Genomic DNA, 134,591 nt, shown 5'->3' with positions numbered 1-134,591 from the left:
ATTCTTGTAGTGAATTACATTTACAGTGCCTTCAGAAATTATTCACACCCCTCGACTTTTTCCACATTTTGCTGTGTTACGAAGTGGGATTACATTTATTTTTTTTATTTTTTTAAATCAACGATCTACACGAAATACTCTGTAATTTAAAAAACTGCTTTAAATAATGGAAAATAAAAAATTAATATATTTTGATTAGATACAGTATCTATTCAACCCACTGAGTCAATACATGATAGAATCACCTTTGGCAGCAATTACAGCTGTGAGTTGTTCTGGGTAAGTCTCTAAGAGCTTGGAAAACCTGGATGTACAATATTTGACCATTAATCTTTTTTAAATTCTTCATGCTCTGTCAAGTTGGTTTTTGATCATTGCTAGATAGACATTTTCAAGTCTTGCCATTGATTTTCAAGCCGATTTAAGTCAAACCGGTAATTAGGCCACTCAGGAACATTAAACATTGTCTTGGTAAGCATATTTGGCCTTGCATTTTAGGTTATTGTCCTGCTGAATGGTGGATTTGTCTCCCAATTTCTGTTGGAAAGCAGACTGAACCAGGTTTTCCTCTAGAATTTTGCCTGTACTTAGCTCTATTGCGTTTCTTTTTATCCAAAGAAACTCCCTAGTACCTGCCAATGACAAGCATACCCATAACATGATGCATCCATCACCATGCTTGAAAATATGAAGATTGATACTCAGTAATGTGTTATGTTGGATTTGCCCCAAACATAATGCTTTGTATTCAGGATAAAAAGTTAATTTCTTTGCCACATTTTTTTGCAGTGTTACTTTAGTGCCTTATTGCAAAAAGGATGCATGTTTATATTAATATATTTGTATATATTATTCTGTACAAGCTTCCTTCTTTTCGTTCTGTCATTTAGGTTAGTATTGTGGAGTAACTACAATGTTGTTGATCCATCCTTAGATTTCTCCTATCACAGCAATTTAACTCTGTAACTGGTTTAAAATCACCATTGGCCTAATGGTGAAATCCCGGAGCGGTTTTCTTCCTCTCCGTCAACTAAGCTAGGAAGGACGCCTGTATCTTTGTAGTGACTGTGTGTATTGATACACCATCCAAAGTGTAATTAATGACTTCCCTATGCTCAAAGGGATATTCAATATCTGCTTTTTGTTGTTTTCCCCATCTACCAATAGGTGCCCTTCTTTGCGTGGCATTGGAAAACCTCCCTGGTCTTTATCATTTACTCTGTGTATGGAATTCACTGCTCGAGTGAGAGACCTTACAGATAATTGGATGTGTGGGGTACAGAGATGGGGTAATCATTTATCATGTTAAACACCATTATTGCACACAGAGTTAGTCCATGAAACTTATCCGACTTGTTCAGCAAACTTTTACTCCTAAAGTTATTTAGGCTTGCCATAACAAAGGGGTTGAATACTTATTGACTCAAGACATTTCAGCTTTTCTAAAAACATAATTCCACTTTGACATTATGGGGTATTGTGTGTAGAACAGTGACACAAAACCAAAATTTCATCCGTTTTAAATTTAGTCTGAAACACAATTTTTTGGGGAAAAAGGATCGAGGGAGCCAGGCCGACAAATCTGTGAGGACAGATGCTGGGAGACGAGAACCAAGTACAGGGAGTGAAGATTTAATGGGTAAATGGGCATGAAACAAAACAAGAACAGCATCTGGACAGGGGGAACAAAATGACGTTAATGCAGACACAGGGATGAAACTGAGGAAGTGACAGATATAGGGGAGGCAATCAATAAGGTAATAGAGTCCAGGTGAGTCCCATGAAGCGCTGATGCGCGTAACGATGTTGACAGGTGTGAGTAATGATGGGTCGCCTGGCGTCCTCGAGCGCCAGAGAGGGGGAGCGGGAACAGACATGACAGGTGTGAAAACTGTATGAAGGCACTATATATTCATTTTGTCATCTGGACAGTGTTGCTATGAATTTTATTGGTTCCATTATTTTGCTTCTAATGTCTTGAATATTTTGTAGTCATAAGCCATTCAAACTCTCTGTTAAGTATCCAAGAAAAGGTAGATGAATGCATCTGTATTTATGAGATCACATTTCACAATTTACCCATACATCCAGAACATTCATTTGTAGCCAGTGATGTTTTGATAAGACATTAATGTGGAAAGAATCACAAAATGTAAATCACCAGTCAGACTTTTCTCCCAGGTAAATACATCTATTTATTGTGTAGCACCGATGTGTGGTCAGGTTACTAATCAGGAATGGAAAGAAAATACATGACCACTTTGGACAGAAATGTGGGCATGACTGATTTAGCTGTATTGCAAATTACTTTGTTGTACCCACTTACACATTCCTTTGCCTTCAGGCTCTTTGGCTGTAATAAGTGTTAGTGCTAGAATAAAGAATAGTGTAACATTGCATTTAGGACATTTTGTCATAACAGATTTATATAACAGTGTATAACTTTTATATCACCTATGCATATCACTGTGGTTGATCACTAACAATATTTATCGATACAAGGCAATGGGACAATGTGCAATCCATTAAAGTAGTCACCTCAGATGTCTTCAGACTGTATCTTCATTTTATCCCTGAGGATTTCAAAATATAAGTGCAGTTTCCAGGCATACAGTACAACTTCTAAGCTATTTTCTTAAGCTTTGGCTGACAAGGCTTCAGAGCCTCAGAGGAGTGTCTGATTTCCAGAGGTAGAAAGTTAGAAATATCAGTCTGGAAATTGCTTGAAATCCATTGAAATCCACAGAACTGATGGAACTGATGGATTATTTTGTGAAATAGACAGATAGAAGGATAGATTATTATAGGAGATGAATCATAGAAATAGACAGAGCCTCTACCGTTTGAAAGAACATGACTAACATCACTAACAACAAAACCAAACATGTAACCCTATGGAAAGGTCAGGGTACAGTGTGATGGCCACAAATCGATCGTCAATATTTGCTATAGGTTTATGACTTTGAGTAGAAGCATCAGACAGCTGTTATGGCATTTGCTCTTGTGCAAATGGACGTATTAAAGGATGACTCATGTTTTTATTCCATCTCCACATTGTGACTGACGGTGTCTATAATTGTCTTAACTGGGGTTCACGTAATGTGAATGCTGACAAGGGAAAACATAGTCATCCACCTCTAAAAACAACCATAGCCACTGATTGATTAACAAATCAATAATTGTGTTAACTCCAAAATGATAATTGTTTATTGTTTTTGCTTCCTCTGACAGATGTCACACCATCCCCTCAGTCACAATTAAAGGTAACAAAGCATCTACTAGACTGAGCAGACAGGACATACCATTGACACTTCATAAAATATTGAAATAATATTCCAATATGGCTAAGACATCTGCTTAAAACAAGAACTGTGCAGCAAAAGGTTAGTATGTGTACTAGTATGTGTACTGTAGCTTAGAAGGCAGTCATATAAAAATAGAAGTCCACAGGAAATAGTTTTTTTTGCAGGAGACTTTCTTTGAAGCTTCAATCTCAGATAGAATAGTTCAACAGCACTTCACTGCAATATTCCTGGTGCTGGTGGTCTTTTACAAGACACTTGAAGTTGAATCTGTGAATACATTTAAGTTTGCAGTCCGCAGGCACCAAACATGCCTTGGTTAGGTTACACATTGTATGTTTACTTGTAATAACTGTATTATACATTGTAATAACAAAGGAAAAACATACAAATATCACACAACATACTTTACACTCACCCCAACATTTTCTGAATTCTTCCTGTTTGATGTGCTGTTAGGAAAGGTGTTTTAGTTGACGTCTTGATCCATTGTTGATTGAGTAGGCCTTCTTTCCTAGGAAAAGGCTTGCCACTTTCTGAGATCAAGAGGAAGTATCTGGATCTGGAAAAGGCATTCCAGCTTGGAGCGTGTTATGCTTCTGAAATCTTTTCAACTTTCAAGAGGCTGAGCACAGCCTGAAGATTAGTATGGTCAAACTTACATCCCGGCACTGGCAGTGACAAAATGTGACTGGTGTTCAATAAATCTGGGTGGCAATGATAACACAGGACTGAAATATTAATAAGATGGATGACAACCATTTTCGTCCAGAATTGGTATAAGATTTTCTCTGTTGACTGATAGAAAGAGGCAACCTCTGAGCCATATGCTTAGGGAGAAAGGGTGGAACGGTAGACAGATCACCCAAGCCACACGCACCGTTACTTTACTGGGTGACGGGATAAAAGCAGAGGCCCAGCACTATGTGAACCTCAGGCTGTCTCATAACAACCACTCGTTTTACTCCCACATCAAATAAGCACTGTAATGCTAATAAACCCTAGAAAATAAATGTCCTGGTAATAGAAATATATCAATCTTGAGACACTAGAGAAGTAAAACATTGTTAATTGTTTCTAAAGAGCTTAATTATAAATGCTACAGCTTGTTACACTCACACCATTGGCCATGATATCATACCAAAGCATACTATACTGTGTGTCTACTTCTTCAACTTGATCGTGCTTGTTGATGCTTTCAAATAACTCCAGTTGCTGTTGCATGGCTATATGCATATGGCATTTATTGTTAAATGTATCCTATTCATGATCCAATGATTTGTCATTCTGCATCAACTGCTCTGGGCTTGAATAGGTTACCTGTCCTGTTCTGTGAGCCAGCCTTGTCTGAAAACCCATTCTATTATTCGATATGGAACAGTTTGATTTGGCCAACTTGGTCAATATCTATTGACTTAGGCAAGTAATCACTGTTTGTTTCCTCAATGGCATTGAGGAGTACACCACATCTGTCATTGGCTTCATCAATAAGTGCATCGATGACGTCGTCCCCACAGTGACCGTACGTACATACCCCAACCAGAAGCCATGGATTACAGGTAGCATCCGCACTGAGCTAAAGGCTAGAGCTGCCGCTTTCAAGGAGCGGGACTCTAACCCGGAAGCTTATAAGAAATCCCGCTATGCCCTCCGACGAACCATCAAACAGGCAAAGCATCAATACAGGACTAAGATCGAGTTGTACTACACCGGCTCTGGCACTCGTCGGATGTGGCAGGGCCTGCAAACCATTACAGCCTACAAAGGGAAGCACAGCCGAGAGCTGCCCAGTGACACAAGCCTACCGGACGAGCTAAACTACTTCTATGCTTGATTCGAGGCAAATAACACTGAAACATGCATGAGAACACCAGCTCTACCGGAAGATTGTGTGATCACGCTCTACGCAGCCGATCACACAAGGCATTCACAAGGCCGCAGGGCCAGACGGATTCCCAGGATGTGTACTGCGAGCATGCGCTTACCAACTAGCAAGGGTCTTCACTGACATTTTCAACCTCTCCCTGTCCGAGTGTGTAATACCAACATGTTTTAAGCAGACCACCATAGTGCCTGTGCCCAAGAACACTAAGGTAACCTGCCTAAATGACTACCGACCCGTAGCGCTCACGTCTGTAGCCATGAAGTGCTTTGAAAGGCTGGTCATGGGTCACATCAACACCATCTTCCCAGAAATCCTAGAAACCCTAGACCCCCTCCAATTTGCATACCGCCCCAACAGATCCACAGATGATGCAGTCTCTATTGCACTGACCTTTCTCACCTGGACAAAAGGAACACCTATGTGAGAATGCTATTCATTAGCGTTCATCACCATAGTGCCGTTAATGCTATTCAATAAGCTAAGGACCCTGGGACTGAACACCTCCCTCTGCAACTGGATCCTGGCCTTCCTGACGGCCGCCCCCAGGTGGTAAGGGTAGGTAACAACACATCTGCCACGCTGATCGTCAACACGGGGGCCCCTCAGGGGTGCGTGCTCAGCCCCCTCATGTACTCCCTGTTCACTCATGACTGCACGGCCAGGCACGACTCCAACACCATCATTAAATTTGCCGATGACACGACAGTGGTAGGCCTGATCACCGACAACAACGAGACAGCCTATAGGGTGGAGGTCAGAGACCTGGCCGTTGTGGTGCCAGGACAACAACCTCTTCCTCAACGGGATCAAGAGAAAGGAGATGATTGTGGACTACAGGAAAAAGAGGACCGAACACGCCCCCATTCTCATCGACGGGGCTGCAGTGGAGCAGGTTGAGAGCTTCAAGTTCCTTAGTGTCCACATCACCAACAAACTAACATGGTCCAAGCACACCATGACAGTCGTGAAGCGGGCACGACAAAACTTAGTCCCCCTCAGGAGACTGAAAAGATTTGGCATGGGTCCTCAGATCCTCAAAAGGTTCTACAGCTGCACCATCGAGAGCATCCTGACTGGTTGCATCACTGCCTGGTATGGCAACTGCTCGGCCTTCTAACCGCAAGGCACTACAGAGGGTAGTGCGTGCGGCCCAGTACATCACTGGGGCCAAGCTTCCTGCCATCCAGGACATCTATACCAGGCGGTGTCAGAGGAAGGCCCTAAAAATTGTCAAAGACTCCAGCCACCCTAGTCATAGACTGTTCTGTCTGCTACCATACGGCAAGCGGTACCTGAGCACCAAGTCTAAGTCCAAGAGGCTTCAAAACAGCTTCTACCCCCAAGCCATAAGACTCCTGAACATCGAGTCAAATGGCTACCCGGACTATTTGCATTGCCCCACCCCCCTCTCCACTCCACTGCCACTCTCTGTTGTCATCTATGCATAGTCACTTTAATTAACTCAACCTACATGTACAGTGGGGCAAAAAAGTATTTAGTCAGCCACCAATTGTGCAAGTTCTCCCACTTAAAAAGATGAGAGAGGCCTGTAATTTTCATCATAGGTACACTTCAACTATGACAGACAAAATTAGAAAAAAAAATCCAGAAAATCACATTGTAGGATTTTTAATTAATTAATTTGCAAATTATGGTGGAAAATAAGTATTTGGTCAATAACAAAAGTTTATCTCAATAATTTGTTATATACCCTTTGTTGGCAATGACAGAGGTCAAATGTTTTCTGTAAGTCTTCACAAGGTTTTCACACACTGTTGCTGGTATTTTGGCCCATTCCTCCATGCAGATCTCCTCTAGAGCAGTGATGTTTTGGGGCTGTTGCTGGGCAACACGGACTTTCAACTCCCTTCAAAGATGTTCTATGGGGTTGAGATCTGGAGACTGGCTAGGCCACTCCAGGACCATGAAATGCTTCTTACGAAGCCACTCCTTCGTTGCCCGGGCGGTGTGTTTGGGATCATTGTCATGCTGAAAGACCCAGCCACGTTTCATCTTCAATGCCCTTGCTGATGGAAGGAGGTTTTCACTCAAAATCTCACGATACATGGCCCCATTCATTCTGTCCTTTACACGGATCAGTCGTCCTGGTCCCTTTGCAGAAAAACAGCCCCAAAGCATGATGTTTCCACCCCCATGCTTCACAGTAGGTATGGTGTTCTTTGGATGCAACTCAGCATTCTTTGTCCTCCAAACACAACGAGTTGAGTTTTTACCAAAAAGTTCTATTTTGGTTTCATCTGACCATATGACATTCTCCCAATCTTCTTCTGGATCATCCAAATGCTCTCTAGCAAACTTCAGACGGGCCTGGACATGTACTGGCTTAAGCAGGGGGACACGTCTGGCACTGCAGGATTTGAGTCCCTGGCGGCGTAGTGTGTTACTGATGGTAGACTTTGTTACTTTGGTCCCAGCTCTCTGCAGGTCATTCACTAGGTCCCCCTGTGTGGTTCTGGGATTTTTGCTCACCGTTCTTGTGATCATTTTGACCCCACGGGGTGAGATCTTGCGTGGAGCCCCAGATCGAGGGAGATTATCAGTGGTCTTGTATGTCTTCCATTTCCTAATAATTGCTCCCACAGTTGATTTCTTCAAACCAAGCTGCTTACCTATTGCAGATTCAGTCTTCCCAGCCTGGTGCAGGTCTACAATTTTGTTTCTGGTGTCCTTTGACAGCTCTTTGGTCTTGGCCATAGTGGAGTTTGGAGTGTGACTGTTTGAGGTTGTGGACAGGTGTCTTTTATACTGATAACAAGTTCAAACAGGTGCCATTAATACAGGTAACGAGTGGAGGACAGAGGAGCCTCTTAAAGAAGAAGTTACAGGTCTGTGAGAGCCAGAAATCCTGCTTGTTTGTAGGTGACCAAATACTTATTTTCCCCCATAATTTGCAAATAAATTCATTAAAAATCCTACAATGTGATTTTCTGGAATTTTTTTTCTCATTTTGTCTGTCATAGTTGAAGTGTACCTATGATGCAAATGACAGGCCTCTCTCATCTTTTTAAGTGGGAGAACTTGCACAATTGGTGGCTGACTAAATACTTTTTTGCCCCACTGTACATACTACCTCAACTAATCAGTGCCCCCGCACATTGACTCTGTCCCGCACCCCCCTGTATATAATGTTATTTTTTACTGCTCCTCTTAAATTACTTGTTACTTATTTCTCTTATTCTTATCTGTATTTTTTGGTTAGGGGCTCGTAAGTAAGCATTTCACTGTAAGGCCAATTGTTGAATTCGGCGCATGTGACTAATAAAATTTCATTTGATTTGATATACGCTTCAGTTGTCTCTAAGTCAATGACATTTGTGCCTCTTTTTTTGCCAGTCATCTGAAAGACACACATAGCCTATACCAATAATTAAATGTTCAGTTTAGTTGGGAGATGAGACCATTTTAAATATTTGGACTATTCCTTATTCATATGCACCTCAGAGCATACTGAACAGAGATGTAAATTAATTCAATGTGATTAGATACTCTCTTTAATTAGGGGTAATCAGCAAAACTGTGAAACCTATTGTTATTCTGTGAAATCGTATTATTTACTTTTCCTTGGTCAAATAACGTAAGTATAGATTGATATTTATTTTTTACTTTTTTTTGCATAGAGAAACTATAAGCCGTGAGTAACTTGGTAAAAAAATAATGGCACCAATGGCCTATAGAGGGCGCTGTTACAAGCAGTCTCACTTAAACCCTCATATCCATCACTCCTTTTGACCTAGATACTTGAAGCTTGGTATGTAGGTGTATTTCCTCATGCAGAACAAATTTGCCTCAAGGATCAATAAGGTCCGTCAGTATAGATTTTCCTCCATCTTTTTTGAAAGCCATTCACAAAGTGCTATACAGAAACCCAGCCTAAAATCCCAAACAGCAAGCAATGCAGCTGTGGAAGCACAGTGGCTAGGAAAAATTCCCAAGAAAGGCAGGAACCTAGGAAGAAACCTAGAGAGGAACCAGGCTCTGAGGGGTGGCCAGTCATCTTCTGACTGTGCCGGGTGGAGATTATAAGAGTACATGGCCATTAAGGTCAGAGTGTTCTTCAAGATTCAAACTTCTGACCCACTGGGAATGTGATGAAAGAAATAAAAGCTGAAATAAATAGTTCTCTCTACTATAATTCTGAAATTTCACATTCTTAAAATAAAGTGGTGATCCTAACTGACCTAAAACAGGGAATTTTTACTCAGATTAAATATCAGGAATTGTGAAAAACTGAGTTTAAATGTATTTGGCTAAGGTGTATGTAAACTTCCGACTTCAACTGTATATACTAGGCTGTGTCAGAGGAATGCCAAAAAAATGTACTCCAGTCACCCAAGTCTTAGACTGTTCTCTCTGCTACTGCACGGCAAGTGGTATCGGAGCGCCAAGGTTAGGTCCAAAAGGCTCCTTATCAGCTTCCACCCCCAAGCCATAAGACTGCTGAACAATTAATCAAATGGCCACCCGGAGTATTTACATGCACCCCCCCCAGGTTAGTCAAGGTAGAAATTACCTTGACTAACTAGTACCCCTGCATGTTGACTCGGTACCGGTACCCCCTGTATATAACCTCGTTATTGTTATGTAATTTTATTGTGTTACTTTTCATTTAAAAAAAATATTTCATTTATTTAGTCAAAATTTTCTTAACTCTATTTCTTGAACTGCATTGTTGGTTAAGGGCTTGTAAGTAAGCATTTCACACTAAGGTGTTGTATTCGGCGCATGTGAAAAATAACATTTAATTTGATTTGATTTACACCAATACACCAACACTGAAAATATTTCACAAATCTTAACATAAACCATTAGTAAAATTAATAGAATTGGTATACAAAGACAACACATTAAGTAATGACTTTAAGAACGATTGCCTCCTGCATTAAATATATAACCATATAATAATCAAATATATATAACCAACCTACGGCACTAGACTAAACTTCACTTGCGTCATCCTTGTGGTATTGAGATATAAACATTGTAATGCTTTCACTGATTGCACATAAAGGAATATAGTTCCTACATGAGAGTGCTTGCTTTGTTATTTAACTGATCTTGTGGTCTTTCTGACATCTGTGAACCCCGTTCATTGCTGCTCGCAGTTATGTTTCATTTGATATTGTCTTTGCTGAATAAATTAATTTGATTGCCATCAAAATTGCAGTGGCCATGAGAAAATCGTTGAGACTACAATGCGTGCTCTCACGTTTCCATCTGCTTCAGCTCTGCTCACAGACTTGATTATGTCTGATGGGTCTGATTTTTTAAAATTATTTTTTTATTTTTCAATTTGTATCCCCTTTTTCTCCCCAATTTTCGTGGTATCCAATCGCTAGTAATTACTATCTTGTCTCATCGCTACAACTCCCGTACGGGCTCGGGAGAGACGAAGGTCGAAAGCCATGCGTCCCCCGAAGCACAACCCAACCAAGCCGCACTGCTTCTTAACACAGCGCGCCTCCAACCCGGAAGCCAGCCGCACCAATGTGTCGGAGGAAACACCGTGCACCCGCCCCCCTCGGTTAGCGCGCACTGCGCCCGGCCCGCCACAGGAGTCGCTGGAGCGCGATGAGACAAGGATATCCCTACCGGCCAAACCCTCCCTAACCCGGACGACGCTAAGCCAATTGTGCGTCGCCCCACGGACCTCCCGGTCGCGGCCGGCTGCGACAGAGCCTGGGCGCGAACCCAGAGACTCTGGGTTCGCTCTAGACCACTGCGCCACCCGGGAGGCCTGATGGGTCTGATTGACCAAATATGAAGTACATGCCTAGGCTATTCCTTCTTTGGAGTTCATGTCTAATAATAAACGTACGTCTGAAGTATAAACCCCTAAAATCAGCTAATACTTTGAAATAATCCTATCCTTCTCCTTTTCCTCTTCCTCTCCATCTCCTCTTCCTCCTCATCCTCTTCCTCGTCTTTCTTCGTCTTAGACTTTTTATAGCTCTTTGTCACCCTTTTATGCTTCTCAAGAAAATGCAACCTATACTGTACATACTGTGTATACAGCGATTCATAAAACGAAAAAACTGTAGACAAAGCTGAAACTATCCTCTGTTAGAAACAGGGTAATAAAAGGCATTAGGTTTAACTCTTGGACTTGAGCAGTAACAGATATAGACACCTTAATGATGGCTTGTTTATCAGTGTCAACTCAGTACATGATATTCCAGGCAATTAATACATTCATTTTCAGACAGGAGAGAGCATTAATTTACATGAAATGAAAAAAAGAAAAAGAGACTCTTTGAGTAGACTCTTCAATGTTGCATAATAGACATCCTGAAATCAACACTGATATGATTCACCTCTCCATGCAGAATGGCCATTGTCTGTCTCTGCTGACCTTTGATTATGCTTGTTTGAATCCTAATAGTGAGGAGGCAGACACCCTTGAGGTGGATGAATGACCTCCATCCCTATCATAATGAGGCTTAGAAGGCCACGTGAAAAGCATGATACATAGTTGTTAGAGCGGCTTTGTATAACTGCATTATAAATGTTACACTACACCTGCAGTCTGAATGGTCTGATACTCAGGTTATACATGGCCATGGATGGGTATGAGTGTCTACCCTGCAATCTATATTTAAATAATATGATTCCTTTGGACTAGACACCATCCACCAAAATAACATGTTCTTATCATTGTGGATCAATGATGCATTACCCACATTATATTGCATTATGTGAAGAAACGGTCTACATTGAAGTCGAAAAGTTTGCGACTGAAACCTCTTGCAGACAGAATGTCCTCCTTTTCATTCCTACCTCTCTATTTTAATCTCACCTGGTAATTTTCTGCAGGCATTTTAAGTAAAATTCATAAATGTGAACTGTGTAGCAAATCTCATCTGATGCAAATCTTTAGAAAACATGTTTCAGCGGTACTCCCCAGTGTGAAACATACTAACCTTAATTGAACAAACCTTTAAAGGTTCCACTTTAATAAATGGAACACCAGTCACTTTAATAATGCCACTTTAATTATGTTTACATATCTTGCATTACTCATCTCATATACAGTTGAAGTCGGAAGTTTACATACACTTAGGTTGTAGTCATTAAAACTAATTTTTCAACCACTCCACAAATTTCTTGTTAACAAACTATAGTTTTGGCAAGTTGGTTAGGACATCTACTTTGTGTATGACACAAGTAATTGTTCCAACAATTGTTTACAGACAGATTATTTCACTTATAATTCCCTGTATCACAATTCCAGTGGGTCAGAAGTTTACATAGAAGTTGACTGTGCCTTTAAACAGCTTGGAAAATTCCAGAAAATTATGTCATGGCTTTAGAAGCTTCTGATAGGATAATTTATATAATTTGAGTCAATTGGAGTTGTACATGTGGATGTATTTCAAGGCCTACCTTCAACCTCAGTGCCTCTTTGCTTGACATCATTGGAAAATCAAAAGAAATCAGCCAAGACCTCAGAAAAATAATTGTAGACCTCCACAAGTCTGGTTCATCCTTGGGAGCAATTTCCAAACGCCTTAAGGTACCACGTTCATCTGTACAAACAATAGTCCGCAAGTATATACACCATGGGACCACACAGCCGTCATACTGCTCAGGAAGGAGACGCATTCTGTCTCCTAGAGATGAACGTACTTTGGTGCGAAAAGTGCAAATCAATCCCAGAACAACAGCAAAGGACCTTGTGAAGATGCTGGAGGAAACAGTTACAAAAGGATCTATATCCACAGTAAAACGAGATCTATATCGACATAACCTGAAAGGCCGCTCAGCAAGGAAGAAGCCACTGCTCCAAAACTGCCATAAAAAAGCCATACTACGGTTTGCAACTGCACATGGGGACAAAGATCGTACTTTTTGGAGAAATGTCCTCTGGTCTGATGAAACATAAATAGAACTGTTTGGCCATATTGACCATCATTATGTTTGGAGGAAAAAGGGGGAGACTTGCAAGCCGAAGAACACCCTCCCAACCGTGAAGCACGGGGGTGGCAGCATCATGTTGTGTGGGTGCTTGGCTGCAGGAGGGACTGGTGCACTTCACAAAATAGATGGCATCATGAGGATGGAAAATGATGTGGATATATTGAAGCAACATCTCAAGACATCAGTCAGGAAGTGAAAGCTTGGTCGCAAATGGGTCTTCCAAATGGACAATGACCCCATGCATACTTCCAAAGTTGTGGCAAAATGGCTTAAGGACAACAGAGTCAAGGTATTGGAGTGGCCATCACCAAGCCCTGATCTCAATCCTATAGAAAATTTGTGGGCAGAACTGAAAAATAGTGTGCGAGCAAGGAGGCCTACAAACCTGACTCAGTTACACCAGCTCTGTCAGGAGGAATGGGCCAAAATTCACACAACTTATTGTGGGAAGCTTGTGGAAGGCCGAAACGTTTGACCCAAGTTAAACAATTTGAAGGCAATGCTACCAAATACTAATTGAGTGTATGTAAACTTCTGACCCACTGGGAATGTGTTGAAATAAATAAATAAAAGCTGAAATAAATCACTATTATTATTCTGACATTTCACATTCTTAAAATAAAGTGGTGATCCTAACTGACCTAAGACAGGGAAATTTTACAAGGATTAAATGTGAGGAATTGTGAAAAAATCTGTTTTTACTGTATTCTATACTATCTATTGCATCTTACCCTATGCCGCTCTGACATTGCTCATCCATATATTTATATTTAGATATTATTATTCAATTCCTTTACTTAGATTTGTGTGTATTAGGTATTTGTTGTGCAATTGTTAGATATTACTTGTTAGATACTGCACTGTCGGAACTAGAAGCACAAGCATGTCGCTATACTCGCAATAACATCTGCTAACCATGTGTATGTGACCAATACATTTTTATTTTATTTAAAACCTTGAGGTAGGCATCTTGGTTTCTAAGAAAGCAGCTCATAGCACAAGGGGGATTAAAAGAGATAATGAACAGTAGAAATTAACGCTCTCTGGCTCTAAATGTAAAGCTTGATGAGAAAGAAGAAGGAAGATATTATATGGAAGGTTGGAAGAAATCTCTTCAGCCCCTAATCCAGAATCCTGTGAAAAAATATCTAAAGGCAGATTTGTATTTTATTTTTTAGAAAACAGGATAGAATGGACGTACTGTAACAATAAATATTCATTTGGTTCAGCAGAACACAATGTAAATGAATGTTTGTTGTAGTGTGGATACACCTCCATTGTTTATGAATGACTATGATCATCACTGACGCCGTGTGAGAAGACGGCGGTGCTTGTAGTTGGACCTGTCACCTCATTGGCTGGCAAGCATCTGGAGCACTGTTGGGAGCGCAGCAGAGCTGAGTGTATAAATATGCGATCTGACAGCTCCACTATTTACCAAGCACAGCATTACTGTCAAACTAACAGACTCTGGTGAAGGGAAGGGAGGGCATCACGATGCAAACTAAAAGGGAATGTTTCTCTGATAAATGTATTATTTTCTAACACCATACCTAGCCATCACTAACTTGTTGTTGTTGTTGTTTTTCCAACAGAAAAATTGGACAAAATCATGTCGGTTGGTCACCTTTAATTCAGTTAATTACTATAATTAATCACAAAAATCAAGTCCCCAAAGAGCTATGATTGTTATGACATTTCTATACATTGTTACACACAGTATGAGAAAATGCTGTATTTGAAAATGCTAAAAAGTTATATGGAGTATATTTACAATACATTGCATCATAAACACTTTCACATTGTACACATAGATTTACATCCTTCAACATATACAGACCAAAACAGATACTGTACAGTGTGATGAGCACAATAGTTTCAGTGGTGTCAAGTGGCCAACAAGCCGATATCAAACGGACCCACAATCTACATTGTTTTGTGACAATATAAGTCATCTGACATTCAAGTCTATTCTTTTCAGAAATTACTCTATAATAGCAGTCCATAACACAGAGACCGCAGTCTCTAGTGTTTCTCCCTAGTTCTTAATTGCTCAATTATTAGTCCATCCACCTGCCATCCACCTGCTGTTCTTACACTGTAAAAAAAATCTAGTTGCTTCAACCAATTGTTATTAAGTAGCTGGTTCCATTTTTGGGGGGTTACTCAACTTACTCAACTATTCCAAGTGTTACCTGAACAACAAAAAAGTAGTTGGCCCAAACTTAGCTCCAACTTGAGAAAACGTAGGCAAAAATTCTGTCATCTTAATACTGATTTGTTTGCTCAACTTGTCTCATATGCAGGGGTGTAAGTAGATTTAATTTCTTCCTGGTATGGGACCTCCTATGTGTGCGCGCATCAAATAAATGGATGGGCCTAATCATAGAATTACATATACAGTGCCTTCAGAAATATTCACTGGCCTACACACAATACCCAATAATGTCAAAGTGGAAATATGTTTTTAGAAATGTTTACAAATTAATGAAAAATGAAAAGCTGAAATGTCTTGAGTCAATAAGTATTCAACCCCTTTGTTATGGCAAGCCTAAATAAGTTCAGGAGTAAAACATTTGCTTAACATGTCACATAATAAATTGCATGGACTAACTCTGTGTAAAATAATAGTGATGTGTTTTATGACTCCCTCATCTCTGTACCCCACACATACAACTATCTGTAAGGTCCCTCAGTCAAGCAGTGAATTTCAAGCACAGATTCAATCACAAAGATTAGGGAGGTTTTCCAATGCCTCGCAAAGATGGGCACCTATTGGTAGATGGGTAATGAGCATGGTGAAGTTATTAATTACACTTTGGATGGTGTATCAAAACACACAGTCACTACAAAGATACAGGCGTCCTTCCTAACTCAGTTGCCAGGGATGAAGGAAAACGCTCAGGGATTTCACCATGAGGCCAATGGTGACTTTAAAACAGTTACAGAGTTTAATGGCTGTGATAGGAGAAAACTGAGGATGGATCAACAAAATTGTAGTTACTCCACCATACTAACCTAAATGGCAGAGTGAAAAGAAGGAAGACTGTACAGAAACAAATATTCCCAAACATGCATCCTGTTTGCAATAAGGCACAAAAGTAATACTGCAAAAAATGTGGCAAAGAAATTAACTTTTTGTCCTGAATACAAAGCATTATGTTTGGGGAAAATCCAACACAGCACATCACTGAGTACCACTCATCATATTTTCAAGCATCGGGGTGGCTGCATCATGTTATGGGCATGCTTGTCATCGACAAGGACTAGGGAGTTTATTAGGATAAAACATAAATGGAATAGAGCTGCAGTAAGCACAGGTAAAATCCTAGAGGAAAACCTGGTTCAGTCTGCTTTCCAACAGACACTGGTAGATAAATTCACCTGTCAGCAGGACAATAACCTTAAACACAAGGCCAAATATAAAATGGAGTTGCTTACCAAGATGGCATTGAATGTTCCTGAGTAGCCTAGTTACAGTTTTGACTTAAATCGGATTGAAAATATATTGCAAGACTTGTAAATGGCTGTCTAGCAATGATCAACAACCACCTTGACAGAGCTTGAAAAATTATTTTAAGAATAATATGCAAATATTGTCCAATCCAGGTGTGCAAAGCTCTTAGAGACTTACCCAGAAAGACTCACAGCTGTAATCACTGCATAAGGTGATTCTAACATGTATTGACTCAGGGGTGTGAATGCTTAATGAAATTAGATATTTCTGTATTTCATTTTCAAGAAATGTGCAACAATCTCTAAAAACATGTTTTCACTTTGTAATTATGGGGTATTTGTGTATATGGGTGAGAGAAAAAAAATCAACAATTTAATACATTTTGAATTCAGGCTGTATATAACGCAACAACATGTGGAATAAATCAGGGGGTATTCGTACTTTCTGATGACACTGTAGAATCCCTATTAATTCAATAGGCTCTGTGTGGGCCTAGAAATAAAGATGTATCATTTAACTTTAAAATGTATTACCTTTTATTGTGGCATTAACACAACCAGTCATAGTGTTTTCCTCTGATTCTCAAACAGTCACTGCAAAGGGCTCCTTTACTAGGCTACCAGTGCACGTTCATCCACTCGCAACATATTTCCAGCCTCCAAACAGTGGTGAATGGAAAGAGACCAAACACCAAAAAGTGTAATGACATTTGGCGATTGTCATTAGGCCAGAATTGATGTGTCCACTGCTGTCTGCGCGGGTCTCAGTTACGGCCACTCTACTCAACGCAATTTGGAGTGCAGGCTTCTTCTATACCACCAGTTATCAAGTCCATTCGCTCATTATTCACATCACATTTTGGAGTGCAGGCTGCTATACCACCAGTTTTCAAGTCCATTCGCTAATTTTTAATTTCTCTGACATGTGGTAATGAAAAATAATGGTGTAATAGCTTACAGTTTTCTTGACATTTTGTTTTAATTATTGTGATAGGCACATATTTTACCAGTAAGGTGTGCCCCCACTATTTATTTAGAGGAGACGCCGCACCGCACCGCATTGCCTTACCTAAAAATGACTATGGAACTAGTTTTATATATATATATACACACACACACACACACACACACACACACACACACACACACACACACACACACACACACACACACACACACACACACACACACACACACACACACACACACACACACACACACAATGTTTTCAACTTACATATTTGATACACTTTGACATACATGATGTCATTGTGCATGTTCATTGATACAGTAATTCTTATTCAACATGACCTCACCTGGGATTTGAAAACACAAGCAAACTCTTGGTTCATGGCATTCCGATCATCCTCTTATACTAACTACCAAGTCTGTGCAAATGATCAGTTTATCTGACTATTCTCTCATCATTGGTTTGATTTACTTATTTCAGCAATTTTAGTTTTTTCTGTATAGTTTTCTTATGCTGGTGAGGTTTTAATGTTACTCCATAATCACTATGATAAATACAATAGTTTTCCTTGAGTGTACTTAAAAGTACACAGAATTGAGATTTACTTTGAATTGCAAAGTGTAGCAATAGAGGTGAAATCAGTCATTGACACAGACATGGTTGTGACTACATAGCAGGAAGATAAGAATGCTGTGAAGCAAGATGTTATGAGTTCAAATCCCATGTTGAATATAAATTACAGCATAAATGAACATGCACAATGTAATCATGTATATCAAAATGTAAAATATGTAAGTTGAAAACATTGTACGTTAAAAGCTCTGTTTGTTTGTCACAACTAGTTCCACAGCGTTTTTTTAGGTAAGATGACCTAACAATAATTTATAGTTGACAGAATTTTTGCCTACGTTTTCTCAAGTTGGAGCTAAGTTGGGCCAACACATTTTTAAATAGTAGTTCAGGTAACACTTGGACCGAAAAGTGGAGTAAACCCCCAAAAAATGTTTGCGGAAGCTGTTACTGAGTAAGAATTAGTTGAAACAATGTAGTATTAAAGTGTTTCTGATAAATGCAAAGATTGAACCCAGGATAGTCTCCAAGGAACCCTCAAGGAGTTCTACAGCCAATCTTTTAGATTGTTTGGGTGACTTAATGTCTTTTAACAAGCAGGTAATGGGTTTTTAATTAGAAATTCTGAGGTTTGGCCTGTGCTATAAGATTGCACAATATATTCGAACAGTAAATACAAGTAAACTACAAAAAAGTATATGTAAAAAAAAAAAAAGCGCTAGTAGCCTACTGACTTCTGACACATGGCAAAAATAATTACGTCACATTCACTTTATAAAACCTCACTTTACACAAATAACTTATTTCTATTTTGTCCGTCTATCAGGCAACGCTGAACATAGTGCCGGTGTTCCCACACTTATCTGTGAAGTTGACCCTCTTAACACTAGTGTTACCAAAGCTGCTGACATCCTCCTGCTCTGTCTGCTCAGGGCTCTCATGGGAAGAGTCCTTCATGACACTGTAATACACTGGCACATTGTACTTGGTAACCTTCTCTGGGTCTAGTCCGTTGCCCTTGCAAAGCTTTTTGAAGGAGGCCCGGAACTTCTGAGACATCAGGTTGTAGATGATAGGGTTGATGGCACTGTTGGTGTAGATGCATAAGCGGCAGAAGAGCAGGAACCATGTGTTTAGGTAGGGTGGGTCCATGAAAGAGTTTACCACCACCAGCGTCCGGTATGGCATCCAGAGCAGGGCGAAAATAATCACCACCACTGCAAGCATCTTAGTAACCTAAATTATGGGGCACAGGGCAAACAAAACGAAAAATGCACAGTGCGATAATTGACTCAAATGTTGCTGGTAGTTTAAAAAAATATATTATTATTATTATATACATTTTTTTGACTGATGAAAGGCACTTTATGCCTGGAAATCAAATTGCAAAAACAAAACAGTGTTTTTCTGGTGTAGTGTAGAACAGTCTAATGATGGTAAACAGAGGTGATAATAACAGAATTCCATGGACTTTGAAACCATTACTATGAGCCTGCTGTGATGTATCCTCCCTCTCTTGAATTACAATCCAAGTAGTATGCCCACATGATGTGTCCAGTTAGGATTGTTGTAATCCCATACTACATAGATAAACTGTCAAATGCTGTATTCTAAATTATTACTGTGAACACATTTTGTACACTATTGTCAATTTAGAAGCCTTTATGAAGCATTTATTACTATCCTCCTGATCTGATGAGCCTACCTGTTTTCTTGACGTCACTGCACCCTTGTTTGATTTGCCCAACACCTTGACTGTGCTGCTGGAGCGTCCCTGGTGTATAGAACCTTCACTATTGCCGTTGAGATTGGTTGGCAAGGGGCTCATGAATAAAATCCTTGCGATGAGACCGTACAGCACAACAGCCACAATCAGAGGGAGGACATAAAACAAAGATAAGTCTAGAAAGTAAATTGGCATGTAGAGGTTTCTTGAGACACGGTAGCCACAGCTGACCAACACCCCATTGGCGTAGACAGTTTCGTTCGTGTCCACTAAAAATAACCACATCGTGCAGTAAAGCGAGGTGAAAATCCACACAAAAGAAATTATCCTCTTCGCCCGAGACACAGTGCAAATAAATTGCGCCTTGATGGAGTGGCAGATAGCAATGTAGCGCTCAATGGTGAAGGCTGTGATGGAGCAGGATGATACATTGATACCCAGGTATTGCAGGTATGTGATGCAAAGGCACCCAGCATAGCCGTATATCCAAGAGTCGACTACTTCAGAAATATTAGGTAAACCTGCCGCTAAAAGGACAATAAGGTCCGCAATAGCCAGACTGACAAGATAACAGTTAGTAGGGGTCATCATGTGCTTGGTGCGCAGCACAACCAACACCACCATTATATTACCCGCTATCCCAACTCCGCATATTATAAGTGCGAGAACAATTGTTATAACTTGTACTTCCATAGAGTTCTGTGGCATATTAATCAGAACTTCATTCTGTGTGAAATTGATGACATCTTGAAAAGTGTCATTAGTATTCTCCATGGTGTTTTACTTGTGTTGGCACATTTCTTCTGCTTTAATTTGCCTTGAGGTGGAACAGAATTAAGATACAAATGATTCCAAGATTGCCCAGAATATATCAAAAGTTATAGCGAACCAATTATTTTGTTTCATAATAAGATACACATATCAGTCAATCATCATGTGAGATGACAAAGACATTTGAAATGAATGAAAGAGCTACTATATAACAATTACAATAACTGAAAATAGGCAGTTTAGCGACCATGGTTAGGAATGGTCTAAGCTTCATAACTCACCAAGTCCAGCTGATATCCACAGAGACAGTAGTAAAGGAACTACTATGTCTCTCAGTAATGCTGTACTACTCCCTCATCTCTGAACACTCTCTCTCTCTCTCGCTCTCGCTCTCTCTCTCTCTTTCTCTCTCTCTCTATCACTCTATCTCTCTTTCCATCACTCTATCTCTCTTTCCATCTCCATATTCAGCCACACATCAAATGGTGCAGTGTCCTTACTGCTGCTTTGGGCCATCTGATTAGGTTTGTTCCTATGGGACGTTATCAACGTCTATGACTATGACTGTGACTGTGCGAGGTGATGATAACCCAGCAGTTAACCACAGCAAAATTATAGACTACAACTCAGCCCTGTCTATCACTAGCAATGACAATATAATATTAATTACTAAACTATGAAACAATGGTTGCATAAATGCTGGAAATATGTCCCTTGTTTTTATCATGAAGATGAGCAGGGTTCTTTTTATGTCTTCTTTTGGGCAATTGAGACCAGCTAATATTGATGATGCACCCCCCTCCTTTAACCTAACTCCTAACCCTAACCTTAACCCTAACCTTAACCCCTAACCTCTAACTCGTACCCCTAGCTCAGCTAAAGTTAGCCATTTGTAACATATCATACATTTAGCAAACATCATACGAATTGTAATTCATAAAAAATGAAATGGATGATGGACATCTACAAATTAATACCATTTGAAACACAACATAGCTTACTAATTGAAGCCCCTCAGCACTCAGCCAACCTCATCATCTAGCAAACCTCGTCTGGTTTTCTCTCAAACAAAGACAACACATCTAATGAGCGTCTTGGAGCGCATCAGAGAGTAGGCTACTCCAGCCCTAATCTGTCAGCAGGTGGACAGAGCTGTCCATGCTATAGCTAATTCTGAGTGGTTGCTTTCCTTCAGTCAAAGATTGTTGCGTCCCTGTATTGTTAAATTAAGCTATGTAATGTACAAATACACTGCTCAGGCAGATGACTTTTGACCATGGGTCTCTCATAATCACCCCATTTGACAAAGCTCGTTTTACATTTCCCTGATGCTTAATTAGTGACATTTTTCTTGTATGCTAGCTTGGATTAGAATCAATAGATAAAGTTACAGGCAAGATATTATACAATTGATTCACTTTATTTTTATTTTGGTACAGAACCAAAGATTTATGACAAGAGAAATTATAGGACTTGTAAATTTTTTCCAGGCCTCACAGCAACAAAGCATATTATCTTGACAAAGTCTTGAAGTATGGGGTAAACATGACAAAAAATGAAAAGGGACAAAATGGCTGGATTAAAAATAGATGAACAGGCATTATATTAATACACTGGCTAAAATAGCCTTCTGATGCCTTCTCGGAGTTGAAAGTAATGTGCTGATAAAAATGCAGAAGCCTTTTTAATATATGACAAATTAAAACAGTTTTTGTATTCCAACATAAGTCCAAGAGTTACAGAAACAGTTTTTGCTCTCAGAGAGACATTAAATTAGTTTTATGTGTCATATGAAAATAAGTTTTACACAATCTAAACCATCATTGACCAGAAATAATAAACAGTAATACCAAAACACTAAAACAATAATCATGCTTGTTATATGTGGATTTTAAAACATTATTTTATTAATTAATTTGTGCATATGAAATGTCAAACTGTAAGACTGTGCCAAAATACTTCCCCTCTGAACATGAATCTGAGTCTAATAAATGTTATGTTTTATGATCATGTAAAGAGTATAATGACTGTTTTTCATAACCTACTTGTGCCATAAAAGCATCTCAAATGCACTTAGTGACACCTAGTGAGGCTATGTAGACATCAAACCAACTGTCGTCTGTGGATTGTGGAGTTCTTCCTTGCAGTAAGAAATAAAGTCATAAATGGTCCTGTTCCTCAAGCGGCGTAAAATGTGTTTTATCAACATCTTTTAAAGCGTCAACCTTTTACAATATAAAAGATTGAGTGAAAACACTTGGGATTGTATGTTATATGGTATTTATTTAGTCTAGAAACATGGTCACATGAGTGTATTGTTGAGAGGAGGCAGTCTGGGCGTAAAGTGGTGCTCCACAACCAGGAGAAAGGTCATATTACTGTGACTCAATAACAGGATGCCCTGTCCTGTCCTCAACAGGCCCTTTGAATCAAGGAGGGCAGGATGTTGGCACTGGATTCATTGATTGTATTTTAACACAGGGATAAGCCTGCTTGTGTCACTTTGGAGTTTATGTTTTTTCCAATCTATTTTGTATATTACAGAATCAGTTGAATTTGGAAATATTGAAAAATGTAATCGACAAATTCTCTCAGCTGACAGTTGTAGAGACTCAGAAGTTTTTTTTTGAGATTCTAAAATAATTCACTACTATTATAATGGCAAGAAATTAAAACAGGATCAGGGAAAAGCATTAAAAGCAGTTCTTTAGTTCTACAGCAGAGGTCTCCCTAAACTACAAATAATAACAGCAAGTCAAGCTTCAAATCAAATCAATCCCATTTTATTTCTCACATGCTTCGTAAGCAATAGGTGAACACTAACAGTGAAATGCTTACTTGCGGGCCCTTGCCAACAATATAGAGAGAAAAATAATAGAAACAATATAATGACACAAGGAATTAGTACACAATGAGTAACAATGGCTTGGCTATATACACGGGGTACCAGTAACGAGTCGATGTGCAGGGGTACGAGGTAATTGAGGTATATATGTACATATAGGTAGGGGTAAAGTGACTAGGCAACAGGATAGATAGTAAACAGTAGCATACGTGATAAGTCAAAAGAGTAAGTCCAAAAAGGTTCAATGCAGATAGTACGGATAGCTATTCTGTTAACTGTTTAGCAGTCTTATGGTTCGGGGGTAGAAGCTCTAAAGGGTCATGTTGGTTCCAGACTTGGTGCATCGGTACCGCTTGCTGTGCAGTAGCAGAGAGAACAGTCTATGACTTGGGTGGCTGGAGTCTTTGTCAATTTTTTGACACCGTCCGGTATAGAGGTCCTGGATGGCAAGGAGCTCGGCCCCAGTGATCTACTAGGTCGTACGCACTTCCCTCTAGTCGGATGCCAATCAGTTACCATACGAAGAGGTGATGCAGCCAGTCAAGATGCTCTCAATAGTGCAGCTGTATAACTTTTTGAAGATCTGATGGCCCATGCCAAATCTTTTCAGCCTTCTGAGGGGGAATGGGCATTGTCGTGCCTTCTTCATGACTGTGTTGATGTGTGTGGACCATGTTAATTCCTTAGTGATCTGGACACCGAGAAACTTGAAGCTCTCTACCCGTTCCACATCACCCCCGCCAATGTGGATGGGGGTGTGCTCGGCCTTCCGTTTCCTGAAGTCCACAATCAGCTCCTTTCTCTTGCTGACGTTGAGGGAGAGGTTGTTGTCCTGGCACCGCTGCCAGGCTGTCTCATCGTTGTTGGTGATCAGGCCTGCCACTGTTGTGTTGTCAGCAAACTTAATGATGTTGGAGTCATGTGCAGAGGTGGGTTAACAGGGAGTACAGGAGGGGACAAAGCATGCCCGCCTGAGGGGCACCCGTGTTGAGGGTCAGCGTGGCAGTTTTGTTGTTGCCTGTCCTCATCACCTGGGAGCGGCCCATCAGGAAGTCCAGGATCCAGTTGCAGAGGGTGTTCAGTCCCAGGGTTCTGAGTTTAGTGATGAGCTTGGAGGGCACTATGGTGTTGAACACTGAGCTGTAGTTGATAAACAGCATTCTCACATAGGTGTTCCTCTTGTCAAGGTGGTAGACTGCAGTGTGGAGTGCAATGGAGATTGCGTCATCTGTGGATCTGTTTGGGCGGTATTGCGAGTTGGAGTGGGTCTGTCCATAGAAAGCATAAATTAAAAAGTGTTGTTAAAATGTTTGCCCTGTTTCACCTGTATTCTTCAATAAGAAATGAATGATCTTTTCCTACTGCTTTTTGAAGAAGGATGCAGACACTTTTCTGAGGAGGCTCCTAGTGTAGAACTCCAGAAACACCATGATGTATCCCACCAGAGACAGTAGTGCCAATAAGACCCTCACTCTCAGGTCTGGTGCAGATGGCTCTACATCACAGCGTAATGCCTCTGGGCTGAATGTCCAGTCATACTGCTTGTGGAAGTTTGCTAGTTCTGTATCCCACAGATAGCTGGGATAATACATACTGTAGGCCTGGGAAGCGCAGCTGAACCTGTCAAAGAAAAGAGAATCCAGTCACCATTTGTTCAATGTGTTATTCAATTTCATATTATTATTGATCTCAAGGCTACACATTATGTAATGTCACATTATGTTCTGGGATGTGCCTGATCGCATTTCGAAAAGTATCAATATTGACATACCTTATATTTTTCACAGCTATGCTGACAGATGTAGCTGGAACATCCAACAGCCAAGGCCCATTCACTGTAACTAGATGGTACACAAAAATAACAATGAAATACAAAGTCACCAATACACTCTTAGAACAAAAGGTGCTATCTAGAACCTATAAGGGTTATTTGGCTGTCCCCATAGGAGAACCATTTGAAAAAAATGTTTTGTTTCCAGGTAGATCCCTTTTGGTTCCAGGTAGAATCCTTTTGGTTCCAGGTAGAATCATTTTGGGTTCCATGTAGAACCCTGTCCACAGAGGGTTCTACAAGGAATCCAAAAGTGTTCTACCTGGAACCTAAAAGGGTTCTCCAATGGGGCCAGCCAAATAACCTTTTTAGAACCCTTTTTTCTAAGAGTGTACTATTGGAGCAAGACATCTGGTAAATTCCTGTTTTGTTATTTTACAACTTGTGGAATTAACCATATTTTTCAGGTTAGTTGGTTTTATTTGGATTCCATCATCAGATAACTTTTGCAACAACTGTCTTGTGATGTAAACATTGTCAAACTTAACTGAAATGACATGACTTCAGGTATCAGGCTGATTCAGCTATCAGATATATTGCAAAGTGAGCCACCAGAATTCTTTTTGACAGAAGTGTATACTCCTCTAGCAGTTTCTTGGCATTTAAAAAGTCACTCTCAATCTGCTTGCTTACTGTAATACACCTCTTTTTGATCTCTGACAAGTCAATGTGAGTAAATTTATCACATTTTCTCTGTCTGGTAACAATATTCAGTTCTTCCTGTTTTACTTTGATAGCTTATCTAACGAGATCTCGCTTTGCTTCTTGAAAAAGCTCAGATGAGTTTAAAAAAGAGCGGGCAAAACCTTCAGTTGCACTTTCCCTTTCCCAGTGCATGGGTAACTTTTGAAAAAGGAGCTTATCATTCAGAGTCAATGTCACATAGATATGTGTAAGATTGTTCTCAAAGGGGACAGAAGGGCTCTTGCTCATGCTCACATGCTAACGCACTCACTCACATGGACAACCTATGAATCAAGTTATTGGGGAAAAGTGTGAGCTGAAAATGATGAAAGTTGTTCAAATGCAATACTTGGTGACTAATAATTTAGGGAAGTATTGGAGATTTGAAAGGTGCTACGGGATATGAGCAGTGTGGTACAGATGTAAGATCCTAATTGGATCATTCTTTTGTTGCTGAGAATCTTCCTGCTAAGCAGGAAATGCAAACTTGTAGTATATTTGGGTTTTTAAAAGGCTTCTAAAGTTTGTAATTTCCACTTTGAAATGTCAGACTTGATATGCCCTAACAAAAAATGTATCAGCCCCTACTAAAAAATTCCATTAATTATAATCCACATAATAATTCACATTTCCTGTTGCGCCAAGATTATTTTCCTGCTATAGCAAACTGGCTTAAATGAAGATCCTACATCTGTGTCCTATTTATAGATCTAAACATAACCCTGTGCGAAGTCATTTATACTTCTACTGACTAATAGGAGGAAGTATTTTTATTATCTGGGAATCAATGAGCATGTAGAGAACCTTCGACAAGTTGAAAAAGGAAAGGATCTAATCAACCCCAAATCAATTGTATGTGTCAGAGTCTTCCAAAACTAAATGTTCAGCTAGGTAAAATCATTTACTGTATATTTGATTGGTTGAGCATCAAGGTCTAGCAATTTCATGTATGGTACGACTTGTCAAACTTCCTTTTCCAACATTTCGTAGTAAGTTCTTCTATTTAATGTGTGTTCTGTGCTGCTGCGTTTCTTGTGTTCTGTTGTAGTTTGTCTTGTTTACTGGGGCCTACCCCAATGACCCCTCTCTCACACTGAGTAACTAACTACCTTCGGGTTCTGCAGAGTTAACCATGTGCCAAACCTTGAGATTGCAGACACTTTACAACACCAAACAGACATTATAAGGAATTTACAGCCCTGCACCATTCTTTAGAGAAATAGGGGGCAAAATACTGTATGTCTGCTTGGTTTAAGACACATATGAAAAAATTGTGTTCAAACCACATTTCAATATAACCTTCTTTCAAATGTTGTTCGCCTCATTTGGCTTGTTGAGTATCTTGTTTGGTGCTGTCAGACACACGGCTGTTAAATAAGACTTGATTGCACTGTCTATTCTCCTTACTACATATTATGCTGTGTCACTTGGGTCAATGATTAAAAATGACTATAGAGGCTTGGCCCCCTTCTGAATATTAACCCATGGTTTCAAGTTCTTCTGTTATATACATTACTGTGTTGCATGTCTGTTGGTGCCTGCTCACTGACATCAGCTAAATATATAAATTCCATGGATTGACGAAAAAACACACTAACTCATTTGCCATTCAGTTTTATTTGGTAACGAGAAGTATTAGGAAAATAACAAATCTACAAAATGTGCATTGATAAAGCTAAACGTATTACACTAAATAAAATCTATGGTAGAAAATAGTTATTTCGATTTCCACACACCACATTTCTAATGATTATTTCAAATAAAATAAGATCAGAAAATCATGATTTATGGTTTTAAAAGACACAATGAAAAGTAAAAATGACCTTCTGTGTGTAACTTACAAAAATATGTTAAAACACATGCAGCCAGTGACCCCCATGGCCTAGGTAAGTATGTTTTATGAATAATTCACAAACTCCTGTTATGTGTCAAGACAGTCACAGTTTATACAGCTAAAGGTCAATGGAGGATTGAGTTCAAGTGTCATTTACCAGTAGGTGGAGGACTTGGAGGATGAGAGTTCACTGTCATGAAATGGATTGGGTTTATAATCATCAAGCAGACTGCTAACACCCTAATCAATAAGGATTACCATCACAAACACTATCCAGGGAATGTTACAGTGAGGTACAGTATGAGATGCACACAGTGATCAGTGCAATGTGGCACAATGACCATCAGAGGTCACTAAGATGCAATTCATTTCAGCAAGCATAGCGAGAGATGAGACAAGACATCACAGGTGTCTGGACAAAAACTATGCCCGACATGACTTGTTGTATAACTGTGGAAGAGAACGCAACAACAGACAGACCAACCACTGTCTATTCTGTCGCCCCCCGCCCTGCCCAAACAAATTATCTTCCAATGGAAACATGTCATAGGGACCTAAAACAAATCAAGGCAAAACACAGGACACATCTGGGGAGAGCAGGGGTTCGTGACAAACAAGAAAATGAGCTGCTAGAAATTGGTATAATCTACATGACAGAGTAAGTAGATCACAATGAGAGCCTGAACAAAATATAAACCGTTAAAAAATCTAAACTCATATACAGTAGACTGATCGAAAAAGGACAGTACCTTAGAAACATGGTATAGCCATCATACCATAAGCTAAATTACTTAAAGTAACAGCTAATTCTCCCCAAGTCTATAGTTATTGACTTTGTACATATTCAGAAATTATGATCCAGTATTTACTATATAATACAGTATAATAATTATACTGGATAAGCTTCAGATCTACGGTAAACTAGTAAGGTTGAAAGGTGAGTCGGAGGGGAACTGTATATCTGTGACAGTACTGGACATGTTGACTGGACGAGCCCAGTCTGGATAAGTCTCCAAACTGAACATGGCACGACCCCAAGTGTTCATGGCCAGAGAAACCGATAAAATGCCCAAAATGTTCATCACAAAGCCTGTTTTTACCTGTAAATAGAGAAACCAAACAGATGTATATGCTAGAATACAGTACCTTTAAGTTTAGGAACAGTCTGACATATGGTCATACAGTATATCGGCATAAGGATCTTACCATGTCCTTCACCAAAAGATGGCCAGATGCAAAGGCAATGGAGTTGGGAGGGGTGGAGACTGGCAACATGAAGGCAAATGAACATCCTGTTGTCGCAGGTATCATAAAGTAAAGAGGGTTCACCTTGACAAACATAGCCTGTCAAGAGGAGACAAACACATTTGTTGCTATTCTTTTGACATAATTGTATTAATGCAAAACTAATAACACTTTTAAACACTTTTCTTCAGACAAACACAAGGAGCACACACGTTAGTAAGGAGTGAGTGAGTGAATCCATCTCTAATTCAATAACTGGGAACGATATTCCAAATTGTTAGTCGTAATTTATTTGGCTTGGGAATTTCACTGAAGATAAGTAAGTATGGCGCACTTGTCATGGTGATACTGGATGATACGATTGAACGATACTGCAGGACATTGTCACTCCCAGCCAAAGACAACTGGTTACTGATAACTGTAGTTAATGTCCAACAGACATACAAATAGACCCAACAGCCATGGTGCTACGCTGACAGATCTGTTAACCCCATGGCAAACACTAAAAAGGTAAATTGCTGTGGGAGATTAGAGTAGAGAGCACCTATTTCCCCATCATATTTTCCCATGGGGAATACTAATCCATGAATTAGTCATCCAATGTAGTTCAAGGCTTTTTGGTAGATAACAAGGGATATTCAAATACTACACACAAAATACATGTCTTCCTTCAAAATGATTACCTACTACAGTAGGCCTGTCCTTTTCATACCCACAGGGTACGTCAATCTCAATAATGGAAACATCTAACTAAATGTTGAATGTTGTGGTCATGTCATAGATGACAGCTCACCAGTTCAGCGATGACGGGCAGGAATATGATAATGGTGGCGGTGTTGCTGGCAAACTCTGTGAAACAGGCCAGGAAAGCTGTGATGAACATGACGGCCACAGCAGGGGGGACCTGGGCAATAGGCTGGAGGTAGGCTCCTATCCACGCCGCCAGTCCTGACTCCTATATTATACAACAGGGACAGAGCATCAACAGACAGCCCCCATCTCAGTAGTAGCAGAAATAGGTAAAAAGTATATAAATCACCACACAATAGATATTTGAATGTGAGTTAAAGGGATTTCATATCTTTGTGCATCATTAAACATCAACAGGTTTTACCCATAGGGCATATTGATTCTATATGTAAATTCTATGATTTTACCTCACATCCCTTGGCCATGGCAAAGCCTCCACCCAGCAACAGAATGATATTCCATGGGACACATTCCTGTGCTTTCTTCCATGATAGTAGAGGAACATATGGAGTATTTGATGCTGAGGAAAACATGACAAGGTATACAATCAACCTCGGCCCACCAGCCAAATCCAGGTCAACCACCGAAATCTCAGAATATCTAACCTGCAAGTGGCCTTGAAAAGGAGTAATAAAGAAAAGGCGGAAGGTAGGGGTTAGAGGTTAAAATAAGGGTTAAGGGTCAAAATATGGCCATGGCTGGTGTTTTGTTTTTCTCTCGGGTACCGCTGGGCCAGAAATGTTTCAATCCCATAGAAAATGTGTGGGTAGAACTGAAAAAGCGTGTGCGAGCAAGGAGGCCTACAAATCTCACGCAGTTACACCAGCTCTGTCAGGAGGAATGGGCCAACTTATTGTGGGAAGCTTGTGGAAGGCTACCTGAAACATTTGACCCAAGTTAAACAATTTAAAGGCAATGCTACCAAATACTAATTGAGTGTATATAAACGTCTGACCCACTGGGAATGTGATGAAATAAATAAAAGCTGAAATAAATCATTCTCTCTACTATTATTCTGACATTTCACATTCTTAAAATAAAGTGGTGATCCTAACTGACCTAAGACAGGGAATTTTTACTAGGATTAAATGTCAGGAATTGTGAAAAACTGAGTTGAAATGTATTTGGCTAAGGTGTTTGTAAACTTCTGACTTCAGCTGTAGAGCAGAGTAAACAGAGCAAACCAAAGTGTGGCGACACACTTTTGAGAGATGAATAATAATCACACAAACAAAGGGGCTACAGTCTTACCTCACAACAGAATGCTGCTCAGACTAATCTACGTCATTAACATTCCTCAGGTGATTTACAGTACCTAACAACAGAGCCAATGCAAGTTTTGCACTTCAGAAATGGACTAATGAAAGAAAGAAAGAATATTCTACTTTGATAGTAGTCAATGATACAGATGTAGGATCTTAATTGGAGCCAGTTTGCTACAGCAGTATAATAATCCTTCAGCAACAGGAAATGTGAGTTATTATATGGATTATAATTAATTGTCATTTTTTGTAGAGGTTGATACATTTTTCATTAGGGCAAATTAAGTTTGAAATTTTAAAGTAGAAATTCCAAACTTTAAAAGCCTTTTTAAACCTTGAATACACTACAAGTGTAGTGTATTCTACGCTGTGCAGGAAAATTCCTGTAACAACAGCGTGATCAAATTAAGATACGACATCTGTACTGTAATTTATTTCTGGTGAGGCATGATGTAAGGGATAATCAACAAAGGCCTCTGCATTCTATGGAAAATAATGAACGATGCAGAAGGTGTGTTCAACAACGTGCTAGCAGAGTGGAAATGACCTTCCAAGGAGTTTCATTATTTTCCAGAGAATGCATAGTTGATTATCCCTTTTATACCATGGCTATAATTTAAAGAAATGTGTTCATTTGCTGGTAGAAATGTGTTCAACATCCACTGAAGTAGCTAGTAAGTGCATTAGTAGTTGCCGTGGTAACCAAACAGGCTCGCTAGTTTGGCTAACCAAACCATGAATTCTAGCTTGCCATTATGAAAATCGAATTCAACAATGCCAATAATGTTTTCAATTCGACTTTTGTTTTCAAAAGCTGCTCAAATATAGAACATGGAAGAATGAACTATAGCCATTGAATTCTACCGTGCAAATATACCATGCGTTATAGGGAAGTATTCAACAATGCCATGGTATAATTAATATTATAAACTGGGTGGTTCAAGCCCTGAATGCTGATTGGCTGACAGCCGTGGTAAATCAGACCGTATACCATGGGTATGACAAAATATTGATTTTTACTGCTCTAATTACGTTGGTAACCAGTTTATAATAGCAATAAGGCACCTCGGGTTTGTGTTATATGGCCAATATACCACGGCTAAGGTCTGTATCCAGGCACTCAGTGTTGCGTCGTGATTAAAAACAGCCCTTAGCTGAGGATAATTGGCCATATACCACAATCTTTGGGCCTTATTGCTTAAATAATGTGAGTTTAAAACCCTTGATCTACAGTATATGCATACAGCTGCTCCATTTAATCTTTTGATTCGAAAACATCCAATGTGTCCTCTATATCAGTACAGAAAGGTGATATGACTGGAGGCAGTGGTATTTCCATCTACATATTCCAAAATATTTCTTATTATTTGGGACATGTCCTTTCAAGTACTGACCTCTAGAATCAAACCACCAGCTAAGAGAGGGCTTCTGGGAAGGGAAGAAAAATAGGATTGACGCAATGATCACTCCAGTGGTCGCATCTGACACATACCTACAGTAGGAAGAGAATCAGAGAAGAGGAAGTCATGATGCAGCTGGTTTCCTCATGCCTCCAGTGAATTATACAGACATTTCCGAGGTAACGGGTAGTGCCTTGTTAGCTTGTAGCAAGCTTATCTGTCTTACCCTTTGTTGAAAAATGTGGACCATCCAGTTACAAATTTGGGATCTCTTGTGAACAGGAGAACGGCAAACAAAATGAAAAAGAATGCGATGGATCCTTCTGCAAAACTAAAATGGAAGATGGAAATTGTTGTCATTGAGGAATCCCCGTCATTGAGGAATCCTTAGTCCTGGAGGGTTGTAGCAGGATTTTGTTCCATCCAACTGAATAAAATAAACAATCTAAAGCATGCGAACAATGTGGCCCTCCTGAACCAGAATTGGCCAACCCTGGTATAGGGCATGATTTAAGATTAGAGCATGTTGCCTGTGATTTAGTCTAGAGATAAGGCTAGAGTCCCTTACTTTATGGGGCCTAGTTTTCTGTAGTCTTCATCAATAACAGCCTCTGCTTTTTTCTCTGCTTGTGCTCTTTCGTCCTGTTTCTTCACACATAACCTGAACACAACAAATAGTATTAAAATAGTGTGAATGTATCTGACAGGTAGGAAAATGTATTACTTCATATTATTTTAAAAAGTGTACAGGCAAAAATCTTAGAACTCTAGCACAGACTGCATATATAATCATCTATGGTCACGTTTTTATATTACACACTTTTGAGGAACTTAGATTTGATTTGACCACCATACCGCGTATTCAAGCCCCCGTAGAGGAAAGAAATCCACAGCCATGCCAAGATGAGGAAGAGCACCATGAGAGGAAAGGCGAATGCAAACCAAGAGCCAAAATTTATCAAGTCGCACTCTGGGAAGTAACTAGGACACAAATAAGCAACTGTCAAAAACGGTACAGCAAACATGAAAAAAGTCGTATTTTATGGTCTAAAATGTAACATGTTCTTCAAACACAGCTATTTGCCAGTAAAATCCTAAATCAGGTTGTCAGGTTGGTGTCATATGCCTTTAAAGGTCCTCAATATCATATTGCTCTTGCCTCTTAGCAAGAGCAATTTCTCAAGAAAGAATTTAGCTAGGACTGTCTGAGTGGGGAGGGGGAAACTGAAAACTAGCTGTTATTGGCAGAGAGGTTTAGAACTCTTTCTTATTGGTCTATTGAATCATTTGGTGATGCCACCAGGCAGGCCAAAACTCCATCCCACCAAAACCGGCTGAAATTTCCGGCGGTCTTTTCAAACAGCTCTTATACTAAAACTGCAACGCTGCTGAATTTTTCACACTCAACAGTTTCCCGCATGTATCAAGAATGGTCCACCACCCAAAACGACATCCAGCCAACTTGACACAACCGTGGGAAGCATTAGAGTCAACATGGGTCAGCATCCCTGTGGAACGCTTTTAACACCTTGTAGTCTACGCCCGACAAATTGAGGCTGTTCTGAGGGGAAAAGGGGGGAGAAGGGGGGGGGGGTTCCTAATGTTTGGTATACTCAGTGTATATATAAAGCACAGGAAAATCTAATTTTTGACTGCACTGGGGCTTTCAGAGGGACTTCTGAAGTCTGAAACAGAGCAGTACTCATCTTTTTTCATAATGGTTAAAACCCTTTCATAGACCTTCTCAGGGATACTTTTTCTCCTTACATACCTTTATTGCTCTATCTGATGGGCCTGTGAGGTCTATGAGAGGGTATGTACAGATACAGTAGGAGAAAGAGAGATCAGTCAAGTCCTCAACTTGGGTACCTCTTAAGTTGTCCAATGAGGATGAGGTTTGGCGCCGTGCCTGTCAGGGTGGCAGTCCCTCCGATACTGGCAGCGTATGGGATACAGATCAGGAAGCCTTTCCACACCTTCATCTGGTACTCTGACTCTGTCCTGATCTCTTGTGCAGTCCTCCCATTTGACCGCACCATCCCATCAGTTCTTAAGATATAATATAGGGAAATGTAACCAAACAGATTGTAACAATGCTAGTAAATAGCTACATGATAACCGTGAATCCAACATGAGAGCTAAAATAGTTTGTTTATGCTTCCTTTCTTACCCATCTATAGACAAGATCTGTTTTTCACAGGGCAGTGAATGCAGCTTTACTTGTGATTGACCTGATGGATGTTGAAGTTAACAGGTTGTTAGAGTTATTCTCTCCATTGTTCACTGTGCAGTGACAAATGACTAAATATTTTTAAGGACAGGCTTAGACATAATAATTCCATATTGAATACCAATTTGAAGGAGATTTAGGGGGTTATCTAAGTGTAACTGCCTCTAAGGAGAATCAATATGTTTCCCATAAACCAACTAGTTTGATGCTACAGTATACATAGCTATAGTATGAATGAGACAAGCTATAACAGAGATATTAACAATTTATATGTAATCAAAGCCTGTGAGTTCCAGTTTTCTAACTAGCTTGTCTGTAGACCTCTGTCATATTTAATAAATGACTTGAAAGGTGGCTACTATAATCAATAAATTACCATTTGAATATTGAATAACTTGACATGTCGTGCTCTGAAGGCAATATGATAGTTCACACCCTGAGTTACATATTACAGTTTTAATGTGGAAACATCATTCTTAGCTATAGAAAATTAAAGTATAGTCTGTTTGTCTGTGTAAGGCAGGTGTCAAACTCATTCCACAGAGGCCCGAGTGTCTGTGGGTTTTCGCTCCTCCCTCTTATTTGATTGATGAATTAAGGTCACTGATCAGTTAGGAACTCCTCTCACTTGTTTGTATAGGTCTTAACTGGACACAAATTGAAAGGAAAAAACTAAAATCAGCAGACACTTGGCCCTCCATGGTTTGAGTTTGACACCCTTGGGTAAGCACTACAAACAATTAGCATTAATTCTACCCTTCAGTGTTGATAGACTACATTTGTCCTGGCTTAGCTACTGTATAGGTCTTAATCTTTTCGCTAGATGTGTGTGGGACAGTTGGAGAAACCCTACACAGCAACTCACCCTCTGTCTCCTCTTTCACCTTGCAGTTCTCCTTCAGAGTGGCCAGGTCCCCAAAGAGGCTCTCCAGGATGGCGTTAGCAATGGGAAGCATCATGGCCGTTGTTGCTGTGTTGCTGAGCCACATGGACAGGAAGGCAGAGGTGATCATCATTCCCAAAATCAACCTGTATGGGGAGAGAGATGGGCACATGGGTCAGGTGTAAGTGGAGTGACAAATCAATACTATGATTATCAATAACATTTCTGATAACAACTGGCCTATGTAAAATGGTAGAGAATCAGCTCGAAGACGCTTGGACCTTCTTTTTTGAAATTTTCAGTGGTATTGTTAACAAACACGCCCCCATAAAGAAAATGAGAATTAAAAACAGATTTAGCCCCTGGTTCGACCGTGATCTTGCCGAGTTACTCCACCTTAAGAATTGCATTTGGCGAAAGGCACACGCATACTCAGGCTGACTGGCTATCATTCAGGCAAATGAGAAATAAGTGCACTCAGGCTATCTGGAAGGCCAAAGTTAGTTACTTTAAGGAGCAGTACTCTCTCTGTGGGTCTAACCCCAAGAAGCTCTGGAAAACGATTAATGACCTGGAGAATAAACCCTCCTCCTCACAGCTGCCCATGTCCCTTAATGTTGATGATGTGGTTGTTACTGACAAGAAGCACATGGCTGAGCTCTTTAATCACCACTTCATTAAGTCAGGATTCCTATTTGACTCAGCCATGCCTCATTGCCCGTCCAACATTTCCTAATCTCCCACCCCTTCTAATGCGACTATCCCTGATGCATCTCCCTCTTTTTCCCCTGCCCCGCTACAAAGTTTCTCCCTCAGGCAGTTACTGAGTCCGAGGTGCTAAAGGAGCTCCTTAAACTTGACCACAAAAAAACATCTGGGTCAGATGGTTTAGACCCTTTCTTCTTTAAGGTTGCTGCCCCTATCATCGCCAAGCCTATCTCCCACCTTTTTAGCCTCTCTCCTTTCTGGGGAGGTTCCCATTGTTTGGAAGGCAGCCACGGTTTGTCCTTTATTTAAAGGGGAGATCAAGCTGATCCTAACTGTTCTAGGCCTATTTATATTTTGCCCTGTTTCTCAAAAGTGTTGGAAAAACTTGTCAATAATCAACTAACTGGCTTTCTTGATGTCTATAGTATTCTCTCGGGAATGCAATCTGGTTTCCGCTCAGGTTATGGATGTGTCACTGCAACCTTAAAGGTCCTCAATGATGTCACCATTGCCCTTGATTCTAAGAAATATTGCGCTGCTATTTTTGTTGACTTGGCCAAAGCTTTTGATACGGTAGACCATTCCATTCTTGTGGGCCGGCTAAGGAGTATTGGTGTCTCTGAGGGGTCTTTGGCCTGGATGGCTAACTACCTCTCTCAAAGAGTACAGTGTATAAAGTCAGAAAATCTGCTGTCTCAGCCACTGACTGTCACCAAGGGAGTAACCCAAGGCTCGATCCTAGGCCCCACGCTCTTCAAAATTTACATCAACAACATAGCTCAGGCAGTAGGAAGCTCTCTCATCCATTTAAATGCAGATGATACAGTCTTACACTCAGCTGGCCCCTCCCCGGATTTTGTGTTAAATGCTCTCCAACAAAGCCTTCTTAGTGTCCAACAAGCTATCTCTACCCTTAACCTTGTTCTGAACACCTCCAAAACAAAGGTCATGTGGTTTGGTAAGAAGAATGCCCCTCTTCCCACAGGTGTGATTACTACCTCTGAGGGTTTAGAGCTTGAGGTAGTCACCTCATGCAAGTACTTGGGAGTATGGCTAGACGGTGCACTGTCCTTCTCTCAGCACATATCAAAGCTGCAGGCTAAAGTTAAATCTAGACTTGGTTTCCTCTATCGTAATCACTCCTCTTTCAGCCCAGCTGCCAAACTAAACCTGATTCAGATGACCATTTTACCCATGCTAGATTACGGAGATATAATTTATAGATTGGCAGGTAAGGGTGCTCTCGAGCGGCTAGATGTTCTTTACTATTCGGCCATCGGATTTGCCACCAATGCTCCTTATAGGACACATCACTGCACTCTATACTCCTCTGTAAACTGGTCATCTCTGTATACCCTTTGCGATGCTTATTTATAAAACCCTCTTAGGCCTCACTCTCCCCCTATCTGAGATACCTACTGCAGCTCTCATCCTCCACATACAACACCCGTTCTGCCAGTCACATTCTGTTAAAGGTCCCCAAAGCACACACATCCCTGGGTCGCTTCTCTTTTCAGTTCACTGCAGCTAGCGACTGGAACGAGCTGCAACAAACACTCAAACTGGACAGTTTTATCTCAATATCTTCATTCAATGACTCAATCATGGACAGTTGTGGCTGCTTTGTGTCATATATTGTTGTCTCTACCTTCTTGCCCTTTGTGCTGTTGTCTGTGCCCAATAATGTTTGTACCATGATTTGTGCTGCCACAATGTTGTGTTGCTACCATGTTGTTGTTATGTTGTGTTGCTACCATGCTGTGTTGTCATGTGTTGCTGCCTTGCTATGTTGTTGTCTTAGGTCTCTCTTTATGTAGTGTTGTGTTGTCTCTCTTGTTGTGATGTGTGTTTTGTCCTATATTTATATTGTATTTATTTTTAATTTTTAATCCCAGTCCCCCGTCCCCGCAGGACACCTTTTGCCTTTTGGTAGGCCGTCATTGTAAATAAGAATTTGTTATTAAATGACTTGCCTAGTTAAATAAAGGTTCAATAAAAAAAAATTAAAAACATGATTATGTATATTTTGCCATATGTAGTGGATTCATATTAGATAATGGAAAATAATCCCAAAATATAAATTATGATAAATGTATTACTGTTGTATATATGGCGATATAGACTTCTCACCAGGCTGGTTTGACTCCAACAATCTTAAGAACTTTCAGAGCTATTCTGCGATGCAGACCCCATTCCTCGATAGCTGATGCCATCACAAGACCGCTGAGAAAGAGAAAATTGGTATCGAGGAAGTACTGAGGGCAGACTTTTTGGGATGGAAGAATTCCCATTGTTGGAAAGAGGCAAACAGGTAGCATGGCAGTGACAGCTAAGGGAAGAGCCTCTGTGCACCAGAACACAGCCATTAGCAGCACCACATACAGACATTTCCCCTCCTGAAAAACATAACAGAAACATGTTGGTGAACATTAAGAGTAAATGCCAAAGGTTATCTATTTCATTAATGTTTGTATCACGCTGTGGAAAGACAAATGTATAAGGAATGTACTTTTTTTCTGTGTGTGGAATTGCAAAATTAGGGGGGAATTGTAAATAAATAAGCCCATGAAGTTATTAATAGCTGGGTTAGGTCTCAGATTGGTTGGTTAGGTCTCCAATTGGGTTATGGCTATGATTAAGAGGGGTGAATGGAGTTAGGGTCGAGTTATTAATGTGAGGATTGATGTTTTAGCTATATGATGAAGCGGGACCATGTCCTGTTTTTAAATCTAATGGCACGTTTTATGATCCTGATTATAATTTCAGTGAAGTCTTATTCCAACAGATGTTGGTTTAATGGGTGTTCAGATTTAAAGGCAGGTGTGGATATTATTAATCATATCAGTTTTAGGCTATGTGGCAATACTGTATTTAACCATTGCCTGACTTTCAGTAGTAGGTCATGACAATTTTATGTGGTTCAGCAATTTGGCTTAGTTATATACAGTTATAAAACTACTTTTTCTTGTGAGTTAGAGAAATAAATGGTTAGAGTAGCAAGATTTGTGTTTCTTCCAATAACCACTTACCTTTTCCGGTAGACCAAAAAGTAACGGGAGGAGAATAAGCGGAGTGAGGACGAGAATAAGTTGTTTCTTGACGCACCAAAGCTTCTTAGCGAACGTTGATATTGTTTCCATTTCCATGACGAATATTATTTTATTGAAGTGCACCAACGCTTGTTATGTGATGCCGGAGTGCAGAATTTTGAAGCCTCACTTTTATCACTTTGACTCCGTTGTTTTTGCCCTCTTGGAGAAGATTAACTATTGGCTAACAGGTTAACTCATAACGCATTGTTCAAGTTATTAGGGATGCGCGCGCAAGTTGAGCTTGCTCTGTGATTGCACAATTTGTATGTGATTTATTGTGTTTTACTGATAATAACCAACATTTTAACAATTCCAGTAGTCTTGTCTTTCTGGTTCCTCCCTGCAAAATGGATGCCAGCCATGTCAACAGTCATCAAAAATCATTCATGGTTGATCACACAAGGGAAGGGGCCACATAGGTAAACCATGTAAACTTCATTTTAAGAGGATAGGGACTTGAACCACAGACATGTGCCACAAAGGTCCGAATTTTGCAGAAATCATATGTTTGGAAACAAATGGAGACCAAATACATGGAGATTACAATGGTAATCTGTAACACGTGACTATACACAGTTAAAATAGGCAGCATTTACACCTGGAAGCCCAATTCTGATATTTTTCTCACTAATTGGTCTTTTGACCAATCACATCAGATCTTTTCACATCAGCTCTTATTCAGAGCTGATTTGATTGGTCAAAAGACCAATAAGTGCAAAAAAAATAAGAATTGGGCAGCCTGTGTAAATGCAGCATTTAGTTGTTTTTGGTAGATAATTGATAGATACATTCTATTGTTTTAGTGGCTGGTTTAATAAAAAGGTGACTTCAGTTCATTGTTGTTTTCAATGGTGGCTCCCGCCATTGCAGACGTTCCTTTAAGCGATAAGCCTAATCGTAAATTCTCCATCTACAAATGTGAAGTGAGGACATAGGCTACTTTAAAAGACATTGGTGTTAAAAGCAGGATAAAAACTTGGTAGCCAACTGTCTGATCTGGCAATGCTCAATCGAAGGCAATGGCAGGCTTGTTTCTCTCCCACAGGAGTAGCTGCCTCTCTATTCGGCTTTCTAAAGCCATTTATAACTACCTGGCCAGAAACGGTCTCTTCACTGCTGGCACGACTCTGGTGGCCTCTTAGAGGTCAGAGCCAACCCTCCATTGCTCTTGGTCACAGGAATAAGCAGTACTTTCCACAGTTGAACTATTATCTGTGATGCAGAGGTGCCCTCTAGTGTCATAACATGTGTCATACATACAAACTGGTTTGTGGTATGTGTGAAAAATACAGTATGTGTGGAAACCGATTAATATTAAAGTTTCTTAAAGGAAGAAAGACTCCTCAGCAACGGTAATAACGAGTTTGTGATCTGCACAAGTGAAGTTTTACTCATATAAATATATTATTAGGTATTCTTCCTGCTAAATAACATAATCAGTATAACAGGGTGCATGCAGATTAGGTGAGGAGGAGGTTAGAGACAGACAGTCAGCCATAGCTACAGGCAATGGACTAACCATAACTGTTGTGTATTGGGGTTTTGCCGCAGAGCTTCATGGGAGTTGTGTATGTTGAGATGCCAATAGCTTAACTGATTCCCGTCTCCCATCTCATCATTATTGAATTGTTATAAAGACGTGGTTATGAAAGCCATGAGTCATAACAATAACCTCATCCCCAGGCTAACTGTGTCTGTTGAACCAGATTAGGACATGACATTGTGGTTTACGCTTAGCAGACAGTACAACTAAGCAACTATGCTCTTAGATGAAAAAAATTTCCCCCTGTTTACTTTTTACCTGCTATGACCCTGAATATTGGCATTTCCAGCTTGACTGCACATCAACTGTCTTCCCACCTCATTTGTAAAGATCACAACAACAACAAAAAGTCTTAATCCATGCCAGTTGTGTAATGCTATCTTGGATGAAATGCAAACAGACAGAAAAGGTTAGACCTGTTCTTATGCATATATTTATTTTTTTTAATTTTTTTTTTATTTAACCTTTATTTAACCAGGTAGGCAAATTGAGAACACGTTCTCATTTACAATTGCGACCTGGCCAAGATAAAGCAAAGCAGTTCGACACATACAACAACACATAGTTACACATGGAGTAAAACAAACATATAGTCAATAATACAGTGAAAAAAAAATAAGTCTATATACAATGTGAGCAAGTGAGGTGAGATAAGGGAGGTGAAGGCAAACAAATATATGTATAAATAAATAAAAATATAAAAGGCCATGGAGGCGAAGTGAGTACAACACAGCAAGTAAAATAAAAACTAAAAAAAAACACTGGAATGGTTGGTTTGCAGTGGAAGAAAGTGCAAAGTAGAGACAGAAATAATGGGGTGCAAAGGAGCAAAATAAATTAATTAATAAATACAGTAGGTAAAGAGGTAGTTGTTTGGGCTAAATTGTAGATGGGTTATGTACAGGTGCAGTAATCTATGAGCTGCTCTGACATATATGTTCTGACAAGTCTCATAGAGAGAATAAGGACATATGTCTCAGGTTCTAGCTAGTAGCTACTATAAGAACTAAATGCTAAAATTATATTTTTTTGTGTGCACAACCAAATCTCTTTGTTTTAAATAATTTTGTGCAAAAGAGCTACTTTTGAAACAATGATTCTTCTCTATTTAGATTTGACATGCACCATCAGTCTTGTCAGTTGAATTAACTGTAAGTTTCTCAATTAGCTAGGTTATTTTTACTTTCAAGAAGGCAGTCAAATAGAATTCACCCTTTACTGCAGTGGGCTAGTTTCTTGGTAGTTTTAAACAAATCTACTTTGAAACAAAAGTATACACCTCACACACATGGTAATGGGCTTACAAAAAAGAAGACACCTGGACCATGTCAGATATTGAGTTGAAATGTATTCAATTTTGAGTTTGTATCCCAATATTACACTTTATATACATCACCGAAGACTGAAATATAACAAAATTGAAATAATGTTTATTAATTATGACATTTAGAAAAATATTGCTAACACTTTACTTGACAGCCATTGTCATAACACTTTATGACACAGTCATAACCATGTTATAAAATGTCATAACAACTGACATAACTTGTCATAACCTGTCATAATATCTCGTAACACTGTCATGACCCATATATTTACACCTGTTGTGACATATATTGCATTATTTTATGACTGGTTATGACATGTACATAAGAAAATATTAATATTATTCCACCCCTGAGGCCACTAGGTAATTTGACTGCAGGAAAGGGCTACTGTCATCGATTAAGTATTATCAGGTCAAGTGAAAATTGCGTAACGTGAAACAACTTAGTCTATGTCAAACTACTGAATGTGTGTGTGTGTGTGTGCACAAGTGTGCTTACGTGTATTTGTGTGTATACACAAACACCCATGTTCAGGCTGTCTGTGTGTTCATTGAATTGGACCAGGGGGGCTTACAGTGCTCTCAGAGCTCAGGAGCAAAACAGATAACCACAGTTCTCTCTAGCTCTGATCTAAGAGGAGGAGTAAAAACGATCAGCAGCAGGGCTCCAGAAGAGGCTCTTAAGGGGCAGGTGGCTCACTCACTACCTTGTATCCCTGCATTCCTGCATCTCCCTCAGTGAACTGTTGTCCAAATTCCCACCTGATGAACAACACTTATAGACATCTGCTGCCGCTGGACCTTCGGCTCAATGAAACCACCAGGGAGTCTCTGGCCGGGGAGGACGAACAGGGGAACCTGACCGGCACCGGGACCGGCATCGAGCCTGGTCTATGTGAGGCAGTCCACATCCAAGCTGAGGTGTTCCTGACACTGGGGATCGTCAGCCTTCTGGAGAATATCTTGGTGATCTTGGCAGTGGTGAAGAACAAGAACCTCCACTCACCCATGTATGTACTCCTGTGTAGTCTTGCTGCTGCTGACATGCTGGTGAGTGTCTCCAACTCACTAGAGACGGTGGTTATCGCTGCGCTGAACAGTCGGTTGATTGTGGCAGATGACCACTTTATTCAACTCATGGACAACTTCTTTGACTCCATCATCTGTATCTCCCTGGTGGCCTCAATCTGTAACCTTCTAGCTATCGCCATTGACCGTTACGTGACCATCTTCTACGCCCTACGCTACCACAGCATCGTGACGATGCGGCGGGCTGTCCTGGCCATCGGTGGCATCTGGCTGACATGTGTGTTCTGTGGGATAGTCTTCATCGTCTACTCAGAGAGCAAGGCAGTCGTTGTGTGTCTGATCATCATGTTCTTCACCATGCTGGTGCTCATGGCCACTCTGTACGTTCACATGTTCCTGCTGGCGAGGCTTCACATCAAGCGCATCGCTGTTCTGCCCGCGGAGGGTGTGGTGCCCCAGAGGACCTGCATGAAGGGAGCCATCACCATCACCATCCTCCTAGGGGTGTTCGTCTGCTGCTGGGCACCTTTCTTCCTCCACCTCATCCTCCTCATCACCTGTCCCAAGAACCAGCTCTGTGTCTGTTACATGTCCCACTTTACCACCTACCTGGTGCTCATAATGTGTAACTCTGTCATAGACCCCGTTATCTATGCCTTCCGCAGTCTCGAGATGCGCAAAACTTTCAAGGAGATCCTCTGTTGTTTCAGTGCCACTTGTAGTATTTTCCACTGTAAATACTGAAGTGTTGTAGTTGTTGGTCATTTTCAAAAAGGCACAGAAAAGGCTTTCAATGTGGTTGTTCAATGCGCTGTGTATATGGATACTGTGTATATGGACATTGTTATATGGACACTGTGTATATGGACATTGTTTTATGGACACTGTGTATATGGATACTGTGTATATGGACATTGTTATATGGACACTGTGTATATGGACATTGTTGTGACATGCAGGTTTGGCTTAGTGGCTTTGTTATTGTGATGATGTTTTTATGTGTACGTAGTGTTTGTGAAAATGTGAGAAGCAAACAGTAAAAAATGAAAGATTAAAATCCATGAGTGACTAATTTTATGAATTACAAATATTCATATGCTTACCTTGACTGCAAGGAAGACACATTAGCAGAATGTGAATATAGATAGATTAATAAAAAACAACAATAAACAAACAATAGGGTGATTTACAGTACCTTGCAAAAGTATTAATTCCCCTTGGATTTCTTCACATTTTATTGTGTTACAAAGTGAGTGGGATTAAAATTGAAATTAAATTTTTTACAATCTACACAAAATGCTCTTGTAATGTCAAAGTCAAAGATTTTTTTTTAAAGAATCATAGAAATTAAATAACTATTATTTTTTCATTGCATAAATATTCAGCTCCCTGAGTCAATCAATACATGTTAGAAACACCTTTGTCATCGATTACAGCTGTGTGTCTTTCTGGGTAAGTCTCTAACAGCTTTGCACACCTGGATTGTGCAACATTTGCCCATTATTCTTTAAAACATTCTTCAAGCGCTGTCAAGATGTTGGGAATGATGGCTAGACAGCAATTTTCAAGTCTTGCTATAGATTTTCAAGCAGATTTAAGTAAAAACTGTAACTTGGCCACTCAGTAACATTCACTGTCTTCTTGGTAAGCAACTCCAGAGTAGATTTGGACTCATGTTGTAGGTTATTGTCCAGCTGAAAGGTGAATTCCTCTCCCAGTCTCTAGTGTAAAGCAACTGGTTTTCCTCTAGGATTTTGTCTGTGCTTAGCTCCATCCTGTTTCTTTTTATTGTGAAAAACTTCCTAGTAATTGCCTATGACAAGCATACCTGTCACGCCCTGGCTATAGAGAGGCTTTTTATTCTCTATTTTGGTTAGGCCAGGGTGTGACTAGGGTGGGCAGTCTATGTTCTTTTTCTATGATGTTGTGTTTCTATGTGTTTGGCCTGGTGTGGTTCCCAATCAGAGGCAGCTGTCTATCGTTGTCTGTGATTGGGAGCCATACTTAGGTAGCCTGTTTTCCTACTATGATTTGTGGGTAGTTGTTTTCTGTCTTTGTATTAGTTACCAGACGGAACTGTTTCGGTTGTTCTTTGTTCGTTTATTTTGTATTTTAGTGTTCAGTGCATTTTAAATAAATGACGAACACTTACCACGCTGCACATTGGTCCGATCCTTCCTACTCCTCCTCAGACGAAGAGGAGATCCGTTACAATACCCATACCATGATGCAGCTACCTCCATGCTTGAAAATAAGGAGGCAGTTACTCAGCGATGTGTTGTGTTGGATTTTCCCTAAACATAAGGCTTTACATTTAGGCCAAAAAGTGTATTCCTTTGCTGTGTTTTGTTGAAGTATAACTTTAGTGCCTTATTGCATACAAGATGCAAGTTGTGGAATATTTGTATTCTGTATATTTGTATTCTTCTTGTCACTGTAATTTAGGTCATTATTGTGGAGTCACTACAGTGTTGTTGATCCATCCTCAGTTTTCTGCCATCACAGACATTGAACTCTGTAGCTGTTTTAAAATCACCAATGGCCTCATGGTTACATCCCTGAGCTGTTCTGCAGCTCAGTTCAGAAGGAGGACTGTATCTTTGATGTGTCTGGATGGTTTAATATATAATCCACAGCATAATTATTAACTTGCCCATACATAAATAGATTTTCAATGTCTGATTTGTTATTGTTACTCATCTACATATCACTACCCTTCTTTATGAGGCTTTCGAAAAGCTCCTTGGTCTTTGTAGTTGAGTCTGGGCTTGAAATTCAATACCTGACTAAGGGGTCTTACAGATGTTTTTTGTATGGGTGACATAGGAAGGGTTAGTCATTCAAAAATCATGTCAACGCCTATTATTTAACACAGAGTGAGTCCTATGTCATTTATAATGTGATTTGTTAAGCCAAATTTTACTCCTGAACTAATTTAGGCAGACCTAAACAAAGGGGCAGAATACTTATGCAATGAATTTATTTTATTTATCTCCACTTTGACATTACAGAATATTTTGTGTAGATTGTTGACAGAAAATTACAATTAAATCCATTTTAATCCCACTTTGGAACACAATAAAATGTGAAGAAATCCAAGGGGTCTGAATACTTTAGCACGGAACTGTATATAATCTGGTCTGCTGTAGCCTGTCTGTATCAAATCAGGGATAATGAATCTCATTGCATGTATTTAAGAAAAAGGGATCCATAAAAGCTCAACATGTGTGTGCACTGCACGATTTGCCATCTACCAAGGAATAGTACTATGAACCTATATGATTTTTCACATGATAAACTACAGTACATGTCAAATATATATATATATTTTGACCGTATTTTAATTCAGAAAAATGACTTTTACATAATAATTTGTTATTATTATATAAATGTGATATCCAAATCACCAACAGGTGGAGTACTCATTTTTTCACAGTCTATTTATTTGTGTAGTCTATGTGCCTAGTCTATTTCAATCGTCCCTCAATGAGAAGACACACCTCTGTACATTTCAATGATGCGTATGTGATCCATAGAGTATGTTCCGTTAATCTGATGCTACCAGACAGTGTAATCTCTTTACGCCAAGTCAGGGTTAGCCTCTGTGTACTCAGTAGATGTTGTCAGCCAATGCACCAGGCAGCACAGCATCTAAACCAGCTGGATTCCTTCACCCCCCCCCCCCCCCCCCCCCCCCACAAACACACACAGGTTAAGGCCAATACAGGCTGGAGAACAATAAGGAGAGAGTGACTTATAGCTCTTTAATTTTGCCTTTAGGTAGGAAAGCAGGGACAGGAACTGAAACAGCAACAGCCATTTATGGGCAGGAGGAGGATTATCAATGACGAAACAAAGAATCATTTTCTTAGTTGTTGGTTATACATACATTCTTGATGGGGTTTTTTAAACAGGGAAACATAGCACAGACAAACAGACAGACAGAGATACGACAGAGGTATAAATGCAAGCTGATCACTCTGTTGTTGCTAAGAATTTTCCTCCACCGCAGGTGTTACATAAATTCACTAACATAGGTTATATTAACAGTGCTACACTTTTCATGGAGCCTGATTTTGACCAGCTAATACCCTAGACTAAACGTTCAAATTCTGTTACTGCAGGATTATTTTGCTGCGACAATACTGGTCAAATTAAGATCTCACACCTGTGAGTTTGTTATGACATAGTGCCCTCTTACAAGCAGAGGATGTGAGAGATTCTTATGCAAAAATGTAGCTTTTCTGAGTCATCTCAATCACTGGGTCTGAACACCTCCCTCTGCAACTGGATCCTGGACTTCCTGACAGGGTAGGCGACCACACCTCTGCCACACTGACTCTCAACACGGGGGTCCCCCAGGGGTGTGTGCTCAGCGCCCCCCTGTATTCTCTGTTCACCCATGACTGCGTGGTCACGCACAACTCCAACACCATAATTACGTTTGCTGACGACACGACAGTGGTAGGTCTGATCCCCGACAGCGACAAGACAGCCTTCAGGCAGGAGGTTGGAACCCTGGCAGAGTGGCATAACAACCTCTGCCGGTGTCTGAGGAAGGCCCAGAAGATCATCACAGACTCCGGTCACCCGAGCCACAGACTGTTCACTCAGTTATGATCTAGATTTTTTTATTCTACTTTTTATTACTACTTGTTATTTTGGGACTTTTGTATTTGGCATTTGATTCTTGATTAACATTGTTATTGTACTGCATTGTTGAGTTGAGTTAGCAAGCAAGCATTTCACTGTATCGTGTGCATGTGACCAATTGAGTAGATGTTATGTTAATGTGGAGGGTAATACATTGAACAAATTTGTAGGTGTTTCTTGTGCGAACAAAAGTGCAAACTGGTAAAATCCATTCACTACCTGCATAAGCCTAGATACTAAAATGAGACTAAAATGAGACAAAAAACCAAGGCACAATACAATAGAATACAGAAAAAAACACACCTGAGCCTTCTAACATTTTAATATTCTGGCCTATATAGTTAATAACATGACAGTACAATAACAATAGAAATCCCCACAGCCTGACCCTAACACGGAACCCAAACTGGCTGCGCGCGTGCACCATCGTGCGCCATCGTGCATACATTTATTTTGTCCCCCCACACCAAACGCGATCACGACACGCATGTTAAAATATCAAAACAAACTCTGAACCAATTACATTAATTTGGGGACAGGTCGAAAAGAATTAAACACATATGGTAATTTAGCTAGCTAGCTTGGACTTGCTAGCTAATTTGTCCTATTTAGCTAGCTTGCTGTTGCTAGCTAATTTGTCCTGGGATATAAACATTGAGTTGTTATTTTACCTGAAATGCACAAGGTCCTCTACTCCGGCAATTAATCCACACATAAAACAATCAACCGAATTGTTTCCAGTTATCTCTCCTCCTTCCAGGCTTTTTCATCTTTGAATTTATGTGGTGATTGGCATCTAAACTTTCATAGTATTACCACGACGACCGGCAACAAAGTTTGTCTTTCAATCACCCACTTGGGTATAACCAATGAAGAGATTGCACGTGGGTACCTGCTTCTATAAACCAATGAGGAGATGGGAGAGGCAGGACTTGCAGCGCGATCTGCGTCAGAAATAGAAATTACTTCTATTTTAGCCCTTGGCAACGCAGACGCTCGATGACGCGCGCGAGCAGTGTGGGTGCAATAATTGAATAACATAGATTCCTAAATTTATTTTGCAACACTCGCGCACGCGACGCGAGCGGTGTAGTTAGGGTATCAGTCAGCAGTTCTCAAATTAAGGGTATAAAAATGAGGTCGCTGGAGAAAAAGGGGTCGCAGTTCTCAAACCTGATATAAAAATGGGGTCGCAGGAGAATGTGAAAAATCCAAAGAAAAATATATACAAAAAATATATATACACTATATGACCAAAAGTATGTGGACACCTGCTCGTCAAACATCTCATTCCAAATTCATGGGCATTAATATTGAGTTGGTCCCCCCTTTACTGCTATAAAAGCCTCCACTCTTCTGAGAAGGCTTTCCACTAGAACATTGCTGTGGGGACTTGCTTCCATTCAGCCACAAGAGCATTAGTGAGGTTGGGCACTGATGTTGGGCAGTTAGCCCTTCCACGCAGTCGGCGTTCCAATTCATCCCAAAGGTGTTCAATGGGGTTGAGGTCAGGGCTTTGTGCAGGCCAGTCAAGTTCTTCCACACTGATCTCAACAAACTATTTCTGTATGGACCTCACTTTGTGCACAGGGGCATTGTCATACTGAAACAGGAATGGGCATTCCCCAAACTGTTGCCATAAAGTTGGAAGCACAGAATCATCTAGAATGTCATTGTATGCTGTAGCGTTAAGATTTCCCTTCACTGGAACTAAGGGGCCCGAACCATGAAAAACAGCCCCAGACTCTCCACCAAACTTTACAGTTGGCACTATGCATTCGGGCAGGTAGCGTTCTCCTGGCATCCGCCAAACCCAGATTCATCCGTAAGACTGGCAGATGGTGAAGCGTGATTCAAAACTCCAGAGAATGCATTTCCACTGCTCCAGAGGCCAACGAGAGCTTTACACCACTCCAGCCAACGGTTTGCATTGCGCATGGTGATCTTAGGCTTGTGTGTGGTTGCTCGGCCATGGAAACCCATTTCTTGAAGCTCCCGAAGAACAGTTCTTGTGCTGACATTGCTTCCAGAGGCAGTTTGGAACACGGTAGTTAGTATTACAACCGAGGACAGATGATTTTTACGCAGTACGCACTTCAGCACTCGGCGGTCCCGTTCTGTGAGCTTGTGTGGCCTACCACTTCATGGGTGAGCTTTCGTAGCTCCAAGACCTTTCCACTTCACAGTTGCAGCACTTACAGTTGGCCGGGGCAGCTCTAGCAGGGCAGAAATTAGACGAACTGACTTGTTGGAAAGGTGGCATCCTATAACGGTGGCACGTTGAATGTCACTGAGCTCTTCAGTAAGGCCATTCTATTGCCAATTTTTGTCTATGAAGATTGCATGGCTGTGTGCTCGATTTTATACACCTGTCAGCAACGGTGTGGCTGAAATAACCAAATCCACTAATTTGAAGGGGTGTCCACATACTTTTGTGTATATAGTATATATTATAATATCTTCTTTGTATCTCAAAATCACTGAAATGTGCTTAACCTTAAAAATCAAAATCAAAATGATTAAATTCTAGCAAGGAAATTCAGCCAGGGAGTGCCCTTAGACCATGGGAAAAGGCCGCACTTGAATCATTCCCACGGGGAATGGCTAGGCCCACTACGCTGTGAAACCACACACTATAGCTGAGACTTTGATATTACCGGCCGCAATTGATATGGTGAAAACAATGTGTGGGGAGGCAGAGGCACAGAAACTCACATCAATACCGTTGTCAGATAACACTGTTAAATAAATAAGTTATGCTATTGCTAGCAATCAAGAGGAAACTCTGACTGAACTACTCAAGCACCCCAGCTTATGTTCTCCAAATGAATGTTAGCTGTGAGGGCCGAGTTGCTCACGCATTGACTTTTGTTCGCTATACATTTCGGGGGATGCTATTCAAGAGGACATATTGTTCTTTCTCACGATTCCCGAGCATGAAACGGTATAGAGGATGTTCAGTGTGCTGCATGGCTATATTGATTTATTATTATTATTATTATTATTATTATTATTATTTGACCATGCTGGTCATTTATGAACATTTGAACATCTTGGCCATGTTCTGTTATAATCTCCACCCGGCACAGCCAGAAGAGGACTGGCCACCCCTCATAGCCTGGTTCCTCTAGGTTTCTTCCTAGGTTTTGGCCTTTCTAGGGAGTTTTTCCTAGCCACCGTGCTTCTACACCTGCATTGCTTGCTGTTTGGGGTTTTAGGCTGGGTTTCTGTATAGCACTTTGAGATATCAGCTGATGTAAGAAGGGCTATATAAATACATTTGATTTGATTTGATTGATGAAAACAGATTCCATATGGGATTGAATGGTGGGCTTTTGCACAGATGGGGCTCCATCTATGGCGGGACGGCATGCAGGCCTCTGCACTCTAGTTATGAATGGATCTCCCTCTGCCATATGGACCATTGTATGATATACCGAGAGCAACTGGCGGCAAAAGAGCTGAGCACAGAATTTATTGCAGCAGGTAACTTTGATTGTAACTACATCAAACCACATCCACTACTTGTACGCCTGTTCGCAAAACTACATGGAGATATTGGATCAGAGCATGACAATGTTCTATTTCACACCAAGGCTTGGTGGTTATTGAGGGGGAATGTTGGAAAGATTTTTCACATTAAGAGAGGGACTGTCATTCACAACGGATCTAAAGAATACAGACTTGGTTGACTTTCTGTGTAATTAAAAGAAAATAACAGAAAACAGCATCAGTAAGTGTCCCACACGAGTGATGACTGCTCACCTCCAACGCTTCGAAGAGCACTTTGGGACCTACTGTACTTCCCAATTCGTTTGACTGTGACCCTGGCTCAGTTGACATGCTGGTAAGTGAAATTGAACAGGTGACGAGCTGTCATGTGACCGAATGCTGAAGACAATGCATTCAAGTTCACTACAGAGGAGTTTTGGTTCCTGACTCAAAGGGAATACCCTGCCGTCTCCCTATGAGCATTAATGGTCGCGTTCAAAACAACTGGGAACTAGGAACTGGGAACTCGGAAATGTCCGACTTCTGACTTCAGTGCGTTGAAGACAACTAGGAACTTAGAAAGAAAAGTGTCCCAACTGGGAATTACGATTTTCTAGAGCTCAATCACTGACGTCATGATTTGACCTCGTACTTTTCTGAGTTCCCAGTTGTCTTGAAAGCACCATAAAACTCATGGTAGGCTAGTCTTCGCCACCTAATATGTGTGTGAAGCTGGTTTCAGTGCTCTCGTCTGCATTAAAACCAAATATTGATCCAGGTTGGATGTAACAGCAGAGATGTGGTGCGCACTGTCGATCTCGCCCCCTGACTTTGAGAAGCTCCGACTCGACATGCATCAAGCACACCCACGTCATTAGTGGTGGTGAGATAAGATACATTATGTCAGACTAACTTGCAATTGACTGTCATAGCCCCACATTAAAAGTATGTGATGGTGATTTGAGAAGACAATCAGAAATACTGTTAGAATGTTTTTCAATTGACTGCCAGAGCCCCAAGTAAAAAAGTAAACATGGGCTGTTAATTACATAATTTTACATAATTTTTCACATGGTTGGGGTTGCAAGATTTTTCACATATCAAAATTAGGTTGTGGACCAAAAAAGTTTGAGAACCCCTGCCCTAAGTTGTCCTCACAGCATCCTGCTGTTTGAACAGCGTTGAGTTTACTCAATAAGGCACAATCAGCAGGGGCTACTGGCTATTCTGGACATGAATCATACCTCATCAGCATCAAAGTTTTCACAAAGTGGTTGGAAGGAAAATCAAAACAATGCATCTTCACTCATCAACTCCGGTATTGGCAGAATAAAATCGATAAGGTAGTCTGTGATAAGTAGGGTCAACAATAAGTATACAGAACTGCATTTGCTGGAAAGCTGCTCAGGGTATTATTGCAAGATTTTAGCAAAACAAAGCAGAACTGTATTTGAAGCAGATATTTACACCTTTCATTACATTGTAAGGTTTTACTTTAAGTGATTGCATCTGTCACAAATGTAAACTTTTAACCAGGTGACCTAGTGAACTCTCTAGGGCTGCGTTTACACAGGTAGCCCAATATGTTTGACCAATTCAATCAGTGCTGAAAAATATCTGATGTGAAAAGATCTGATGTGTTCGGGGAAAAAATCAGAATTGGTCTGTATGTGTTAACGCAGCTTAACAAATGTTTCCAGAGACCTAAAATCCAGCAGTTCTTGAAACCGCTGCGCTCAGAACGTGGGTTTTTTACCACGATTTTCTTTACCACTGTTGTTGTTTTTTTCTCCTGCTATGACTCCTCTTGATGTTTCGAACAACCTGTTGAGAAAAAAAATATGTGAATATAATGTTCGCACTTTGGAGAAAAACAAGAGGATGTGGTGGCAGCTGCTGAGAGGTGCCGCTTTGAGAGTAAATGTCACCTCACAGAGTGGATCTCCTGTCTATTGAATCATCTCACCTACAATATAAAGACCCAATGCAGAAGTTTTTATATCAATATCAAATTATTTATGGGTAGCAATTAAGTACCATACTTTCCATTAAAATAGGAAAAAATATGTTTGTTTTTTTGCAAAAAAATATTTCTCAAGCAACAATTTTGCTAGGGCTGTCTGGAAGTGGTCTGAGTGGGGAGGGGAACATTTAAAACGAGCTGTTATTGGCAGAGAGGTTTGGAACTTGTTATTGGTCTATTAACCAATTTACAGAATGGTGATGTCACCATGGAAAGCCAAAACTCCCATCCATGCAAACCTGCTGATTAGAAGGTCCTGTGTAGATTGTATTTTAAACCATAAACCATCAGGAAATAACACTGATTAAATGTTTTCATAGTTTTACAGTGTTAGCTTCATCAGCTGTTGTACAATATGTTATAAAATACAGAAAAAACAGAATTTTGACTGCACTGGGCCTTTAAAACCCCTGCCTTTATGGAGTTTTGATAGTTGTCTGTCATGACCAACATTATTAAAGTAAGATGCCTCCACACTCACTAGTTTATGTCAATGTACCTATGGTACATTTGAGGAGGTAATATTTGAGAATATCCAGTAATGTAGCCTAACAGCTATATATTCTACTACCATGAAACCAAATAGGGCTAATAAAGGCTATACAGAAAATGTATTTGGATGTGAAGAATATTGATTTACCCCAATAGAGATTAGACACAGAGCGATTTTGACAAAGCCCAGTATCAAGAATCCACATGAAGTCCATATGACAGAGACCTCAACCAATTGTATGGGACACATTGGGGTAGTATGAGTCACGTTCTGCCATGCTGTCACTGCCACTGTAGTATGGATCACACAATCTGTGGATATATGATAAGCGTTAAGAAGACCAGGAAAGATACAGTATGCTCACTTTCATGAGTTATTCTCTGGCCTGTACTGTCCCATGCAACCTGGATTTTTGCCTGGCCCAGTGGCGTTTATGGTGATTAAAGCAATGTATCCAAACAATCAATGAATCAACCCTCATTGTAACCTAGGTTATAGTACTATCAATTTCCATATCCTGCTCTAAGTCAAACCAGAATAGCGTGTAACAGTTTACCTGTAGATACATTGAGGGTGACCTTTGAATCTTTGTTGGTCTGTCCTATGTTGGCCCTGAGGAGACACTGGTATGTCCCTGCATCCTCAGGCCTGACTCTGGGAAGAACTAGACTGTCCATTGGTCCAAACCTAGCAGGTCGGGGAAATCTAAAGGGATATGGCTTCTCACCGTTACTTCTTCTGATAATACCAGTCTGGTTGTTCAACTAAATATAGAGAAAAAAATAATGTATTTATATTGATCTATTCTGTTACATCAGAGGAATGGATCCAAATTACCCACTGGGCAAAAACTGGTTCAATCAACGTTGTTTCCACGTCATTTCAACACATTTTTTGTTGATTTCAAGTTGAATTCACCTTAGTTGACAACTCAACCAAATGTAAATCAAAACTAAAAGTTGAACTGACGTCTGTGCCCAGTGAGTAGATTTAATGTCTCATACAGGAGGGAGTTGTTTAAGCCTTCTCTCAGTGAAAATAAATGCTCTAACTTAATAACAATACTGTATTTAATATGTAATATGTGACACTAGTTAAAACAAATAAAAAATTATATTTGCCATTACAGTACAAAATTGTATACATGTTTTTATTTAAAAGATGAACTAATAACCTGCTCACATCATCAACGAATACCCAAATGACTGTCTTTGAAATAGAGATATTCACTGATGATAAGCTACTAATACAGTACCTATCATGGCATACTGTAGCCTACCTTATACCATGTAACAGATCGATAGCTCTTATCCTGGACAGCTTCACACTTCATAGAGACATCTTCATTGCAGTCTGCTTGGATTATTAGTAGACTATCAGATAGGGCTAAACTGACCATCACATACACTGCTGTAACAAACAAATACAAAATAAACACATAGAAGACAACTTTTAAATCCTAGTGTGAAGCAAGTGAGTTTGTTTTTAACTGTAACATTTTTATTTCACAATTATGTCCCACGTGAAAATTCTATTTAATTGTACATTCTGACGCAAATAACCTTCCAACCTTCTAGGCCTGCGTTTAATGAGGGCATTGTCAAAACCATCGATATGATAATAATGTAGCAAATTCACACTTACCCCAACCCAAATCAGCATAGTGATATCTCTTATGCATCTTCAGTAGAAGTTATGACTTGAAGACCTGCTCTACAGTAGCAGGTAATCATACAATTGTAAAAAGGTAGTGGGAAGTTGTGAGAGGTAGGTTAAGGTTAGGTTATGGCCTATATTTTTGGTTTTTATTTCCAAAGAAGAGCTGTTTAAATCGAAAGAAGAGCTTCCTCTTCTCGAAAATGTCACAGATTCCCGTGCGTGCATGCATGGGAATCTGTGACATTTTAGAGAAGAGGAAGCTCTTCTTTCGATTTAAACACACACACACACACACAAAAACACACAAAGACAGAGCCAAAGAGAAAAGTTGCTATATCATGCCATCATGTGGCAGTTATGTGTAAATGGTGTTTGATTCAATTCAATGCTTTTTGCAATACTTAATATACAGACTATGGATTTATTACTTGCTTTGATATACCAGCAAGAAAGCAAGCTAAGCAACCCAACTCCCTCCACTCAGGAGTCATCATGATACAGAGCAGTCAACAGGTTCACTTCAAACACATACAGTAAGAGACTGTCTCATCCTGTTGTTTTCATCCAGAGGACCTCCCCATTGTTTCTCCTTTTTGGTATGTGTCACTCTTGTTAATGAAAGAATGAAAGAGGTAGTGAGATATATGAGTTATTATTAGGAGACTGACTTTATGGAAAAGGGAAGAGTGAGGTCTTTGGATTCCAACCATCTGGATTAAACAATGCCTTCTTCAGGAGATGCTGACACAATGAGCAACAGGGAGGGAGGGAGGTGTAGCAAGCTGCTGCTGAGGACCAAATAAGATCAACGGAAGCTTTGCCGCTTCCTATTGAAAGCTGGTCATGGCAGCTGTGTTTACAAGTTTACAAGTGTTTACACATTTGTAAGAAGTGGTGATCTTGGAGATGATGGCTTAATGCTGGATAGGTTCATTCGGATTTTAAGGCTGATTCCTACTAGAGTTAAGCATGTGTAAAAGGAATGTAAACTTTTCTTCTTATGCGTATTCTGACCTTGAATTTAAGCATGAGAATAGTATGCTATTCACCCACTATTCGTTTTAGGTGGAGATGGAATAAATAAAGGTGTGGCGGAGGTGTGTCTACTGATACGCCGTATTCTGACCATTACTTATTTCCCTAATAATTCCACCACCTTTACATGCGAGGAAACCCTGAATAAGGTGTAGCGAACCTTCCGGTTGTGGAAAAAGCATGTACTTATTTGTGGAAAAAGCATGTACTTATTTTTTTTCTATACACATCACACCATTCTCCATGCACTGTAATTTACAACTTGGTAAGAGTTATTGAAGAGAAGTAGGTAAATTAGTAATCTGTAACAGTTTGAACCCGATGCATGGCTCAATACTTGGTTGTGTCATCACATAGTTCTATGGTTAGTACAGGCAATAGACAAGGGTATAGCCTACTATTGTACACTATTCTCCCTATGAAATGTATATACACTAATCTTCCAACATTACCATGGGTTAAAGAACTGAATGTGGCAATTTTCAGAATGAACCAAACCACTGTTTTCTTTATTTCGTGCATAAAGGCTGTCCAAAGCATTTTTTTAAAGATTCATGAATACCATCCTAACCCTAATCAGAGATCAGAGTATTTTTTAACACATAGATCCCCTGAACGCAGCTCACTTTCCAGCCCACTTTCCAGCTCACACTCTCAAACACATAGATCCCCTGAACGCAGCTCACTCTCCAGATCCAAATCACCTGAATACTGATCACCCGCTCACACACCTGTATGTCATTTACAGACAGTATTTAGTTCAGTTCATTGCACCCCCTCATTGTGAGGTATTGTTTGTTTTGATACACAGTCTATTCGGACTGCTGTTCATTTCCATATTAGTCCTCCTGTGTATCATAGTTTTTGGCTGTTCTCACTAACAATGTTTTTTTACCTATTCCCTGACTGTACTTTTGCCTATCAGATTTCCTGTCATCAACCCCTTGCCTGATCTCCCGGACTAAGTTATTAGCCTTTTTCCCTGCCTGTACTGTTACCTTTTTGGATTCCCTGTGTATGACCTTCTGCCTGTCCCTGGACCCTGCTATCTGCCTTCTCCTGTGGTCCTTTACTAAATAAACACCTGTTGCACCCCGCGCTTGAAACCAGCACTCTGTCTCCCATCATACTCATTACATTAACCTACCAATTGGTGCTTAAACAGAGACAATATGCATATATTTAGATGTATTTTTGTCATTGATACCTAATATTCTGAACCTGTTCTCTCGATAAATTCTATTGAGTCTGTCAACAAAATTCTGAAACTGAAAGGTACAACGTATTGGCTTAAGATAAATGTATTGAAAACCATATTGAATGAAAACTTCATGAAAAAATCTGTTGGCCAGGAAGTGGGGGGGATTTCAGAGGTTGAATTACATTACAATTACATATTCAGCGCGCACAAGGGAACCGTACCTGCAAAGCCCTTTATGCACCTTCATAAGGTAAGTCTGAATACCAACTACCGAGAAGTGCGTAGGAAAGGCATCATTTCCTGAGTCAGAATTGGGCTCTTTGTGATTTAAATCATTTAAAAGTTATGTCATGTTATAATTGCTTTCATATTGCTCAATGCCTTGAGAAAATGTACTGCTATAAAGTGGAATGGAATATTCCAATCCACTTGGTCTAACAAATATATTCCCAATTATTTTGATGATGAGGCTAGTAACACTGTCAAAATAATCTTTCCCTCGTCGGACCATGCCAACGTCCAGGTGTTCTGATGTTATGGTCAGTAGGACGCATCGTATTCAAGTACTGTGGAATGTGCTGCAACTGATACAATATTTCAGTGTGTGCAAAACAGAGGACATACTCTCAACTGCTGCAAAGGAAAATTCCGAAAGATTTGACAAATATCGATGTAGTAAGTTGCATATAGTCTAAAAACAGTCATTGCTACATTTCCAGAAGGAGTGACTGCGTCTGTGCTTTTTGGGGGGTGGAAAGTTTTAACCTGATCCTCCATATTCTGTACTGTACTACTTCCAGAGTGTTGCAAACTACAGTAAATCCCCAAGGTTGTTAGGGTGCCCAGCTGCAAGTGTAGGGCTCCATGTTTCTGTCAACGAGGTTGTTCATTGCTCACTCTCTGGCCCCTGATTGAGGATATCCTTTGAGTGTTTGCCTTTGTGCTGCAATGAAATAAGCCAATGGTTCCTCTCTAGGTCTCCAGCAGGCCTAGCACCTAAGCCAGCTGGGACACTTTCCCATGTGACACACACACACACCATCCTGGTCTTACAAGACATGTTAACATTGTCTGACACACATTTCTTGCAGCTCATGCAAAACTTTTACTACATTTTCACATTAGAAGATACAAATTGTTTCATGAAATACTCCAACCATGTTACTTGTGTGGCAGACAGTATGACATCATCATCATGGTCTAAGCCAAGTTCTACTCCCAACTCACCCACTCATCGTTTCGCTGACATGGAAAAGAAACTGCCCCTTTCATAATAGTTCATAATTTGATGATGATTAAATTGCTTCATATTTTGAACAGGTCAGTGTGAGCACGCACAAGCCTGTCTCACATTGTGCGATTGTTTTTACAAGACAGCATTGTCTTGGAGTGGCTGTTGCCAACTTGTCACCTCTGCCTCTGGGCCTGGATACTGAGGGTGGGTCACAGCAACCCGTGCCAGAGTAAAGCAACACTAGGATAGCCTGTATTGTTCCGCAATAACCTTCTCTGGGAATTCCTCTGCTTTTCCCCTCCACCCTCTCAACACACACACACACACACACACACACACACACACACACACACACACACACACACACACACACACACACACACACACACACACACACACACACACACACACACACACACACACACACACACACACACACACACACACACACACACACACACACACACACACACACACACACACACACACACACTACAACCCCACCTGCCAAGCTCAGCAGCAAATTAAAACAATGATTCCTGTGTGCATATGCTCATGGGAGGGTACTGCTACAGACATGACCTGTTATTCAGGCAGCCCATCTCCTGCAAAACCTCATCTGCATGGTCAGACAAAATTCCTCCTTCTTCTCCGGAAAAGTTAGTCGTAAAAGATTAGAAGTGAAGGGGGTACATCCAAATCTCTGAATGGGAGAGCCAAAACGCATGTCCGACAGCCATTAATATCTCTGACATTCAGGTTGAGCAAAGGGACATCTCCCCTGTCAATGGGTATTTGAAATATTGTGAAATAGTGTTTATTTCACGCTGCGGGCCTGCTTGGAGAGGATGTGATTAAAATATTAGCCCTGCACACTGTTTTTTCAGCTAGAGCTCTTTAGCAAGGCCCTCTGGACTACACATGTCTGGAGGTAAGCACATGGCAGGGAATTGGGGCAGAGCTCCCTTATGGTGTTGAAATAACCCTGCACTTCCTACACTTTTCTGGATGAAATGTTTTAGTTTTTCTTGTGGGGGAGAGATGATTATATATCAGAGTGGTCCATACACAAAAAGTTATTTTAGTTTTTAATATACTGGACTCCTACAGATCTTAATTTGACCACTCTGTTGTTGCTGAGAATTTTCCTGCATTGCAGGAAATGCAAATTTGTGTGTATTCAAGGTTTAAAAAGGCTTCTAATTTTTAGAAGCCTTTAAAAATCCTTCTAAAGTTCATAATTTCCATGTCAGACTTGATTTGCCCTAACGTAAAATGTATCAACCCTTACAAAAAAATGACCATTAATTATAATCCACATAATAATTCACATGTCCTGTTACTGCAGGATTATTTTACTGCTGTAGCAACCTGGCTCAAATTAAGATCCTACATCTGGATAATGGTATTCACCAGAACTGATAACACACCATTGTTTGGGGGGTAACTCTCTTTATCCACCTGATTGTGCATCCTTATGATAATAGTACCTGATTGCATGCTCTGTATTCCGATGTCCTCCTCAGTTCTCCTTCAGTCCTTCAGTCCTAGTTCATAAGTATGATGAAAATTGCTCTCTTCATGAGTGTTAGGTAAAAGCTCTCCATTCCAGCCCTATGATGTGTGCCACCCATGCAATTCTGTCCCTTTTCACTAAACTGCTGCCATATCAACTTTCATAGAAAGGTTGATTAACTGACGATCATATGACACGCTGGAACCCAAGCTCCACCAATAGGAGAAAGCTGTGTCTGGTTTTAGCCAAGTTTTCTTTGCCCCTTGCTTTTGTGGAGATTCCACTGTAGTTATGCATGATGAGTAAAGTGTTTGAGTTGACATAAGTTATATCTATACAGATCAGCTGCAAAAATATCACTTCTTACAGTAAAATCACTGAAAAAGATGTTGCTGAAAGTGACTGAGTTTGCTTTTCTACAGTTTTTTCCCTCTCCTTCACAAACAATAGAACACATATGCAGGCCATTTTTCATCTCAGTTGTCAAAGTGAGAGGAGGTGGAAGTGCTGTCTAGCTCCATTTCACCCCTGCTGAAAGTCTTCCTGTAGGAAATATTTTGGGGGGGCAGTGGGGAGATACAAGCTTCCGACCCCCCCAACACAAAATACAATATAAAACTTCCCCTGTAGGTCCCCAAGGCAGGTACATCCTTGCCCGTTTTTCATACAAATTAAACCACATCCACAGTGGACTTTCTTATTCTGCTGCCTATGCTTTTCTCCTGTTCCGTCTTATGGGTTATCATCAATTTCTCCCTGTCATCCCTGGAAAAGCCTGCTGAATTTGTTGGTTTGAAAACACACTTTTTCATTCATTCAGGCATTACCGCAGGGAGCCGTACATCTGGGTCCCACTGCCGGATGATGTCAAGACTGCTGCTGACCCAAGGCCTGCCGCACAGAGAGTAGTTCCAAGAGGTCAGCTGTGCGTGTTTTTCCTTCCTGTGCCTCTGTGACATCTTCCTGCCGGAGGGAGCCTCACGGGAGCCATTTGGGGAGGCCTGGGCCCAGAGCACGAGGGGCTGAGCACAGCAAATTCTAATTAGTCACTGACAGGGCAGGTGGGGGGAGGAGGAGAGGAGATGGACTTGGACCCGGACCCCCAACCTGCCTGGACCGTTTACTGGCGAGAAATGTACTTTCCATGTACCCTGTCTAACACCAGGGATCCTTCTTTTAACCATAGGAGGCTCTGCTGCACTCTGATCCATCTGCAATCTCATTCAAAGTGATTCTAGATAGGAGCAAGTGTGAGCACTGAGTTTGTGTGTCTATGTGTCTAGTCTCTGCCTGCTGAAACCAACACATGGAACCGTCCTTGGAAATGTCTCTCTTGATAGTCTAAAGTTTAGAGCTCATGGAAAGATAGAGAGATGCGGAACAGATTCAAACTTAACCAGGGCACGGCATTAGGGTACAATATCCCAATACCACGTGAAGACTATTCCTATATTTCAACAGCATGGCCCTGTGACTTCAAATCAACAAGGTCTCCTTCCACTTCTTTAGCCTCTTGCTCCACAAAGACCTCCAACCTCTCAACCTCCCTCCTCCTCCATTGGGTTCACTGCAGTGATTTATACCTCTGACATCCCAACAGCTGTGTCAGTGTCTCGGAGCAGAGTGCAGGCTACTATTTGTCGTGACTAATTGATAGCAGACTTCAAATAAAGCAACCGTGAGATTTGCAAGAACACACCAGTCAATGACACAAGAAACCCTGATCCTTAGCTAAGGCTCTGCAAAATTCACAAACACCATCTTGGAAAAGCTATTGCAAACAATAGAATGAGAATCACGAGAGAGAGAGAGAGAGAGAGAGAGAGAGAGAGAGAGAGAGAGAGAGAGAGAGAGAGAGAGAGAGAGAGAGAGGGAGAGAAAGAGTGAGAGAGAGAAAGAGAGAAAGAGTGAGAGAAATAACTTTTAGATTGAGTCCCTGATTTTTAAGCTCTCTTTATACTTGCCGCTAACATGCGTCCTTAATCCTGATATTGTCCTGATCTTGTCTGTTTACACTTAAAAGATCTGATCAAAATCCGTTCACAATATGTCTTTTAATCATCTACACCAGTCTGAAAATGTGAGCACAATCAGAAAGTTGACATGATCAGGACACAAGACGCGTGTCACCCAGGTCATAGACTATTCTCTCTGCTACCGCACTGCAAGCTTTACCGGAGTGTCAAGTCTAGGACCAAAAGGCTCCTTAACAGCTTCTACCCTCAAGCCATAAGACTGCTGAACAATTAATCGTATGGCCACCCGGACCCCCCCCCCCCCCCCCCTTTGTTTTTACACTGCTGTTACTCACTGTTAATTATCGCTTTACCCCTAACTACATGTACAAAATAACTCGACAAACCTGGACCCCCTGTACATAGCCTCGTCATTGTTACTTTTATTTTGTTACTTTTATTTTAATTTTACTATTTTTACTTTAGTTTAGTATATATTTTCTTAACTCTTTCTTGAACTGCATTGTTGGTTAAGGGCTTGTAAGTAAGCATTTAACGGTAAGGTCTACATCTGTTGTATTTGGAGCATGTGACAAATCAAATTTGAGTTGATGTTAGCACAAGGTATAAACAGGGCTTACGACTAAGACTGAAATACAACTTTGATTAAAATCTTATTAAGGATATCCAGATAAAAGTTTACTGTATGTCTGTATGTTATGACACTTTCATATACCGTAGGTACTTTAGAGTAAATACATTTTGAGAGGTTTATCCATGATCTTGTTTTTTTAAGATGTAGATGACTTTCTCCTTCTCTTTCTTGTTTAGCTGTCAAGACAAAATAAACCCGCCAGAGCAGAGAACAGGCAGTCAGTCAGGATACAATGCTAAAATGACAGCTAAACAAGAAAGAGAAGGAGAAAGGAGCATACCTCTTGGACATGCCATCCAGCTTGAAAACCATGGCTCCCAGCTTCATCCTCTTGAGGATATTTAAATGTATTTTGTACTCTCAAACCTTTGGACAGTTTTTCCCATTGTTTTGAATGCAGTAAATGTTCTTGGACCATACAGTACACACACATATATGCATTTTCCTTATATGGTTACTTTTACTCTTACTACATTTGCACACACTGTATATAGACTGTTCTATTGTGTTATTGACTGGACGTTTGTTTATCCCATGTGTAACTCTGTGTTGTTTGTGCTATTGCTTTATCTTGGCCAAGTCGCAGTTGTAAATGAGAACTTGTTCTCAACTGTTCTACCTGGTTAAATAAAGGTGAAATAAAAATACAAATGTAGGATCTTAATTTGATCACCCTGTTGCAGGAGAACTTTCCTGCAATGCAGCAAATGTAAGACTTGAAGTGTAGTTGAGGTTTAACAAGACTTCTGAAGTTGATTTTCCCTTACAAAAAATGTAAATGAATTGTAATCCACATATTTCACATTTCCTGTTGCTGCAGGATTATTGTCCTGCTGTAGCAAACTGGCTCAAATGAAGATGCTACATCTGTACCATCTCCAAAGGTTTTATATTGTAGTTTAAAATATATATATTATTTTTTTTGCAATCAATACGCTACCCTACATGCTTTAATTGTAAATGTTGTTTTAGTCAAGTAACATTTTCTTATAACATTTTAGCATCCTGACTGACTGCCTGTTCTCTGCTCTGGCACAGAGGTTGCCATGAGAAAATCCTTAGCAACAGAAATAAGAAACACTGAAACATCATCCAATCTGTCTCTAATCTCTAATCCTTTCTTTCTGTGGCTGAGCATGAACTAGACAAGGAATCAACTGATTTGGTATGCCATATGATTGAGTGTCTTTTAATTAACTTTTGATTGAAAATAGACAAAACTGTAACGATAGAGAAGAAATCGACATACATGAAGTTCAAAGGAAAGAAAACTAACCCTTAGTAGGGGAAATTTAATTTAGATAAAAAATATATTTTATTTCAAAATGTAATACATGTACAACACAAATATCACACAGATATAAAAATCTATAAATTCTCTATCAATAAATGCACTGCATTTTTTAAAGGCTTCACATATTAGGCCTTGTTTTGTTCCATTGCCTTTCCCTCAAGTATAAATAGTCTCTGGTAACATTCTCCAGGATGATGAATATGGCTCTGTTATGACCGGCTTTTAGTGTTCCCTGAGTTGTGGATGGGGAGTTCTGGTTCTGGTTGCTGTGGTTTATCGTCTGGTGTTCTATCTGCGGCTCATCCTCAGTGAACCAATACCCCGCATCTCTTTGCCATCATTAATCTGGAAAAAATAAAGAACCATTTTAGGGGACAACGGATAAGTGAACAATTTCCACTTGGCACTGTATATCAGTACAACTCCAAGCAGCAGCAACAACAACCGCAACAACAACAGCAACAACAATATTATAATGTATAAAGTATATGATAATAATGATGATGATGATGACGACGATATAGTACAAGCTACAATAACTTTGTTTATAACTAGTACATTACATAAATGTAATAATAATCTGTAATAAAGGTGTATTGAATATTGCATTAGACATACATTTACATCCACTTAAAAACATGCAAACAATGAATGTTTTATTTTTCAAAATAATAGACCATCCTATATTCTAAATATTTTGTTCTTCAAAAATGATATTACTTGAAACATTAGCAGCGGAAGAAACAGGCGTAATCTTAGCACACTGAATAACACATGTCATTAAAATACATTGTAAAAAATAAATGACTATACTCAATTTGAAATGAATCAATGCGCCCCTGAGAAAATTTGCATAAAAGTTTCCTTTTATGCGCGCGCTACGAGCACATCTCGAGACAGAATATATAGCACATAATATATAACATTCAAAACAAATAATTGCAACATAAGACAACAGCGCGATAGCCGTGTGCCTAGAGTCACTAATTGATAGCGTATTTGGCTCACTTTTGGTCATGTTTTCAAACTTTTATTTTCTACGCTGACCTAAACTTTTTTCACTTGTGCAGAATAGTATTTAAGAAACGCATAAAATTACCCGCTTTCTTTGGTTGCTCAAACAGAAGGTACAGATGGTGCGAGGCTGCTTTCGACCGCTCTCTCCTTGCGCGTAAACCGCGCCAAGACAAGGTTGTCCATCTCCATTCCCGTCTCCGAGCAGCAGGGTGTTGGCGAGGTGGGAGATATAGCTGGATGCCAAGTGAAGCGTCTCAATCTTGGAGAGCTTTCTGTCCACCGGCTCAGTGGGTATAAGAGTCCGGAGTGCAGTAAATGCCATGTTGACGCTTTGTGTACGGTCGCGCTCCCTGGCATTGGCTGCGTTCCGCTGTTTCACTATTACAACACCGCTGCCTCCCGATTTTCTGGAAATCCTCCGACGTTTGTCAGCGGAGACGCAGCATCCATAGCTCTGATCCGAGCTACGGTCGCTCTCACTGCGGTTATCCTCGGCCTCGGACATCATACCCAGGTCTGGGTAGCTGATCATATGAGTCGCCATTGGCCGCAGCATGGCAAAGGTCATCATCGAAATGTTTTGGTTCTGGGCCTCTAAAACGATGGCCCAAGAAAAAGAGGAGAAACCCCAAACGAGGGACTGTTTTATGCATGGATTTTGGTGACCTAATGTAGACGAGGCCTATGTCTCTAATGTGTAGGCCTAATTATAGTTTCAAGGAGTTGTTGATTTAGAAATGTCTCGTTTTCGTCAGGCCACGTGTTTGTTCAATGTCTTGAGCATCTCTCCATAGTGTACTGGCCCACCGAGCTCTTATAGCTGGATGGGAGGAGTTGTTCAAGCCATACAATGTTCAGCCTCCAATCGAGATGTAGGCTGCAGCCTAGGCTATACAGTAAAAGCGAATATTTCATAATACATTTTTCAATTGCCTGTACTTTTTCTGAGTATTTAATTGTATTTAAAGTATTTTAGTTGTATATTAAAGTAAAAAATAACTGGCCTAGTAATGGTAATAACGAGAGGCTATTATTGTTTATGAAAAATAAAGTATTAATATATCATAAGACCGTCATGTTAATTATTATTAAGCTATTACATGTTATTGCATATGCATATCACATTTTAAAGTTAGTTAATTTTTTTAAAAATGTTTACTTTACATGATCACTAATGGGGCTTGAGAAGGGTTTACAAGTAGTTTAGACAGTTAATCTCTGAAACCAAGAACTAAATTATGTTACGTGTGTCTGTCCACGAAAGATTAATAGACAGTAATGTATATGCTAAATGTGTGATCATGTTGTTGCTTGCCAAATAGTGAATGTATATCATGATAAATCATTGTTTATTTATATTTATTGATTCATTGCTTATCTCCAGAATTTATTACAAACAGAATTTTGGAGGCTTAGAATTTTGAGAAAGTAGGCCTACTGTTTCTCTCAGTGGCACAAACAGCTTCTGTTAGCCCATTGGATACTGGAGCTGTAGTCCATAAGGTGGAGAGGTTTTACTAAACACTGCATCGCCTAAATGCCAATGTGCAACCACCCTTCAAGTTTGAGTAAAACAATTAGCTAACATTGCTGACACACAATAGGCATATAATTTCATAAAATAATATAGGCTTATAAATATTATAGGCAATAATATAATATATAATTAACAATTCATCAATGTATTAATGAATAATTAACATAAATATGTACTGTATAAACTGTCAGATGAGCTATGCCCTAGTTTATCAAGGACAGAAATAAAAAATGTTTCATTTTGGTCAAATGAAAATTCTCAATGTGACTGGGTCTACACCTATTCATAAACAACATCACCCTCAGTAGCTAACCTACTCTCGCCCCATGCTGAGGGTTTTCTTGGGAGGGTGGGAGAAAGTGAAGTGTTGAGTAAATAAACGTTGAGCAGATGTCCGTGGGTGAACCAGGGACACTCGTCCACTTTCTGGGTCCAGCTTTGACAGTCACCTAAGGGCAGCTTTCACAAACATGTGTCCACCACCCCCTGCCTGCCAACCAACACATCAAACCAGCACTATATGCCTCAGCTGCATCAACAATGCTAACCCACCAGACCAGACATCCAAGCCCACTTTATAAACTCTTAGAGAAAAAAAAGGTACTATCTAGAACCTAAAATGGTTCTTCGGCTGTCCCCATAGAACCTTTTGAATAACCCTTTTGGGTTCCATGAAGTACCCTTTCCACAGAGGTTTCTATATTGAACCAAAAAGGGTTTTTACCTAAAACCAAAATGAGTTCTACCTGGAACCAAAAATGGTTTTGACCTAAAATCAAAATGAGTTCTACCTGGAACCAAAAATGGTTATCTTATGGGGAAAGCCGAAGAACCATTTTGGAACCCTTTTTTCTGAGAGTGTAATGAAGTACTGACTGAGGCCCTTTGAGGAGTTATTAGGAGGACAGGGCATGACAAGGACAATGACCCAAAATACTTTCTTACTTTAGTAAGGCCTTATCGCGCCAAGTGGTGCCCTCTGTTGACCCACAATAAGTACTTTTTATGTTTAAAGTTGATGTAAATTACTCCATAAATGTCATATGCTGTATACAAGTCTGTAAATACACTCTTCTCCCTACGGACATTTGAAGCAGGGAACTGTACAGGGAGAACTAATTAATGGAGTAATTTAATCTCTGTGGAAAAAAACCTGTGGTAATAAATAAATATATTTTAAATAAGCCTAATTGTCAGTGTGTGCTATCCAAACTAGTGTGTCACTAGCGTTACAATCTTACAGAGCCATATGGTGAAAAACCACTTGATGGTTTCATTTCAGAGAGATAAAAACAAAGAGTTGCACACTCCATATGTATAACCTCCCAGTAATTTATTGGATAAAAAAACACCAATGTTTCAGCATCACTGTGCCTTTTTCAGGGTAATTTCAAATAAAAAAATGCTATATATCCACCTCACTCTCAGAGAAATAAGAAGTACTGCTAGGATTTACACAGTCAAATGTAAAAAAACAACTAAATTTGTTATAAAGAAAAGTACAAATGATACATGTGACATTACTATTAAAAATAATAATAATAATGCAATTCAGTAAAATGAGATCTGTATATAAAATATTTACATTTTAGTCATTTAGCTGATGTTCTTATCCAGAGCGACTTACCTTAAGTGCATTCATCTTAAGATAGCTAGGTGAGACAAATATACAAATATACTGTATGCAAACATCCCTTTCCAGCTATGAAATGGATATATAGTGTTGCAAAAAAAAACATTTTCATACACATCTAAAATCTATTAATAAAAAATATCAGAACAGTAATATTTGACACACACATGAAGGTACCCATAAGCAATCATTTTTGATGAAATGTTAAGCCATGCATATGAACAACACTAATTTCTCAAGGCTCTTAATTGTCCACCCGGAGGAAGTGTTGACATTTATCCATGGTCGTGAGCTCATTGGTTTCATCCCCTGCAGAGGCCTCTTATTCAGCCTGCGGATAACATTGGAACTGAAAATACGCTTAGTGTCAGAGAAGAGAGAACTTCAAACTGTCTTTATCCATGCTGACCAACATACATATTTTAGAGAGCATCCCTCACCGAGTCTCACTGAACCCTATAGAAAAGGTCAGGCATAAGAACATACTAAAGATGGACAAAAAGCATATTCATGTGTAGTGTGGATGTTTTCCCATGACTATGTTGTTGTTCTTGCAGATAAGGCAAGACTATTTGACACGTATGTCTTGCTCAAAATAATATGGCATGGGCATAGCAATTTAAGTATTTAACTACAGTAGACACCAACTACTTAGTATACGTTTTAAGCCGACTAGATGAAAAATCTGTAGATGTGCCCTTGAGCAAGTGACTTAACCCTAATTGCTCCTGTAAAAATCTCTGGATAAGACCGTCTGCTAATTGACTAACACCTTGAAAATGCAAGACAGAGAAGTGACTTATCTTGCACATTTTTCTGGCTTAAAATTAAATAAAAAGGTTGGTAACGCATGATTGATGGACAGATTCTGAATAAGAATCTACTCTTACGGCAAAAACTTAGGGCAACATACTGTAGATCCATTGTGTTTGTCAAAATTGCTCAAGCTCAGTAAATTTGGTTGGGAATCATTGATGGACAGCAATATTCAAATCTGGGCTATGATTTTCAAGCAAATGTAAGTCAGGACTGAGACTGGACCATTCAGGAACACTCAACACCTATTGGAAAGCCATTCTGGTGTGCCTTTGGTATTACATTTGTGTAATTGTCCTGCTGAAAATGTTAACTATATCCCAGGGTTAGGTATTCAGAAGACTGAGGCAGGCTTTCCTCTAACTTTTCATCTGGGCTTTGACACTTCCATATTTATTTTGATCCTGACAAACTCCCAAGTCCCTTCCAGTAACAAGCATACCCATAACATGATGCTGCCATCACAATACTTGAAAATACAGAGGATCAACAACTTTGCATTCACTCCACATAACTGGCCTGTATGACAAAGTGAAAAGAAGGAAGCTTGTGTTAAAGTAACTGTCAATTGTTTCCAGAGTTGTATGAAACATGATCTGTAATAATTACAATATGAGTGAAATACAGTACCAGTCAAAAGTTTGGACACACCTACTCATTCAAGGATTTTTCTTTATGTTTACTTTTTTCTACATTGTATAATAATAGTGAATACAGAAAAACTATGAAATAACACATATGGAATAATGTAGTAAGCAAAAAAGTGTTAAACAAATCAAAATATATTTTATATTTGAGATTCTTCACCCTTTGCCTTGATGACAGCTTCGAACACTCTTGGCATTCTCTCAGCCAGCTTCACGAGGAATGCTTTTCCAACAGTCTTGAAGGAGTTCCCACATATGCTGAGCCATTGTTGGCTGCTTTTCCTTCACTCTGCGGTCCAACTCATCTCAATTGGGTTGAGGTCAGGTGATTGAGGAGGCCAGGTCATCTGATGCAGCACTTCGTCACTCTCCTTCTTGGTCAAAGCGCCCATACACCGCCTGGAGGTGTGATTTGGGTCATTGTCCTGTTGAAAAACAAATGACAGTCCCACTAAGCGCAAACCAGATGGGATGGCGTATCGCTGCAGAATGCTGTGGTAGCCATGCTGGTTAAGTGTGCCTTAAATTCTAAATGAATCAGAGACTGTCAACAGCAAAGCACTTCCACACCATCACACCTCCTCCTCCATGCTTCACGGTGGGAACCACACATGCGGAGATCATCCGTTCACCTACTCTGCATCTCATAAAGACACAGCGGTTGGAACCAAAAATCTGACATTTGGCCTCATCAGACCAAAGGACAGATTTCCACTGGTCTAATGTCCATTGATTGTGTTTCTTGGCCTAAGCAAGTCTCTTCTTATTATTGGAGTCCTTTAGTAGGGGTTTCTTTGCAGCAATTCGACCATGAAGGCCTGATTTACGCAATCTCCTCTGAACAGTTGATGTTGACACGTGTCTGTTACTTGAACTCTGTGAATTATTTATTTGGGTTGCAGTCTGAGGTGCAGTTAACTCTAACTTAACTCTGGGTGTTCCTTTCCTGTGGCGGTCCTCATGAGAGCCAGTTTCATTTTAATGCCTGATGGTTTTTCCACCTACACTTGAAGAAACGTTCAAAGTTCTTGACATTTTCCGAATTGACTTACCTTCATGTATTAAAGTAATGATAGACTGTCATTTCTCTTTGCTTATTTGATCTGTTCTTGCCATAATATGGACTTAGTCTTTTACCAAATAGGGCTATCTTCTGTATACCACCCCTACCATGTCAAAACACCACTGATTGGCTAAAATGCACTAAGTAAAGAAATTCCACAAATTAACTTTTAACAAGGCACACCTGTTAATTGAAATGCATTCCAGGTGACTATCTCATGAAGCTGGTTGAGAGAATGCCAAGCATGTGCAAAGCTGTCATCAGGGACTGGGGAGTTTGTAGGCATCAAAAGAAATACCAAAGGAGCAAAGCCCAGGTAAAAAGTGAGAGGAAACCCTGCCTCAGTCTTCCGAATACCTAACCCTGGGATAGAGTTGTATTTTCCAGCGGGACACTACATTGTACTACTATGTACTACTATGTTGCTGTTACTACCACTATGCTGCTGTTCATTGATTATTGATTGCCATTACCATTAGTATTTAACTATTCATCCTGCTACTGGTCACTATTACATGTATATAATGACGTTGTGATTTTGCCATAGTAATTTTGCTATTGTTATCGAACGCTATCCATTTGTGTTTTTTGTATGCTATTTTAATATGAGAATTAACCAATGATATCAAGCCATACCCAGCCATGATTACAGACAGCTGTGTGTCTTTTGACACTGTATAAATGAGTAATTCCGCAGTGTCTGTCATTATTCCCTGATGAAGACAGCTTGTCTGTCGAAACGTTGGACATAAATATTTTTGTATCTGAGCTCCTAGAGTGTGCGTCTCTCCTTTATTTTTTTTACATGTATATATTACCATAAATATTTAAATATTCCTGCTACCAGTTACTTTTCAGCCCTGTTTACATGTATATCCACCTATCACTTCTAAACTAAAACCCTAGCACACATGCACACACACCACTTATTCTGCTGTCATACTGTTAAATATATTATTATTATTTATCATGCTACCAGTCACTTTCTCCTAAATCCCTGCCTACATGTACATCTCTACCTCAAATACTCCAGTATAACTACATATTGTACATTTGGTACTGGCACTAACAATGAATATTGCTTCCTCTCTTATTTCTCGTGTTGTTTACTTTTTTTAAATGTATTAGTTATACTATTTTGAATTCTGCACTGTTGGGTGGGGCTTGCATGTTAAGAATTTCACTGTACTTGTGCATGTGACAAATTAGACTTGAATTACACAAATTGTAATGCCAAAGACACACCAGAATGGCTTTCCAAGAGGTGTTGAGTGTTCCTGACTGGTCCATTCGCTTGAAAATCAGAGACAAGGTTTGAATATTGCTGTCCATCAATGATTCCCAACCAAATTTACTGAGCTTGAGCAATTTTGACAAACACAATGGATCTACAGTATGTTTCCCTAAGAGTAGAATCTTATTCAAAACGATTCACAGCTGTAACGGCTGCCAAAGGTGCTTCCACCAAGTATTAACTCTGGGGTGTGAAGACATACACAATCAATAGATCTCTGTTTATTAAAATTTTATTAATTAGGATTTTTTTAAATAATTTTTCTTTCAAGATCAGTAGAATTTTTTTAAATTAAAGACTCCTGTGTGGAGTTGGGTACTGGGAGGAAAATATAAATTATATAGGGTTCTTAGGCTGCGTTTTCACATGGAGCCCAAATCTGATATTTTTGGTCTGACCAATCAGATCAAATCTTTTGGGCAAGAGATAAGAATTGAGGTGGCTGTGAGGTCATATTTTTATTTCACAACTGGACTGAATCATGTTGCAGACTCACCAGTGATGAAGAAGAGCCAGCCATAAACATAGAACACATTTCTTTGGATATCTCTCTGCATACTATGTTTTCATTCAAAATGAACTGTTAGCTATTCAGTAGCAGCAACAGAGCAAGAATGTGATCACTATGCAATTTTGTCTCCAAATAAAACATGTCCTACCACTCCACCCCCTCCATGAACCCCCTAAAGTAACAGGTGCCATCTCCAAAAAACAAAACAAAAATCAAACAAAATAATGAATATGGATTTTGTGTGTCAAAACCCTGTGAGAATATGGTTACTTCCAGACAGTGAGGGAGCAACAGGAAATCGCTTCACATGCAACAATTCTTTGGAGAGATGTAGTCCTTTAGGGCTACTCAGCAAAGGCTGCCACCAGTCTCCCTTCACTTCCTCCATGGCCGCAGAGGGAGGGGAAAAGGCAGGTCTGCGCTCACAAAGACTAGAGATATGGAAAGACGGAGACCCTTATCTTGTTGTAGTGATCTACAATGGACTGATCTTTAATCACCATCTCCTTTTTTTATGGCTACCTTCCTTTAGATCAGAGGCTTTACTTGAGAACCTACTGTAGACGGGAGCCATAATAATCAGAGCATTTTGTCTGTGTCACCCTGAGTGATCTAACAGCAACACTTATCAAGCAAGGCCACATTCAATGCAAGGTCATTTTTTTGTGCCATCAATACATACACCGTTGAACTTACATAAAGCTACATACCAATGCGATGCACTTCTTTGTCCTTGAAGACAATATACTGACATTTTGCCCCTGGAGATATACAGAACTATTGCCCCTAAATGGACAGAAATAATATCCAGAAATGACCTCAAAGCGGTTTCATGTCAAACACTTATCTGAAGGTCAAAGAGAAAATGGAAAACAGGCCTGGAGGAAGAATTTTCTTCCTTATGAATTCACCTTTGGACCTGCATCCCCTGAGAAAGCCTATAGCACCTCCTCATACCTGACCCTCTATGGCAAACACAACCTAGAGGTTAGGAAGTTAAGAGGCATATTTTTTACCAACTGAGGCTGACTGGGTAAGACCAATGGCACACAGAAATGAAAGGGGGCATGCATGCCTCAAAGCCTCGTCTCAAAATAGCATCCTGTAGTGTGGAGCGAATTAACCGTTTAACTACTTTTACAGTCAGTCTGGTCTGGAGTGTGGAGGCACTCTGTTCACATTACACCTGACCATTGACCTGTACAACATCCTGTCCATCAGCTCATATCACATACTTTGTTTGTGTACCACTTGTGCGGTGACGGCTTTTTTGAGAGCAAGTAATTTTTTGATATCGCTGGTTGTGAAGACGGTACAAACAGTAGAACTTTTCTTTGGTTTGGAGGTCTAGCACAACTGTACTGTGACTGTGGTTAGCATGGCAGGTGCTTCAGGTGCTAGCGGTAGTGAAATTGATTGTTATAATGATGAGAATTCCAGTGAGGATCAACCTGTTACATCTGTTGTAAGTAGGAAGAACAGAAACAAAAATGTATTGTAATGAGGGCTGAATACTGCTGGGGAACTGAGTGGTGCTGAAAGTAAAGGCCTGCTATAAAACATAGGACTACTCTAGAAAAGGAGAATGTACAGTAGAAGAGAGCTACAAAGTATGGTTGTTTTCCCTGAACCATCAAACAAAAGCACCGTCATCCTATTCAGTTGACAAAAGAAATTCAGCGAGAGAAAGGGATGTTTAAGGTTTCCAAAGTTTTGGGATTTGGCAAAGTATTGATTTATGCAAACGGTAAAATGCAGCAGGAGAACATTTGAAGTTAGAATCGCTTAATGAGGGTCGGGTGAAATGCCATATCCCTGGTGCTAAGGCCAAACTTAGGAGGCTGGGATACCACTGTCAATACCCATGGAAGAAGTTATGACTTCTTTGAATGTTGGGAAAGTAACGGAACAAAAAAGGATGTAAAGCAAAAAGAGAGGCAGTCGAGTGGACACAACAACGGTACTGCTAAACTTAGAAGAGATATTGCCAACCAGAGTACAGCTAGGAATGCTAAGCTATCATGTTAGAGAATATGTACGATCTCCAGTTCTGTGATTTAAGTGCCAAAGGATGGGGCATGTAGCTAATGTGTTCAAAGGTAAAATTAGATGTGCAAAGTGTGGTGGGGATCATGAGTATGGAAAATGTGGATATAATCCTGAAGTTAAATGTTGCAACTGTGATGGTGAGCATAGTGCAGCATACGTTTAAAAAAAATGGAAGCGCAGAGGTACAAACAAATAATGTATCATATGCAGAGGCTGTTTGGGCAATGAACAAGCCTTTTGATCTAAATGCGCTAACATTGACACTAGGCTGAGGACAATATGTAAATGTGACATTTGAGCGTAAATGCTTGGTTACAGTGAAATCCATGGTTGTAAATTGTACAGACTTCATAGCCTTCTTGTATAGAGCAATCAATATGGGCCATATGAAAAAAAGGACTACACAAATAATGGAAGTAGTGAATGCAGCCCAAGAAATACAGAACATTACTGAAGTTTTAGTACCCTTGATAAATTGGATGTAGAATCATAATCCAAATGATCATCAGGAACAGAATAAGAACACTGTAAAACTTTCCCCTGTAAATGTATAGCATTATACAGGCACCACAGTTGCCAGTTTAATACTGTAATTTTGCTTTGCAGCAGTGATGCTGTAATATAGTTTACAGTACTATTTTCCTTACTGTAAAAAATATTACAGCATTCCTGCTGTAAATTTAGAGCAAGGATGCTGTAATACAGTATGTAACATATTACAGCATCCATGCTGTAAATGTACAGTAAGGATGCTGTAATATGTTTTACAGTAAGGAAAAATCATACTGTAAACTATATTACAGCATCACTGCTGCAAAGCAAAATTACAGTATTAAACTGGCAACTGTGGTGCCAGTATAATGCTGTAAATTTACAGGGAAATATCTACAGTAATATACAATTATTTTACAGTACTAAGCAGCATTGCAGGTTGTCTTAAGACAGCTCCCTGAAATGTAATATTGTAAGAGAAACAATACGTGTACAAATATATATATTTATTCAAATTCATAACATGAATTGCACTTTAACCAAAAATAACAACATTTGAAAAGAGCAACATTACAACTCCAGATAGTAGGGGAGAGAAAGAGACACAGTGATAAGAACATTGACAAATACTGGCCAATAATGTACTTCACCATACACAAACCAAGACATCAGAATAAGTCATTCTTGAAAATACAGGATTATGTAAAAAAATATATTTAAAAAATAATCTAAACAGATCAATGAAAAATAGGAAAACAGTTTAAAAGGGAGACATTTTCACAAAAACCTATAACAAGAACTGCTTGCCTGCCTGTCTTTGAGAGAGAGATCGAGAGAGAAAGGGGTTGAGAGAAAAGGATGATAGAGAGGAGCGAGCAGGGCTAGACTGGAGCCAGAGAAGCACGCTACCGCAAGCCAACACAGGCTCAAGCAGGCGCAAGCAGATAATTTGCTGACCCAAACCGCATGGCAGGATTTCTGAGAGAATGAGAGACGCAAACAAGTCTCTAATAAATCTCGGTGGCGTGCAGATTATCACCCCAACCTTTGAAACTCTGATCCTTCTTAGCTCTGATACGTCAACTAGGAGAAACATGGAAATTGAAAGAATAGAAAGAGTGATTGCTATTACTATCACTACTATTACTCACTGGGTAAAAAGGCAGATGACAACTGACAAATAAAGTTAGTGTTCATCAGGTTTGTGTGTGTTTGTGTACTTACCATGTTGGAGTTCTCTCAAACTCACTCAAACTCCTTCAGGTCTGCGAGAAAGCGCGTAACATGTGGGTCAATTGGCAATGGCTTCCTCTGAACGACCTTTCCGGTTTTGCGGCTCACTCCTGCTTTCGCTGTGCATTTGGTTCCTTCAACATAGAATATATTAAAATCATTTGAGGCATTGAAAAAAAATAAAAAATAAGAATATCATTGCAATGTAACTAACAAATGCTAAATGTAACATCAATGAATGTTCAATGCTTACCTCTGTATAAGCTCCAAGGTTGCAGAGGCCGACTCCTGGCACAGAGGGCAGCAGGAAAGTTGGACTCACTGTCCATAACACAGACCACTCTCCCCTCAAATCGACACCATCCATTTTGAAGAACCCAATAGAGTATTTCCTGAAATACACAAAAGTAAGGGTGTTAGTGTATACTTACTAGACATCTCTAGATAGCTACCACAATACATTTCTGTTCCACCTTAAATCAAATAAGTGTATTACCAAGCATGATAGCCATGGTGTGTCTGGCAAAGGAATTTGCGCCTCGACATCAACCCGAGTTGCAGTGACCTAAAATCAAAAAACATAAAAAATATTAAAATCGTGTGTAAAAACAGTACAGTATAAACACAATTAATCATATAAACTTTATAAGTATAAAAACACTATTCCTTACATCTGCCAAGAGGAACAGAGACTCGTTCATCAACAAAAGAATGGCAGCAGTGGCTGTTAGATTGTCATTGCCTTTGATGTAACCGTCGATTTCATTCAGCAGGCACTGGATCCCTCTTCTCAACTTGGTCTTTTGGCGTTTAAAAAAGTTGACAGTTCTCTTACCCTTGTTCAGGAGAGCTTGAGTCAGGCGACTGTCAATCACGATGCCAGTGAGGGTATTGAAGTGGTCGCATAGTCATAACTTGGTGAAAAGGAAAGGCCACTGTTCATGGAGGTCACTGATGCTTGGAGGAGGACAAGTGTACTATCCATTGTTACAGATCCAATCCATTCTTCATTTTTTATTTTATTTATTTTTTTAAATACAAAGAAAAAAACTCTGTTAAGCTATGCGCTGCACTCCATACTAGCACAAGAGGACAAACAATCAATTTACAGAAACATTTGTATATTTTTGTACTTATGTATATTTTTAATTTCCGTCCCTTTTATTGCATATGCCTCGCTCCATCATAGCATAAACCATTTATTTTGAGGGCAAACAAACTATTTACAGAACCTTTTAACCTTGTGTGTGAATTTGCACTCTTAGAAAAAAGGGTTCCGAAAGGGTTCTTTAGCTGTCCCCATAGGAGAACCCTTTTTGGTTCCAGGTAGAACAGTTTTGAGTTCCATGTAGAACCCTCTGTGGAAAGGGTTCTACATAGAACCCATAAGAGTTCTACCTGGAACCAAAAGGGTTATACATGTACCTGGAATCAAAAATGGATCTTCAAAGGGTTCTCTTATGGGGCCAGCCAAATAACCATTTTAGGTTCTAGATAGCACCTTTTTTCATAACAATCACACAAATATGTTACATTTATCAATCATGATCTCACCTCTTTGGTTGAAGGACTGAAGCAATTCCAGGCACTATATTGGCATCAAACGGTATTTTATGTCCTCCGGCTGAACATATTCAAGGTTGTTAATATTCTCCACTCCAACATCTGCCCTCAGATGCTCCGACAAAGATCTCACCATCTCGGTCTCCAACTCGGGCAATTGATGTTTAATTGCATCTTGAAGACCCTCCATGCCTACACTGGTTTAAGGAGAACACTGAGTGATGCAGGGAAACCTGACACTTTATAAATTGGTAGTGGGTAATAATTACTCAGATTATCTTCATTAACACACACATAATTAATCAGAGGATCTGGTATAAAATGAACCCGAGATCAACCACTGACACAGACTGATACACCCCAACAATTAAATGAACCTGTGATTCTGTGAACAGAATCAGTGAGATCTTTCCAAATGTGTATCCGTCATCATTTTCCAACATTACAATAAGGCCTTTAGTGTATGTTGTTACTTTGTATACAATTTTAGACACCTCTGCAGTACTTTGCTTTGAAAACCCTTTTGACTTTCCAGCTCCCTGAATGGCGTTGTTATATAACTGCTCCTCAAATTAATTCACCACACCAACAACGTCAATGCTATGTGGAAACAATTGGCCGCTGCATAAGTAAGATTGGAGTAACTGGTGGCTCTCAGACAAGTTTTCTGGCACACTCCTTGAAGTAGGAGTGCTTGCTATCAAACCTCAGTGTCCACAAACGAATGAGTCGCCCAAATTGCAGGATGTGGTCGGGGTAGGATAACAAGTAGTGATGCTTTGGTGCAAGGGCACTCTATCCCACAAGCAAAACTGTAGTTCGCAACATTTCTATGTTTTTTTTTAAACGAGTAATGAATGCTTTAATATTTAGGAAACAGAAATATAAATATAAAGTTACTTCCAGCTACCAGCCTGCAATACGAAAATGAACTACCCCCAGCCACCAAATTGCATGAACACACCAAAAGAGCTATCAAGCTATATGTTACTATGCAACTCATGCCAACCACACAATCTAAACAAAATAATTATAGACTACAAGGGTAAATAAAATATCAGTCTGTGCCTGATGTTTCAGATATCATTAATTTTACTTTGTCTAATTAATGGTTGGATAAGGATCACTTCTGAAAGATTAGCAAAAGTTCGAGGAAAATTAAACTCACGCGGGAAAATGCCACGACCATCTCCCTGGATAATGGCTGCTAGCAAGCTAACCACACAATCTGAAGAAAACGAAAATAAAATATAACTTTAATATCCTGCAGGGTAAAATATCAGTCTGTGCCTGTTGTTGCTGAATTTCTTAATTTAATGGACTAATAAGGATAACAAAAACACAGGGGGAATATTCCACTACACTTTCGCTAAATCACACGGTGCGTGTGATTGAATAGACTGAATAGAGCTAACGTTAACCAGAGATATTTAGAGAAAGGTGTCCAATGGAGTTCGCCATCTCTTAGCTATAACTAACGTTAGCAAGCACCTTTCATCTGAGAACTTCCATTCCCCTCATTCCAACTACAGAACCACCCAAAAAGTATACATCCCAAGACAAAATGTCAGTCCGTGCCTGCTGACAAACTAAAGGTGTATTCGACATAGCTAAACTCTCGCTCCCTCCCTAGACGAACTGTATTTTTGTCCGGTGAAGCCTAGGACCACTTTGCCACCAATAGCGTTAGCACCATGTCACCCATGTCATGCATCCACAGGTTAAGTAGCCTATCCAAAGAAACACACATATGGATTTATGCACGTTGTTAATACTGAAATGATTCGCTCTATAGCAACATTATCACTGATTATTTTACCCACAAGAAAAATCAACGCAGCAGACCGACATGTCAAATTGGCTATAGTATACGGTTAGCTAACCCAATCCAAACGAATTAACGTTAGCCAGCTAGATAACGTTAGTAGCTTAGTTAAGAAAACCTGCAGTAGGCATATCGAAGTATATGGAATTAGTACATACCTAGCAGCTGCTCAAAAAAATATTTTGGCGAATTTTCCACGAAAATACAAAATAAAATAGCTCGAGTAGAACAGAAAGCTAATTTCCTCATGAGTCTTCCTTCACAGACCGTTTGGCCCGGAGCATCGCATTAGTGGAAATCAAGTCTCTTCTCAGGGCAGGCATGGTTGTGCATAGATTCGAGTCGCGTCGGGAACATTGTTAGCATTTTACCTTTACCTAATTATCCTAACCTGCTGCGTTAATTATCGTAACCTGCTAAAAAAAGTAACTTCTGCTAGTCAAAACCGGCAGACCTGCCCTGAGAACAGTCTTGGTTTCAACTATGAGATTTAACTCGCTTTCTCTCTCACACTCACACACCACAGACCGTTTGGCGCCGCCCACTACAGCACTGTTCGGGTACTACTGTAAAGAAATACAGTAAGTTAGAGTACTTTTTACAGGAGGCTTACAATTACAGTTAATAACAGTATTTTTCAGCATTTTACCCATAATGCAGTGCAATCTACAGCATCAATGCTGTTTAACACATTTAAGGTATTTACTGTGCCTTCTACAGTGTTTTACTGTTGAAATTACAGAAAAGTCTTACAGTGTAGTTGTATTATGGTTTTTATCATTCTTCAATGGAATGCTTGAAGCCTTATTGTCAATGGTCAAGAGTTTAAGAAATGTTTAATTGATTTAGAGATGAAACCTGATGTGATATGTGTTCAAGAAACGTGGCTTAGATCACATCTTGATTATACTATTCCTGGTTATTGTTCACGCAGATCTGATAGAACAACTGGTCAGGGTGGAGGATGCGCTACGTTCATAAAGGAAGGTTTTTCATATCGTAAAATATATGTTCCACCTGAATATGAATGTGTGATGGTTGAAATCTACCGTACAGGTGGTAATATTAAGCTGTTACATTTCTACAATCCTTGTTGACAACCATCTGTAGCGATGTTTGATGAAATATCAGGATACTTGGGGACTTTGCCTCCTGAAATTCTACTTAATTTCCAAAGGAAGAGAGCTTTGGTGTGTAGGGTCGTTAAGTCTGCCAAGAGAAATGCATGGAGACAGTTCTGTTCTACAATAGGCAGGGGTACTGGACTGGGAGATGTTTGGTCCAAGTGGAAGAAGCAGGACTCTATTTCCGGTTTTGGTTGATGGTATGAACTGTAGCTCAGTAAAATCTATCAAATTGTTGCATGTTGCATTTATATTTTTGTTCAGTATACATAGTGGGGTTACATTGAACGAAGTGTACAAGAAATGCAAGCGTGAGATTTTAAATGCTCATACTAACGTGCATAAGAAAATTGATATTGTTGACTCTTCCTTGGATGCTGATTTTACATTGCCTGAGATGCAATTAGCCCTAATTAGCTGTGGATATACAGCCCTGGGTCATGATAAATTGTCTTATCTAATGTTGAGCATCCTCCTGATGAGGTCATAAATATTCACCTGGGATTATTTAATAAGATCTGGAGTGAAAGGGTTATTTATACATTCTGGATGGAAACTTGCAGTTCTATTAACTTTTGTAACGCCTGGGAAGTATCCTTCATGTGCTGGTAGTTATAGACCGATGGCACTGACCTCTAACCCATATAAACTGATGGAAAAGATGATTGTCAACAGACTGTCCTATTTCCTGGAACAAGGGGGTTTATTGAGTCAACGTCAAAGTGGATTCCTTAAAGGTAGATCAGTCTTGGTTCATGCATTAGTAAAGGTGAGGAATGAAGTGGAATAAACTCTGGTCATGAAAGAAGTAATTGTCACACCCTGATCTGTGTCACCTGTCTTTGTGATTGTCTCCACCACCCCCCCCCCCAGGTGTCGCCCATCTTCCCCATTATCCTGTGTATTTATACCTGTGTTCTCTGTTTGTCTGTTGCCAGTTCGTTTTGTTTCGTCAAGCCTGCCAGTGGTTTTCCCTCTGTTCCTGGCTCTCGATTGTTCCTGGTTTCCCAGTTTTGACCTTTTCCGCCTGCCCTGAGCCTGCCTGCCGTCCTGTACCTTTGCCCCACCTATCTGGATTACTGACCCCTGCCTGCTCTTGACCTGTCTTTTCCCTGCCCCTGTTGGATTAATAAACAGTTGTTAATTTGACGTTGTCTTACCTTGAAACACAATAGTAATGGCTACTGTCTTTTTTTTACATTAAAAAAACCCATGACACTATGTGGAGAGAAGGCCTACTGATTAAGATGGCAAGACTGGGTATTGGTGGGTATTTATCTGATGATTATGGAGTTGTTAATGGTATTCCTCAAGGTAGTGCTATCAGTCCTATTCTGTTCAACCTTATGATTAACAATGTGTTTAGCCATGTGGGTGAGGCATTGGGGTTTCCTTATATGCTGACGATGGAGCTTTTTAGAAGAGGGGAAGGTTTCTCTCTCATGAGATCAAATCAATTCAACAAGCTACTGTAGCGGCTGTTGAAAGACGGTCGATTGACTGCAGATTAAAATTATCAGTGTTGAAGTCTTACTGTATGTTCTTCTCAAAGAAGAAAGTTGTTGATAATAAACAGTTGTTTTTGTCTCAGGGTTCGTACATGCAGTGGCAAGTCAAATTCAAGGACTTTCAAGTACTTTTTCAAGCACTAATATTTATTTTCAAGAACCATCCATTTGTAATAGTTCATATTATGCAATTGTTTCTAGTTGCCACGAGATGGCAGTACATCGCCACAACCTCATGTGGGTCTTCAGGGCCGATTCATGCTGGCAAAGTTTGACGCATTATTTGGCACGTTACACAATGCCGGTTGGTTAGGTACAGTTATGTAGTGGTTAAAAAAGTTGGGTAAACTATACTGAACAAAAATATAAAACACAACATGCAACATCTTGGTCCCATGTTTTATGAGCTGAAATAAAATATCCCAGAAATGTTCCATAAGCACAAAAGGCAGACTTGAATTTACATTTTCCGTCATTTTAGCTATCAATGTGACGTTAGGCGGTGCCTAATCAGTCAGTTCTGTACCTGATTGGCTAAGTGGCAGTGTTGGTGGAATGAGCGAGCTCGCCTGGAAATCACAGCGCGAAACGTGAGGAAATAAAACTCGGTACTCAGCCTGGAAATTAATTTGCAAGACCAATACATTTAATAAAATGTTTCATTAAAATATTTGAACATTATCTATTCTCCTCTCATTTTAATTCAAGTAATTTTCAAGTACCAACTTAAGATGTTACTGTTCTAGATGACCTTTGGGAATATACTAGTAGACAAGGCAGTGGCTTTGGATGGAGAGTTAAAACGTTTGCTGATGAGAGTGGTCTGATGGAGTTGGAGGTTGGCTCTTCTGTGGTGATGGGGGATGTTCCTCCGTCGTTACTCACAGATCCTGTTGTTGATCTAACCTTAAAATAGAAAATAAAATATTGGTCAAAAGTGAGTGATATAGGGGAACTGGTTGACAATTACATTGGTAGAAGCTTTTATAGTTGGAAGGGATTTGGGGGATGGGGAGGATTTGCTAGAAGTTAGTAGGGCTCTTTTTTATTTTATTAGTAGTACAGGATTAGATAGGAGGGTTTAGTTTCTCATGTTTGTTTTTTTATTAATGTAGTCTATAAACTGTGATTGACTACACTCCAGTACAGTAGGTGGTGGCATTCACTTCTAATGTTTGTTTGAGGACCACCATAATATTATAGAAGAAGTCATATCAGACTAGTGAAGAAGTAGGCGCAGATATAACAATGAGACAGATATTTCACTGGTTGTATAAATGTGAAGCATTCGGTTGGCGTTTCCACTCATTACCAAATATGGTGATGAGTGGAAGCCCAGTGGCCAGCAATGGGAGAACATGGAGCGAGATGGATTTTGGACGACATTCTCCTAATTTTCTAATCGATTAAACATTTGATCTCCATACAGTTTTGTGTTTCCAAAACTAGAATCTGTAACAAACAGTGGACTGCGTTTTGGAGACTTTAACCAAAGTTGCCAAAGTTTCTAAAAATTGTGTTGTTTATTAGGAATGCAAGGGCAAATTTAGTTAATGCATATGCACTTCACAGAGTAGGCATTCCCTAACGGAAATATGCAAATACATGCTAGAACACGCAAATAGGATCTCACTAGCTCGTGCTTGGCTCTGCCCACCTCCTTGCTTGTTCTGCCCACTATGAGTAATTTGCTCCCATTGGAAATGACAGGCTCTGATCTAACTTTTTTTTTTTTTACAGCCATGAGTTCACATTTATTAATGTTAAGATATAGACCAGACACTTTGGAAAAGGATTGTATCACATTGATCGATATGGTAATTTGGTTAGCATCTTTCAGAAAAAGTGTAGTATCGTCAGCCAGCTGGCTTATAATAATTTCTTTACCAGCTTTGGAAATACCTTGTACAGGACTATTATTTAAAGAATTTGTAAGAAGTTGGGTGATTAATAAAAACAGGTACGGAGAGATAGGACAACCTTGCCTAATTCCTCTCTTTAATTCAAATCTAGGTGAGATGCCATATTTCAATTTGATAGGGAGTCTTAATAGCCTTACAGAAAAAATCCCCAAAGCCAAGTCTCTCAAGGGAGTGGAAGAGGAACTGATGCTCTACTGTGTCAAATGCTTTATAAAAATCTAAAAATAATATGAAGCTATCCTCAGTTATTAGGTCTGAGTAGTCAAGTATGTCTAATACTAGTCTGACATTGTTAGACATATGTCTGTTCCTCATAAAGCCAGACTGTGTTTCATCAATGATCCGGCTCTGGTCTAACTTGGGTTAGTTCTAAAGATCTTTGACGTATTGCCGTATTCTGACTTTAGATCCGTGTGGTTAACTCAAGTTTGTGTGCAAATCTGACGTCAATAAATTACTTTTGACTTTTACACTGTCTTTCGTTGTAGCATAATCATTTAACTTAAAATAACTATTAGCGCTTCCAATTATGTTAATAAAAAATGTATACATCTAAGATGCACTATGCAGAAATCGCTCCGCCATTTCCTGGTTGCTAAAATTAAAATATTCCGTTTATGTGACAAAACAAGCAAGTGTAGCGTAGAGAATCATTGTACCACCTAAATCGCTGTGAAATATATTTTCCATAACCAAAAATATTGCATTTTAAGCTTTTTGAAGCTGGTGTACAAAACCGAAAGTAAAAGCAAAAATAAAACTTAAGAACAGGAAGCATAGAAATAACGCACATCTACTGCTTCTTAGACTTGCTTTCAATGAAAATGACAGACCTTTAACACACATTTCTATATGCATTTTGTCAGGTTGCACAAAAAAGTTACATATTGCAGCTTTAAGGAATCTTACTTCTTTATTTCTATTTGTGATATGCAATTGGGGTTATTTGCATTTGGAAATATTACACAATGCTCCACCTTTCAGCATCAAATGTGATACAGGAGGGGAAATACATGATATAACATAATATAAAACAGAGTTACATCTCTACCTGCTTGTCAGTACTTGCACTGCACATTTACAGTTGAAAACACTGATTCACATGGAGTATAACATGGCTCTATAGTCCTCAATTAATCAAATTTCACTGTAGGTCTGGGGTTGAGGCACCCAAGTAAGTGTGCAGGTCTGCAACATTTGATTTGAAGATCTTTGCTGGAATGGTTTTCATTTTCAACCATGTGTTTGCCTCAAAACGGTGACAGCCTCCAAAGTAGTAGTAATTTCCTCCTTCCCTTCCCTTGATCCAGAGTATATCAATGGGAGGAACAGTGCTGATGTCTAGATTCCTATGAGGAAAAATACTGTATTTGGTAAGTTTTTCTATTCTATTTCAGAGGTCATTTATCACACAGAACAAGGAAATACACGTTTGATACATTCAATAAACATGGCAAAAATGTGTCATTCACACTAGAGGTTTATCAGTCTAATACAGTAGCCTAGTTTCTCAATTAAGAAGATAATCTTCACTATTTTCTTGCTGCCGTCTGTATTTATACCACCACCACTTAACAATCAACTCTCTTATTGTTTGATCTAGGCAGAACTAGGCCACATTTTTACCGGTATTGTACCCATAAGGCTCTGAACTTTGCTCTCGTCTAGTACAGGAGGGATTGGTCGTATGATAACTTCAATTGGCACGTTATAAACTTCCTCGACGTTGTCCGAATAAATATACCTATTTTCGTTGTTTTTATTAATGTCCATTATATTAGACTATGAGAGATGCTCAACTGGTAGGTAAAAATGTGTGGTTTCCATTGCTCCCATTCTTCAAAGATCGAAACGTTTAGTTAGCGCAGAGATATTAGAAGAATAAGGAGATAGGAATCCCATCGTGCAGGGACGTATAACGCCTCACCCAGCAGACTGCCGAAAAATCGCGTTCATGTTGTCATGCTGCGTCATGCGGTTGCTAAGCTAATCGTCCCGCAGTCCCTTCTCAAAGTCAGGGTATGAGTCGAGAAACCTGCCTATTTTCTTCGAAAGTACGTAATGTCACGATTCCAAAGCTATACTATATTACAGAGAACAAGTGAATTATCTCACATCTCGGAAACTATTTGTAATGTTGTACTTCTTGTTGACTAAATCCATGCTAATGCTCATTGAAAGAGTGCGCACCTTGTCCCAGAATTACCCAGAATGCACTGCGAGGCCCTTTGACGACACATGGGCAACGCACATAATGGGCTAATACGAGTCCAATGGACTTTCCCATCTACTCGAAAGTAACTCTGATTGGAGTCCTACTGGCTTTAAGCGCAGAAGTATCGTATATCATTTTCTTCTTCAATGGTGTTTATGGCAATCTGCAAACAACATTAAAGGTGCATGCCGCCCACTACTGAATGGGATGAAAACAAACTTTAACACAAAATAATTGTCATAAGGGAAGGGCGAAAAAATATTATAATATTCAAAAGTAAACAAAACAATTAAAACTGTACTCCTTTAGTCAGATTCAAATATCTATTCAGGTCAAATCAAATGTTATTGGTCGCAGACACATACAGTATTAGCAGGTGCTATTGCGGGTGTAGCGAAATGCTTGTGTTCTTAGCTCTAACAGTACAGTAATATCTAACAATACACAACAATACACACAAATCTAAAAAGTAAAAGAATGGAATTAAGAAATACAGAAATAACAGGATGAGCAATGTCAGAGTACGGAGTATAAACATATTTAAGTAATAAGGCCTGAGGAGGTGTGGTGTATATATAATTTAACCTTTATTTAATTAGGCAAGTCAGTTAAGAACAAATTCTTATTTACAATGATGGCCTACCGGGGAACAGTGGGTTAACTGCTGTAGCTCCCTCCAGTAACCACGAGCACAGCCGTTCCTTGATTTTAACTGGCGGCTTTATTCTGTAGATTTAGTCAGAATTATCACCTTCCGTGAGAACTATAAAGTAAATGAAAAATACAGTTAAGCACACTCTTACAACCTTATCTTACGAGTGACTTATTAGCTTGGTATAACTCTGAAGTGCTTACATACAAAAACAGTTTAGCTGGCGCTATAACAGTATTAGATTAAACACATGAATAAAGGAAAAATACCTCATTGGCTGCTTATTACAGAAGGGAGGAAATCAAGCTTCACACTTATTATTCCTGGCATGAATTCACGCTTCATCCTTAATTATTATAACGTTACCATCCTAACATATACGCTTCAAACTTTATGAACTACACCCGATGACATGAAAACTTAGCTAACACAGCGCGGGATTGCCTTCCCTCCAAAAGTGTGTTGCTACAATAAGGATCCCCGTTACAACAGTTATTAGCTACGTAGTTCCGCTTCTCTTATCATTTCCCCGCACAGCGGACACGTAAACAATTCAAACACAAAACAACGACATAACCTGTAAGTCTAACTGTCAGTTACACAATTCAAACACAAAACAACGACATAACCTGTAAGTCTAACTGTCAGTTACACTCCCACCAATCACCGGTGATTTCTGTGAAAGGGGTCTGCAGGTTTCTTGATCGGCTTCCAGGAGGGTGACTGTCTTATGGATGGGCCTCTCCAGATAGGTGGGTTTGGTGATGCGTTTACCTCTTTCATCCAGGGTTGAGTCGCTGATCAGTAACTTGAATCTTCTCACCCGGCCATCCTGTCTCGGGTACACTTCTGTAACTTTTGCCAATTTCCACTGGTTGCGTGGTGCAGTATCATCTTGCAAGATGACAATGTCATTAATCCTTGCGTTTCTTCTGTCTTTATTCCATTTCTGTCTGTGTTGATTGTTCTGAGGTATGAGCACTCTCCATAACCTGAGGTACTAGCGTCGGAGAAGTGATGGAGCTCATAACTCTGCACCTCCTTGAAACTTGATGGCAAGTAGGCTCGTTGAATCCTTACTTCAGACAAGATTTGTAGACATTGGAGCCAGAATTCCCACTGGGAACGTAGGTCATCTGGAAGGGGGTCATCCCAGTCGATCTTGTCACGACACATCTGCTGCACGATCTGCTTCCCTGCCAGGACAAAGGGTGCCACAAACCCAAGCGGATCATATACAGAGGCTACTGTAGACAATACTCCTCTTCTTGTGAGTGGGCGTTCCTTGACAACTACTCTAAACTGGATCTCGTCTGATGCGACACACCACAGTACACCAAGCGCTCTCTCCATGTGTGGTTCACCCAGAGCCATATCCAGGTCTTTGGCACCCTCGGCACGTTCTTCCTTGGGAATTGTGGCTATAACTTCCTTGCTGTTAGAGATAAACTTGTGCAACCGGAGTTTGCCGATGCTGCAAAGCTCTCTTGCTTCTTTCACCAGCTGGGCCGCTTCAGCTTCAGACGATACGCTCTTCAACCCATCATCAACATAAAAGTTCCTTTCTATGAACTGGATATACCTCTCGCTGAAGCTTCCTCGTTCTTCGGCAGCAAGATGTTTGAGACCATAGTTGGCGCAACCAGGAGATGAAGCTGCGCCGAACAAATGGACCTTCATACGATACACTGAGGGTTGAGACTCTAGATCTCCGTTCTCCCACCAAAGGAACCGTAGATAATCTTGGTCTTCTGCTTTCACATGAAACTGGTGGAACATGCGCTCTACATCACACATGATTGCAACTGGACCCTTACGAAAACGACAAGGGACGCCCAGCAATGTGTTTGTCAACTCTGGACCGGTAAGGAGATGGTCATTCAAGGACGTCTCTCGAAACTTAGCTGAGCAGTCAAAGACGACTCGTATCTTCCCAGGCTTTTGTTGTCTCTTCAAGGATAAAGGTGGTGTCGCTCTGGGTGTCAAGAAGTGCATACACAAGAACTTCACGATCTGGCTCGCTTGTGGTTGACACCCATACTAGAATGATTGTGGAGGTGTGAGTGTTGTTAACCTCTAACGAGCCTCTACCCCGGGTCCGGGATCACCCCCCACCCCCCCACACACTGATTAGCATAGCTAGCATAGCTTCACAAGTAGATAGTAGCATCTAAATATCATTAAATCACAAGTCCAAGACACCAGATGAAAGATACAGATCTTGTGAATAAAGCCACCATTTCAGATTTTTAAAATGTTTTACAGGGAAGACAAAATATGTAAATCTATTAGCTAAACACGTTAGCAAAATACACCACTTTTCTAACTCCATCAGTTTCTTACTACTTCAGGTGCTATCACCAATTCGGCTAAACTAAGATATTGATAGCCACTAACCAAGAAAAAACCTCTTCAGATGACAGTCTGATAACATATTTATGGTATAGGATAGGTTTTGTTAGAAAAAAGTGCATATTTCAGGTAGAAATCACAGTTTACAATTGCACCGACCATCACAAGACGACTAGAATTACTATAGAGAGCAACGTGTATGACCAATTTACTCTTAATAAAACATTTCATAAGAATAGACAAAGCATAGCAATGGAAAGACCCAGATCTTGTGATTCCAGACAATATTTCAGATTTTCTAAGCGTTTTACAGCGAAAACACAATAAATCGATAAGTTAGCATACCACATGTGAAAACGTTACCAGAGCATCGATTCCAGCCAAAGAGCGCTATAACGTAATCACCGCCAAAATATATTAATTTTTTCACTAACCTTCTCAGAATTCTTCCGATGACACTCCTGTAACATCATTTTACAACATACATATACAGTTTGTTCGAAAATGTGCATATTTAGCCATACAAAACCGTGGTTACACAATGAAAATACTAGGAAATCAAGCCTCAAAATGTCTGACGTCATCTTTCAGAGTGATCTAGTTTAATTGAAAGCTAATCATATACTTGACTAAAAAATACAGGGTTGACAGGAATCGAAAGACAAATTAGTTCTTAATGCAACCGCTGACTTACATTTTTAAAATTATCCTTACTTTTCAATACAGGGTTCACCAAGTGACGCGATAACAAACAAAATGGCGAAATATGCGTTTAAAATATTTCGACAGAACAACGATTTATCATATTAAATATTGCTTACTTTGAGCTGTTCTTCCATCAGATTCTTGGGCAATGTATCCTTTCTATGTTGTAATCTTCTTTTGGTCGATAGATGTCCTCTGTCCTTCGAAATGTCCACTAACAACGCCCGAGACCCCGAAACGTTCCCAAAGCTAGAAAGTGCACGACAAAGAAATTCCTCAGAATCGCACTAAACGGATATAAATTGCTATAAAACGGTTCAAATTAACTACATTATGATGTTTTTAACAACTATAACGACTAAAAACATGACCAGAGAAATATTGCTGGCTAAACAACGATTTGGAATGAGGCAAGTCCGATGTCCTTCACGCTTCAGGCGCGCGACGAGAAAGGGAGGTACCTCTACGTTTTGTTCTTTTATAGTGGCTGTGATTGTGCAATCGATTCCATTCAAAACGTGATGACGTACAGACACCCAGAGGAAGACGTAGGCAGTGTCGGTTTCTTCATAGCATTCACTGTCACCTTAAAAACAGACTCCAGATCAGGGGTAAAAATTTCTGAAATCTGACCCCTGTCATGAAAAGTGCTGTAGATATAGTTCTGTACCACTCAGAGACAAAATTCCAACGGCTATAGAAACTAGAAAGTGTTTTCTATCCAATAATAACAATAATATGCATATTGTACGATCAAGAATTTAGCACGAGGCAGTTTAATTTGGAGACCAAAATATGCTAATGCGGAACAGCACCCCCTATAGTTCCAAGAAGTTTTAATGTCCCTTACGACTCTGTTGGATATGGCCTCACTTGACGCTCTTGTCCCCTTATCTTGTGGGGGCTCTGTCTTCCTATCCCTTAACCTTTCTTTAGTACGGTCTTCGTGCAGGCAGGATGGATGCCTCCTCTGACACGTGTCGCAGGTGTTCCTGTTATCACAATCTTTCGAGTGATGCCCAGGCCTTAAACAGCCAAAGCACAATTTATTCTCTTGAACAAACTTCTGTCGCTCTGTGGTGGGCTTATCCATGAACTTACAGCATTTGTGGAGACTGTGACCTGACATCTCACAGAAGACACAACTAGTAACAGTATCTTTCTCATCAGAGTTAGTTGCTAACACCCTTGCTCCGGGGCTTTGAATCCTTGGTGTCTTAGGTTTTCCATCTTCGCTTGATTGCAAAGCATGAAGGGATGTTACAGGATTACAAGCGATCTTTGCTTCTCTCGTGAGAAACTTCACAAACTGACTGAAGCTTGGAAAGGTCTCAGTTTCTTCTAAGATGTCTATGACCTTTCTATTCCATCTTGAAGTTAGCCAATCTGGAAGTTTAGCGAGGATCTTTTGGTTTTCATTACAGTCGTTAAGCACCTCCAGGCCCTTATTCTGAGACATAGCAGCCTCACAGCTGCGAAGAAAGTCTACAAGGTCTCTAAGTTCAAGACTGTCCTTGGATCCTATCTTAGGCCATGCATTGAGCTTATCTCTGAAGGACTTGGCGATGAGGAATTTGTTTCCGTACCTTTCTTCAAGAATGGTCCACGCAGCATGGTAGGCTGACTCTGTTCCTAACATAAAGTAACTTTCGATGGTTTTCTTGGCAGGCCCACCGACATATTTTCTTAAGTAATATATCTTCTCAGTTGCTGGTATGTTCTTCCTGTCTATCAGAGTCTGAAAAGAGACCTTCCAGTCAGTGAACGAGAGTGGTTCTCCATTGAATGTTACTGGTTCTGGTATGGGGAGGCGGCTTTCACTGATTGATTCCGCTAGTAACCTGAACATGGTTTTGTTGCCATCTTCTTGTTGTGTGCTTGTCACAACATGTTGTGGTGAGAGACTGTGAAATGACCCACTTCTGTGCATGACTTCTTTCACAGATTTACAGTTAGAGAGTAGTTCTCTCTTCTCGTCCTCTGAGTTTTCATCTTGCTCATACACTTGCATCCGCGCCTTGGCAGCATTTAGTTTCTTGAGCACTTCTAGGCGCTCTAACTCTCTACGCTTGTCTTCTAGCGTCCTTCGTCTGGCAGCATTTTCTACCTATAACTTGACTCGCAGCCTAGCTTCTTCTAAGCTGCGTTTCACAGCCTCAGCTTCTTGCTCCGCTGTCCTCTTCTTATCTTCATCTTCGAGTCTCTGAAGCTCTTCTAGTTGGCGTTCTTGCTTAACCATTACTTCTAAAGCTGCTTGGTTAGCAGCAACTTCCGCCGCAGCCTCTTGTCTCTTGACAGATGACACGCTTGAGCGTCTGGAGTTGACCTTTGAGTTGCTTTGAGACTGGGAGGAAGCACTTGAGGGCTGATAGTTGAGACTTGACTTATGTGAGAGTTCGCACACGCACAAGAAATTGCTCTCCTTCCAGTTCAGTTCTATCTGGTTACTTTGACCTTCTTCCCTGCCTTTTAAATGACACCTTACAGTCTTGATAATAGACATTGTAACTGCTTCACAAGTATCAACTCTGCGTCTTATATCGTTGTCGGGAATGTCGATTTGACGCAAATTTACATAGACAAGGTTTAGTTCTGTAGAGGTATGACTAATCTTGTTTAAGAGGTCTTCTAGTAGGTCTTCAGAGCAACAGCCTGTCAGTGACTGTTTTGCTTCCTTTACCAGAGCCTTCCACTTCTCATAGCTGACCCTGAAACGATGTTCGAGCTGTCTCCACCTTTCGTCGCGCAGTTCTCTGCCCTTTTCAGTTAACCTGCGGACCCTCTCACCTTTTCGTGGCTCTTGTTGTGATATCTCATTAGCAGCCTCTGTATCATCATTCGCTGGCAGAAGTGACTCCACACCAGTCTGGGCCTCTTCCTGCTGCTCTGTTTGTTCTGATGAAGGCTTGAAGTTTGCGAGGTGTTGCTGCAGCTGCTCAACTTGACCTACCCCATCTCTATCACCTTTAGTGAAACTACCTCTTTCTGACATTCTAAATCAAATCAATTCTAGGTAAGGTTTGGATAAGTGAGTAGGTAATTTATACTCTAATTCACTGTAATTTAAACCTTAGTACGTGGTATAAACATGTATAATGCTTGTAACAAAGGCTTGAACAAACACCGTACCAAACAATTACACTATTAACTTACAGGTGAAAATAGAATTAATAGGTGTACGCTGACCCTTAATGTTTTGTAACTATATATATATATATATATATATCCCTTTTTTTTAATATATATTTTTTTTAGTAAGTATCAAATAATATTTTTCCAGTAATACACATACCAGCGATACATTAAGATAGAAAGAACAAATGCATAATACCAGCCTCTTGAAATACACAACTATTTCCAGTCCTTACAAATTGTAATCTTAAAGTCTCTTATTAGCTGTTCACAAGGCTAGGACCACCTTCGAACACCTTGACTTGTACTTGCGTGTCTGACTTTCCTGTTAGTCTTGACCTTATGTTGCCTCACAATGCTTCCTTATGTGGAGATTTTCTTCTTAGGTTGCAGGTAGGTGCAAAACTCTTATCTGGCAGATGACAGGGCCTACCAGGATTTGGGAATCTTGTAGACGTTTTACAGCTGGGTAAGATTCTTCTTTCTCTCTTGCTCGTGAAGAGCATTGCGTTCTCACTGTAGCTCCCTCCAGTAACCACGAGCACAACCGTTCCTTGATTTTAACTGGCGGCTTTATTCTGTAGATTTAGTCAGAATTATCACCTTCCGTGAGAACTATAAAGTAAATGAAAAATACAGTTAAGCACACTCTTACAACCTTATCTTACGAGTGACTTATTAGCTTGGTATAACTCTGAAGTGCTTACATACAAAAACAGTTTAGCTGGCGCTATAACAGTATTAGATTAAACACATGAATAAAGGAAAAATACCTCATTGGCTGCTTATTACAGAAGGGAGGAAATCAAGCTTCACACTTATTATTCCTGGCATGAATTCACGCTTCATCCTTAATTATTATAACGTTACCATCCTAACATATACGCTTCAAACTTTATGAACTACACCCGATGACATGAAAACTTAGCTAACACAGCGCGGGATTGCCTTCCTTCCAAAAGTGTGTTGCTACAATAAGGATCCCCGTTACAACAGTTATTAGCTACGTAGTTCCGCTTCTCTTATCATTTCCCCGCACAGCGGACACGTAAACAATTCAAACACAAAACAACGACATAACCTGTAAGTCTAACTGTCAGTTACACAATTCAAACACAAAACAACGACATAACCTGTAAGTCTAACTGGCAGTTACAACTGCCTTGTTCAGGGGCAGAACAACAGATTTTTACCTTGTCAGCTCGGGGATTCGTATATGGCTAACAGCTAAGGGCTGTTCTTACGCACAATGCGATGCAGAGTGCCTGGATACAGCCCTTAGCTGTGGTATATCGGCCATATACCACAAACCCACAAGGAGCCTTATTGCTATTATAAGTAGAGTAGAGCAATAAAAAATAAATGTCAGCCAATCAGCATTCAGGGCTCGAACCACCCAGTTCAGGGCTCGAACCACCCTTCACCTTTTCCACATGTTGTTTTACGTTACAGCCTTATTCTAAAATTGAATAAATAGTTTTCGCCCTCATCAATCTACACACGATACCCCATAATGACAAAGCAAAAACATTTTTTTAGATTCTTTTGCAAATGTATAAAAAAAAAAAAAAAATGAAATATCACATTTACTTAAGTATTCAGACACTTTACTCAGTACTTTGTTGAAGCACCTTTGGCAGCGATTACAGCCTCATGTCTGTAATCGGGGAGTTTGTATTGGGGAGTTTCTCAGATTCTTTTCTGTAGATCCTCTCAAGCTCTGTCAGATTGGATAAGGAGCGTCACTGTGCAGCTATTTTTAGGTCTCTCCAGAGATGTTCGATCGGGTTCAAGTCCGGGCTCTGGCTGGGCCACTCAAGAACATTCAGAGACTTGTCCCGAAGCCACTCCTGCATTGTCTTGGCTGTGTGCTTAGGGTCATTGTTCTGTTGGAAGGTGAACCTTCACCACAATCTGAGGTCCTGAGCACTCTGGAGCAGGTTTTCATCAAGGATCTTTCTGTACTTTGCTCCGTTCATCTTTCCCTCGATCCTAACCAGTCTTCCAGTCCCTGCCGCTGAAAAACATCCCCACAGCATGATGCTGCCACCACCATGCTTCACCAGAGGGATTGTGCCAGGTTTCCACCAGACGTGACGTTTGGTATTCATGCGAAAGAGTTCAATCTTCATTTCATTAGACCAGAGAATCTTGTTTCTTGTTTTGCTCTGACATGCACTGTCAACTGTGGGACTTTGTATAGACAGATGTGTTCCTTTCCAAATCATGTCAAATTAATTTAATTTACCACAGGTGGACTCCAATCAAGTTGTAGAAACATGTCAAGGATGATCAATGGAAAGGATGCACCTGAGCTCAATTTCGCATCCCATAGCAAAGGGTTTGAGTACTTTTATACTTAAAAAAAAAAAAGTAATAAATTTGCTAAAAATTCAAAAAACCTGTTTTCACTTTGTCATTATGGGGTATATTTTTTATTTAATCCATTTTTTAATAAGGCTGTCAGGTAGCAAAATGTGGAAATAGGGAAGAGGTCTGAATACTTTCCGATTGTACATTTTGGACAGTATATGGATAGAATATGTAGTATATCTGAAGAACACGTAGGATTGAATAGAATATGTACAGTAATAGTCAAATAGGACAGGCCTTGACTAGAATACTCCCAGTCACCTTGCCGTGGTTAAATGCAATGGTTTGTGCTTTCAGTTTTGGGCGAATGCTGCCATCTATCCACTTTTTTTATTTGGATAGGTTTTAATTGTCCTGGTGGGAACAACATCCCCTATGCATTTCAAGAAACAAGAAAATGCTCATCCAGAAGCAGCGCTCCTAGTGGCCGGGGACTTTAATGCAGGCAAACTTAAATCTGTTTTACCTGATTTCTACCAGCATGCAACCAGAGGAAAATAATTCTAGACCACCTTTACTCCACACACAGAGACACGTACAAAGCTCTCCCTCGCCGTCCATTTGGAAATTCTGACTGTAATTTTATCCACCTGATTCCTGCTTACAAGCAAAAATGAAAGCAGGTTAAATAAGGTCTGGCCGCCTGACAACCTGCCCGCTTGACCCAATCCCCTCCTCCCTTCTCCAGGCCATCTCTGGAGACCTTCTCCCATTCCTCACTTCCCTCATCAACTCATCCCTGACCACTGGCTGCGTCCCCTCTGACTTCAAAATGGCCCGAGTTGCTCCCCTCCTCAAGAAACCAACAATTGACTCCTCTGACGTCAAAAACTATAGACTTGTATCCCTTCTTTCTTTTCTTTCCAAAACACTTGTGTCTGCTGTCTCTGATCAACTTTCTCGTTATCTCTCTCAGAACGATCTTCTTGACCCTAACCAGTCAGGCTTCAAGACGAGTCACTCAACTGAGACTGCTCTTCTCTGTGTCACGGAGGCTCTCTGCACTGCCAAATCTGACTCTCTCTCCTCTGTATCCACTGCCTTTGACACCGTGAACCATCAGATCCTCCTCTCCACCCTTTCAGGGCTGGGCATCTCAGGCTATGCACACTCTTGGATTGCATCCTATCCGGCAGGCCACTCCTACCAGGGTGACGTGGAGAGGATCTGTGTGTGCACCATGTACTCTTACTACTGGTGTCCCCCAGGGCTCGGTTCTAGGTCTTCTCCTCTTCTGTCTGTACACCAAGTCACTCGGCACCGTCATATCCTCACATTGTCTCTCCTATCATTGCTATGCGGATAACACTCAACTACTTTTCTCCTTCCCCCCTCCTGACACCCAGGTGGTGACACGCATCTCTGCGTGCCTGGCTTGAATGTCACCCCCCCCCCCCCCCAGAGTGCAAAGAACCTTGGCGTGACCCTGGACAACACCATTTTGTTCTCTGCAAATATCAAAGCAGTGACCTGCTCCTGCAGGTTCATGCTCTACAACATCCGTAGAGTATGACCCTACCTCACACAGGAAGCAGTACAGGTTCTAATCCAGGCACTTGTCCTCTCCCATCTGGACTACTGCAACTCGCGGTTGGCTGGGCTCCCCTCCCCCCTGCAACTTATCCAGAACACAGCAGCCCACCTGGTTTTCAACCTTCCCATATTCTCTCATGTCACCCTGCACCTCCGCACACTCCACTGGCTTCCAGTTGAATCTCCAATACAAGACTAAGGTGCTTCCCTACTGAACAGCAAGAAGAACTGCCCCTCCCTACCTTCAGGCTATGCTCAAACCCTACACCCTTACCCGAGCACGCCATTTTGCCACCTTAGGTCTCTTGGCCCTCCCACCCCTACGGGAGTGCAGCTCCTGCTCACCCCAGTCCAAGCGCTTCCCTGTCCATCTTCCGAAAACTGAAACCCTACCTCTTCAAACAGTATCTTAAATAATCTTGCTAAATGTATTATTGTTAATTTAAGCAGATCTCCCCCCCATCTTCTAGCTCTGACTCTACTGACAGCTACGCTACCGGTCAAAAGTTTAAGAACACATACTTAATAAAGGGGTTTTCTTTATTTTTACTATTTTCTACATTGTAGGATAATAGTCAAGACATCAAAACTATGAAATAACACATATGGTGTCATGTAGTAACCAAAAAAGTGTTAAACAAATCCAAACATTTATTTATATTTGAGATTCTTCCAATAGCCATCCTTTGCCTAGATGACAGCTTTGCACACTCTTAATTAATCAGTTAATCAATTGGCTACCCGGACTATTTACATTGACCTCTTTTATTTGACATTCTTGCACCGGCTCTATGCACAGTCACTCAACTCTACCTAGACACTAACACACGCTACTACTACTGTCTACCGAAGGTAACTCCTCTCCCTGTTCGGGTGGCGCTCGGCGTCGCCGGTTTACTAGCCGCCACCGATCCCTTTTCCCTTTTCTGGTTGTTTTGTCTGTGTTCCTTTTCACACCTGGTTTCAATTGCGTTTATTTCTGTGTGTATATAGGGCACCTGTTACCTGCCTTATTTCGTGCGGGATTAAGCTTGTGGGTATTTTGCGCTTGTTTATCGTTGATGTTTCTTGTTCTCGTTATTACGCACGTGTAGTTTATTTTCGGAACTGAGTTTGTTCCTCCGTGCGTTTGGCACGAGTTTCTGTATTTTTTTCACTGTTTAGGCCCTGTGAACTGTGGGACCTTATATAGACAGATCTGTGCCAATTTTGTATTGGTGGACTAGTATATATAATTATATATTAAAACACGCTTCTCAGTAATCCCTGCTCTCCTGCGCCTGACTCCTACACCTCTCACCGAGACGCACCTTATCACAACTACTGACAATCCAACACACACACACACACACACATACTCACACACTGCATACACTCTCACACACACAAAACACACAAACACATGCATATTGACGCCAGACACACACACTCACACATAGACACACTTTCACACTCTTCACATACGCTGCTGCTACTCTGTTTATTATCTATCCTGATTGCCTAGTCACTTTACCCCTACCTCTATGTACATATTACCCCAATTACCTCAACTACCTCGTACCCCTGCACATTAACTGTGTACCGGTATTGTTATTTTATTGCGTTACTATTTCCTTTTTTTTGTATTTTTGCTATCTATTTATATTGTTCTTACTTTGGAACTGCATTGTTGGGAAAGGGCTCGTAAATAAGTGGTTTACGATAAAGTCTACACCTGTTCTATTCGGCGCATATGGCAAATAACATGTCAGTTTCAAACAAAAAATCTGCTTCTGCCATCTTCCTGACCATGCAGCCGGATTCCACCCTATCAGTGCATTGCCCACCTCGTTTGATGGAATACCAAATCAAATAACATCAAAGTTGATTTGTCTCGTAAACAGATTAGTAGATGTTAAAGCAGGTGCAGCGAAATGCTTGTGTTTTTAGCTCCTGCATTGAATACCCATTCTAGCCTGCTGATCATGCCAATGTATTGTGCCGTAGGTCTACCATATTTATCTGATTTGTTAAATGGGAAAGCCAAAACTATAGGGTTGGATTATTATACATTAATGCATTATTATTATACAATCATAAAACATGAAGTTGATGTGAATCAAAATAATACCTTATTTCCCCAAAGTTGTGTTGCATCCCATCATGATGGAGAGAAATTACAAAGGAATATTTAAAAGCGCTGATATATCTCCCTATGTATCCTAGGGAGTGTAGTTCAGCAAACGATTAAAGTTCACAGGAACTTTTGTAATATTCTGCTTCTGATGATAAGACATTTTAATCAGAACCTGCTGTATGTGAGACAAAATCCTATTTACTAACATCCCAGCCAAACTGAATCTCATAAACATGTATCCTAGCAATTAGTCATGCAGTTGAAAATAATAAATAAACAGAATAAATAAGCAAACAGACTCTTTAGGTGACAAACTTTTTATAATGAGGTTCGCACTTCGTTTTGAAGTGTTAGAACATGATATTATGCTTTTTCATTCAAAGAACACTTGGATGATTATGTGCAGATAAAAATGCTATTTTTGTGGGGATTTCAAAGAGTGAGCCAGGTTGCTGTGGTAACTAAAAGGACGTCTGGGCTCGATGCTTTGCCCAGGTATTACTGGAAAGCTTCAAAGTAAGGAAGAACAACTGATGGTTTCTCCAACCCACAGTCAAGCTCTCCCACTAATGAGACAATTAAAAATGAATTATTGGACAGGAGAAGCAGGTTACTGCATTAAATCTTAACAAATACTTTGAACTTCAATATGATTGAATATTATTAATTGGTCACAAGGGTTATTAGCTGCAATCTAAAGCCCATTGTTAAAGAGGGAAAAAACACCTGTCCTAAAAGTCAACAATGGAATAGAATAACGAGTTTGGCAATGTAGGGTGTACAATCTCAGACAAACCAAATGGCATATAGTATACAGGATATGCTCTGTGCTCAAAGCATTAGCCTTCTATACTGATGAATTTAATGTATCAGATGTATAAGTTATTGAATTAAAACAACACTGTACTCTCCCTAGCATGACCCGTAGATGTTGCCATCCTCACTTATCAACAGACAGTGCAGTTATTTTATATACATTTTTGCATGTGTGTTGGTTTTCAATATCTGAGCTGCAAATATAAATATTATCTAAGGTTACAAATCTAAGTAACACATCTCTCCACTGTCAGCACATCAGTTTCTTTATATATGCAATGCCACATCCAAGTCACTACTGCTTTGCTGTCAATCACACAAACTGTGAGAATCACACATCAGATCATCTGATTTACTATCAATCACACATCAGATCATTATAGGAGAGGGAGAAGTCTTGTCACTCACATCCAACAAACATGTAAATTACCCCTACAGTATGTACTGTATTTCCAGAAGTCACACTGCAATTTCTATAGCCCATAACTGTCACAGCAGCACTACTTTCCAGTACAGTAGCTAACATATCTAAATAACCTAGATTGAGTTAGTCATACAGGTACAGCGTCAGGTCATGGAAGAGCAGTTCTCACATAATGATTTGCAGTTAATATTAGATTTCATCCCTCATGGGATTGTCGCGCTGGAGCTCCTCAAGAATATTACCTGCCCACTCTCCGACAGCAGAGCTATGAGCTAATTAATTTATTACACAGTGACATGCTTTTAAATTCAGAATTATTCTTACAGTGATGTTCAGTTTGTGTTTATACACTGTGTTGAACATGCATAAATGTAAAAACAAAACACATATTTGGACCATTTAGCCAAAACAGGAAATAAAGGCGAGGAGTTGGGCTGTGCCTAATTCAAGCAGTGCTTTTTTAAATTTTGGCCTGAACGTTGATAAAAAAAGTGAAACTCAGATGATTTAAATGCACAAAAATCTTATTTTGACATTACTTCAAAAGAGAAGCATAAGGAAGAGGTGGCCACTCTGCCAAGAGAGAGAGGAGCAAACAGATGGGTTTTACATAAACAGCACAAACATCAAGAACACTGAGATAAAGAGCTTGGCAGTCTCAGCTGATGAAACAGACCAGGGAGGAATCGAGAGGCTTTAATGAGCAAGATACCCACTGTTCTTTGGGGTCTAATAAAATAATGAATCAAATAACGCATCATATTCGCTCCTAATGGCCGGGTGGCTGGATCTGTTGGTGGAGGAAGGAGATGGCAGTAGCCTGTCAGGCACCAGAGAGACATGGATGTGTCCCAAATGGATGTGTCCCAAATGGCACGCTGTTCCCTATAGTACGTTGCTTTTGACCAGGGTCCATTTCAGACGGCGCCATGATGTGAGGAGGACGTCCACAGAGCCATGACTGTCGTCTCAATCATCTCTCTCAGCATTCAAAGTCTGATCATTTACAGCCCATCTTATTACACCCAGGCTCAGCGCTGGCCCTAGGCTTTTGGAGGCCTAAGCAAAGTTTTGTTCACAAAACGACAAACATAGGCTAATTTGGTTCAGGACAACCCAGGTTATAAAGCATGTCAGCCTTGTAACTGTGGCTCAAACATAGTGATCATAAACGTTGATACTGTAAATGACATGAGTTTTCAAATATGGAAATGTGGAGTGCACATTTGAACTCATGGGCCTCCCGGGAGGCGCAGCGGTCTAAGGCACTGCATCGCAGTGCTAAAGGCGTCACTACAGATCTGTGTTCGATCCCGGGCTGTGTCGCAGCCAGCCGCGACCGGGAAACCCATGAGGCGCTGCACAATTGGCCCAGCGTCGTCTGGGATAGGGGAGGGTCTGGCCGGCTGGGATGTCCTTGTCCTATCACACTCTAGCGACTCCTTGTGGAGGCCGGGCGCATGAAAGCTGACTTCGGTTGCCAGCTGTACAACTGTTTCCTCCGACACATTGGTTCTGGCTGGCTTCCGGGTTAAGCGGGCAGTGTGTCAAGAAGCAGTGTGGCTTGGCGAGTCGTGTTTCGGGAAGACACATGCCTCTCCCGAGTCCGTATGAGAGTTGCAGCGATGGGACAAGACTAACGTACGCTAACCCCATTCTGTACAAATGTGCGCAACTGCGACATTCAAACGAGGCTACAAAGAAAACTAATGGGACTGTAGCGACTGTGTTGACATCAAAATCTGGGGTGTGAACTGCGTTTCTATTCAAGCGTTGATTGACATGGTAATGGCTCTATAGTATTGAAGAACAGTTGAAAAAACGGACCCCTCCGACGGTGTATGTTACATCGTGACGTGTCATGGCGTAACGTACAGCACGCATAAAGCAACTAATTCTGTCTTACAGCCTCTCTCCACCAGGTGTAGCACTTCTCTCACCGTTTAAAAACAAGGGACAGGGACAGGGTAAGGGGGGGATACCTAGTCATTTTTTGCATCATCACTGCAAGCTATCATGACCCTCTAAAGCCTCTGTTTACTTCTGAAGATCACTTTAGCACCGCCCCCTAAAACCTGATTCAAATTCGACACAAACCTTCAAATAGGTATGTAATGACACATTATATAAACTCTTTATAGTGTTTTATTTACATTTTAGAGGCTATAAGGTGATAAGTTGGACAGATCGAGTGAAAAAAGCCGTTTCCCCACACAACATCTCTCCTTCTCACAATCACGCAGTAGGTTTCGCTTCCCCACCTGCCATTTTTAAAAAGACCCGACGGAGCTCATTGCCTTCTTCAATCATGCAGAGATGGGCATCATGAAGGGCTAGTCATTGATTTTGTTGGAAAGGGGAGAAATTGTGCTTTACAATGGTATTGATATTACAGTTGATCTGGAAGTATTCCGTGTTTTGGGCGCTAAAATAAGGTCAATTGTACGGACCAGCGCAATGTACAAAAGTGAGTTAGTTTACGTTACCAATTGGATATCACGAAATTGGGGAGAAAAAGGAGTAATTGGACTCATGGGTGTGTGGTTTGCTTGTATGACATCAAAGTGGTATTTATTATCCTCAATGTCTCATCTTTCATTACACATCGACTCCTCTCGATTTACAGCATTTCCCTCACTCGGACAACAAATGTGCAAAAGTACCCCAATTAGTGGGAAGGATGGGGGCCTCTTCTTGTCACGCGTGGTGCTCAAGTTTATAAAGTCTGTCAGTTAAAACCCATAAAGCGCTGCAAACCGGAGAACCTGAGCTCTGACGTTCTGTATAGCATGTTACTGTACGGCCACGGGGTTCCAATTTAGGTGCTTATCAATGACAAAATCTGCCATTTTCAACCTATATACGGGATGACAGATGGAGAGACATTTTTGCAGTTTTAAAGCTAATTTCCCGCAATTCTACACATTTTTCCATGACTTATGAGTGAGAGTGACAAAATCTATGGGGAACCCCTGGAGGTCAGGGCCCCTGTGCACTTGCCCTGTAATTCGACCATGATTACTACAAGTTTAGATAGCTGGCTAGATTAACTTACCAGTCTAAAACATTTTAGCTGACATGGGTTAATTGAGAGACTGTCAGTGACTGACATAAGAGAGAAACTGTTGATGGAAAACCAAATTTCAAAATTAGACCCTGTGTATTCTACTATCCTAATGCTCAACAGTAAGCCCTAAGCGACCGTTTATGTCGCTTCTTCCCAGGGCTGGCCCTGCCCAGGCTGCACATCCAGGGGGAAGTTATGGTGATGTAATTGGATTCCATGGGTCCTCACTTTACTGCCACATAATGAAATTACCTGTTTATTGTCATTGTTAAATCTGGCCTGGGACAACATCTTGTCACGCGGAGCGGAACAGGTGAACCCAAGAGCAGACTCAGACGAGGAGACTGGGATGAGATAACCAAGGTATTTATTGAAACACGGGGGGAAGATTGAGTGCAGGCCAGGGGAAGCTCGGGCGGGTTGCCGGAAACCGGGTGCGGAGGCTGAGGCTGGAGCGAGAGCTGTTGGGATAGGGTAAGCAGGTCCGGAGGGGATTCCAAGGTTGCGTAGAGTGGGGAATCCAGGACAGAGTAGCAGGACTGACGAGAAGTCGGACCAGAGTCAGAGCGGGCAGAACTGTAGCGGAGAGGAAAACAGGTTCAGGCAAGGGAAAACAGGCACAACAGAAAGAAATGGCTAGAAACATGGACTGACTGAGCATAGATTACGATCTGGCAGTGTGGAAGTGGCAGGCCTCAGTATTTGTAGAGGTCTTGATTATGGAACAGGTTGCAGCTGGTGGGGATCTGTTCTGACTCCAGCACACCTGTCTCTACACACACACAGAGCACTGGTGGAGTGGTGGCAGGTCAAGGAGACACAGGATGAGCACTAGAGGGTGTGACAGGAGCAGATGTGACAGTACCCCTCCCTCTACGGGCGCCACCGCACGGTATAGGCAGGATGGTCATCAATGAGCCGAGGGGGTGTATGAGCTGCTGCAGGAGGAGACAGGGGACTGTAGCAGACAGGTTTAAATCAGGGACACATGGAAGGTTGGGTGGGTCTTAAGAGTCTGGGAGTTTCAGGTGCACAGCAGAGGGGTTAATGACACGATCAATCTCAAAGGGACCAATGAATCGGGGGGGAAATTTCCTGGAAACCACTTTCAAAGGCAAGTCCTTCGACAAGAGCCATACCCTTTGGCCTGGAGTGTAGACTGGAGCTGAGGCACGGTGATGGTTAGCTTGGGTTTGGGTCCTGGCGGAGGCACGGTGAAGCGCAGCCCGGGTCCTCCTCCAGGTGCGATGACAACGGCGCATGTGGTCATGGACTAAGGACACCGCTACCTCGACTTCTTGGGCAGGGAACAAGGTGGGTGGATAGCCCAGAGCACACTTTAAGGGTTTCATACCTGACGAGGCATTGATGAGGGTGTTGTGGGTATATTCCACCCAGGGTAGCTAAGCACTCCAAGAGGAAGGGTTAGCCAAAATCACACAGAGTAGGGCAGTCTCCATCTACTGGTTGGCCTGTTCGGTCTGGGGATGATATCCAGATGAAAGACTAACATTAATACCAAGTGCTGACAGAAGGCTTTCCATACCTGGGATGTAAACTGGGGTTCCCTGTCGGAAACGATGTCAGTGGGAATGCCATGCAGCCGAAACACATGGGATACCAGCAGGTCCGAAGTCTCCTTGGAGGATGGAAGCTTGGAGGGGAATGAAGTGAGCTGCTTTGGAAAATCTGTCAATAATGGTGAGGATGACTGAGTTACCGTTAGATGGGGGAAGGCCAGTGACGAAGTCCAGAGCTATGTGTGACCAGGGGCGACTGGGTATAGGAAGAGGGCGAAGTATACCGGAAGTGGGTTTGGTGGAGGTTTTGTTCTGGGCACAAACTGAGCAGGCTGAGACGAACTCCCGGGCGTCTCTCCCCATGTTGGCCACCAAAAGCGCTGACGCAGGAAGGTGACAGTCTGGTTCATGCCAGGGTGACAGGTGAGATGATTACAATGGGCCCACTGAAGAACTTCAGAGCAAACTGAATCTGGAACAAACAGAGCCTTTCTAGGACCGTTACCTGGGTCAGGCTGGTTCTGTTGAGCCTGGCGAATGTGGGACTCGATCTCCCAGGAGACAGCGGCAAGGATGCAGGTGGATGGCATAATGGTCTCTGGCTCGGAATCTGTGTTGTAGGTGGTGAACTGATGGGAGTGGGCGTCAGGCTTGGTATTCTTAGATCCGGGTCGATAAGTGAGTGTGAAGTTGAATCTTCCAAACAACAATGCCCACCTGGCCTGCCGTGAGTTCAGACGTTTGGCGGTCTGGATGTAGGACAGGTATTTGTGGTCTGTCCACAAATACCTGAGAGACCTCCAACCTCCGAGACCTCCAACCAGTGACACCACTCCTCAAGTGCCAGCTTCACAGCCAGAAGTTCCCGGGTACCTATGTCAAAATGTCTTTCTGCAGGTGAGAGCTTGCGGGACAAGAAAGCACATGGGTGGACCTTCTGATCAGAGGGGGAACATTGAGACAGAACAGCACCTACACCGGTGTCGGAGGCATCCACCTCGACGACGAACTGGAGTTCTGAGTCTGTCTGGGTGAGGATCGGAGCGGAAGTGAAGCGGCACTTGAGTTCCCGGAACGCTGCCTCTGCCTCATGGGACCAGTGAAACGGAGTGCAGGTGGTGGTGACAGGGGCTGCCAAACGGCTGTAGTTACGGATGAAACGTCTGTAAAAATGGTCAAACCCCAAGAAACGCTGCAGCTGCTTCAGATTCGAGGGCACAGACCACTGTGACTGCCCTGATCTTGGCAGGGTCCATCCGTAACTGTCCTTGTGCAATAATGTAACCCAGGAAGGACACAGAGGAAGCATGAAACTCACATTTCTCAGCCTTAACAAAACAAAAAAAAGCTTAACAAAAAGCTTATTCTCCAACAGCCATTGGAGAACTGTTGCTGGTAGGCCTCAAGGTCCTTAGAAAAAAATGTAATGTCACGATACTATTCAGCCCACTGAAGTCTATGCACGGCCTTAGTGACCCATCTTTTTTCTTGACAAAGAAAAAACCAGCCCCTTCCCAGAGAGGAAGAAGGCCTGACATGTCCTGCAGCCAGGGAATCCTGGATGTACCCCTCCATAGTCTCTTGCGCAGGGCGAGAGAGGTTTTACAACCGGCTACAGGGGAGAGGAGCTCCAGGCTGGGGGTCAATAGCGCAGTCGTACGGCCGATGAAGTAGCAGAGACAGGGTGTGTTGCTTGCTGAGCACAGGAGCTAGATCGTGATACTCTGGACGAACTGTTGACAGGTCCGGGGATTCTGGAATGGACTGGGGCACAGACAAGGCAGGGGGAAGGGCAGAATGTAGACAATTAGTGTGACAAAATGTAGTCCAAGTGGTTACCCATCCAGCGGTCCAGTCGATTGTGCAGCTTTAACCAAAGCTGTGGGTTGTGCAGCTTTAACCAAATATGGCCAAGAATCAGGGGAGAGCGAGGGCAGTCGATTATGTGGAGACTGATCCTTTCCTGGTGATTCCCATAGAGACGCAGGATGACCGGCACGGTTCTCTCACTGACACTGGCGAGAAGCTGTCCATTGAGAGCGTTGGGAGAGGAAAACAGTGTCAGGCAAGGGAAAACAGGCACAACAGGAACAACCGGCTAGAAACATGGACTGATTGAGCAGAGATTACGATCTGGCTGTGTGGAAGTGGCAGGACTGAGTATTTGTAGAGGTCTTGTTTATGAAACAGGTTGCAGCTGGTGGGGATCTGCTCTGACTCCAGCACACCTGTCTCCGCCCACACAATCACACACACAGAGAGAGGGAGAGAGCACTGGGGAAGTGGCGGCAGGTCAAGGAGACACAGGATGAGCACTAGAGGGCATGGCAGGAGCAGATGTGACACATCTGCTACAACAATCTTTGTATGTGTTTGTGGGATTCTCATTACTTTAGAAATCAGGGCTTCTGTCAGTTTTTTGGATGTGTCAATGTTTTCAGTTAAGAACAAATTCTTATTTACAATGACGGCGTAGGAACAGTGGGCTAACTGCCTTATTCAGGGGCAGAACGACAGATTTTTACCTTGTCAGCTCGGGGATTCGATCTAGCAACCTTTCGGTTACCAGCCCAAGGCTACCTGCCGCCACTAGATAAATAAATGTTGAATTTAGAAACACTTAGAGCTTGATTTTTTACTGAGAACAGCACGTAAACGCACATAAATATGTAAATAAGTACATAATTTCCTTTCTGAAGTATTGCTAATGAGGGGCTACAGTTTACTGCTGTCGCAGCATACACCTTTACATATGATGCATCGTCCCAGTTGTCCCTTGAGTGGAGAAAGATTCCTCTGAATTAATGTACTACAAAGCAACTGTCCACCTCCCGTTCCCTACCCAGCCCACTGTTCTGTCTGTCTCATTATACTGTTTCATTGCTGCTGTAGGACACTGAAGGACACCACCACCGCCACCAATTCAAGTGTGTATATTCCCTGGAAACCAATCAAGAAAAACCCAGAAAAATAATCCCCATTCTCTGCCATGATTCATTTTTATTTTGTTCCATATTTTTCTCTCTGGCTTTTGAGTCACTGGTGAAAGAGGAGCTCCGGCATAAAATCAATGTTCCATTAAAATGTTATGATCAAGAATGGCTTAATAGCTCTGGAACAGATGCTTTTGCTTTTAATATTACCCTATATTTCAGGAAACTCTTACACAGAAATGTATTGCTATCACCAGGGCTTCTATATTGGTCCTGTTTTCTCTGTCAGTTGATATGGGCACTAGAATAGAATAATGGTCATATTTCTCATAATAAAAATTAAACAGATTTTGATAGATACTGTATGTTTGTAGCATTGCAGGCCTATTGGTCTCTAAATGAATTGTACAGAAATTCTGTTTAACACCAGTGATTTGATGTGGACATGGTGGATCAGTCTGAAATAATTTGTTGAAACAAATAATCTGCCATATCTGTTATTGATATTATAGCGTAATTCAAATTAGTCAGTATTAGAGAAGATGCAGCAATATACAGCTTGTTGAAAGAATGTATGAAATTAATAGTTTGTCTGATTGCTCACAGAGGCCTTATCAAGGAAATAAAAAACGGAGCTGTAGATGACTTGTGCTATTGTTTTTATTATCTTTATCACCATTATTGTTATCATCATTATTAATTGTAGCAGAATAAAATCAACTAAAACACCCCTCAGAAATCATGGCTTAAATTTCTTCACACTTCGTTGAAAATAGTAAAGACAAAAAAAAGATAGAGTTTGAAATAAAGTGGTAAAACTGAATCATTGTTTTGAGGAACATATGGAAGGTTTCAAGCAACCCATCGTATGTTGAAGGCTTTTGTTATGGAAATCATACTTTTTGGCACTTTTCATCGTTGCGCAGCCAAGCCGGGCACATCAATACAATTTAAATAAATATAAAAGAATAAGAACATGGACACATCTCCCAGTCAGTGTGCACAGAGCAGTGGAGTGTTGTTGGTAACCTATGACAGATAGCTTTTAATTAGGACTTTTCCTGATTCACATTCCAACTCACACTGCAGTTGGTACCTGTATTTGTCTTCTTTACAAAAGACAACATAAGCAAAGAGAGCAAACAAGTAAATGTCCACATGCATTGTCATCTTATTGCTGTGATATACAGTATATACAAATATATTTACAAAATCGTCAAAGAGGAACAATGTTTTCCCTTCTCAAACTCAAACTTACTTTTCTGCATTTAGTGTTTCTATTCATTTTGGGACAATATGACTGTGTTTACACAGGCAGCACAATTCTGATATTTCTTCCAATAATTGGTCTTTTGACCAATCACATCAGATATTTTCACATCAGATCTTTTTCAGAGCTAGTAAAAAAAAATCAGAATTGGGCTGCCTGTTTAAACTCAGCCTATAAATTTGATTTTGCAATCAAATCAATATCTGTATTGGACATACAGTACAGTTTGGTTGTCATATTGCTCAGAAGAAACATGGATCCCTCCATCAAGTAGGAGGATAAGCTACAAAATAATTTTTGAAAAAACACCCAGTTCCTTCTGAACTCAAAATACCTGTATGCTACACAAATATTCCACAAGTTGTTTTGGAGACAGGGATTTTTTTCACAATGAGTCCAGTATGTTCACCAAGCCTATCATGAACCAAGACTACATCTTTAGAATGAAAGAGGTTAATATAGAGGCTGGAGTCATTGTATGGGGGAGTGGTAGTGGTAAAAAATAAGAGAAGGATGGAATGATAGAAGGCAGAATCAGTTTATTCCCTACAGGTTTTTAAAGGAGAACTCACCATTACTGTGATTGTGTCATCCATTTAAAATATGCAAATAGCTGACAGTGCATTTGTCTGCTGGTGCTCGACCTTCCCCTTGGAGGTCGCTCACCAACTCAATTACTCTCCCTATCTGCAGTCTGTCTGCAAACACCTGTTATCCTCCCACACGCCACAGCCTCTACCAATCCCAGTCTAACCATCTCACACACCACTAAACCACACATCTCATCAAAACCAGTTAGAGAGGGAGAGGGGTAAGGATGGTGTATTATTATTTTACAACAATAATATCAGTCTTTGTGTCATGAAGAGATTTACATGAATAAAGGATTTTGTATAAAGCCTTCTCTTGTCAATTGATGGAAGAACATCAATTTTATTGACACATTAATTATAATGACATATTTTTCATAGATATCATTATCTTGCCGATAGACACCCCATCATTTCAAACCTCTAATCCTAAAAAACACATGGATTCAACATAGAGCAATCTGCCAAACAGATTAATTTTGGAAGCAACTGTGATTGTAAAAAAAATCCCTATCATGACAGATGTCCTAAATGGAAAGCACTCTGTATCACACTGACTAACACCGGTTGTTTTCAGCCTTCCAACCAAGTGGCAATTTTCTGTTATGGGAAGTGTTGTTTTAAATTTCTTGTGCAATTACTGTTTCCTATATACTGTGGGAGGTTTTGGAAAACATTCACATTTTCATTTAACTTCTAAGGTCTTTTCAGTGCATATTCCCCTTTCACTGTTAAACCAGGCTACATAAACCTTTCCAAAGCTCTCTTAGTCTACGTTATAAGGAAAACACTGTCTTACAGATAAATCTGCCAATCTCTTGATTCCCAACTTTTCCCTTTTACAGGGCTTTAATGGCTTGCAGCAAAGCTCTGGCAGGGTAATCGGGAGAGCAATTGCTGTCGACACTGTTTTATAATTACTGCATTGCTATTATTATCGCCTGGTTAATCCACCTGGGAAAAAAGCCTTCCCATTGCCATTATCTCCTCTGGCATGATGATTGGGGCTCCTCAGTCCTCCTTCCAACTAACTCAACCTGTCAGGATTCTAGAATACAGCTCTGTGAGTTGTGGAAGACAGGCCAGCTGGTAGAATAGAATGTGTATCTGTTTGAAAATAACTGATTCCCCCTATCTTATTCATAGGGTTGAATAAGGAAGTGTTTGATGTTCTATGTGGAAAATGTTAGATTTCATGGGATTTCTAATAAAGCATAACAGTAAGGTTTGCTATCTTTGGACAGCATTGCATGACATGATCATCAACCCTTCAAGGGTCAATCTTCAGCCAATATGTGGAGGGAGGCAGTTGGGTGGACTCTACCTTTGGGAAACAACAAGATGGAGGATTTATAAAAATGTCTTCTTCCTCTGTTTCCTTTTATTGCCCTAAATCGACTGCAAACAGGACAGTTTTAATTATTATTATACATGTCAATTGCTGTACCAGTGAAGTTATTATTGCTGTGAAACAAATATAATCTGCATTCATCATTTGTTTGAAGTTATGGCTGATACTAGACATTGTTCCTCTTTAAAAAACTAAGTCCCATGGACTCTCTACAGTTTCATGCATATAAACATTTTCTTTGAAGATCAGCAGCATCTTACAAGGTCAATGGAAAGTCATATTTCAACACGTGAATAGACAAATACTGTAATGGCATAAATTAATAAATTAATAGATGAATACATTTAGAAACATATGAATAACAAATACATTAATAAATTGACAAATAAATACTTACATGAATAGATCAATAAATACACAATTTACAAGGTAGTAGGATGCTATACATCTAATGGTAGAAAGAGCTTTCAGCAACATATATAAAATAAAATAAAACATTCCTTTGTAACTGAGGGTGCATGTCGTGAGATCATATATTTTCCTTTTTGAGGTAATACCAGTAAAAGAAGAGGGAGAGCACCTCAGAGAGTGTAATGAACATTGCTTATTACGACTGAGGGAAACACCACAGAGTGGCAAAGTTCATGCAAGCCACCGTGGTGGAGGAAGAACAGGGATGGTTTCCATTGCTATAGACAGGTTACTGCACAATGCACATGGCACCTATAACAACCGATCGGTACATTTGGTTTGGCTCCCAGTGTTGTTGTTGTTAAACTGTAGTTACCAGTATGATGAAGAGAGTGTACTTTGAGTGCCGCCGGTATCTTGTGATTCCACAACCTGATCAACAGGTCTCCATAAGAACTCAAAACAACTGCTCTGATGGAACTGACAATGACCCTGGTTCATGATCCTATTGTACTCAGCTGATGTAGTTTGCCTTTAGGTTTGTTCAATGACTTTTGCTGGAAGTTTTTTGAATACCCACAGTTACAAAGATGCTTTGCTTTCAAAAATCAAGGAGGAATTGACACCAAAATCTATAACAAATTCAGTCGGACAATAGAAAAATAACACCCATTGAATTAAAAACATATGTGTGACAAAAAGGGTACTTTTTAAACTTTAAAATGATTTCCCTTTTATGCAAATACTGTCATAGTACTCATTTTCATAAAAAGTGAATGTTGGCAGTTGCAAAAGAATTAAATTCTTAGCAAATAAAAAGCAGCATAAAAATACAAGAGGTCATTTTTGTCTCTAAAAAACAAAAGAAAACTGTTACAGTCCTTTTTTATGTTTTTTTTCTTCTTCATTTTCCCTGTACTATTTTCTATAAAATATCAGGAATCTAAATAGTATTACTATTGATATCAATATCATTATAGTCATTGATAAAAAATCACATGCCAGGCCTCATATATAATTGTGTGTGCATGTGTGAGCGTGTGTGAGCGTGTGTGCATATGCATGTGTGTGTGTTTGTGTGTGAGCTAAAAACTAGAGTATTTATTTGGAGAATTGTTGTTTTGATTGTAAGTATCTGTGGATGATTAGCTACTGTGCAGGGGGAGGGGGGGGAATCCAGCATCTTTTGAAATTGTCTTTGCCATAATCATAACAGTTTTCTTCACGTAATCTCAGTGAAAATATTGCTTTCTAAAAAAAGGAAGAAAAAGGCATGGAGGGCAAAGTGAAGGGGGTTATTGGTTGTAGAACCTACAATATAGGATTCCAAATTCTGCTTCCGTCCTTCTGGTTCCGGCAACTAGTTCTCAGAGCAGGACTCGTCATCATCTTCGTCCCCGGAACCCTTGAAGCAGGCTGATTCATAGTGCTTGTTCAGGTAGGACTTGAGGGCGAAGGTCTTATTGCAGCGCTTGCATCGGTAGTGCTTGAAGGCAGAGTGGGTTTGCATGTGGGCGCGGAGGTTTGAGCGGTCAGCAAAGGCTTTGCCGCAGTGGGCGCAGGCGAACGGTTTCTCCCCGGTGTGCGAGCGCATGTGGCCCTGCAGGAGCCAGGGCCGGCTGAAAGCCTTGTTGCACACGTCACACTTGTGCTTTAGGTTGTGGGTGAGGATGTGCATGGCCAGTGCCGGCATGGACACATACACTTTGTCGCAGGTGGGACACTGGCGCGCCATCTTGCTATCCAGGCTACGGTGTGTCTGTTTGTGCCTGCTGAGGTTGGACGAGGTGGCGTACGTCTTGCCGCACTCGTTGCAAGTGTGACGGGCTGTCCCGGTGGCCCCTGCCTCACTCTCCTCTGTGGCATCAGCATTGGAAGCACCAGAACGACCTCCCTTACGGCCATCCCCGTCTCCCTTCCGCCGCGAGCGCCCGTCGGAGATGAAGAAGGCATCCATGGTGTAGCCCTCGGTCAGGGCCTCCGCCTCGCCACTGTAGAATCCGCTGGCCGTCATGCCGGACTGGGGGCTGTCGGGGTGCTCCAGGTCAGGTTCACAGTACTCCTCACCCCTGCTGCTCACCTGGGTGTACAGAGGGTCAGAGACGGGCGACGCCATCTTGAGCTCCATCTTCGTCTCCCCCTGATATACAGATGGTGTGATGTAATCCTGGATGTAGCCTGGAGAAAACACACAATAATAGTTACATTAAGGCAAAACACACACACCCAGAGACAGTGACAGTGACAGTTAGTCTACAGTAGGCTGAGTGGATAAGTGCATTGTGACTTGATTATATGGTTATCATGGATGGTTGCCTCTTGTAAATTATTAAACAATAGAATACACACGTAGAAAACAAATTGCTCCCCAAATCACACAGCATTTACCACAGGACTGTGATGCTGCAGAACACTATTCACAGCATTCACCTTTATTACACAGTTACAGCACAGACGAGTGGTGGCTGCTAAATGCAGATAAGTGCTCATTAAAGACACCTATGAAAGAAGGCCCCTCTTATTACTTGAAGTGGTCTCATTGATTAGTCACCGTTTCTTTCTCCCAGTGACTTCCTCACTCCAAGGTACTGTTTGTCAATCATCTGTGACTGAAGGTCTATATCTTTGTTTTGTTTGCCCAATTCAGCCTGAACACGCTGGGCCCATCAGGCAGAACACACTGTCTATGGTCTGGGGTGACTGTCCAGGGGACTACAGTATTTGGGGATGATATATCATCAGGAGAGGCCATTAAAACTGAAAAACATTTATTTATTTTATTCTAGAAAGCACTTGAATTGTTTTTGGAGCGCTTTATTCTTTCTAGTAGCTTGGATACCACCCTAAATATGAATTTCTCTCAAAAGAGTAGCACTTCCAGGATATTTCCAATTTGTCTCACTGGATTATTGACTGATGTTATATTACAGACAGGTCATTTTATTGTCTAGGCAATCTTTAAGGTCTCCCTATATTGTGAGGCAGCCAAGTGGAGCTAAAAGGTTTCCTGGCATGCAGCTGTAAAGAGCTAAACAACACTGAATATTTACCAACATTAGCCCAGTACATCTACACACTTGTATGCATTTATCGAAACATGTTCCACTTTAACAGTTTACTAACATATAGGACAAACATATGATTCCAATTCTAATATGTGGTGTGAATCAGGAAAAAGAAGAAAAGGCAGATTCCTAAACACTGTGTGCAGCAAGTGGTGGAAATTAACTATTGACTGGTTTTTAATGAAATTCAAAGTTTCTTGTTGATCAATAGGCCTTCATCGGTAAAATAGTACAGCTGTTGGAACACACTGCGTGTGGGGAAATAATACAGGGCAAGGAGTAAAGTGACTGGAGAAGACTATACAACGATAGCCTACTGAACATGGTTCAGTGATGGAAAGGTTAAGCTGAAACGTGATACACAGGATTACCAGCAGAACAAAGTGGCTATAGTGTTAAGCTCTTTAGGAATCAGGTCATTAGAAAATCAATTTTTAAGTGCTCTCTTAGAATGCTGTCTCCATTCCCAAGGGTTCCCACTCAGAGACCATTCCTTGTCAAACACATTACCATAATACTATAGGACTGGGAGACTGGGATCTTATTGAAAGGCAAGGGTGCTATTTGGTCAAAAGCACCACCCCTTTGTTGACTAGCCTATATAGCTAACAACTCATGATATATCTTCCTCTCCTGATATAACTTCTAAAGGTAATGGTAATTCTTACTTCATAGGCTATTTCAAGTCTAATAGCACCCCCTTGTTTCTTTTTCTTTGAACATCTAAAATAAAACACTATCTCATTGAATATACAGTACCGTAAAGAGAGCACAGGAAAATAGCCAAACATATTGTATACAGCAACAGATTGTTATTGAAACATATGGACATCTTGTTTTTTATTCCCCTGATTAATTACACATGTGTAACAGGTTTTAATTACTTAAGGTCAGACAGAGAGTTCATTATTTGTGGCTGAACTAATGCTGTATTAACCTTTGCTGTATAGCGACTCATTCCTCTAATGCAAAGCGAGCATGTTATTAATGGACTCCCTCTCCCACCCTCCTTCTTTGTTGTTCGACAGACACTTCAAGTCAAATGTCTCCACAATGGGGAAAGCGCTGACGCCAGGCATTTCAACAATGTTGGGATTTCTCTGGGATTTCATTGAAAAGACAAGAAGGGTTATTTTGTCTGCATACAATGGTAATCGTTGATACTAATGCAGTAATCCATAATATATATTTTTTTTTCCCCCCATCAAAATGCTTATTTCTTTCTCAACAGAAGAGGAGTAGAGTTATCAATGACAGAACAGTAGAGACTGAGACTAACAGCTTTATTAACGATTGAAATTTCAATTTCACCACATCATTTATTTAAAGAAGTAATGTTTTTTGCAATGAATCTGGTTCCATAACTTTATCGTAACCGTTTGCATTTGTGTTTATAAAATGTAAATAAAAATGAAGTTAATTTATCCTCATACTCTATCATAAAAATATATATATTTAGTGAAACTGATCATTCACTGCAGCCATAATTTGTTAAGAACAACTACACTGTTCAAACATGTGCTTTTGTTCTCAGTTGTTGCTGCTCCTAATCTAAAATCACTGGATAATAGTATTATGTGATGTGGTTGAATAACAAGTGAGCATTTTATGTTCACAGGTTGATCTGAACTGTAAAACTATCTGCTTATTGCCAAGACAAAATAACAAAGAGAGACAGACAGACATCTGGCATCCTAAATATGGCCACAAAATGGGAGCGAGCTTAAACCTGACTGACTGAAAGTGAAGGACGTCTCTCTCTAGCTCTGACTGGACTGGGGCTTAGCATGCTGCCTAGTCCTACTGTTGCCCACTGTGCAGCTATGGGCCCTTTCCTCTATGTTTACTGTATACACCTAGTCACGTGGCCCCACGTCAATGCTGCCCGAAGCATTTTTTACTCCTTTTTCTCCCCTCCTCGCTCCCCCTCTACCCCAGCTAACCCCTCTCCCCCGGCAGTACTGTACAATGCGTTGATATCTCTTGTGATGGCGATAGGCCTGCATGGATGAAACTCCACCCCTGCTAGTTTTCAAACGCCCGGAAGGAGGAGAAAGATGCAGCGGAGGGATGGGGGTGGGGAGACTGTGCATGCATGCTCCGGTTGGGTGGGAAGGGAGGCGGGCAGAGGGGGGCAAGGACTGTGATGGAAACTCAAGGACAATAACAGCTAAGGACAAATGTATCATCCAGCACTTATCTTTCATTTTCATATATTTCACAGATCACACAAAGACTGGAGTGACAGCCTGCATGTTTCAGGCACACCGTAATTTGTGCACGCAATACAAATTCAGAGATACACGTCTACAGGCGAGAAGCACGTTTTGCTCCACCATTTGCATAAGCCGATCCTCTGCTGTGACCTGAATTGTGTCTTCCTCTCATCAGAGTCAAAATACAAAAGTCTTGGAGCACGATGGGGGTGTGCTGGTGGTGCTGGAGAGGATTATTTGCGATACGGGAACAAAATCTAATGGCTTTATGTAACATCTGTTATTAATTCCCAGACAACATGCAGACAACAGGCATGTCAAGGGCTGAAGAACCACTTACAAATACACAATCAAAAGATAATTCCAACTGTGTTTACTGTATAGAGATCATGGGGCATTCTTATTCTGGAATCAACAACTAAACCAAAGAGAGCAGTGGTGCTACAGTAGCACACCCTAGACAACGGCAGGCAGGATGTGTGTGTGCTGTGTGCTGTGCTATGCTGTGCAGAGGCATGCAAACTCACCATTCTCACTGAGACGAACGCCCAAGCTGGTCACAGAGTCAGTGATGGAGCGTGTGAAAGGAGTGAACGAGTCGTCCAGGTGGTGATGGTGATTAGAGAAATCATCAAGCTTGATTTTCTTCACCAAAAACGAACGGGGCATGTTTCAAAGAATAAAAAACACACAGAACTGAGAATCACACATGAAGAGAAAAAATAATACCCCCAAAGAAATCAGCAAACAGGCAGAGCTGGAGCCGGCTGTCAGTAGTAGTAATCCTTGTGTTAAAGGAAAATGCAACCTCTAAAAGACATAAGAGAAGGAATGAAAATGGAAACCAGTGGAGAACAAGGCAGACGACAATGCTGTGCGTTTCTCTATGGCACCCCCAGCTTTCCAAAAATACAATTAAAATATTTGGTTCAGCACTGGATAGCTCCTGTGATGCAGCAGGCTTAAAGGACCAGAGAGAAAGAGAAGAGAGAGAGAAAGAGAGAGACAGAGAGAGAGAGCGTGGAGGAGGGAGGAGAGAGTGAGAGTGAGAGCAAGAGAGAGAGAGAGAGAGACTGTCAGACTAGCTGAGATCAGCTCTCTCTCCAGCCTTTATATGGGGCACAGGCAGTGGAAGATCAGGTGGTGCTGCGAAATGGAGCTGCTTAGCTTTAATCCATCAAATGTCCCCGGGGACACACATCAAATTACCACTGAACCGTCTGTGCGTTCGTTCGAACACAGACAGAGGAGAAAGAACACACCCATTCCCCCCCCCCCCAACACACACACACACACACACACACTGCCCCCACTACTATCACTGCCCCTCTCCCATCCCTCCCCCACTCTTTCACTCCCATTTATGCTCCATGCTCAAAGAAGGAGTACAAGAGGTGGATTGAGACAATGGCGACGTGGAGGAGAGCACATTTAGTGTCCTGTCACCTATTGTTTTCAGATGAAGTGGCACAGTTTATGTTTTCCTTGTTACAGGAACTGCCTTGCTCCTCATCATCCTGTCCTCTCTGTTACCTCAGACTACCTCTCACTATTCAAAACTCTCCCTGGCTGGGACAAAAGCAGACATATCTTACTATACTAAACACACTGCACACACACATACAGTTGTAGGAGCCAGTTTGCCATAGCATGAAAATAATTCTGAAGCAACAGGAAATGTGAATTATTATGTGAATCAAGTCTGAAATTTCAAAGTGGAAATTACAAACCTCAGAAGCCTTTTTAAACCTCAAATACACTACAAGGTCTCTTGCAACAGGATGATTAATATTAAGATCCTACATCTGTACTGTACAATTAAAATATTTTTCTATGATTCTCTATGAGAAAATGTTTGAATTGAAAATTGAATTTTAGTTTACTTCCTGAATTGGCGGAAATGAAATGGAATTGACCCCAATCCTGACACATACACTGTAGAGTTTCATAACAGGGATTTCAGCACTGTTTATCTGCTTATCCATGGACGCAATAGGAGCGTTTTGGCAAACTCTCTAGCATCTCCCTGACGGTGCGGCACAGATGTGTCCTGCTATGCATGAAAATTAATTGCCTGTTAAATTAATTACATATTTTTGATTAGAATGAAATGTAAAATTAGACTCACATTTGCTAATTAGTCAAGTCATTTCTAGATTGATTTGGTTTGATAACATTAAAGCATAGCAGGCAGCAAATGCTCCGATGTCTACATATTCTGTAATATTTGTTATTTAGAAATATTGAACAGATGTACATGTCAGAATTCTGCCAGAAGGTGTCAATGTATCTGACAAATACACATCGGAGACTGTAGGAATCTTACATAACAAGACTTGATTGCTCACTTGTAGGACACTGAGACGTCGTTTACTGTATGTCAGTCAGGCATATGAACTCTCATCATTCTCAATAATCAATCAGGAAAACCATGCACAACAATGCTGTGGTATTGCTGGATTATACAGCAAAAAATTGTCATGCTGCTGTGATACAGTAGCAAGGCTACGGATTAATTTCATGCTAAATTGACAGTCATAAATTGGAAGTGACAATTTTATAAGGGTGCTGCTGCGTGCTTCAACAAATTGGACATGCTCTAAGAAACTTGTTACAGCCAAGTTCGGTTATCTTGTCTAGAAAGGATCAGAAATGGAGAAAGATGGAGAAAACACTGTGCATCATGCTATTAATGATTTCCTAAAGGTTTTTTAAAGTGAACTTTGTTTTGTTTTGTATACCGTCCTCTAGTTTGACTCTGCTGTCTGAACTGAGTTCAACCTTGGGCAGAGGACCTCCTCATCCTTCTGCTTTCTGTACAGTGCAGTGGAGCACAACCAGAGCACACCTCCCTGCTTCAGAGATGGCACGCAGACATTAATATTTCAAAAATATAAAGATGACACTCAGAAGGAACATGGAGCCACAGATAGAAACTCAACTTGGTGGAGGAAGGAAACCATCATTGAGAAATGGTTTTACAGTGTTATATTTGTTTTATTCATATGGTTGTGGGGTAACTTTTTTTATCTTAGCATTTGCGTAATTGACAAAACATTTTGACAAAATACACAGTATTCAACCCATAGTAATTCTATAATTTACTGTGTTCCATTTAATTATATGATTCAACAATTCACTATTCCACAGACTTGATGAATCCACATACTTGATTAATTAATTATCCTGATTTGAGACCAACAAGTGATAGTTACAGGTTGCCCCTTCCTCACCCCTCTCCCCTGCCCTGAGCTCCAGAGCCCTCAGACTCACTCTGACATCTGGTCACTGCCTTGGGATGGGTGTTGCCATGGTGACATCCCCTCTGGGCTAGCGGGAGTAGGATGGCTCTAACCTCGCCGGTAGTAGGGGCAGGGGCTTGGGCTGTATCCACCGTCTGGTCATTAACATACTGTACAGCCTCAGAGGGCTGTGGAAAGTTGGCCAGCTGAATGGAGGTAAATGTTTTGGGTTTCTTATTCTTTGAGGCAATTCCTCCCCTAGGGATGCTGTGCAAACTGCAAAAGGAGGATGTAAGGCCGTTCCGCAGGTTCCAACACCTCTATTTCTACTGCCTCAATTTACAAACATGTTATGCAATTAAATCACTTAATTTACATTCAAGCTAATTCATCTTGGTAATTTCTGTAGAAATTTCTGTTGAATGGAGAGAAAATACATCTCTTAATTTCTCTGAAACAGCTATTAATTTGTTAAGGTAGTGGTGCCTAATGAGTCCAGGACACAACCCATAGCGCCACTTATGATGCTACCATGAGTGTTTGGAGCAAGGTAGTGAGTCCATTAGGCACAGCCATTTATAATTCACTTCTATTTTCCTTACCGGGTTAGTGGTGCAACAAGCCAACATCCCCTCATACTGTTTTATTATATTGGCTCTGTCATGTACTGTATCACATTGTGTTGTTTTATAATAAACATTCTACACTCTACAGGATCTTCATTTGAGCCAGTTTGTTACAGCAGGAAAATAATCCTGCCAAATAGGAAATGTGAATTATTATGTGGATAATTATAATTTATGGACATTTTTTGTAGGGGTTGCAACATTTTTCATTAGGGCAAATCAAGGCTGACATTTTAAAGTGGAATTTACAAACTATAGAAGCCTTTTTAAACCTCTAATACACTATAAATTTGCATTTCCTGCTGAGCAGGAAACTTCTCAGCAACAAAAGATCCTACATCTGTATATGGGCACAAAAATAAGTGACTCACCAGTGTATGGGACAAGTTGGATCAGAATTACAGTTTATCCAACAATTTCACACACAGAGAGAATGAGAATGATGTTGTCTCGGGTGGTGTGAAAATAAATAAATAAAACTAAACTACAACAAACAAATAAATAAAGAATTGTTATATATAACGCTCTCCAATGCAATAAACAGTCAACAGAAACTGATCAGCCCTAGCACAGAGATGAAGGTTGAGGAGACAATATTTCTTACTTTATTGAGGACTCCCGGCTCAACATAAAGGGAGTGAATGGACTTTAACAGCTTCCACTGCCACTGTATATCAAATGCAAGTTGGCAGATAGTTCACTATATCACTCATGCCCTATTTGGCTTGTGTCTGCCTGGTGTGTGTGTGTCTCGGTGCGTGTGCTCGATTTTGTTGTCCACAGGCAACTAACTGTACAATAAGTGGGGCAATTAAGTGAGAAAGGCAGAAAGAAGCTAATATGTTCCTATCTCTCTTTGACGGATGAGATAATTTATGCTAATAACATCTCCACCAGCTCCAGTCTGCCTAAAGATGATAGCAGACCCATCGTTCTCCCTCTGAAAAATCCTTTTCATACTGTTTCTCAACAAATTGCAAGAAGACAGCTGCATGGAAATGAATGAATATCTCTCAGACAGAGCACAGCCAGAATTGTCTGTTCCTCACCTATCAATATATAATGGTAACTCTTACTTACACTCACTCATACTGTGAGCCCCTTTTGTAGTTTGGAAAGGAAGGAGTACTTAATGGATGTATAAACATGAATAACAACACATACCCAGTGATATTTTGAAGATTAGAAACATTTTGGAAATAAATTATACAACAAACACAATTCTACATAGCCCAAGGTGTGATCAAACTTAGACGGAAAGCAATTGTTTTGCAGTGAATAAAAATCTCCTCCTCTGTCCTATTGTCTCTGAGAAATTGCTCCTCATTAAATCAAATAATATAGCCTGATGCATGCTTACAACCTAGCTGCATGGTTACAACCTCTTTCTCCCTCTTCCTCTCTTTCTTCTGCTCTCTCTCTCTCTCCCTCCGCGCTCTACCCAACCTCTCTCTCCCTCCTCCTCTCTCTTTATCTCCCCCATCCCCCCTCTCTCTCTCCCTCCCCCCTCTCCTCCTGTCTCTCACCCCACACTCACAGTCTGTTCTTTTACCTCAACAGCCTCTTTCAGAGAGAACACAACCCAGGAACATATGAGAATATTAAATATGATGAAAGACTGATGTTTCTTAATACCATTCAAGCTGAAGCTCAGTACACAGTTCTAGTGGGATAAATTCCATTATCGTATTGTGGATGAGGAGGGAATAACTGGCTTGCAGAGCAGAGTTCTTCCATGATGGCAGATCAATAAATAACACTGGTGACAGTAGGAGCAATAAAGAATATGCAATCTCCAACATATGGGAGGTAGCTAGCTGCCCACAACCACGCACAGTAAGGAATTCTGTTATTGTCATCCACTGACAGATGTGCTATTAACTTCCAAGAACAAGGTAACTTTATTGTCTTAAAGAGTACTGGGGAAAAATAATGGAAAGCTTGATGAAAAAGTAATTTTCTAAATGTCATCTTTTCAAAGAGCTGTAATTGTGAATGGAGAGATGCTTGGACTGGACTTAAAACCTGTTGAGGACAGAGGGCGCTGTTTTCACTTTGGGGGAAAATCGTGACCAATTTAAACGGCCTCATACTCAATTCTTGCTTGTACAATATGCATATTATTATTACTATTGGATAGAAAACACTCTCTAGTTTCTAAAACCGTTTGAATTATATCTGTGAGTAAAACAGAACTCATTTTGCAGCAAACTTCCTGATCAGGAAGTGGAAAATCTGAAAACGATGCTCTGTTCTAGGGCCTGCCTATAAATGGGCTTGATACGTATAAGTATACATGTCATACACCTTCCACTAGATGTCAATAGGCAGTGAGAGAAGAAATGGAGTGTTTATCTTGGTCTGAGGTGGAATAAAAGCTCTTGGCATGACGTGTCACCCATTTCCTGTTTTCTGGAAAGCGCGAGAAGGAGCCTGGGATTGCCTTCTGGAAAGCTGTCGTTATAGACCACTAATATCTACGGCTTTGATTTTATTTGATAAATGTGACAATATCATCGTAAAGTATGTTTTTTCAATATAGTTTTATTAGATTATTGAAATTTTTTCGGGACGTTAGGCGTGTTGCGTTGTGTGCCTTTGTTCAGGAAGGAGAGCTTCGCGCTACTTTGCTAGCTTTCTGTGCTAATTGACTGGAGAAGAGGACGTTCTAAAACCAAACAACGATTGTTCACGACAAAGGACCCCTTGTACAACATTCTGATGGAAGATCGTCAAAAGTAGGACCCATTTTATGATGCTATTTCATATATCTGTCGAACATGTGTACTATTAGGTAGCGCCCAGATTTTGGGCACGCTCTCGCTATAACATAAGCTGGATGTCGTAATGAAGTTATTTTTAGAATTTTAACACGGCGATTGCATGAAGAACTAGTGTATCTATCATTTCCTATACAACATGTATTTTTTTGTCATGTTTATGAATAGTTATTTGGTCAGAATAGGTGAGTTTTAGAAAAATATCCGCACATTCTGGGAAAAAGATGCTACGTTAGCACAATGTATAACCACTGATTTCAGCTCTAAATATGCACATTTTCGAACAAAACATAAGTGTATGTATAACCTGATGTTATAGGACTGTCATCTGATGAAGGTTTATGAGGTTAGTGAAAATTAATATATTTTGCTGGTTTATTCGCTATCGCTAACGTGCCTATTGCTATCGCTAACGTGCCTTGATGAATGAATGCGGTAGTGTGGTAGGCTATTGTAGTAAGCTAATATAATGCTATATTGTGTTTTCGCTGTAAAACACTTAAAAAATCGGAAATATTGGCTGGATCCACAAGATGTTTGTCTTTAATTTGCTGTACACCATCGATTTTTCAGAAATGTTTTATGACGAGTATTTAGGTATTTCACGTTGGTCTCTATAATTACTCTGGCTGCTTCGGTGCTATTTTTGACGGTAGCTGTGATGGTAGCTGCAATATAAAACTGATTTATACCTCAAATATGCACATTTTTCGAACAAAACATAGATTTATTGTGTAACATGTTATAGGACTGTCATCTGATGAAGTTGTTTCTTGGTTAATTTGGTTGGATCTTGGTTAGTTATGTTGGTTTTGTGCATGCTACCTGTGCTGTGAAAAATGTCTGTCCTTTTTTGTATTTGGTGGGGGGCTAACATAAATATACGTGGTGTTTTCGCTGTAAAACATTTTAAAAATCGGACATGTTGGCTGGATTCACAAGATGTGTATCTTTCATTTGCTGTATTGGACTTGTTAATGTGTGAAAGTTAAATATTTCTAAAAAATATTTTTTGAATTTCGCGCTCTGCCTTTTCAGTGGAATGTGGGAGGAGTTCCGCTAGCGGAACCCCGGAGCCAGACAGGTTAATATAATAGATCTGATTGTTCGTCTCCATCCCAAATAAGTCATTATTATTCATAAACATTTCCTTAAAGGCAAACCTAATTAACCCAGTACTTTCCAAAGAAATGATGCAGAAGCACCCTGGTGCCATTAAAAACATCTAAAGATCTAAATTTGTATTCTGCTTCCATTTCTATAGTGATAATTAAATATGAATTATAATAGTCATCATCGCACCTTGCTCTAAGTTATCTCTAAATGATTGTTCCAGTAATCTTATTCTAAATTAATTGGGTTAATTAATCATGAACAGTCCCTCCCCCACCTCCCCTCCTCCATCCCCAAAAAGGCATTGCAGGTTTTTTCATATTATGTTCCATGGAAACGGTCATACCACTGGATAATAGACTGTCGCTTTCAATTTGTACCCCAACCCCAAAACAGGAGCAACTGCATTAATGTGATGCTATCAGTCTGATTGAAATTAGACAACAAATGAGAATATTTGCATATAACCAGCATGGATGAAGTGGATTGGCCCAATAGACTAAACACAGACCCCTAGATGTTTATTGTGTAGTCCCCAAAAAGTGTTCATTCCAGTTGCTCATTTGTCTGTGTGAGCAACACCTGTTTGCTTTAGGGGATAAACAAAGACACGTGGCCCTTGTTGCCAAAAAATGGAGCCCTTTCATTAATAAAATGAAGGAATCTGCAACCAAGCAAAAGAAATCATCAGGCAACATTGAAGCAGGCGTCTTTTTTCTCCTCTTATGTGTTTCCCTTCCCACCTGCTTGTCAGAAAGGTGAGGATCAATTTCCCAAGGATTAGGCGGCCTGTGGAAAATGATTGCTTTTTCTAATACTTAGCAAAAAACATTATATTTCCTGTGGTCTTTGTTACTCTCAACATTTTCTCAAATGAGCAAAACACAGGCGAGCAGCATTGATGCCTTTGCGAACTTCACCTTGGGACCAGTCGTCATTTGCATATATATTGAGAGCATACGTTTTTGGTTTATAATAGTCACCATTCTGGGGTAGGGGTGGAAGGTGGGGGCGGGTGGCAGGCATTCTGTTATGAGGCCCCTCACTGGGCACAGAAGTCATTTCAATGTCTAGTTTTGATTTACATTTGGTTGAGTTGTCAACTAACGTGAATTCAAAAAAAATTTTTTTTTAATTATGTCACCATGTCATTGGATTTAGGTTAAAATCTGTGTGAAAAAAAGACGAAATTCCCTTTAAATTTATGATTTTAAAAATATTTTTTATATCCAATCAGTTTTCCATGTTGATTCAACATCATCAAATATAATTTTGGGGATGAAATAACATGGAAACAATGTTGATTCAACCAGTTTTTGCCTAGTGTGCTTGTCTGCAAACAAAACTGAGAGATAGGTAGGCGATAGTCACGGCGCTAGGAAATCCTGACACACTCTTGTGTTGCTCTTATGCTGCACACTCTCTTCAATCCCAACAGATAGGCTACAGCAGAGCTCTGTATATAATGATGAGGTGCTTCCCACTAGGCACACACTGGTTGAATCAACGTTGTTTCCACGTCGTTTTAATTAAATTACGTTGCACCAACGTGGAATCGATGTTAAATTGTCGCCTGTGCCTAGTGGTTTGTGTCTCCGCCTTAATAATGGGATTCATTGTCCACAGAGCGGAACGACGGTTGTTATTTGAATACTTTTTTGAATATTTGATGAGGGGTGTTGACGTCAACTGCCTTTATTCAATGGAGAGTGAGATGCTAGCCTCATGAATATGCATAGTCCGCCTCAAATTTCAGCGGGGACAACTCCGATGTAAATAGTTTTTCCTCAAACTTGCCGGGATGTCACGTGAATCACACTTATATCAATACACTCATAACAACCTAAGCATTATGAAACTTCTATTAGATCCAATAAGCCTCACGTATCAAAATAGCAATTAATTTTCATCTTGACTGAATTTGACACTCTCTCATTGCCACCCATAAAAAAACTCCTCACTTGCTTAAAAATTAATGATCTGCTTAACATAAACCCTCTTTCTTCACCTCTTCCTCTCTGGCTACAGAGGCTACCACAAGACAAATACCCATTAGGGAAGAGTGGGGTATCCTTTTTCTAGGAAATGATACACAACATTTATCATTTGACCAAATATTTAGGAAGAGGTCATCATTTCATGGAGTTTGTGAAGGAAGAAACCACATGGAAAAAGTGGTAGCAAGTTAGGTCCCTAAATCAGATTTTCACCAAGTCAAATTGATTTATCGTGTTAGAGGTTTCACAGTGCTTGCATCTAAACCAAAGTAGATCATTTTAAGATTGTTCTATACATCAGTTGGGGTCGCTATAAGCTTCAATATGAGTTCCTAAACCTAGCATGAAAGTGCATCATTGTAGCTGTGTGGGCTAATATAGTCAAAATGTTTGCCTTGGGGTAAGATTAGCCAATGGCAATAGGGTAAATTGAGCCAATGGTTGAGCCAATGGCAAGTTGAGCAAATGTAAGCAGTTTTTTTCACCAGGCGTAATGCAAGGCGTGCAAGGGCCTGGCCTATGTTAAAAGTGTTTAAAAAAGTATGAAGTGTTTCTTAGGTATTAAGTCTGTGTTAAAAGATGCTTAGAATGATTAAAAGACCAAAAAGTGACTGCGATTGTGTTGAATTGTGTTTGGGAAATAGAGATAAACATGGTTTTAAAAAGGTTGTGGTAATAGTGTATTTCATTCAGTACAGAAATGTGTAGGCTTAACTTACCCTGTCCCATGGCTGAACTTACCCTGTCCCATGGCTGAACCTACCCTGTCCCATGGCTGAACTTACCCTGTCCCATGGCTGAACTTACCCCATAACCAGTGTAAGTTGTGTCAAGAGACCTCTTTTTTTGGTCAAGCTTTGTTTTCAAAACTGTGATGTTTGTGTGAATTCTGATTATTTACAGGGATACAGAACATCCTGAAATATATGTAGATATCTTTGTTAGGAAGAATACTATATTTCCCTTGATGGAGTGATGCTGAATATAAAACAACTTACACCACTCTCCTCTATCCCTGAAAGGGCAGATTTGGACAGAAAATATATTTATAGTTATATTCATGAAACCACATTGCATTAAAAGCCATACCATTGTATGATATATATTCATAATTCATGGTTTATTTGTGTACCTGTAGACTACTGTACATAACTTTATACATTACAAATAAAATTACGTTCTTTACTTTGAGATTTGGGCAACCATACATGTTTTGCAGTGCACATCGGTGCGTGTGTAAGTGTGTGTGGGCATTCATAGGCCTACATTTGTGTGTTTGAGCGCATTTCAAAGGGCATGCAGCTTTTCTGCAGACACACACAGACGATGCAGCTGGCAGTCAGAGTCGAGGCATGGCTTTGTTCACTGTGTTGCTACCTGGAAGTATGTCCAAGTTGGCAATCTTACAGAAGGCCGTGGCTCCTGGGTCACCCTTTATATACGGTGCATAAAAGCTGCCTCCCTCCCGTCTGCTATCTGCTCCATCCAGAATGGCTGTAGAGCACAGACTGAACAACACAAGAAACAATATGTAGGAGTTCAGTCTCCATTAATCACTTTCACAGTTATGTCAGATATATACATTTTATAACTTTCCTCTTGTAGTGGGAAAGTGGTGTAGAAGATTTCCTTGAATTCTTCCTTCCTTTCAAAAATATTTGTGACGCATTTTCATATTCCCTCAACACACTCCACTCCACTGTTGGATATGTTATTCTAGAATCTGACCAACCAACACCAATGGCTGCCCAAATGAGGAATGACAACAGTCCTGTATAATTGCCTGATACATTAATCAGATAAGGCACCTGTCAAAACAGGTGACATTCTCTGTGGAACCACCTCCCTCCCAATGGGCCTGTTCTGAAGGACTGAGTTGCTATTGGTAATGACAACTCCGTAAGTCGTAAGTCTGTCCCCTCTGGATTAGGGATGAGAGAGAGCCCCATACATCTAGTCCTCTTCTCCAATCCATCCCTATTAAGATAATGTATCAAACAGACATTTTAATTTGAAGTTCATTTTCTCTTCAAGGGTTTGTAAATGTCTGTGAGTGATGAAACAGCTAACCTATCATTTGCAACATTGAATGGCCATTGGTATTCTTTTTTTGGTTCATTCTGACGTACATCATTTCACTCAGGCATTGTTTATGCCTTTTGGATAGACGCTTTAAAACTTAATTTAAATACTGCAGCCAATAATGGTTCTCTCCATTTGGACTCATTGGTGAACAGCAGCAATTTGTTGTTCAATGGTAACCTCCTCATTAATTAGGACACTAAACCACTAGATCACAACCTCTTTGGACATAAGAGTTTCTGTAAGGCTATAGCCAAGTTGTTTTAGAATTTCTATCTTATGTACAGATGTAGGATTTTAATTTGATCACTCTTTTGTTGCTGAGAATTTTCCTGGACGGCAGGAAATGCAAACTTGTAGTGTATTTGAGTTTTAAAGAGGCTTGTAAAGTATGTAATTTCCACTTGTCAGACTTGATTTGCCCTAATGAAAAATGTATCAACCCAGACAAAAATGTTGATTAATTATAATCCACATAATTATACACATTTCCTGTTGCTGCAGGATTCTTTTCCTGCTGTAGAATACTGGCTCAAATTAAGATTATACGTCTGTATGATTGCACAGAAGTGGCCATAAATTTAGGTCTGGGTTCAATCAAATCAAGCGTTAACTGGCGATAGCCGACACCCACATAGTTGATGCATTGTCTGTGTCGGCGGTGAAACTGTGTAGGAGCTGTCAAATTGTTGAGCAGCTGCTCTTGTAATCTTTGTCTCGAAGCCACACCCGTCCCACTCACGTTAGAAGTTCTGAAATTAGAATGTGTAGATATATAGAATTAATGATTTAAGGCTGCATGGGATTATTCTTAATGTGACTCCTTGCAGCCAATGGCAATGTCCGCTTTAGGTATACTGCCGGGAGCCGCTTGTGTATTTGACAGCTCTAATGCAGTTCCACCTCCGACACCGTCAAAACATCAGCTATGCGGATTTCGGCTAAAGCGAATCTGATTGAATCGGGCCCTTAGTTAAACCAGATATTCTCACCAAAAACAAACAATGATGATTCATTGATATTTCACAAAGAAACCAATTATACAGAATAATGGAAACTCCCTCCCTGACTATAACGAGACCTCATCTCTCAGCTGTTATAGGGTACGGTGCACCCGGAGACCTCTGTTACCAACAGCTTGGGTGACGTTAACGTGTGTGAAATGAACGCACATGCCTGCCAGCGGTGCCTTGGTGCACACTGGGCTCAACACCTGCCCGTGTTCAGCTGCTACCGCCACAGTCCACCACATGTACAGTTGAAGTCGGAAGTTTACATACACCTTAGCCAAATACATTTAAACTCAGATTTTCACAATTCCTGACATTTAATCCTAGTAAAAATTCTCTGTTTTAGGTCAGTTAGGATCACCACTTTATTTTAAGAATGTGAAATGTCAGAATAATAGTAGTGATTTATTTCAGCTTATATTTCTTTCATAACATTCCCAGTGGGTCAGAAGTTTACATGCTACCAAATTCAAATTGAGTGTATTGCCGTTAAATTGTTTAACTTTGGTCAAACATTTCGGGTAGCCTTCCACAAGCTTCCCACAATAAGTTGGGTGAATTTTGGCCCATTCCTCCCGACAGAGCTGGTGTAACTGAGTCAGGTTTGTAGGCCTCCTTGCTCGCACACGCTTTTTCAGTTCTTCCCACAAATTTTCTATAGGATTGAGGTCAGGGCTTTGTGATGGCCACTCCAATACCTTGACTTTGTTGTCCTTAAGCCATTTTGCCACAACTTTGGAAGTATGCTTGGGGTCATTGTCCATTTGGAAGACCCATTTGCGACCAAGCTTTAACTTCCTGACTGATGTCTTGAGATGTTGCTTCCATAGATCCACATCATTTTCCATCCTCATGATGCTATCTATTTTGTGAAGTGCACCAGTCCCTCCTGCAGCAAAGCACCCCCACAACATGATGCTGCCACCCCCGTGCTTCACAAGGTCTTGCCTGATTTCTTTTGATTTTCCCATGATGTCAAGCAAAGAGGCAGTGAGTTTGAAGGTAGGCCTTGAAATACAGGTACACCTCCAATTGACTCAAATTATGTCAATTAGCCTATCAGAAGCATTTAAAGACATGACATCATTTTCTGGAATTTTCCAAGCTGTTTAAAGGCACAGTCAACTTAGTGTATGTTAACTTCTGACCAATTGGAATTGTGATACAGTGAAATAATCTGTCTATTGTGACGTTCCTGACCTGTTTTCTCTTGTTTTGTATTTATTTAGTATGGTCAGGGCGTGAGTTGGGTGGGTTGTCTATGTGTTGTTTTCTATGTTGGGGTTTTGTGCGTTCGGCCTGGTATGATTCTCAATCAGAGGCAGCTGTCAATCGTTGTCCCTGATTGAGAATCATACTTAGGCAGCCGGGGTTCACGTGTGTGTTTGTGGGTGTTTGTATTTCGTGTCAGTGTTCGTGCCACACGGGACTGCTTTCGGTTTGATTCTCGTTTGTTGTTTTTGTATCTTGTAGTGTTCAGTTTACTTTCATTAAAATATGAACACTTTCCACTCTGCGTCTTGGTCCGATCCCTACACCTCCTCTTCAGACGAAGAGGAGGAAATCAGCCGTAACATCTATAAACAATTGTTGGAACAATTACCTTTGTCATGCACAAAGTAGATGTCCTAACCGACTTGCCAAAACTGTAGTCTGTTAACAAGAAATTTGTGGAGTGTTTGAAAAACTAGTTTTAATGACTCCAACCTAAGTGTATGTAAACTTCCGACTTCAACTGTACATAATAAACAGACCCGTCCTTATCACTGGATCTCCATTAGAGGGGACTACAGTCATCTGAATCCAGACTACCTGGGACCAGGGACAAAGGAGGGTATTGTAAAGGCAAATGGTAATGGTTTTTACTATATTAACTGACTGCACACTGAGGTTCTGAATTAGACCAAGGGCTTGATGTTATTACGTCCCCTGGAGGGCCAGGAGCTTGTCTCTCTCCTTCATGATGACTACAGTGGAAAACCAGGTCAGTGCTCAAATCGTCATGCTCTTTGCCCTCGTCACTCTGATCCTATCTATACGCTCCATTCAGACTGCAGAGGAACAAAGGCCTGCAGCAGGTTGGTACCTCAGTCACATCTTGGTCAGCATTCGACACTGGAGAGATGATTGTTGTAGTCTCATATAGGCGAGAATATCTTGCAATGCTAACCCATACTTTCACTGTATGGGGGTGGATATTTATTTAGCACATTTTCCCATATTGTCCTACTATAGTACTGCTCCTGCAGTAGCCTGCAGCAACAATCACACTCTACTACAGTGTTCAGCCGAAACAACAGGCTACAGGGAGTAAGTAAGGGGGGTGTTTTTAATCAGTGAACCCTAGCTGCATCCCTCTTCGTCAATACATCCTGCCCTCTCAGGGATCCTTGAGTTCACAGACCAGACCAGGCCTGGAGGGAAGAGCTCAAGACAAAGACAACACCATTCCCCACAGGCCTAAAAGACTGAGGAGATGCCATTGGGGGCCCGTTGATAAATTACTCTCGTCTGTCCGCATGAGAAAACAGGGATTCTCAGTAATTGCATATTTCCCAGAATTCCCACTAATTGCAGTTGTCACATGTGGGGTCTGCAGTGCAGTGAGCCAGCCTGGACTCTGGGCCTTGGTTGTCAGTGATGTGTTAAACTAAACAGCTGAACTCTCACCTGCCCCCTGAGTAGGGGAGTGGGAGATGTGCAGAGAGAGGCCTGTAGTAGAGGAGGCTAATAAATTGCACAGTGGCACAAAACATCAGCAGGGCAGCCGTGGAGTCAGAGGCGCAGAGTGCCCAGTGTATCCTGCCAGACAGACAGACACATGCAGTAGACCCATTAAGGCCTCTGAAATGGGTATGGAGAGAATGTCTTGGTGACACTGATTAAGGACAACCAGAAGCTACTGCATGCCACCCCCCCCCCCCCCCCCCCCCCCATCCATGATTGAATGTATACTGAGCTCTACAGTATAGATGTAACCCGTTAATATATTGTGGCAAATTGTATCTTAAGGTCTCTCACACTGAATTAAATAGAAATATAGGCTCTCTAGGGTCTCTCACATGAGATTGGTGGGTGGCGTAGGCATTACTTCCAACACTTTACTCATCCTTCTTTCACACTAATTCAATTTTCATAAAATATAATTCCCTTTGCTCTGTTACATGCATACTGGCACCTTTATATGTACAAAAATATGTTAATCTATCTATTAGGATACCGAAAAATACTGTAATGTGTGCAGTTGCACTGAGAGCACCAGAGGTTAGATTATGGAACATGTTAGAGTATGGAACGTGTACATGCTACATCTTTAAAAATATGGGGATCATGATGTGGGATCTGTTGAAAACAGATTTCTCACAGGTTTCTCAACGGTGTTGTCTTGGTTCACCAACATAATGGGTTGGATCAGTGATGGAGGAAGGCAGATCTCATCAGGACTTCTGGCACACTGCGATACCATGGGGTGGCCTACTGAATTATACAGAGGGGTTGTACAACTACATTTTAATCCACTCATGTTTCAGGCCTGATAAAAGGATTCTCTCCATCTCTTTCTGTTTAATTCACACTATCATCAATCAAATGTGTCCCTCCTCCTCCTCCCCTGGGTTTGAGGGGCTACTGTGGATAGGCTGGGGGTCCCCTGGGGGGGTTAGGGACTGGGGCATGACGGACTGGTCACAGATGCTACAGAAATTAAAATGCAAAAGTCTGTATACATGTGCAAGGTGCTCAGTGTCTCAGACGAGCTTGTTTACATCAAGCACAACATAGGGCATTTAGGACGCTTTTGTTTGTATAAAATCTCTCAGACAGCTATGATTTTAGGAATTAGTAGATTTATGAAATATGAATCACATAATAAAGCAATAAAACATTTTTATTTTATTTTTTAGCTTGGCTACAAGTGTGTAAGATTCCCTGTATAGAAAATATACTGGATTGGTTTCTAACAATTGTCAGGAATGCATACTGACAGCAGCAGCCAGAGGCTACAGTAGGTCAGTAGGTCAGCGTCTGAACAAAAATAGAAAATAAAGGATAAACATAATACCTTTATAGCCTACGTAGGTATACTCCCACACAACAACAAAGCATTGCAGAAACCAACCACATTTAATCCTCATTGGATCTTAAACCACATCAATATGATAATGTATTTTTTCCCCTCATCTTTAATGTGAACTAAAGTTATTGTATGATTCCCCAGTTCTGGTTATTAGTTTACGGGATAATAGCATGAATGTTTGATGGGCAGTAAATAATTCAGTA

General features: G+C 40.5%; 5 protein-coding genes, 1 long non-coding RNA gene and 1 pseudogene across 22 annotated transcripts; 1 reads left to right on the top strand and 6 right to left on the bottom strand.

Annotated features, from left to right (window-relative positions):
- Nucleotides 1–14,737: 14,737 nt before the first annotated feature.
- Nucleotides 14,738–20,901, bottom strand: LOC139557558 (thyrotropin-releasing hormone receptor-like). Its single transcript, XM_071372541.1, has 2 exons — nt 19,824–20,901; nt 14,738–19,354 (listed from the first exon to the last, which is right to left on the bottom strand). Exons 1-2 carry the CDS (start codon nt 20,616–20,618, stop codon nt 18,941–18,943), a joined length of 1,209 nt encoding a protein of 402 aa, XP_071228642.1. The 5' UTR covers nt 20,619–20,901; the 3' UTR covers nt 14,738–18,940.
- A 3,719-nt stretch (nt 20,902–24,620) lies between these two features.
- Nucleotides 24,621–27,476, bottom strand: LOC139556865 (osteoclast stimulatory transmembrane protein-like; annotated as a pseudogene).
- Nucleotides 27,477–27,573: 97 nt separating this feature from the next.
- Nucleotides 27,574–39,695, bottom strand: LOC139557557 (Na(+)/dicarboxylate cotransporter 3-like). The gene is made up of 13 exons (XM_071372540.1): nt 39,317–39,695; nt 38,418–38,683; nt 35,562–35,725; nt 34,637–34,697; nt 34,336–34,515; nt 33,322–33,447; nt 33,035–33,127; nt 32,693–32,797; nt 32,461–32,558; nt 30,212–30,324; nt 29,848–30,009; nt 29,016–29,153; nt 27,574–28,909 (listed from the first exon to the last, which is right to left on the bottom strand). Exons 1-13 carry the CDS (start codon nt 39,431–39,433, stop codon nt 28,721–28,723), a joined length of 1,812 nt encoding a protein of 603 aa, XP_071228641.1. The 5' UTR covers nt 39,434–39,695; the 3' UTR covers nt 27,574–28,720.
- Nucleotides 39,696–42,902: 3,207 nt separating this feature from the next.
- On the top strand, nt 42,903–44,382 carry LOC139557555 (melanocortin receptor 3-like). The gene has a single exon (XM_071372539.1). It carries the CDS (start codon nt 43,015–43,017, stop codon nt 44,020–44,022), a length of 1,008 nt encoding a protein of 335 aa, XP_071228640.1. The 5' UTR covers nt 42,903–43,014; the 3' UTR covers nt 44,023–44,382.
- Nucleotides 44,383–52,402: 8,020 nt separating this feature from the next.
- LOC139557554 (uncharacterized) lies at nt 52,403–55,834 on the bottom strand. Of its 2 annotated transcripts, none has more exons than XR_011671422.1 (5): nt 55,584–55,834; nt 55,219–55,349; nt 54,496–54,703; nt 54,087–54,250; nt 52,403–53,247 (listed from the first exon to the last, which is right to left on the bottom strand). It is a non-coding gene; the product is annotated as an uncharacterized lncRNA (long non-coding RNA). The 2 variants fall into 2 exon arrangements; XR_011671423.1 differs by having other exon boundaries at nt 55,219–55,346; nt 55,584–55,826.
- Nucleotides 55,835–64,490: 8,656 nt separating this feature from the next.
- On the bottom strand, nt 64,491–94,951 carry LOC139557552 (transcription factor 15-like). 16 transcript variants are annotated; one of them, XR_011671408.1, is made up of 11 exons: nt 94,552–94,951; nt 90,763–94,393; nt 87,581–87,700; nt 80,327–86,071; nt 79,512–79,571; nt 78,335–78,540; nt 77,452–77,785; nt 77,277–77,345; nt 77,034–77,172; nt 76,772–76,914; nt 76,039–76,630 (listed from the first exon to the last, which is right to left on the bottom strand). XR_011671408.1 is itself a non-coding variant. In XM_071372532.1 (8 exons), the coding sequence occupies exons 7-8, from the start codon at nt 66,074–66,076 to the stop codon at nt 64,777–64,779; spliced, it is 546 nt and encodes a 181-aa protein (XP_071228633.1). In that variant the 5' UTR covers nt 66,077–70,563; nt 76,772–76,914; nt 77,034–77,172; nt 77,277–77,345; nt 77,452–77,785; nt 78,335–78,540; nt 80,327–81,805; the 3' UTR covers nt 64,491–64,776. The 16 variants fall into 16 exon arrangements, 1 of the variants encoding a protein (XP_071228633.1); XR_011671410.1 differs by having other exon boundaries at nt 78,335–78,535; XR_011671413.1 differs by lacking the exon at nt 79,512–79,571 and having other exon boundaries at nt 80,327–83,706; nt 85,774–86,071.
- A 14,251-nt stretch (nt 94,952–109,202) lies between these two features.
- On the bottom strand, nt 109,203–118,573 carry LOC139557551 (transcriptional repressor scratch 1-like). The gene is made up of 2 exons (XM_071372529.1): nt 117,991–118,573; nt 109,203–114,360 (listed from the first exon to the last, which is right to left on the bottom strand). The coding sequence occupies exons 1-2, from the start codon at nt 118,130–118,132 to the stop codon at nt 113,543–113,545; spliced, it is 960 nt and encodes a 319-aa protein (XP_071228630.1). The 5' UTR covers nt 118,133–118,573; the 3' UTR covers nt 109,203–113,542.
- Between the last annotated feature and the right edge of the window lie 16,018 nt (nt 118,574–134,591).

This window comes from Salvelinus alpinus, chromosome 28 (assembly GCF_045679555.1).
Source record: "Salvelinus alpinus chromosome 28, SLU_Salpinus.1, whole genome shotgun sequence".
In the NCBI taxonomy this organism is placed as follows: Eukaryota; Metazoa; Chordata; class Actinopteri; order Salmoniformes; family Salmonidae; genus Salvelinus; species Salvelinus alpinus.
The sequence above is the reverse complement of the archived record's forward strand: the minus strand, read 5'-3'. Positions and strand labels throughout refer to the sequence as shown.

Coding starts and splice junctions, on each gene's coding strand:
- LOC139557558 (XM_071372541.1), bottom strand. CDS start 20,618: ATGGAGAATACTAATGACACTTTTCAAGATGTCATCAATTTCACACAG. Junction 19,355..19,823: donor CAGTGACGTCAAGAAAACAG/GTAGGCTCATCA, acceptor CCCATAATTTAG/GTTACTAAGATGCTTGCAGT.
- LOC139557557 (XM_071372540.1), bottom strand. CDS start 39,433: ATGGAAATGGAAACAATATCAACGTTCGCTAAGAAGCTTTGGTGCGTC. Junction 33,448..34,335: donor CTCATTGGACAACTTAAGAG/GTACCCAAGTTG, acceptor TTTGTGTCCTAG/TTACTTCCCAGAGTGCGACT. Junction 32,559..32,692: donor TCCACATTTTTCAACAAAGG/GTAAGACAGATA, acceptor TTCCTACTGTAG/GTATGTGTCAGATGCGACCA.
- LOC139557555 (XM_071372539.1), top strand. CDS start 43,015: ATGAACAACACTTATAGACATCTGCTGCCGCTGGACCTTCGGCTCAAT.
- LOC139557552 (XM_071372532.1), bottom strand. CDS start 66,076: ATGATGACCTTTGCCATGCTGCGGCCAATGGCGACTCATATGATCAGC. Junction 64,834..65,587: donor TGAGCAACCAAAGAAAGCGG/GTAATTTTATGC, acceptor TATTTTTTCCAG/ATTAATGATGGCAAAGAGAT.
- LOC139557551 (XM_071372529.1), bottom strand. CDS start 118,132: ATGCCCCGTTCGTTTTTGGTGAAGAAAATCAAGCTTGATGATTTCTCT. Junction 114,361..117,990: donor CGTTCGTCTCAGTGAGAATG/GTGAGTTTGCAT, acceptor TGTTTTCTCCAG/GCTACATCCAGGATTACATC.